At 37.7% G+C, this 112,287-nt stretch overlaps 1 protein-coding gene across 1 annotated transcript; it reads right to left on the bottom strand.

Annotated features, from left to right (window-relative positions):
* Positions 1–21,298: 21,298 nt before the first annotated feature.
* Positions 21,299–86,610, bottom strand: GCC2 (GRIP and coiled-coil domain containing 2). The gene is made up of 23 exons (XM_035001902.1): positions 86,503–86,610; positions 86,065–86,121; positions 84,991–85,075; positions 83,781–83,848; positions 79,009–79,113; positions 75,816–78,284; positions 75,031–75,100; positions 72,364–72,464; positions 72,173–72,271; positions 64,817–64,936; positions 61,888–62,052; positions 61,475–61,579; positions 60,690–60,852; positions 47,447–47,547; positions 47,283–47,360; positions 46,459–46,596; positions 45,243–45,364; positions 43,508–43,684; positions 40,348–40,565; positions 38,565–38,759; positions 37,458–37,597; positions 36,320–36,521; positions 21,299–22,943 (listed from the first exon to the last, which is right to left on the bottom strand). The coding sequence occupies exons 1-23, from the start codon at positions 86,506–86,508 to the stop codon at positions 22,873–22,875; spliced, it is 5,055 nt and encodes a 1,684-aa protein (XP_034857793.1). The 5' UTR covers positions 86,509–86,610; the 3' UTR covers positions 21,299–22,872.
* Positions 86,611–112,287: the final 25,677 nt, after the last annotated feature.

Genomic DNA, 112,287 nt, shown 5'->3' with positions numbered 1-112,287 from the left:
AAAAACAAGCCAGCCTCATGCCGTGCCAAGAGTTGATAGGAAACCATTCCTTCGCATTTTGGAGAGGGAAATTTTTAATCCAAGGTTTATACCTAGTGAAGATGCCTTCACAGGTGAAGACAATGGAAGAAAGACATTTTCAGATATGTAAGTGTTCCGAAATTATACCACTTCTTGAGGAAATAATCCACTTAGATTATTCCAACCAATTTAGACATGAAAGAAAATTGGGTTTATTAAATCCACCTCATACCAAAAGACTGCAGTGAAACTGAAACCACTTAATCATAAATAAATTTAAATAATTGTTGTAAATATCTTTCTAAAATAGAGTGAAATGTTAAATTCTTCAAAAGGATAAATAATGGGAACAGCAATAATTTAGTGGTATTTGGATAAACTGTATTAACTGATGTTAAAACTGAGAATTACTGGTACCCTGAGATTGAGGTATAGATGGAGGAGTTGGTAAGTAAAGTCTAGGTGTTTTACAGGAGAATTGTTTTGTTTTGTTTTGTTTTGTTTTAAGATTTTATTTATTTAGGAGAGAGAGAGCAAAGTGGGAGAGGGAGAAGCAGACCCCTGCTGAGCAGGGAGCCCAACACAGGGCTCAATCCCAGGACTCTGGGTTCATGACCTGAGCTGAAGGCAGACGCTTAACCAACTGAGCCACCCATGCACCGCCAGGAGAATTGTTTTAACATTTCAAGGAGGAAATATGTAAAGCCATGTAAACTGTCTCAGAATGTAGAAAAATCATCCTAATTCATTTTACACAGTTAGCGTGAACCCAGGACCAAAAATTGTCAAAGGAAGTAGGAAAGAATTAAGTAGATTGAAAAATCTTAAAGAATTATGAATAAATCAATACCACATGTATATCACGGGAATATTAATCCATGACCAAGTAGACTAACATGCATTCTAGAAATACAAGGTTGGCTTTCTGGTAAGAAAAATATATTTTACTCTATTTGTAAAGGAGGAAAGCTGTACAATCATCTTAATAAATGTCTAAAATGCTATAATTCAACTTACATCCCTTATAAAACATTACAGTATTGGGGTGCCTAGGTGGCTCAGTCGTTAAGCATCTGTCTTCTGCTCAGGTCATGATCCCAGGGTCCCTGCTTGGCGGGAAGCCTGTTTCTCCCTCTCCCACTCCCCCTGCTTGTGTTCCCTCTCTCGCGTTCTCTCTCTCTGTCAAATAAATAAAATAAAAATCTTAAAAAAAAAATAAACCATTACAGTTTGCTTAAAGGAATATGAAATCAATAACAAATTTACACCGATGCACTACATACATGCTTAAGGTGAGGAATAAAATTAAGGAGTCCGCCAAGAAAGTGTGACTTTGGGAAAGGAGAAAAAAATATAACCCCTTGTAGATGATGTGATTTATTGGAAAATTAGCATTCTTACAAAACTTCAGCAAGATACCCAATTGTAAAATAAACATATAAAAAGCAAAGCTTTTACATATCCCAATAATAACTAGAGATTGTTTTACTTACAATAATAATAAACTTAATAGTTTATATAATAAATTTAATAAACCTTTCTAAAATAAGTTGCCTATGGTAACCCCCAAACTGTTCTCTGTATCTCTGAGCTTGGTTTGTTTTGTTTTGTTTTTAATTCCAAATATAAGTGAGATCATACAGTATTTGTCTTCTATTATCGGTCTTATTTCACTTATTACATCATGCCCTCAGTTCTGTCCATATTGTCACAAAATACAAGATTTCATTCTTTTCTATGGCTAAATAATATTCCCTTGTGTATGTAAATATATCAGTTTTTTTTTTTTTTAATCTCTTCATCCTTTGATGGGCACTTAGGTTGGTTCCATATCTTGGCTATTGTAAATAATGCTGCAGTGAACATGATGAGGATGCACATACCATTGGGTTAGTGTTTTCATTTTCTTCAGCTAAATACTCAGAAGTGGAATTGCTGGATCATATGGGAGTTCTATTTTTAAGTTTTTGAGGAACTTCCCATAGTGTTTTCTGCAGTAGCTGCACCAATTTGCATTCCCACCAACAGTGCACAAGGGCCCCCTTTTCTACACAGCCTTCCTAACACTTGTTTCTTGTCTGTTTGGTAATAGCCATTCTAAGTGGTGTTAGGTGATAGCTCATTGTGGTTTTTGATTTGCATTTCTCTGATGATTAGTGATGTTGTACATCTTTTCCTGTACCCGTTGTCCATCTGTATGTCTTCTTTGGAAAAATGCCTCTTTAGATCTTTTGCCCATTTTATAATTGGGTTTCTTCTTTATTTGGTATTGAGTAGTCTTTATATATATATCTTTATATGTTTTGGGTATTAGCCTCTTATCAGAAGCATGATTTGCAAATACTTTTTCTCATTTAGTATGTTGCCTTTCGTTCTGTTGATGGTTTTCCCTTGCTGTGATACAGTCCCACCTGTTTATTTTTGCTTTTGTTGTCTTTGCTTTTGGTGTCAGATTTAAAAAAAAAACAACACTGAGACTGATGATGTCAAGGAGCTTACTGCCTATATTTTCTTCTGGAAATCTAATGTGTTTTTCTAATCTATGAGCATGGAATGTCTTTCTGTTTCTTTATGTCTTCTTCAATTTCTTTCATCAATGTCTTATAGTTTTAAGTGACAAGTCTATCATTTCTTTGGTTAAATGTATTCCTAGGTATTTTATTCTTCATGATGTAATTCTAAATAAGATTTTTTCCTTAATTTCTCTTTCTGATAGTTTGCTATTAGTGAATAAAAACAAAATAGATTTTTGTATATTGATTTTGTATCCCGCAATTTCACTGAATTTGTACATTAGTTTTAATAGGTTTTTGATGGAGTCTTTAGGTTTTTCTATATATAATATCATGTCATTTACAAATAGTGACAGTTTTACTTCTTTCTTTCCAATTTGGATGTGTTTTATTTCTATTTATTGCCTAATTGTGTGGCTAGGACTTTCAGTACTATGTTGAATAAAACTGCTAAGAGCAGGCATTCTTGTCTTGTTCCTGATCTTAGAGGAAATGCTCTTAGCTTTTCACCATTGAGTATGATGTTAGCTGAGGGGTTGTCATATACAGTCCTTATCATGTTGAAGTACGTTCTCTGTATACCTATTTTGTTTAGAGTTTTTATCATAAATGGTGTTGAATTTTGTCAAATGTCTTTCCAGCACCTGTTAAAATTACCATATGATTTTTAAAAAAGATTTTATTTTTAGGGGGCACCCGGATGGCTCAGTCTGTTAAGTGTCTGCCTTTGGCTCAGGTCATAATCCTAGGGTCCTGGGATTGAGCCCCACATAGAGCTCCCTGCTCAGGAGGGAGCCTGCTTCTCCCTCTCCCTGACTGCTCATGCTCTCTCTCTCGCTATTTCTCTCTGCTTCTCACTCTCAAGCAAAAAAAAAAAAAATCTTAAAAAAAAAAGATTTCATTTTTAAGTAATCTCTACACCTGGGGTGCCTGGGTGGCTCAGTTGGTTAAGCATCTGATTCTTGTTTTTGGCTCACATGAGCTTGTGGTCGTGGGATCAAGTCCCACAACAGGCTCTGCGCTCAGCGTGGAGTCTGCCTCAGATTCTCTCTCCCTCTCTCTCCTGCTTTCTCTTTCTCTCTCTCTCTCAAATAAATACATAAATAAAATCTAAAAAAAAAAAAAATCTCTACACCCAACGTGGGGCTGGAAACTACAGCACTGAGATCAAGTCACATGCTCTAGTGACTGAGCCAGTCAGGTGCCCCAAGATTACCATATGATTTTTATCCTTTGTTTCGTTAGTGTGATATATCACATTCATTGATTTGCGTATGTTGAACCATCTTTGTATCTCTGGAATAAATCCCACTTGATCATGGTGTGTGATTTTTAAATGTTGAATTCAATTTGCTGATGTTTTGTTGAGGATTTTTGCATCTATGCTTATCAGAGATATGACCTGTAATTTTCTTTTCTTGTGGTATCTTTGTCTGATTTTGGTATCAGGGTAATCCTGGCTTTGTAAAATGAGTTTGGAAGAGTTCCCTCTTTTATTTTTGGAAGAGTTTGAGAAGATTGGTTTTTTTTTTTTTTTAATGTTTGATAGAATTCACCAGTGAACCTGTTTGGTCCTGAATTTTTGTTTGTTGGGAATTTTATTATTACTGATTCAATCTCTTTACTAGTAATTGCTCTATTCAGATTTTCTTTCTCCTTATCATTCAGTCTTGATAGGCTGTATATTTCTAGGAATTTATCTATTTTTCCTAGGTTGTCCAGTTTGTTGGTGTATTTGTCTTATTCTTTATTTCTAATCTGAGTAATAGATATCTAGCTTTGAATAATGCTTATTCTTTAAAATTTGTTGAGGTTTTTTTTTTTTAGATTTTATTTATTTATTTGAGACAGAGAGAATGAGAGACAGAGAGCATGAGAGGGAGGAGGGTCAGAGGGAGAAGCAGACTCCCTGCCGAGCAGGGAGCCCGATGTGGGACTCGATCCCTGGACTCCAGGATCATGACCTGAGCCGAAGGCAGTCGCCTAACCAACTGAGCCACCCAGGCGCCCTAAAATTTGTTGAGTTTTTTATAGACATGATAAATTTTTGTAAATGTTCCAAAATTATGTCCTCTATTTCTTGAGAAAAAAAGGTATTTTCTCGTTATTCGATGCAGTCCTCCATATATGTCCCTTAGGTCAAATTTATTAATTCAGATCTTCTACATCCTCGATGAAGTTTTTGTCTGAGAAGCATGCCCCATAGTTCCTGAATGTAGAAGATGAATGTAGAAAGTGAGCTGGGAGAGCTGCTGGAGGCACACAGTTACAGAAATCCAAGTGAGGTGTACTGATGCACAGGAGTAGGGGTGACACTGGGGAGAGTGGTTTGCAAGATGTTGATGGGATGCAATGAACATGAGTATGGAATTCAGTGAAAGAGAGGAGGAATGCTGAATGACTATTGGGCTTCTGACTAGTCCAAATAGTGCATGGTATAGACATAATGTGAAAGAGAGCAGTGAAGAAGGTGGAGAGGAAGTAGCAGGCCGATGATACACTCGGCATCATACTTGCGACATTTGAGGAGTTTGTGGGGCATCCAATGTGCAGTAAGGTAGATGGATGTAAATATAGGAAACTTGAAAGTTTATGAGTCAAAGATCTAATAATTGGGGCACCTGGCTTACTCAGTCAGTAGAGCATGCAACTCTTGATCTCAGGGTTGTGAGTTCAAGCCTCATACGGGGTGTATGGCTTAGTGGGAATGCAAGCTGGTGCAGCCACTCTGGAAAACAGTATGGAGGTTCCTCAAAAAGTTGAAAATAGAGCTACCATACAACCCAGCAATTACACTACTGGATATTTACCCCAAAGATACAAATGTAGGGATCCAAAGGGGTACGTGCACCCCAATGTTTATAGCAGCAATGTCCACAATAGCCAAACTGTGGAAAGAGCCAAGATGTCCATCGACAGATGAATGGATAAAGAAGAAGTGGTATATATATACAATGGACTATTATGCAGCCATCAAAAGGAATGAAATCTTGCCATTTGCAACGACGTGGATGGTACTGGAAGGTATTATGCTGAGTGAAATAAGTCAATCAGAGAAAGACATGTATCATATGATCTCACTGATATGAGGAATTCTTAATCTCAGGAAACAAACTGAGGGTTGCTGGAGTGGTGGGGGGTGGGAGGGATGGGGTGGCTGGGTGATGGACATTGGGGAGGGTATATGCTATGGTGAGTGTTGTGAATTGTGTAAGACTGTTGAATCACAGACCTGTACTTCTGAAACAAATAATACATTATATGTTAAAAAAAAAGAGAAGATAGTAGGAAGGGAAAAATGAAGCAGGGGAAATCTGAGGGGTGGATGGACCATGAGAGACTGTGGACTTTGAGAAGCAAACTGAGGGTTCTAGAGGGGATGGGGGTGGGGGGATGGGTTAGCCTGGTGATGGGTATTATATGCAAACAATGGATCATGGAACACTACATCAAAAACTAATGATGTAATGTATAGTGATTAACATAACATAATAAAATTAAAAATAATAATAAAATAAATAAATAAATAAATAAAAGTTTACTCAGAAACATTTAAAAAAAGATCTAATAATCCAATTGGGGAGAGAGATAAGTGAGACAATCAGAGTAATACACAAAGCAATTACTTAAGGGTCTTAAATGTTTGGAAAAGTCAGAAAAGTTGTGGGGGGAGCAAAAGCAAATGAAATAAGGTTAGGTGGGGTTATCAGGGCTGGCGTCCTGGAAGTCCAGGATCTGGTTTAAAAGTTGAGAAGGCAGAATCTTAAAAATACTGAAATTTTATGATTCCACTTACATGAGGTCCCTAGAGTAGGTCAAATTCATAGAGACAGAAAATAGAATGGTGGTTGCCAGGGACTGTGGGGATAGAGGGGTGAAGAGGAAGTGTTGATGGGGACAGTTTCCATTTTGCAAGATAAAAGAATTCTCAAAGTGGACAGTGGTGATGGTTGCACCACAACATTAATCTACCTAATCCCACTGAACTGCACTCTTTTTTTTTTTTAAGATTTTATTTATTTATTTGACAGAGAGACACAGCGAGAGAGGGAACACAAGCAGGGGGAGTAGGAGAGGGAGAAGCAGGCTTCCCACGGAGCAGGGAGCCCAATGTGGGGCTCGATCCCAGGACCCTGGGACCATGACCTGAGCTGAAGGCAGACGCTTAATGACTAAGCCACCCAGGCGTCCCAAACTGCACTCTTAAGAGTTAGGATGGTAGATTTTATTTTATGTGTATTTTACCTCAATTAAAAAAAAAAAACTGAGCAGGTAGAAAGACAGTGGCATATTCTAGATACAAACAGCCAAAGAAAAGGGTACAAAATTAAATGAGCCAGGTTGAGTCCAGAATATTAGAGAATGCTAGATTTTCTGTGAAAAATAAAAGTGCAAATATAAATGTATAATGTAGATATGGATGATTTTAAATAGAGAAAAAGTCAAAAGTATTATTTATATGTATGTAGTTTGAGAGAAGGAAATCTAGGGTCAAGGAGAGAAGGTAGGAGTCTGTTTTAATAGTGATGTGATGTTAACGGAAATTGGGGAGAGAGTGTAGAGAACATCTCGGGGGGCGTCTACCCAACTCTTGCTGGTTTGTTTATTTTTTTAAGTAATTTACTTTAAACTTTTCACCCCTAAATTCTTCAGAATGTATCTTTTTGAAAAAGAAAACTATTTTACTACATTACCACAATGCAGTTCTCACACCTCACAAAATTGACAGTGCTTTCTTGATGTCACCTAAAAGCCAGACAACATTCAAATTTTCTCTATTGACCCCAGGATGCCTTTTAGAGCTGGTTTGTTTAAATTGGGATCTAATTAAGGAACATGCTTTGCATTTCATTGTTTTGTTTCTAAACATTTTTAAAAACCAAGCACAGTACTTGCTCCCATTTTCTATCTTGACCTTGAACTTGTTGGAGAGACTCAGCCAGTTGTCTAAGGCCAATTTTCTCAATTTCTGTTTATTTGATTGTTTCCTGGTGGTATCCTTTCTTTAACTGTTCTTTTATTTCCAGTAAACTGGAATTTTAATCTAAAGGTTTGAATATACTTATATCAAACATTTTTGGCAAGGACTTTTCACAGTTAATACTATTTTCTTCAGGCATGTGACGTCTAGAGCACCACTATTAGAGGGGCTTAGATCACAGTATAAAGATATCCCTCCATTGGAAGGTTATATTCATCTTTTTGCAACCAGGACATGTTCTTTTTTCTTTTTATTTATTTATTTTAAAGGTTTTATTTATTTATTTGACAGAGAGAGATACCGCTGGAGAGGGAACACAAGCAAGGGGAGTGGGAGAGGGAGAAGCAGGCTCGATCCCAGGACCCTGGGATCATGACCTGAGCCGAAGGCAGATGCTTAACGACTGAGCCACCCAGGTGCCCCTCATTTTTCTTTTTAAAGACTTATTATTTATTTATTTTAAAAGATTTTATTTATCCATTTATTTGAGAGAGAGAGCAGAGGGAGAGGGACAGACAGACTCTACCTGAGTGCGGACCCTGATGTGGGGCTCAGTCCCCCAACCCAGAGACCTCGACCTGAGCCAAAATCAAGAGTCAGACAGTCAACCGACTGAGCCACCCAGGCACCCCAAAGATTTATTTATTTATTTGAGAGAGAGAGAGAGCATGCACACATGAAGGGGAGGGGCACATGGGGAGAGAGAGAGAATCTCAAGCAGACTCCACACCAAGCATGGAGCGGGGCTTGATGTCACAACCCCGAGATCATGACCTCACCCCAGCCAAAACCAAGAGTCCAGTGCTTAACTTACTGCGCCACCCAGGCAGCCCTGTAACCAGGACGTATTCTAAAAGATTTGTCAGCTTTGACCTTAGTCAGATTTCACCAGCCTTTCCTCCAGTATCCTATTTCAGGATTCAGTTCATGATCCTTGGCACTCATTACTTTGTCAAATGTCCCTCAGTTTGGGTTGGATGTTTTCTCATGGTTAAATAGAGTTCATGGATTTGGGGGAAGAATACTACGAAGGTGCAGTGCCCTCCCCAGAGCATCCATTCGGGGGTACCGAGCACTGTTCTGTCTCATGACTAGTGATACCAGCCTTGGCTCCCTGGCCACAGTGGTTCCTGGAAGGTTTCTCCAACATAAAGTCACTATCATTCCTTGCTGCCAACAAATATTCCTGGGGGAGACACTTTCAGCTATGCAATATCCTGTTCCTTCTTAAACTTTTGTACACTAATTTTCATATTCATCATTTGATTTTGCCGACAACAATTTTAGCTTTGGTGTTCTAGCAGTGATTCTTATGTCCCCCACTCCTAACAAATGCATTAACCAGAATTCTTCTGTATGGAAGAGTCGTCCCTTCTCCCTCATTTTTAAGTTCATGCATGGAACTCATGGGTATTTATTTTATTCTTTGGATTATAATCTAATACTATTGTTATTTATTTAGTTCCTCAAATTGTTCTAGTTTGGCCATTGGGAGCTCGTCCAGGTTGGTTCCTGTGTCCCTTCGATTTGCCTCCATACTTTTGTTTTTTTAGCACACCTTTACTTTTTGGCACTACAAGATGCTCCAGGCTGAGTTTGTCTTTTCCTTACCCAGACCTGGCATCAACCATTTCACCATGGAATGCTGGTTCTTTCTATTGGAGGATAATATTTTAAATTTTAAAACCAAGAGCTGGGCACTAGGTGTGTTCATCTATGCCCTCTTAACCAACAAAGCTAAAAAAAATATATGTATGTATACCAACTCATGTGTATACACTTATCTATATTTCTCTTTTTTAAAGTTTTATTTATTTATTTCCCAGAGAGAGAGAGAGAGAGAGAGAGTGTCCCCACTTATCTGTGTTTCTATCTGTGCGTGTGTAGCAAAATAAACAAACGCGATTTAACTGACATTTCTGATTCCAGCCCAGTATCATGAGATTCATTCTAGCCTTTTCCTTTTGCTGATTTGTAATTTATATCTGACAGCAAGAAACCTGGCTTTCATTATTTTATGCAGTTTTCAAAGTCAGTTTTAAATTTTGTTTTGTAAAATGCAATGATTTTATACCCTGCACTTATTTCAAGGCTTACGAATTTTTAGTTATTCTAAAGGCTAACAGAACATTCACACATGTTCTACTCTTTAAGAGGAGAGATTTTAATTTAGTTTGTAATTCATGAATCATATGACAAAAAGGTCTTGTAGTTCTCTGAAGGTTCATTAATCTTTTCCAGGTTTTAGGGAAAAAGCAAGCTAATTATCTGATTATATAATTGATACTAAGATGGGAATGACCTTGGCCTAATCTTCTTCAATTCACATTTTAAAAGAGGAGTTTAATAGCCCCAAGTAATATGTAATTGGAGATGAAGAATGAATATTTTTGAAGGGAGAAGGTGTATTTATCATGCTTGCTGGTTTTTAGGAATTGAATTCAAGGAAGTACCTTACTTGGCACTTTATTCCTGAAGGCATTTGGAGTTAATTTTAGGACTTAACAGAATGTCTCTTTAGAGCTGCACAGAGTAATAAAAATGTAATATAAGCCACAAATATGATCCTTCCAAGTAATTAAAAAATTTTCTAGTAGCCACATTATAAAAAGTAAATAGAAATAGGTGAAATTAGGGACGCCTGAGTGGCTCAGTCGGTTAAGCATCTGCCTTTGGCTCAGGTCATGATCCAGGGATCCTGAGATGGAGTTTCACATCACGCTCCCTGCTCAGCGGGGAACCTGCATCCCCCTCTGCCTGCCGCTCTCCCTGCTTGTGTGCGCGCGCTCTCTCTCTGACAAATAAATAAAATCTTTAAAAAAAAGAAAAGAAAAAGAAATAGGTGAAATTAATTTTAAGAATATATTTTATCAACAATATATTTTACTTAAGCCAATATGTTCACAATTTTGAAATTTCAGCATGTAATCATTATAAAAAGTTTTAATGAGATGTGTTATTGTATTTTTTTCATTTGTCTTGGAATCTGGTGTGTATTTTATATGTATAGTATATCTGATTTTGAAATAACCATATTTCAATCTTTCAAAAATCCACATATGACTAGTGGCTACTGTATTAGAGCAGTTTTAGAACAAAGGAGTTCCGTTTAAAATATTTCAGTCATCGTCTATAAGGCAGTTTGAAAGCTGATCTGAATGATTTCCCCTTTTCCAGGAAAGGAAGCAGAAATAGTGCAGTCATGAAATTAAGTTAGCTGCATATTTTATGGGTCCCAGGAGAAATAGGCAAGGCCAGAGAGAATGATCTCAGTCAGAAACTCAGAATGAATCATATGAATTAAACACTGGACAATGTCCAATACTCAACATGAGTTTTTAGTTTACAATAAGATCACATTATACCACCATATGTAGAGATGTTCTAATTATGCTCAGTGCAGGAGGTATATTGATATTGTTCTATAAACTACCTCAGATCCAAACTTTGTGAAAAATTATATTTCATTCTTTGGGAACTGAATCATATTGTAATCTTAAACTGCACTAAAATAAATATAAACTGTCTGTTAAATTCCTCAGAGCGGCTCTGAATCTGGCCTCTACTTTGGTTATAAGAGAAGAAGTGGGACACTTGGGTGGCCCAGTTGGTTAGGCCTCCAACTCTTGATTTCGGCTCTGATCATGATCTTAGGATTGTGAGATTCATAAGCCTTCTCAGGTGGCCTCCGGCAGACTTACTTGTCTTATTCTTCATTGACCAGACATGAGGTACTTGGTCAAGCCTAGCTATAAGGAAGGTTTGCAAGGTAGCTGGCCTTCAAACATCTGGAATGGGAGGAGCAGGAGAGAAGAAAGTGGAATGGCTGATGCGTTAGCCAACTTACCGTGTTCCCACACCATTTAGTAGATGTGGACACTGATGCACAGCAGGAATAATTAATTTGCCCAGAGTCATATAGTTAGTAAGTAGTGTAGGAACTCTTGAAACCTGGCACTTTGCCTCCAAACCCTGTGCTCCTATTCACCACATTGCCTTCTCAGACAGAATGAAGTTAACTGCAGAAATCATGAGATTTTTGCATAGAATAATGTTTGCTTATAGAATTTACTACTTGAAATATAAGGTTAGTAGTTTATCATTTTCCTAAAATGTATTTTTAACTAATGTAGTTATCCCCAACCAATGAAATTAGGTTAATGTTAGTCCAAAAAATGTGGATTAAATGGGTGAATTAAGAATTTATTTATTTATTTATTTTTTTAGATACACAAATTCTTATTTTATTTTATTATGTTATGTTAATCACCATACATCATTAGTTTATTCTAATATAGAATGCTATGAAATAATCATACCACACGACATAAATAGTAAGGCAGGTTGGGAGAGAGAAAAATCAAGTTAAAGCAGTGTTGAGTGGCTTGCTTTCAGTTTATCCAGACTTACCCCATGAAATATAGGATATGGAAGTATTTAGGTGTCTTGACTAGAGCTGTTAAGTTCACAAAAGCTATTTTTATTTATTTATTTATTTATTTATATTTTTTATTTTATTTATTTATTTAAAAAAATTTTATTATGTTATGTTAGCCACCATACAATACATCATTAGTTTTGGATGTGGTGATCCACGATCCATTGTTTTCGTATAACACCCAGTGCTCCATGCAGTACATGCCCTCCTGAATACCCATCACCAGACTAACCCATCTCCCCTCCCCCACCCCCTCTAGAACCTTCAGTTTGTTTCTCAGAGTCCGTAGTCTCTCAAAAGCTATTTTTACATATAGTAATTGCGAAGGTTAATTTTATGTTACCTTGACTGAGACACAGGTGCCTGTATATCTGGTTAAACATTATTCTGGGTGTGTCTGCAGAGGTGTTTCTGGATGAGAGTAACATCTGAATTGGAAGACAGAGTGAAGAAGATGGCCCTCCCTAGTGGGTCCCTAGGACAGGGCCCACCCCGTCCAGGCCACTGGAGGCCCAAGTAGAACAAAGGGCAGGATAAGGGAGAACTCATTCTCTCTGCCTACCTTTGAGCTGGGGCATTGTTCTTCACCCTTTGGGCTGGAACTTACACCACTGGGTCTTCTGATTCTTTGGTTTTCAGAAAGCAGATCATGGGACTTCTTAGTTCTGTTTCTCTGGGGAACCCCAACTAATATAGTACTATATAATGAAATAGGAAGAAAAATAGTCACAAAAATCCATTCGTTTACTGTATTGAGAAATGAGTCTTACTAATCCAACAATTATTGATGTTTTCTATTGATATTTGTTATCCAAGATCAGTAAGTTTAGTAAACACAACAAAAAATGGACAATAGTTATAGATCCTAAAAGTATAACTTTAACATATGTACCGTGTTGACATGTGTATTAGTCAGCTCTGGCTGCCATAACAAAACAGCACAGCCCAAGTGGCTTAAACAACGGAAATCTATTTTCTCACAGTTCTGGAGGCCAGAAATCCAAGCTCAAGGTTCTAGCTGATTTGGTTTCTGGTGAGGGCATTCCTCCTGGCTTGCAGACAGCCATCTTTTCACTATGTCCTCACCTGGTCTTTCCTCGGTGCGTGCATGTAGAGAGAGGGAGAGCGGGCTCTGGTCTCTTCCTCTTCTTATAAGGACACCAGTCCTCCTGGGTTAGGGTTCCACCTTTATGAACTCATTTAACCTTACTTCCTTATAGGCCTCATCTCCAAATACAGTCATATTGTGGGGGAAGGCTTCCACATATGAATTTGGAGGGCATGATTCAGTCCATAACTATGTGTGTTAGAGCAGTATCTCTGGTATCTGTGGATTCTGTTCATTATGTAAATGTATCATTTATTTGTTTTATTTTTAAAAGATTGTAAAAGAAAAACACAAATCCCTTGCTCTACTTTTCTGACCCTAGGCCCTCTCTCCAAAGGCAATGACTTTCAACTCTTTTCCTTTTTTTCCCCAGTATTTACCTTCATATTTCTAAATAATATGTTGACTTGTCAAATCCATTTTTTTAAAAGATTTTATTTATTTTTTTGAGAGAGAGAGAATGAGAGAGAGCAAGCACATGAGAGGGGGGAGGGTTAGAGGGAGAAGCAGACTCCCCGCCGAGCAGGGAGCCGGATGCGGGACTCGATCCAGGGACTCCAGGATCATGACCTGAGCCGAAGGCAGTCGCTTAACCAACTGAGCCACCCAGGCGCCCAATCCATTTTTTTTTAAAAGATTTTATTTCTTTATTTGAGAGAGAGAGAGTGCATGAGCCAGGTGGGGGGGGGGAGGGGCAGAGGGAGAGGGAGAAGTAGACTCCCCACTGAGCACCGATGCAGGGCTCAATCCCAGGATCCTGAGATCATGACCTAAGCTGAAGACAGATGCTTAACTGAGTGAGCCATGCAGATACCCCTGTTAAATCCATTTTTTATCTTTTTGATTTACTTCTATATTAGGTGGGAATTTAGGGCCTTTGTGTATCCTCACTTTACTCATACCCATTCTCCCAGTATAACATTTGAATATTTTGCAAATAGTGTTTTGACTTTATATTGTTATCCAGTGAGCCACAAGTGTACTATGACTATATCTTCTTTGTTATTCACCCTGTAGTTCTCCTAAAGTAAACATTGACTCCTCCCGCCCACTTTCTCAGTCTCCTATTTACATTTCACTAATTCTCTAACAATTTTCTATTCTTTATTTAATTTATTTAAAAAATTAAATAAAACATTGAAGTATCATTAACATACAGTGTTATATTTGTGTCAGGTGTACATATAATGAATTCCATAATTTTATGCATCACTCAGTGCTCATTGTGATAAGTGTACTCTTAACCCCTTCACCTATTTCACCCATCCCTCCACCCACCTCCTCTCTGGTAACCACCAGTTTGTTCTCTGCACCCCTATGATTATTGCAGCATTGTTTATACTGGCCAAGATATGGAAACAGCCCAAGTGTCCATCCATGGATGAATGGATAAAGGATATGTGGTATATATATATATTTATACACACACACAGACACAATGGAATATTACTCAGCCATAAAAAAGAATGAAATCTTGCCATTTGCAACAACATGGATGGAGCTAGAGGGTATAATGCCAAGTGAAAACAAATACCATATGATTTCATTCATATGTGGAATTTAAGAAACAAAACAAATGAACAAAGGAAAAAGGAGACAAACAAAAAAACCAGACTCTTAAATTTTTAGTAACTTTGTATTATGGAAAATGTCAAACACATATCAAAATGGTGAGAATAGTATTATATACACTCCAGCCCTCATTATTAAGTTTCAAATATCAACTTTTGTCAAAGAATGCAAGGTTAGTTTAATATTCAAAAGCCAATCAATGTAAGAATATGCCATATTACTAAAGGACAAACCCTCATAATGATCTCAAAAGAGATTGAAAATTTTTTTGACAAAATGCAACACTCTTTCATGATAAAAACACTCAACAAACTAGGAATAGAAATAAACTTTCTCAACTTGATAAAGGGCATCTATGAAAATCTCATAGCTGACATCCTACTTAATGGTGAAAGACTGCATGCTTTTCCCCTAAGATCAGATATAAGATAGGGATATCCTCTTTTGCCACTTCTCTTTGATATTGTGCTAGAGTTTCTAGCCAGACAAATAGGCAAGAGAAATAATTAAAAAGCATCAAAAGAGGAAAGGAAAGGGTAAAACTATATTTGTGTATGATATGACATGAACTATGGAATATAATTGCATATATTCCTATGGAATCCACATACAAATAGCTACTGGAACTAAAGAGTTAAGTGTTGCAGGATATAAAATAAGCATACAGAAAAATCAATTATATTTCTATACATAAGCAATGAACAAAATGATATTAAGAAATGAAATTAAGAAAACAACTCAATTTACAATAGTATCAAAAAGAATGAAATATTTAGGTATAAATTTTACTATTAAATATAAGACTTGTATACTGGAAACTACAAAAGATTGTCAAAAGAAATTAAAGCAGACCCTAAGAAATGGAAAGACACCCTGTTATGGACATATTGTTAAGAAGGCAATAGTTTCCAAATTGATCTACAGACTCGACATAAGCCCTACCAAAATTCCAACTTGTGTTTTTGCAGAACTGATAGTCTGATCCTAAAATTCATACAGAAATGCAAAGGACCCAGAAGAGTCAAAACAGTCTTGAAAAGGAAGAACAAAGTTTGAGGAAACACACTTCCTCATTTCAAATCTTACTAAAGAGCTGCAGTAATCAAGACTGTGTGGGACTGGAGTAGGGACAGATGTGTAGATCAAGGGACTACTAGCATTGAGAATCCAGATATAAACCTTTACATTTATGGTCAAATGATTTTCAACAAAGGTGCCAAGACAATTCAATAGGGAAAGGACCGTGTTTTTAATAAATAGTCTAACGTGCAAAGAATGAAGTGGGACTCCTTTCTATATCATATTACAAAGATTAGCTCAAAGCAAATCAGACACCTAAATGTAAGAGCTAAAACTATAAAACTCTTTGAAGAAAACATAGGAATAAATCTTTGTAATTGTTGGATTAAGTAATTAAGCTGGATCTGACATCAAAAACATAGGTGACAAGCAAAAGGGTAAACTGAGACTTCATCAAAATGAAAAACTTTTGTGCTGCAAATGATATCATTGAGAAAGTTTAAAAAGACAAACCATAGAATGGTAGGAAATATGTGCAAATAATATATCTGATAAGGGACTTGTATCTAAAATTGTATATTATGTATATTATGTAAAGAACACTTACAACTAAATAATAAAAAGACAAATAATCCAATTTTTAAAATGGGCAAATAATTGAAACAGACATTTCTCTGAAGAAGATACACAGAACACATGAAATACACTTTTAACATCATTAGCCATTAGGGAAGTACAAATCAAGCCCACAGTGAAATACCACTTCATATCCACTAGGATGGCTATAATAAAAAAGACAGATAATAAGTTTGGTGAGCATGCGGGCAAAATGAACCTCCTACCTTGTTGGTGAAATTGTAAAGTGGAGCAGTCACTCTAGAAAAGTTGGGCAGTTCCACAAATAGTTAAACATGTGGTTACCGTATGATGCTAAATTCCATTCCCAAGTATATACCCAGGAGAACTGAAAACATATATCCACACAAAAACTTGTATGCAAATTTTCATAGCAGCAATTTTCTTTTTTTTTAAAATTAATTTTGTTTATTTATTTGACAGAGAGGGACACAGCGAGAGAGAGAACACAAGCAGGGGGAGTGGGAGAGGGAGAAGCAGGCTTCCCGCTGAGCAGGGAGCCCGACGCGGGGCTTGATCCCAGGACCCTGGGGTCACGACCTGAGCCGAAGGCAGATGCTTAACGACTGAGCCACCCAGGCACCACAAGCAATTTTCTTTTTAAAAGATTTTATTTATTTTATTTAAAGAGAAGAGGGGAGAGACTGAGGCAGAGGGAGGGAGAGAGACTCTCAAGCAGACTCCCCACTGAGCACGGAGCTGGATGTGGGGCTCCATCTCATGATCCCAAGATTACGACCTGAACTGAAATCAAGAGTTGGAGGCTTAACTAACTGAGCCACCCAGGCGCCCTGCAGCAATTTTCTTTATAGCTGAAAGTTGGAAACACCAAAATGTCCACCAGCTGATGAATATACAAAACATGGCATTCATACAAATGATTACTATTCAGCAGTAAAAGAGAATGAGTACTGCTGCATGCTACAATGCAAATGACCTTGAAAACATTATGCCAGTGAAGGAAGTCAGTCACAGAAGACCACACATATGATTCTATTTATATGAAAAGTGTAGAATAGGCAGCTCTAAAGACAGAGGATTAGTGGCTACCCAGGGTTGAGGTGGGCTAAGGGAGTGACTGCCAACGGGTAGGGAGTTTCTTTTTTGAGGGTAATAATTTCAGATTGTGGGGATGGTCTCACAACTCTGTGACTGTACTAAAACCATTGAATTGTACATGTTCAACAAAGGAACTTTATGGTATGTAAATTATATGTCAACAAATATGTAAAAAACAAAATAATGTATAAATGGTGTTAGAAGAAAAGATGTATGCTTATGGTATAGACGGCAAAGAATACATAGAATGAAAATGTTTGAGTAGATAAGAAAACAACTCTCAACTCCTTGTCAACCCTCTTTCACTCACACTCTCAACCACCCTGTCCGTCTCATATTAATTTGGATCAAATATGATTTCAACTATAAATATTTTGGCATGTTTTAAAAATAACTTTTTAAACATAGACATATTATCATAACCAAACAAACATATTTCCTTTGTCTAAAGTATTTTGTCAGTGTTCACATTTCCACTTCCAACATCTTTTAATAAAATTTTACACTTCAGCTTCATCAAATAACCCACTAGTGCCATTTTTTTTTCTTCCTGGAGAATCCCCCTTTGGAGCCTTAGCTCCTGGTTCTTCCTCTTGGAGCTCCAGGCATGCTCACAGCAGGCACCCTGGGACCACTCCTCAGCACTCTCCTGTGCTTGGTCTCCTTTCCTGGATGCCTCTCTTTTACTTCTGGTCTCTCTCAGCCTTCTGGAGCATATTCTCTCAACATGAAAGGCTGCATGTGAAGTCATGTTTTCCCCAATTCTTAAGGATCTGAAAAAGTCTGTGTTCTCCCACTTAATTGAAAGTTTGTTGTTTGTAGAATCTCAGGTTGCAAATCATTTTGACTCAGAATTTTGAAGGAATTTCTCCAAGGTCTTCTGGTGTGCTGTGTTGCTGTTTGAGAGGTTTGATGCAATTTTCCTTCTCTTCCTGTGTATGTAACTTGCTTTTTTCTCTTTGGAAACTTTTTTCTTTTGTCAATTTTGTTTTAACATTTAGCAATTATTACATTGAATAATATAAATTTCTCTCCATGCATACCATTTAACTGCATCCAAAAAGAGATGATTTTTCTCTCTCTCTCTTTTTTTATTTCTTGGTTTGAGCTGCATGGGTCCACTTACAAGTGGATTTTTTTTTTTATGCAGTACAGTCCTGTAAATGTATCTTCTCTTTCTTATTTTTTAAAATTGTAGTTGACATACAGTGTTATATTAGTTTCAGGTATACAACATAGTGATTCAACATTTCTATACATTATGCAATGCTCACCACAAGTGTAGTCACCATCTGGCATTGGAAACTTTTTTTTTAATGTATGGTATATTAATTTATTCAATATTTATGACCACTATAAACTTCTGGTGAGGTGGATATTAACTCAAACATGAAGCAAACATTTACTAATACCTACTGTGTGCTAGGCTTTGGACTACCTATACCAAAAAAAAAAAAAAAGATTTATTTATTTGGGGGGAGGGGCAGAGGGAGAGTGAGAGAGAAACTTTAGCAGACTTTCGTGCTGAGCGCAGAGCTTGATGTGGGGCTTGATCCCATGACCCTGAGATCACAATCTGGGCCAAAACCCAAGAGTCGGGACACTCAACTGACTGCACCGCCCAGGCACCCCTGTCACTGGAAACTTTTTAGGAACGCTTTCTGGTCTAGAAAGTTGTAACACTATGCCTTTATTACACTGGGTCTCTGATAAGTCTTTTATTTTAGACTCCTGGCTTTTAGTTTTATAAACTTTTCTTGTAGTATTTCTTTGAAAATTTCTTCCTGTTTTCTTATTTATAGAGACCAGAGACTCCTATTAAATCCTGAGCTTAGAATCTTTTTAATAGTTGCTTTTTTGTTCACTTCCTTATAATTTTTTGAACTTTAGTTTCAAGAGTTCATTCTACATTTTTAATTGCTCATTTTCATTAAACAAGAGCTGATCATGTTCCATGAAACCTGGATTCTAGTCCTAGCTTGGGGCAGATTGTAAAGTTTTAAAAAACAAGAGGTGATTATTAGGGGCATGTGCAGGTAAATGTTACATTCACTTGCTGATTATTAAAATCACTTACTCATTCAGCGCATTTATTGAGTGCTATGTGCCATGCACTGAAGGACAAAAGGGACAAAAAGTAAAGTGAATTGGTAAACCTTTTTGCAGACTATGGAAGTAGGAAGGTAACACTGAAAAGGGGAATTAACATTGGAGTGCCCACTGTGCTGGGGTGATGATGTCTACCTCTTGCAGATAAAGACATGGGGGCTCAAACAGTCAAGAGCACAGCCTGAGTCAGTCAGTAGTGAAGCAGACATTCTGTCCAGGTCTGAGTGTAGAGTTTCTCCTCTCACCACGGCATTGTGTTCCAGACACCTGACAGTCACTCTCAAAGCTCATGTAGAAGTTTACTGAGGATGCAGGGACATAGTCTGGAACCCACTGTACCCGTCTCAGGTGTTAGAAGCAGAATTGAAGACCCCCGGTATTCTCACCCTGTATTTGTTACGTCTGCATGTCAGCTTAGCCTCCTTTGTGCTTTCTAGGTGGGCTTTCTCTGCCCCTTCTGGGCATTCCAGAGTTCCTGTCTTTACATACCACAATTCCAGTTACACAGAGATGTGAACCTGACTCTGTGGTCCCAAATCCATGTTCTTGAATCTAATCTATTTGGCTTGGGTTGGGGCTCTGTGCCTGGTTCAGTTGATTCTGTTTGCCCCTTGGTATGGTGGTGGGGCAAAAGTTCCCAGAAAAAGGGGTAGAGAGGATTGTCGTCATCTTCAATTCTAGGCAGATGTCTGGAGAGGTAGCCACTATGTGGGCTCTGAGTGAGCCCACCCTGAGGGGAAGCTGGGGTCATCACCTACATTATTGAAACTGAAATCGTATTTCTTCACCATATTCAATATTCTATTCACATGCACCTTTCTACTTTTTTTAAATTTTTATTTCATTTATTTATATTTTTTTCTACTTTTTTTTAAAGTAACAGTTTGAAGGCCACAACTTGATTTTCCCCCCATGCAGTCACATTATGAATGTAGGGGGAAAAGATTTTTCTTCTGTAAATAACCAAATGCTTTTTAACACTCACAGGTAAAAACGAGCTCAAAATCACCTGCAAAATTGTATCAGGTTATTTTCCTTAGTGTGCATTTAGTTTGAAACAATAGCTGATTTTCAGATACCAAATCAAAATAGAATAGTCTTAGACCAAGTTGCGACCACTACATTCCAACTTAATCATACAGTACGAGTACTTTTTTGTGTGTGTCATGCTATTCACCAAAAACCAAATTGTATCTTTATTGGAAATTGCACTCAGTACTATATATTTCCAGTGACATCACCAGCTAATGTGGGGTTTATTTATTTTTAATAAATTAGCGGGAAGCCTGCTTCCCGCTGAGCAGGGAGCCCGATGGCAGGGCTCGATCCCATGACCCTGGGATCATGACCTGAGCTGAAGGCAGATGCTTAACGACTGAGCCTGGACCCAGGCGCCCCTAATGTGGGGTTTAAAAAGAACACAAAACACTGCTTGCCTTTAGCAAGGCTTTGCTTTGCTAGTTAAGCAGTTCAGTTACACCTCTCCCGAAGTTTGTTTAAAGGAATATAATTCTTGATCATATACTGTTTGGAACATAAGCAAAACTCACTGTATACAAGAGATGTTTTACATAACAGAGGAGGCTGGAACTTGCGAGGTGCCCAAAGAAAGGCTAAGTGTGGCTCCCAGTTCCAGCTGGAAGGTAGATGTCAGGTATGGAAGGCACCATGATCTACACATCACATACCAAAAGGTTAATTTATGTTCTCTCAAGTACCTGATACTCTAGGTCCCAACTGTCTAAAGACAGTAGTAAGGGAATGTGCAATGCCAATTCATAGACTAACTCAAAAACTCCAAACAGACAATGTCTAACAGAAAAAGAGTAGGCATAAAAATATGATATGCAGTTAAACATATTTAATAGAAATATTAAAATAATCATTACATTTCCTCTTGCTGAAACCATGAAAGAATATCACTTTGTAATCAAAGTAATTTTATCATGCAAAAAGGTATTTTTGTTACTACATTCATAAGTAGAGACTATATTTCAAAACAAGTTTACACAGACTTCAAAAAGGCGTAGACTTACAGTGAAATTTATTTAAATACTATTACAGTTAAATTGTATGCTGCTGGCATATGCATATTCACAGTTTATAAAGTAAAAAAAACCCACTAAACTTTTAAAGTCAGCTCTGAAATGGATGCATGTTCATTAATACATTCACTAGTTAGGTCTATTCTTCTAAAATAGGAGGAAAGACAGATATAGGAGATATTTTGTAAAGAACAAACTCAACATGTCAGCAGCAAATTTCAGTTAAATTAAATCGGAAACGAATATTCTGAGTAACCAAAGTACAAAGTCAGTTCACCAGCTGAGAATGAAAATCAGAGTATAAATTGGAAGGCTTAAGGGAACTTTACAGAGCATATTGTGTGGTGATTTTTAAACAAATATTAAAAAGAGAATTCTCAAATTTATGATTTAAGAACACAATTTTGATCTTGTCAATAAAATATATTCAGAGGCATCAAAGGCGGGTAACACCACAAGACCTGTGAAAATGTGACACTGCCCTCGAAGGCGTCTTCCCGAAGTTCCTTGTGATGAACATGGGAAGCACCGCTCTCCTATTAGATACAGTGCTGAAGGACACAGTCAATGTTCTGGTAAGTTTTTACTGGGGGAGATGGAAAGAACTCTCAAAACAGATTCATGGCTTAAAAGTAGATGAACCCTCTCAAGAGCCTGGAGAGACAGCACAGAATCACCCCAAGGTAATGAGCTGGTCCCCTATGTTCATGCTCTGTGTCACAACAGCCAACACTAGGGTTTCTGACAACATAATGAGTTTTGAGATAATATATTTTAAAGAAAAAAAGAACAGTTCATTTAAAAGTTACTAAATAAAATGTTAAGTCTCATAATTAACTGCACATATTTGCTTTATAATCCCTTAATAAACATGTCAACTTTATGAATAAAGCATTTCCTTCATATTCTAATTACATTTGCTTTAACAATTTATAATAATAATCTATCTGCAAGTTTGCTCTTGCAATAAATAGTCTTGTAACATTATTTTCAAAACCTAAATTCCAGTTGGGACTGTACCAAAATTTAACTTTGAAATTCACAGTACTGCCCAGAAACAGGCAGGTCCTGAGGTTCCACAGGAGGAGGGAGTGACTTCGTTCTTGGTGTTTTCATCTGGCAGCATGCTTGGGAGGTCACAGAGTCAAAGGACTGTGGGCTGGTATCAACACTTCAGGCTGCTGTACTTTTACTTCATACTTTCACTTCAAGCGGAGACTTTTTAAATACATCTGACGTACGTATGTACAAATATATGTAGATGTGAATATACACACACACTTTTGGACAAAAGAATGACAGCAATATACGTGAAACTTTTTTTGCCAAATGGATTCTATTTGGTTAATAAATAATGTTTTCCTGTTAATCTATCGAAGTCCAGACCAACTATGTAGATAGGATGCCCATCCGGAGGAACGGGAAGCATTTTCTTCCTCACCTTTGGGGAGTTAAAAAAGAAAAAAAGTGCATTAATCTTCTCATAACATACTTTGACGTTACAAATCTGTTCTTGAATTTTCAGTATTTGTCTTTCTCCATTAGACAATTCCAAAATAAAGACCCCAGCACAACTAAGTATTATTGACAATAAGGGGAATTTGTACATTCTTTTTATAACAGAAGACTTTATGTAACTTAGAAACAAAACCCAAAAGTTGTGTGGTGAACCTCAAAACTAAACCAAGACAAACGAAAAACAACTGTTTTTAATCATTCCGAAATCAGGTATATGAGGTATAATTTACTTGTAGTACAATTCATCCTCTTTAGGTGTAGCACCACCATCCCCACCTTTTTGCCTTTTCTAGAAAGTCATATGAATTGGAGCACATCATGTATCTTTTGAATGTGGTTCCTTCCACTTAGCAGGATGCATCTGAGAATTGTCCATGATCCTGTGGGTATTGGTAGTTCATTCCTTTTTACTGCTGAGTAGGATTCCACTGTGTGGCTGTACCAGTTTGTTTTATTCATTTACCAGTGAAAGATATCTGCATTGTTTCTAGTTTTTTTCCAATTTAAAATAAATCTGCTCTAAACATTTATGTATGGGTTTTTAATGTTAAAAAATTTATTGAGAAATAATCTACGTGAGATTCACCCTTTTAAAGTGTATAATTCAGTGGTTAGGTTTGTGCAATTTTTTTGTGTGAGTATAGTCTTTCATTTCTCTTGGATAGATACCTCAGAGTGGGACTGTTGTTGTATAATGAGTGTATTTAACTTTATAAAATAATGCCAAACTTTTCTAAGGCAGTTATATCACTTTGTATTGAGTGTTCCAGTTTCTCTTTTTATCTTTTTTATGATCTACACAAACAAATCCTATCTTAAAATTCAGAAAAATTCTAGGCTTCCAAGAAAATTTCTGATAAGGCCTCCTTTACTGTTTTCTTCTTACTATGATTTGTACATTAATATATATGATTTGAAAGTTTTACAACCTTAAAAAAAGGTGAACATCTCTTCTCATTACATGTCCTTTCCCTCCTCCCCTTCCCTCCCCAGATATGACCACTATTAAATTCAGTATGCTCCCTTCCAGACACCCTTCTGTGTTGTCAAACACATGTATGTATCACAAATGACCTCAGGCAAAGAAGCATTTCCAAAATTTTACACAGAGGACTTCCTATAGTTTATAAGCCATTTTCTTTTTTTTTTTTTAAAGATTTTATTTATTTATTTGACAGAGAGACACAGCGAGAGAGGGAACACAAGCAGGGGGAGCGGGAGAGGGAGAAGCAGGCTTCCTGCCGAGCAGGGAGCCCGATGCGGGGCTCAATCCCAGCACCCTGGGATCATGACCTGAGCTGAAGCCAGACGCTTAACGACTGAGCCACCCAGGTGCCCCTAAGCCATTTTCATTTCTTTTTCTGTTCATTGGTTTTATCCATGTATTAGTTATGAACTGCTGTGTAACAAATCACTGCAAACTTACTAGCTTAAACAGTACACATTATCTCAGCTTCCATGGGTCAGGAGACCAGGTAGGAAGGGCTTAGCCAGATCCTCAGGGTCTTTCACAAGGCTGCAATCAAGGTGTTGGCCAGGAATGGGTCTCATCTGAAGGACTGACTAGAGAAGGATCTGCTTCCATATGCATGTGGTAAATGGCAGAATTCAGTGCCTCAAAGGCTGCTGGAGCCACAGCCTCAGCTCCTTGCCACAGGGGCTTTTTTTTAAATTAAGATTTTATTTATTTATTTGAGAAAGAGAAAGAGCACACCAGTGAGGGGGAGTGGCATTGGGAGAGGGAGAAGCAGACTCCCCACTGCGCAGGGAACCTGATGCAAGGCTTGATCCCAGGACCCCAAGATCATGACCTGAGCCGAAGGCAGATGCTTAACCTACTGAGCCACCCAGGCGTCCCCAAATGGCCTCTTTAATAATGTCAGCTTGCAAGTGGAGAAGGCGAGAGTCTGCTAATGAGACAGAAGTCACAAGCTAACCTAATCATGGAAGTGACACCCTGTCACCTTTGCTGTATTCTACTGGTTAGAAACAAGTCACTAGGCCAGTCTAATGGCCATTCAAGGGGAGAGAGTTACATAAAGACATGAATGCCTAGAGGGCACCATGGTGGCAGATTTTTTAAAAGTCAGTCTTCCCATAGTCTGCATGGAGAAGAGCTTCTAGAAAGCTGGAGGAAGTGATACTGTTAAGGGATGGAAAACTGGGTACTGACTGCTTTCTCCCATCAGAGGGGGTGGTGGCCTTGCTCCCAAGAATGATGAAAGCCAGGGGCCTCCATTTCCTAAATGAAATGCAGAGATCTCTGTACGTTCATCTGGAATGAATGGTGCACTCTGAGTATAAGTCTTGTGACACAACAAAAATTCAGCCGTGTCTCTGATCTGGCAGGACTCTTCCCTGTACAGACTGTTCCTGGCAGCTGTTCATGTCCTTAGGTAAGTAAGGACCACAGAAAGGCTGAGATAGGGTGCATTTGCTCCTGCCCTGAGTAACTGTTCTTTTCTGATAAGGTTCTACGTCCTCTGCAAACCAAATCAGACACTTACAGTGAGTATGAGTGTGTTCTCTTCCTGTCAGTCTGGAGATGACCAAAAAAGCTTGATAGTCTTGGCCTTTTTTCCTCTTTTTTTTTTTTTTTCCTTAATTGAGGTAAAATTGGCATATAACCTTATATTAGCTTCAGGTCTTTTTCCTCTTTATTTACTTCTACAGAGTATTAGACTTTGGTAATGTTGTACAGTAAGTAACAATACACAGCTCTGTAAATTATAACCTAGTTGGGGAGTAAAGATGTAGAGAAGCAACTTTCAGCTTTTACTTGAGCAGCAAAGTTGAGATTCCAGTCTTGCAAAGAGAAGCACTATATGACTGACTTACTTAGGGAGTGAACCCTGCTTACCTCAAGTTGTGTCTCAAGAAGAAAAGAAAAATGTAATCTGTGAACAGCAGTGGGATCTAACATGCAGGAAGCAGGGTGAGTTAACCTGTGCACTGCAGGCAAGCAACAATCTACACTTGTCAGTGTCTTCACATTACTTGTTTTGAAACTAATGCAGCACTTTGTATTTTTTTGCCTTATATAGAGATGCCACAGGGAGCTTTGAGTAGCTCAGGACACTTGCCTGGGGTGTGAGTTGGGTCATTAAAGGGTGTTTGTTACAGGGAGTTTGACATCATTTGCCAGAGTTGGATAACCTACTTTATCCCCTAAGCTAATGTTTCTCAAATACTTGTGACCCAGACCCACAAAAAGGCAAACATTTTATATCAGGAGCTGATACAGTCAGACAGATAGCAAATTCCACCCATATACCCAGAGAATTTCAAGAAACAATTCTTACCCTTACAAGATTCAATGTATTCTGGTGTTTGTCTCATTTTCTCAATTAAAAAAAATATTCTGGATGTGATTCACCAAATTAATTTCAACATCCATTAGTGATTAGCAACCCAAATGAAAAATACTGGTATAAACTCTATACAAAATCAGAGATTGTAAACACTGCTTCAAAGGAGATGAAGGAGGCAAGAGTACTTGTGCTTTTTACTCCTCTGATCCCATTCCTTTCAGTGCCAGAAGAGCAGCCCTCAGACTCTCTCTTCTGGCACCCCAGACATGTATACATGGTCTGTTGTCCTGAAGGCCTTGGTAAAGAAATGTCCTTGGTCTGGCTGGTGAGGCTCAGGACTCTTACTGCAGCATGATGACAAGTTTCCTGTGCATGACATTCCTTCTTGCAACTCAGACCTTTCACTCAGGTTTTCCTTATACATGAAGTACATTGCTATGCATTTCCAATGAAGGCAAATTCTTAAAGTTTCTATCAGAAAGGATCTCGAAAAATATTTCTTCAAGGTTGACAGTTATTTCTTATAGCATGCTAAAGACAGTACTTCACCAATGCTGCTGAGAAGTCCACTGTGAGCCTGTCACTCCTTTAAAGGCAATGAGGTAATGGGTCTTCTTTTTTTAAATTTAATTTAATTTTATTATATTAGTCATCATACAATAAAGCATTAGTGTTTGATGTAATGATCCATGATTCATTGCTTTTGTATAACACCCAGTGCTCCATGCAGTACGTGCCCTCCTTAATACCCATCACTGGGCTAACCCATCCTCCCATCCCCCTCCCCTCTAAAACCCTCAGTTTGTTTCTTGGGAGTCCATAGTCTCTCATGGTTCATCTCCCCCTTCGATTTCTCCCCGTTCGTTTTTCCCTTCCTTCTCCTAAAGTCCTCCATGCTATTCCTTATGTTCCACAAATAAGTGAAAACATATGATAATTGACTCTCTCTGCTTGACTTATTTCACTTAGCATAATCTCCTCCAGTCCCATCCATGTTGATGCAAAAGTTCGGTATTCACCCTTTCTGATGGCTGAGTAATATTCTGTTATACATGGATCACATCTTCTTTATCCATTCATCTGTTGAAGGGCATCTCGGCTCTTTCCACAGTTTGGCTATTGCAGACACTGCTGCTATGAACATTGGGGTGCATATGGCCCTTCTTTTCACTACATCTGTGTCTTTGGGGTACATACCTAGTAGTGCAATTGCTGGGTCATAGGGTAGCTCTATTTTTAATTTTTTGAGGAACCTCCACGCTGTTTTCCAAAGTGACTGCACTAATCTGCATTCCCACCGAGAGTGTATCTTTCTCCACAACCCCACTAACATTTGTTTCTTGCCTTGTCCATTTTTGCCATTCTAGCTGGTGTAAGGTGGTATCTCAATGTGGTTTTGATTTGAATTTCCCTGATGGCTAATGATGATGAACATTTCTTCATGTGTCTGTTAGCCATTTGTATTCTTCTTTTGAGAAGTGTCTGTTCATGTCTTCTGCCCACTTTTGGACTTACTTGTTCTTTGGGTGCTGAGTTTGAGAAGTTCTTTATAGATCTTGGAAATCTGCGCTTTGTCTGTAGTGTCATTTGCAAGTATCTTCTCCCATTCTGTGGGTTGCCTCTTTTTATTGTTGACTGTTTCCTTTGCTGTGCAGAAGCTTTTTATCTTGATGAAGTCCAAAAGTTCATTTTTGCTTTTGTTTCACTAGCTTTTGGAGATGTATCTTGAAAGAAGTTGCTGTGGCCAATGTCAAAGAGGTTACTGTCTATGTTCTCCTCTAGGATTTTGATGGATTCCTGTCTCACACTGAGGTCTTTCATCCATTCTGAGTTTATCTTTGTGTATGGTGTTAGAGAATGGTCGTGCTTCATTCTTCTGTATATAGCTGTCCAATTTTCCCAGCACCATTTATTGCAGAGACTGTCTTTTTCCCATTGCATATTTTTTCCTGCTTTGTTGAAGATTATTTGACCACAGAGCTGAGGGTCCATATCTGGGCTCTCTATTCTGTTCCACTGGTCTGTCTGTTTTTGTGCCAGTACCATGCTGTCTTGGTGATCGCTGATTTTAATACAGCTTAAAATCAGGCAATGTGATGCCCCCAGCTTTGTTTTTCTTTTTCAACATTTCCTTGGAGATTCAGGGTCTTTTCTGATTCCATACCAATTCTAGGATTGTTTGTTCCAGCACTTTGAAAAATGTCATTGGAATTTTGATCGGGATGGCGTTTGAAGGTATAGATTGCTCTGGGTAGCATAGACATTTTAACAATGTTTATTCTTCTGATCCATGAGCATGGAATGTTTTTCCATCTTTTTGTGTCTTTTTCAATTTCTTTCATGAGTGTTCTGTAGTTTCTAGAGTATAGATCCTTTACTTCTTTGGTTAAGTTTATTCTGAGGTATCTTATGGTTTTTGGTGCTATTGTAAATGGAACTGTTTCTCTAATTTCTCTTTCTACAGTTGCATTGTTAGTGTATAAGAAAGCAACTGATTTCTGTGCATTAATTTTGTATCCTGTTACATTACTGAATTGCTCTATGAGTTCTAGTAATTTGGGGGTGGAGTCTTTTGGGTTTTCCACATAAAGTGTTATGTCATCTGTGAAGAGAGAGAATTTGACTTCTTTGCCAATTTGAATACCTTTTATTTCTCCTTTTGTTGTCTGATTGCTGTTGCTAGGACTTCTAGTACAATGTTGAACAATAGTGGTGAGTGGACATCCTTGACGTGCTCTTGATCTTAAGGGAAAGGCTCTCAGCTTTTCCCCCATTGAGGATGATGTTCGTTTTGGGGTTTTCATAGACGGATTTTATGAATTTGAGGAATGTTCCCTCTATCCCTATACTCTGAAGAGTTTTAATCAGGAAAGGATGTTGTATTTTGTCAAATGCTTTTTCTGCATCAATTGAGAGGACCATATGGTTCTTCTATCTCCTCTTATTAATGTGTTCTGTCGCACTGATTGATTGGCGAATGTTGAACCACCCTTGCATCCCAGGGATAAATCCCACTTGGTTGTGGTGGATGATCCTTTTAATGTATTGTTGGATCCTATTGGCTAGGATCTTATTGAGAATTTTGGAATCCATATTCATCAGGGATATCGGTCTGAAATTCTCCTCTTTAATGGGGTCTTTGCCTGGTTTGGGGATTAAGGTAATGCTGGCCTCATAGAATGAGTCTGGAAGCTTCCCTTCTGCTTCTATTTTTTGAAACAGCTTCAGGAGAATAGGTGTTATTTCTTCTTTGAATGTTCGGTAGAATTCCCCAGGGAATCCATCAGGCCCTGGACTCTTGCTTTTTGGGAGGTTTTTGATCATGGCTTCCATCTCATTACTGGTTATTGGCCTGTTCAGGTTGTCAATTTCTTCCTGTTTCAGTCTTGGGAGTTTATAGGTTTCCAGGAAGGCCTCCATTTCATCCAGATTGCTCAGTTTATTGGCATATAGATGTTGATAATAATTTCTAATAATTGTATTTATTTCCTTGGTGTTAGTCGTGATCTCTCCCCTTTCATTCATAATTTTATTAATTTGGGTCCTTTCTCTTTTCTTTTGGATAAGTCTGGCCAGGGGTTTATCGATCTTATTAATTCTTTCAAAGAAGCAGCTTCTAGTTTTGTTGATCTGATCTGTATTTCTGGTTTCTAATTCATTGATCTCTGCTCTGATCTTAATTATTTCTCTTCTAATGCATGGCTTAGGCATCATTTGTTGCTTTTTCTCTAGTTCTTTAAGGTGTAGAGTTAGTTGGTGAATTTGGGATTTTTCTATTTTTTTGAATGAGGCTTGGTTGGCTATGTATTTCCCCCTTAGGACCACCTTTGCAGTATCCCATAGGTTGGACCGATGTGTTTTCATTCTCATTGATTTCCATGAATTGTTTTTCTTTGATTTCCTGGTTGACCCAAACATTCTTGAGCAGAGTTCTCCTTAGCTTCCAAGTGTTTGAATTTCTTCCAAATTTTTCTTGTGGTTGAGTTCCAGTTTTAAAGCATTATGGTCTGAGAATATGCAGGGAATAATCTCAATCTTTTGGTATCGGTAGAGACCTGATTTGTGATCCAGTATGTGGTCTATTCTGGAGAAAGTTCTGTGTGCGCTCAAGAAGAATAAGTATTCTGTTGTTTGAGGGTGGAATGTTCTGTATATATCTATAAGGTTCATCTGGTCCAGTGTGTCATTCAAAGTTCTTGTTTCTTTGTTGATTTTTTGCTTAGATGATCTGTCTATTGCTGAGAGTGGAGTGTTAAGGTCTCCTACAATTAACGTATTGTTATCAATATGACTCTTTATTTTAGTTAACAGTTGGCTTATGTAGATGGCTGCTCCCAGGTTGGGGCATAGATATTTACAATTGTTAGATCTTTTGTTGGATGGAACCTTTAAGAATGACAGAGTGTCCTTCTGTGTCTCTAAATACAGTCTTTAGCTTAAAATCTACTTTGTCTGATAAAAGAATTGCTACCCTAGCTTTCTTTTGAGGTCCGCTGGCATGGAAGATGTATCTCCATCCATTCACTTTAAGTCTGGATGTATCTTCAGGTTCAAAATGAGCCTCTTGTAGACGGCATATGGATTGGTCCTGTCTTTTTATTCAATCTGCAGCCCTGTACCATTTTATGGGAGCATTTAGGCTGTTCACGTTCAGAGTGATATTGAAAGATACGAATTTATTGTCATCCTGTTGCCTGTGAAGTCCTTGTTTCTATAGATCATCTCTGTAAATTTCTGTTCTATATCACTCTTGGGGTCTTTCTCCTTTTATAGAACCCCCCTTAGTATTTCTTGCAGGGCCAGCTTAGTGGTCACATATTCTTTCAGTTTCTGCCAGTCTTGGAAACTCTGCATCTCTCCATCCATTCTAAATGACAGCCTTGCCGGACAAAGTATTCTTGGCTGCATGTTCCTTTCATTTAGTACCCTGCATTTGTCTTGCCAGCCCTTTCTGGCTTGCCAGGTTTCTGTGGATAGGTCTGACGTTATTCTGATGTTCCTCCCTCTGTACATAAGGAATCTCTTCCCCCTAACTGCCCTTAAGATGGTTTCCTTTGTTCTAAGATTTGTGAGTTTTACTATTACATGCCGGGGTGTTGGCCTGTTTTCCTTGATCTTGGGAGGGGTCCCCTCTGCCTCTAGGACACAAATGTTTGTTTCATTCCCCAGATTAGGGAAGTTCTCAGCTACGATTTGCTCAAATATATCTTCTAGTCCTCTCTTTCTCTCCACCCTCTGAGGGATCCCAATAATTCTGACATTGGAACGTTTCATGGTGTCACTTATTTCTCTGATTCTGTTTTCATGGATTTTGAGTTGTTTCTCCCTGGCTTCCTCTTTTTTCTTCTTTTCTATCAATTGGTCTTCTAGATCACTAATTCGTTCTTCTGCCTCACTTACCCACAGCTGTTAGACCATCTAGATTAGATTGGATCTCATTGGTAACATTTTTAAGTTCTGCCAATTCAGCTTTCATTTCTGCCCTTGGAGACTCTATGTTGCCATTAATCGATTTCTCCATTCTAGTATTGTCTTCACAACTGCTACCCTGAATTCCATTTCTGACATCTTGGTTATATCTGTATCCATTTGTAAATCTGTGGCAGAAGTCACAGTCTTGAACCATGAGAGATGATGGAGTCTGAAAAACAAACTGAGGGTTCTAGAGGGGAAGGGGTGGGAGGATGGGTTAGCCTGGTGATGGGTATTAAAGAGGGCATGTTCTGCATGGAGCACTGGGTGTTATACGCAAACAATGAATCATGGAACACTACATCAAAAACTAATGATGTAATGTATGGTGATTAACATAACATAAAAAAAAAAGAAGTCACAGTCTCTGAGTCTTTCCTATCTTGGGGGCTCTTCCTCCTAGTCATTCTATTGATGGGTGGTTTGGGAATGGACAGAGTCCAAATTACTGACCACAACCCAAGCAAGATGCACCTGGTTTATAGGGACCTTAGGGTTATTGGCCTCTTGTTCTCCCAGCCTGTCTTCTGGGGGAGAGGACTGCCACACTGTTACTCAAGCAACCCTATTTGGGCAGAGTTGCCTTGTCCCCAGTTGGGGGGGGATGGGTTCAGTGAAAACCGTTTTTTTTTTTTGGGATTTTGTTCTCTGGCGGCTTTCCCTGCTGGCTTTCCGCGTCTCTTCCGAGAGTCAGAGTGAAGAGATGGTTTCCAACCCTCTGCCTCAGAGCAGAGATCACAGTCTGTTCTTCAGTGCACTCACCAGGCCACACTATCCCCGTTTCTGTCTGTGCTGCTATAAATTGCAGCAACCTGGGTTATGCGCCCCTCAGGAGGGCTCCCAGTCCTCAACTCCACTTCGGGCACAGGGGCACGTCTCTGCCCTTTGTGCTTCTAAAACCGCCAGCCGCCCCAGTTCGCATGTGAGGCCCTGCTGCTCCAGATGTCAGTCTGAGAGGCTGCCCTAAAGTCCTTTCCCCGCCACTACCAGTCTGTGAGTCTGTGCCCTGTCCCCAACGTAGGAGGCTTTCGTGAACTGGTGGTACAGGATCCTGACAGCTCCCTCTCCCTTCCGTTTATCTTCCAATATCTAACCACAGAATCACAACTCCCCGCTTCACAGCTCAAAACCAACTGCCTGCAATATTCTGTTTGTAGAGATCCAGATATAGCTTCTTACATCTCAGGCTGATTTTGTGGGTGTTCAGAGTGGTCTGGTAGATATCCAGCTCAATTCCGGGGACCAGTGGGAATAGGGTCCCCTACTCCTCCGCCATCTTTTCAAACTCCGGCAATGGGTCTTCTTTTGAGGACTTTTCTCTGTCCCTTTTGGTGGGCAGTTTCACTTTTATGTGAAGAGGTAGACTTCCTTTTATTTATTCTACTTGAAATTGTATTGAGATTTTTCAAATGTGTGAATGGATGTCCTTCAGCAGCTCTGAAAAATTTTCATTCTCTTCAAATACTGTCTCTACCTCATTCTTTCCTCTCCTTCTAGAACTTCAATTATCAAATATATGTTGGTTGTCTTCATTCTATCCTCTATTTCTATTACCCACTCTTTCAGTTTTTTCTTCCATTGTTTTGTTTCTCTCTGCTGAATTCTAAATAATTCCTTCTGACCTACCTTTCAGTTCAATAATTCTTGCTTAAGCCATATCTCTATCTGCTGCCAGACCATAACTATTTTTAATTCAATTTTTATAAGTTTTCTTTTGTTTGCTCATGTAAATAAGAGATAAGAAGTGAATAACCTTTCAAAGGTACACTAGTTTAAGTTTAATAATGGGGGGGGTCTTCCTATACGTTTATAGGACTTAGCAAAAAACCTGTCTTAGAGTTCTGGGTTTCTAATGAACTTCTTATATGTCTCCTATGCGATGATCGATAACATCTGTGTTACCAGAACACTTAGGTTAGTCTGTTTGAGATCTTTTATTTATTTATTTATTTATTTATTTTTTAATTTATTCATGAGAGACAGAGAGAGAGACAGAGGCAGAGGGAGAAGCAGGCTCCCCACGGAGCAGGGAGCCCGATGCGGGACTCGATCCCAGGACCCTGGGATCATGACCTGAGCCGAAGGCAGATGCTTAACCGACTGAGCCACCCAGGCATCCCTGTTTGAGATCTTTTAATCAACATATCCTCAACTTACAGGAGTCACTTGCGTGTTAGTAACATCTATATTACATTAAACATGCTGGGCTTTTAGAAGGATTATTAGATATGCTAAATATTTGAGATATCACTGAAGTATGTTTTAATTTAAAAAAACACATATTCTTCCTAAAGTCCTGATTAATTTTACAATGAAAAAAACAGTTTTAGCTTTGGTAGAATAAGCAAAAAGTAATATATAAAAGCAAATTTGTGATTTAGGATAACTACATTACCAAAAAATGTACATGATGTATTCTTATTTTGGATCTTGTGACAAAAATACTATTGCGGCTAAGGTAATGTATCCTACAATTAGCAGACCTGAGATTACTATCAGTATTGAGAACCTTCCTCCCTCATTATTACACAGATGTATTGTAACAAAACAGTTTCAAAGAAACAATCAGCACTACTATGAAGTATTTCTGAAAAACCAAACCAAAAACAACAACAAAAAACCTCCCCCAAACCACAGCCAAATCATCAGTCGTCTAGATCAGGGGTTCTTGAGGTATGGTCACCAGACCAGGTGAACTTGATAAAACTGCAAACTTTTGGGTTCCACCCTAAATTTACTGAATCAGAAACTGTTGGGGGGAGAGGGGGTGGCCAGCAATCTGAGTTTAATCATCTCCCCAGATGATTCTGACACTTGTTCCATTTTAAGGACCACTCTCCAGCATTATCAGTTTAGTCCAGATTTTAGGATGTTAAAGAGCACCAGCATGGGGCACTTGGGTGGCTCAGCTGGTTAAGTGTCTGACTTTGGCTCAGGTCATGATCTCAGGGTTCTGGGATTGACTCCTGCAGGGAGTCTGCTTGTCCCTTTCCCTCTGCCCCTCCCCGTGCTCATGCGCACGCATTCTCTCTCTCAAATAAATAAAATCTTAAGGAAAAAAAAAGGCACCAACATGATGGCATAAGCCAGTCAAAAGTGGGACAACTAGACATTTTGGGCCTACTGATGTGATGTCTCAGAAAGTACACAACACTAACTATGAGGGATTTTTATCTCCCACCCTGTCCAATTACACCTGGATCTAATCAGAGATCTGACTTCCTATTTATAGGCAACAATGGAACAACTTAAATGCTATCTCAAAGTGCCAAATCCAGAACTGAGCTTCTGTAGGACAAATGACCAGTTTCTTCAACTAATAATTGACATATTACAAAAAGGAACATGGAAATGCTATAGATAACAAAAACAAAACAGAGCTTAAGGGATATCAACCAAATGCAATGTGTGAGCCCTATTAAGATGCTGTATAAAGACATCTGCAATAATGGGAACAGTGGGCACGAACTGGGTGTAGATGGCAGAGGAGTCTGATACACAGTGAAGTGTTTGCTGGGGAAATCATGATGTGTGGGATCTGCTTTAAAATCTCTAGCCTTGGGGCACCTGGGTAGCCTAGTTGGTTAAGTGTCTGCCTTCAGCTCAGGTCATGATTCCAGGGTCCTGGGATCGAGCTCCTCTGCCTTGGGCTCCCTCTCCCTCTGCCTGAAGCTCCCTCTGCTTGTGCTCTCTCTCCCTCTCTCTGTCAAATAAATAAATAAAATCATAAAAAAACCCCAAACTCTAGCTCTTGCTATTCCCCTGTCAAAAGAAGTCTGACCATGAAAATTGTTAAAGATGAGTGAGAGCTACAGGGACATGACAGCATTCTGCCTGTATTTGCTTGAAAAGGTCACTAACAAAAACATTTTAAATTAACAAAAATGAAACCATGATCCTTAAGTGCATCCTTAAGATGCAGTCTGAAATCAGGTAACTACAGCAGTTGTATGCAAATCATTTTAAAGGAGTTTATGAAATCACAGTGTTAAATCTATTTGCCACAAAAATCTAAGCTCCGAATACAGGACAGCTTTAAAACTGTCTGCCTTGAGAAACGGGACTGTTGGGTACGCTGTGTACCAAATGTTGGGCCATATGACTCTGCTGACTCTAGAATTTGGTGGGGGAAGGGGTGGGGGGGGGGAGGAGTAGGAAAGAATAAGCTAATACATGTTAAAAAATTATGATATAAAATAAAACCACATTCTTTGATAGAATTCAATCTAGAACTACATGTTTAATTTTCAAAGATCTAACTAAACACTGTATTGTATTTTGCTGCATCTTAAAGTTATATTATGTACTATAATTGCCCTAACGTGTTAAAACATTAGCTTTTCAAATCTAGTCACAGGTTACACATACGATAGAACTCACCCAAATGAACAAAATTTAAATGTTTTAAGTACAGCGTCACGAAAAAATTTGTAAGCACACACACAAAGTCTCAACCACAAGGCCAACATTTAGTGTAAGTTATGCAACAGGAGTTTTAATACTTTCCTTCACCTACCTTGAGCAATTGCAGTCAGTTTTCCCTTTTCTTCAGGGCTGAGCTGCAACATTGTATCTATAACAGGAAGGAGCCTCTCTTTCTCACTACCTGGTTTCAGGAAAATGAATTGTAGCAAGACATTCTTCAAGTATTCCAGGTTAGCTACAGACTTTTCTCGTTCCTGATTTCTTTCCAATCTTCTTATTTCACTTTTGAGGAGCTGATGTTGGAGAAATGAGTTAAAAATGAATTTTTGGAGCTTCAGGTTAAACATGGCAGACTGAACCCATGTACTCTTCTTCTCTTCCCCCTTAAATGCCCCCCAAAATAACTATAACGGAGAGATTAGGAGAGAAGAAAAAAAATAGATGAGAAATACCAAGAAATTCCTACAAGATGGGAAGCAGATAAAATGGAAGAGACTCAGCCCAATGGCTCACCCAGTACCACTGACAAGAGGACAGAACGGATCCTGCAGAAACATCAAGAAGTTTCTGCCTCAAAGTACAGGGGAGCATGGGAACTGGGGTCAAAAACTGAGGACTGATGTCAAGTCCTCAGTTTTGGTTGGTACCATGATGTTCCCTTCACCTCCTATTCTCTACAGAAAGTAAACTAGTGGGCTCAGGGCCGTGGGATAAGGCACACTGCAGAGGGCAAGCACAGCTTGAAACCAGGGCCTAAAGTAAATATCTACATCCACCACTGACCCCTTTCCTGCCCTGCTCACAGACTGCAGGTAGTTACAGTGTCCACTGGGAAGTTGTATTTACATGATGAACGATGGCTGTTTTGTTCACCAAAACAAAAGCCAAGTCTATGACAGAGTGAAAATTCAGGAATGTAAGACAATCTAAAATACTACCAGAAAAATGGGGAAACAGATGATATGCAAAAGATGGTAGAATGCTGAAGTCTTTGAGGAAGATTTCTGGGTTGAAACAAACAAAAATAGTTATATTTCATCATTTTAGGTTAGTTCAGAAAAGTTAGCCAAAAGTTATTATTTAAATACCTAGTTCTCATTTTTAGGAATGTAATATCATCAAGAATCAAGATGTGATGGATGTGTCTCATCTGGAGAGTGGGGGGGAGGGCGTCAAGAAAACCAACCTGTTGCAGAGAGTATTTTCTGGGTGGCAGTATTTGACCTTACCTTAATTTGTTCCATAAGGATTGCATTGGTTGCTTCTGTTTCCCGAAGCAGGCCGTTTAAGTGATCGGCACTTTTTGTGGTGGAACTGAGCTTTTGAACCAATTCTTCTTTGGTAAATTCAGCATGCCATAGAGGAGGCTCTGCAAGATGTTGTTCCAGTAATTAATTTTCAAAATCAGAGATTACAGATGAAGATTCTAAGTAAGAAATATACCTAAACACAGATATTTTACTCTGCAATATTACTTAGGCCCACTCTCTCTGGCATTCTTCTATTCAATGTATCTCAGTTGGTAGGTTACATGTAACGTAACACAAATAAGGCAGAATCTCTGTTGTAAAGCATATAATCTAATTGAATTCAAGCTCTACGAGTGCCAATTCTTGAATTTGTTTGTCCTGTGTTTCTAGACTATTCTATCAGTTTCCCCACTCACACTCCTCTATGTCCCAAGAGTTTATGTTGTTTTACTTATGAACGAGGGGAATAATAACATTTCTATCATGGATGCTTGTAAGAATATTATATGAGGTGGGTATCATTATTCAAATTTTATAGATAAGGGAAAAGGCTCAGAGTTGACAAGTAATTTGGCAAAAAACACAAAGCCAGATGTAATTCTGGAGTCTGCTGCCATGCCTGGCAGGATCACAGTTTCCATCCACACCACGATTAGTGACCACAGACACAAACAGTCCTTACTCTAGATCCTGAAACTTCAGGAAGAGAACAGAGTCCCCCTGAATTGTGAACATTCATGACAGGTAAGACTAACATATACCGAAGCTTTACTATATTTAATAAATTCAGCACTACTACTTCACTCAGAAGAATAAACGAAAGCTGTCAACTTTTTAGAAGGGTGAGAGAATAGCTCATCCTACTTTCCGGTACCACTACAGGACTTCCAACCATCTATTTCTGGCTCAAGCTTGGGGCAGAACTAGCATTTTATTTTAAAAAACTCAACTGTTTCATTCTGCAGGAGTTTTCCATTTGGAGTGCAACACTGAAAGAAATTTTCTTAGAGTAGCTCAAAAAAGCACGCATAACTTAGAGTTAGGATTTATTAGACAAGATAGTAGAGGTAAATAGGAAAAACATACCCAGTTTAGTTTCAGGAGAATTAAGCAGCTGTTCTAAAGACTGTGTGTGAGTGCCGGAGGAAGATACGGACTCCGTGTCGGTTGTCTCCATTCCTTCTCCCTCCTCCCGGGTAATGGCATACATGTCCAGAAGGGGGACTTCTGTGCTTCTCCTTTCTCGAAGGTTCTTCAAAGGTTGGTGAGAAGCAGCTGGACCTATTACATTTTTTTAAAAAAAGTAAGTTGAGATTGTTCAAAATCATGGATTCTACATTCACAGAAGTACACAATGAAATCAAAGTGATCATAGGAATGTCAAATGGTATGAGAGGGAATTTCAATAACTAGAAGACAAACGGTGCATAAAGAATTTCTAAGACTGCCCTAAAAATTTAGTTATTGACTTCAACCGTTTAAGTAATTTCAACAGGAACTATAAATTATTTGCTACCACCTAGGTAAAATCTACTATTAGATACCATAATAGAGAGGGCTATACTGTTGCAAAATACTGGCAGAAATTCTCAAACTAGACTCTGTTTTTGAGGATTAGGTATTTCAGATAGCTGTGTACTGACTCAATACGCCTGCTGAACTCTGCTGAGCAGATGTTCATTACTACCTTACCCTTTCACCTCTGCCGGGTCCTACCATCGCCCCCTCACATCTTCAGTGTTCAGCCAAGAAAAGCCTAGGACCCAGGGCAGGGAACTAATCTATTATACTTCCCCAGCTAGGCTTTCCTGCTTGCTGATAGTGAACACTTGCATAGAACTCTAAGAATTATAAGGCACTTTCAAACACATTACTTTATTAATCCTGAGAAACCCAAAGGTCAGAGAAATTAAATGACTTTGCCCAAGGCATCATAGCAGGGTCAGGGACCAGAATTCTAACCCATATCTTTTAACTTCCAATTTCATTTACTTTCCATTCCATGAAGTTGCCTCCTCCTTTCTCTCAAACATTAGCTTCCAGCTGCCTTTGTTGAAGCACTTTCCAGGATTTCTGATATTGTGCCAACTGCTTATTCCACTGCTGATTCCTAGATCACAATCTCTCGTGTGACTGTTGTTTCCCTGACTGATTACTTCCTTTGATGACTCTTGGCATAGGCTGAATTTCTTGAAGCTGGCTTCGGACCCTGATGAGTAACCCATTGGTGCCAATGTCCTGGTGACATTTTCCAAGGTAAATGCTATTAAGTATAAAGTTGATACTTAATAAAGCTAAAATGTAACCTCATCTTGGCTGGAATATTCCCATCTCTTCCAGGGAGTAGAATGGAAGATACCAGGTGCAGCTGAACTAAATCTCCAACTAAGTAGAAATTTTAAAGGGAAGAAGCTATATTGACCAATCAATCCTATAAGTTCAGTGGGGCTTGGGTGTTTCTAAGCCTCTCACTATAATATTCCTAATTACAAAATAATAGATATATTTGATGACTAACAATGGAGAACACCAAACAGATTCAGTGAATACTGGGATTTGGACACATGTCATGAGACTGCAGAATATGTCTGAGTCAGAGAAAAGGAAATAGCATTACATGGAGGATAATAGATACATGAAAATCAGTACTGTAAGAGGTGATGTAGGCTGCTGTAAGTATAATCAAGAAGGGTTCAAATGGTTCAAATATCTTCTCAGTAAGCAAATCCAAAATTCCTTAATCACAGAATTGGCACTGGTTGTCATCTAGTAAATTTTCTTTTTTCTTATGAATTTGTGAAGAATGTATTTAAGTGACAAAACTATGTGAGAATGTGAACGACTGATGTTCTCATGCACACACACGTACTTCTTGTGGTCGGTTCACTCTTAACCTGGAAAAGCTGAGCTTCCACCTTGGAGAGCTGCTGCTGTAAAGTTTCCATTGTCTTTCTATGCTCTTCCTGCAAATGGCGCACTTGATCACGGAAGCTGCTGCGAAGGACCTCATTTTGGGATGTCAGTTGACTCACGGTCTGTGCATGTTCAGACTTCAGCATCATGTTCTCTGATTGTATTGAACACAACCTGAAGGGTGAGAAGAACTTACTTCATAGCAGATCTTTCAATTTGACATCCTGACTCAGCTTTTCTCAACTGGGTTCTACTTGGTAATTAGCCTTGAGATATCTACTAAATGTATGAATTAACTGCTAAGCATCTGTAATGGTACCAGCTGCGTTAACCATCTGGGGACTGGCTGTCACCTAGTTCAAATCATCTCTGTGTTCTGTAATTCAAGGAACCTCGTTTGAGTAACTATGGTACAAAGGTGCAGGTGAGGAACTTCCTTCATCACTTATCAGAAAATAGGGCTAGGGCGCCTGGGTGGCTCAGTTGGTTAAGCGACTGCCTTCGGCTCAGGTCATGATCCTGGAGTCCCGGGATCGAGTCCCGCATTGGGCTCCCTGCTCAGCAGGGAGTCTGCTTCTCCCTCTCCCACTACCCCCTCTTGTGCTCTTTCTCTCTCTCAAATAAATAAAATCTTAAAAAAAAAAAAAAAAAAAAAAAGAAAATAGGGCTAAATTTAGGGCATAATATAATTACACTTTAAATCAGTCCCTTTTTCAGGTTATCTTATGTGGGAGCTCATATAAGCATAGAGTATCTTTTCTTTATTACCTTGAAAACAGGAAAAAAATACGTTCTTTTAATTCATAAATAAAGTCTTAAGGAAAGCCTTAAAGGAAGTTTTCTGAATAATTTTTGAGCCAATTAACATAAAACTCTGAAACACAAAGGCTTGGTTTACTATAGCTGTTTTTGACTCTTGCTGCACGTTAGAATCATCGGGTCCCTTGTTCAAAATACAGACATCTAGTTCTCAACCCAGAGCCACTGAATCAGAAATTTCCAAAGGTGGTCTTAGAAATCACCTACTTTTAGCAGTTTTCCATACAATTTTTATGTAGTCAGCTTGGTGCTAGCCAGTGCAACTATAATTTGGGAACCACTATTTTTAATGGGTTCACTTGTAGTCTTGATATTTTACATTTGGCTTTGGTTAAAAAAAAAAAAAGAAAAAAAAGTTTTCTTTTTATGCCAGAGAGCCACAAGTATCACAAGTACTCTCATAAAAATTCAAACAGTATGGAACCAATTATAGAAAAAAGTGAGAGCCCTCTCTTATTCGCTCCCGTCCCCTGCAGTGTAAAATCCCAGCTCCAGGGGTAGACATTGTTAATGGTTTAGCATGTAGCATTCCAAGATCTTTTTTCTATGTGCTACACATATGCACACCATATAAGGTTTTAAAACAAGATTTAGTGGCTAAAAGGTGACATACAATAAAAATACCACGTTTCAGAAAAGGTTTCTTAAGTGCCAAGTTCACACTGATCAATGAGTTCAGAAAATGCTAGTGTATATGTTACTCCTCAAATCTGCATTTTTCTGTGAGCATTATGTTAAACACTACTACAAAAGTAAAGGAAGAACCATCAGCAGTCATGACAATAATTTTCTAAGGAAGATAATAGCTACATTTTAAAGCTAGGGTAAGGTTGGTAGTTTGCAGGTGGTCTCAATGACACCTCTGCTCTACCTATTTAAGAGCTAGAAGCTTGAACCCCCACTTGGACCCAGAATGGCTATGCTGATGGAAATTTACTGTCTCAGCTGTTACTGGGGTGTTTAAATAGCTGGATCCTCTGGAAAATGTACGTATTAGTTGGTCAGCCTACTTATTCCTCTTAAGCCATTTTTACAATCTCATATAGGGGAAGTATGAATATTAAGATGTTTAAAAAGAGAATTTATAAAGAAAAGGCTATTTCTTCATACTGGGGTACAGACAGTAACAATATTATTCTTGATATTTCTGAAGAAGGGGGATAAGATCTCTAAAGATATCTCAAAATGCTGTGAAGTTTTTAGCACTTAGAAGAGAGACTGGCACATAGTAGGGGCCCCCCAAAATAGTTACTGAAATTTAGAGGCATCACTTGCACTTTGTGTTAGCAATATAATTTGCAATAACTTTTCTAGAGTAGAGAATAAATGTGGGAAATTTCTGATGTAAATAACAAGCATCACTGTATTTCAGCTAATCTCCCAGTAAACCCTGGTGATAGGTAGCTAGAATATTGATAGACCTTCCCTGAAACTTTTGATTTACAGGGTTAACATACATAAATACACGATTAGAAAGCCAAGAAAATGAAGCTTTCAAGATTACCATCAATTAAAAGCATACCTGAGATGTATAAAGTATTCCAATACCCTTGATGCTCAATGAAGAACTCTTTTCCTTAGTCTAAGGTACAACAGATATTACTACCCAATTTCTTCATTACAGGAATTCAAAGTTCCTTGTTCACAATAATCTGTTCCCCTTCCCAATGCTCCTGATGTTTAATTTAAGTACTGATTAACAAAGGGTAACAATATGACAAGTTGAAGACAGTTGCAGAGGTAAATTCCATATTCTTTTTCAATCAGCAACTGTCTGAATGTTTTCCTCTAGAGAAAAAGAAAAATGCTTATAATTTGACACCTGAGTTGGAAAGTGGGATTTTTAAAAAGAAACATTCTGGCAATGAAGGCCATAGGAGAAACAGATTACTGGATGAACAAATAAAATTAACTGTTCTTAAAAAAGTGAAGAATAAAAACAAAAGGGCAAGGGGAGCTTTAAGGTATAAAAATACAGTTTACTAAACCTCTAGAAATATCTATTTCTTCTTCTTTTCCTTTTTTTTTTAGATTTTATTTATTTATTTTTTAGAGAGAGAGAGAGAGGAGAGAGGCAGAGAAAAAATCCCAGGGGCTCGATTTCATGAGCCTGAGATCATGACCTGCGCTGAAATCAAGAGTCGATGCTTAAATGACTGAGTCACCCGGGTGCCCCTAGAAATTTCTATTTCTTATTTTCAATTTGTATCTATCCCAAGGAGCAACACATTAGGAGTTCCAACAAAGAAATACTTTGCTGCCCAGCACAAACACTATTAGTCCTGTAGCAATCTTACTTTTCCCGGAGTTCTGCCTCTTTGGACACAGTTTCCTGCAGCATCTTGTTATGCCTTTCTAGCAGAGTATCATGTTCAGACTGTAATGTATGAAGTTCAGATACACTGATCTGTAAGTTATTTTGGGTATCCTGTAATTTGATTTTTAGTTGATCAATCAGCATTTCCAGGTGTTCTCTAAAACAGAAATAAACAGTTTTACAAAAAGTTTTGAAAGAGGTAAACCTGATTTTGTGGTTCCAAATAAATTTCATTACTTTAATCATTTCATCTTTTAATGTCCCATATGCTTGCTATTATTATGGATGATTCTAAAGGAAATCTAATAATTGGAAGAATTCAGAGACTAGGATTAAATATAATACAGAAGACATAATAGTCAGATTTTACATTTTAGGCACTGCAGATTTTCAAAAAAACCTCTGAACTTACAAATTTCATACTCAAATGGAGAAGAGACCATTAAATGGCATCAAAATAGCCTATTTTGTTATAGTACTATGCTTTTAGTTGCAGTTCTAAGCCAACCATTATGAGAATGGTATGAAAAACAAATAGTGAAAACCCCTAATACACTGTTTTTTTTAGAAAAAGTCTCTTATGTATAAGAAAATAAAAGGAATGTAAAACATTTACATTTCCAGCATGATCAAAAAAGGCTCTTGCAAATGCTGACATTTTCTTTTCTTTTTTTTTTTTTTAAAGATTTTATTTATTTATTTGAGAGAGAGAGAGTTAGCGAGAACAGGAACACAAGCAGGGGGAGTGGGAGAGGGAGAAGCAGGTCTCCTGCCGAGCAGGGAGCCCAATGTGGGGCTCGATCCCAGGACCCTGGGATCATGACCTGAGCCAAAGGCAGGCGCTCAACGGCTGAGCCACCGAGGCACCTCAAATGCTGACATTTTCATATTAAAGGTGTCAATATTCAATTTCTCCTATGAAATTTGAAGATGAGCTACTAACAGAGAAAATATCTCATTTTTCAGTCTACAGTTCCCAAATTTAACAGATATTTAAAATAAAAAGTAACATAAGTATAAACATATAAACATTGCAGGGTATTTAGTCCTACTTAGAACAGTAAGAGGCAGATATGATATTACTTTGAACACTGAACCTCTACTTACAAAAACACACAGGCTCTAGAATGCCCTATTTCATACTCCTAGTATATTTTTGAATAATTTACAAAAATGATTTGTATGCTAGTTTTAAAGATGCATTAACAATATACTACTGAAACAAATAATTGAGATGGTCATATATTTATGAAGAAAAATACAATTCTAAGCTAGAATTTAGTACTGAATTTAAAACTTTTTGAAATAAATAAAATGTTTTTAAGCAATTTGTTTAGCCTAATTAATGGTGGTTATATCAAGGAAGCATTTTTATTCTATTTCTCAATTTTTAAAATTGGAAAAACTAATCATAATGTAACTTTAATGTCTGTATTTCTACTCTGACCAGTTCTTGCTACAAGATGACACTATTTAGCCTATCTCCTGGTTTTGCTGCTCACATTACAGTTTTATGAGTTTGTAACAGTGCCCTTCATAGAGATGTTTCCCTGTTGCTGCCTGGAGACAGAGTGAAGCCAAGAAACTCTGCTCTTATTACATGTAAAATTCCACAGCCAAATGAAATCAAAGCAGGATTCATAACCTACTTGGTGGAGAACCTATCTTGGAGGAAAGGGAGGAACCCTGGATGTTTCTTTTAATTTAGACTTTACCTTTCTTGTTTAGCTCCCTCGGTTTCAGTCTGAGACACAGATTTATTTTTCTGTTGTTTTAGAACATTGTGAACTCGGACTTTGTAGCTCTCAAATTCAGAGGTTATAGCAGCTTGTTCTGCCTATGACATTTAAAAGAGAGAGAATAATTTTTCTATTGCATTTCCATTGTAACATAATCCTATTTTCTTTCAGATTAATGACTTAAGATGAAAACGTGTTTTAGAAAATGAGTAAAATGGCCAACACTCTTTAGCCCCTTGATTTACTTCCTGTAAAAAGTACTCTTCTGTTGGCCTTACAACTTTTTTTTTTTTAAGATTTTATTTATTTATTTGAGAGAGAGAATTCAAGCAGGGGGAGGGGCAGAGGGAGAGGGAGAAGCAGACCCCCACTGAGCAGGGAGCCTGATGTGGGGCTCGATCCCAGGTCCCTGGGATAATGATCTGAGCCGAAGGAAGACGCTTAACCAACTAAGCCACCCAGGTGCCCCAAGCCTTACAATTTTTTAAAAGCCTTTGAATGATAGAATTTTGTTTGACAAGAGATGTTTCAACCATGTTTTCCTCTCTGGTAGATTCATTGAGTACCCATAAATTTTGTATTGGCACTATTTGCCTTTGGAACCTTAGAAAGATTTTCATTTATGAAGAGTTCCTCTTTTCATAAATACAAGAAAAATAAATTCAAAGAAATTAAGCCACTTGAACTTCTAAAGAAAGTGGGAAAAATGAAATTCTAGGTCTTCTACTTTCCCAAAGTGATCTCCTGTGACCCTTCTGCCAAATTGGCTCGTATCAGAGCTACACCTCTCACAAAGCTACTCTACTGGGTTTGCTTCATATGCTGACAATAAGAAAGTAGGACCTCACAGCCATCCTCTCAGAATATTATTTTATAATCATTTGGCCCTCAGAAAGAACTATATACTTTTTAAATTATAAAAGTAAAAGAAAATAACTCTTACACACAGAAATTGCAAAACAAGTTTAAAACGGAAACGTGTACCCATGTTTTCCCTTTTAACAAAAAAATGTTATGCCAGTGATAGGATGGGATGGGGTTGGGGTTAGGGTCAGATGAGCCGCATCAGGTACTCATCTAATAAATGCTCTTAAACAACAGCAAACCCTAAAAGGTGAGACCACAGCCCTCATGTGAACTGCCTGCTAGGTGATGATAACACCTGTCCATGGCTTCTGGGTGAAGCCCGCACCTTGGCAGCGTGGCACTCTTCCTGAAGGGCTGTCACTTTCTGCTGGTACACGCTCAGTGTGCGCTGGTGCTGGTCTGCAGAGGTCTTCAGGTGTTCATGAATTTTGTGCTTCTCGGAGGTTATTTCAGCCAGCTGAATCTGGGGCAAAACCTTTCGATTAAGCTCTAATAAACTGGATCTTCATTGCCTAAACACACTTGCCTTAAAAATAAACTTGAGTTTTGAATCATGAGTATATATAAGCAATCTAATTAAAAGAACTACTATTGTTGAAAGAGTAGAGGGAGTATAATTTGCCCAATAATTTATTTCAGTTTTCTTTAAATCAAAATTAATCATGAGCGATTACAAAAAAAATTCCAGACTGCTTGTTACAGTTCAATGTTTAATTGAATACGTCAAGATATTATAGATATAAATGTATATATGAATAATGTAAATATACATATAACATGTATACAATGTAAGTAAAACCATTTTTATTCTTGTGACTGCATTATCATTTAGGAAGCTCAGATGCAGGTCTGGGGCCATGTTTATTTTATATTTTATGTTATGTTTATTTTTAGTGCATCAAGGATTTTCAAATACATGAAGAGAATGTAGCTTAAGCTAAATGGGATACTCCTGTTATATGCCATACTTGGCTTACTGCTTCTGCTTTTTCTTTTTTTTTTTTTTGCTTTTTCAAATGAAGGCTATCTAGGAGAAAAAAAATGTGTGTGTATAAAAATATGTACATAAAGGTATTTAGAAAAATCCCTACATAGTACCTTTTACATGGAAATTTTTTTATAAATCCTAAAAAGTAAAAAGAATCTTACTTTATAGACTTCTACTTGCTGTTGGCTTGCTTCCAGTTCACCCTTCAAAGACGCTTGAAGTATTAAGTGATCAGTTTCCTACAGAATAAAATCTTGGTTAAATTTAAAAAACAAGTGATTAATAAATACATAAACTGAAATATGAAACTGGGAAATTAACATACTGCTTGCTTTGAATCTGCCAGTTCTTTTTTGGTTTTCACAAGCAATTGCTTGATTTTGGTGTTTTTTTCCTCATATTGTTGCACTGAAGACTGTAGTGAAGCTAGCAGAGGAAATAATTTCAGAACAGATTAAACAATTTTTTAAAAGATTTACTTATTTAGAGAGAGAGAAAGAGCACAGGGAGGGGTAGGGGCAGGGGAGAGAGAGAGAGAATCTCAAGCAGATTCCGACGTGGGGCTCAATCTCATGACCCTGAAATCATGACCTGAGCTGAAACCAAGAGTCGGCCGTTCAACTGACTGCACCACCCAGGTGCCCCTAAACAATTTTTATGAATGAATTTAAATAAATGGATACTAGGTCTTTTCTTTGTATTAACCTATCTTTAAAAGAAACTTGTCTTAAAAAATAAAAAAGAAAAAAATAAACTTGTCTTAGCTTTTTATTATGAAATATTTCAAACATACACGACGGCTATGACAACAGTACAATAAACTCACTGTACCTATCACTCAGCTTTAACAATTACCAATACATGGCCAATCTTATCACCCAGAACAGGACTCTGGCCCACAGGCTAAAATCTGGCTGCTGTCTGTTTTGTAAAGAGTTTTATTAGAACACAGTCAAGCTTATTTATTTACATATTGTTCATTGCTGCTTTAGTGCAACAATGATAGATTTGACTAATGGTGATAGAGACTATAATACGGCCTGTAAAGCCTAAAATATTTACTGTCTGGCCCTTAGAGAAAAAGTTTGCCAACTCCTAACCTATAATACCCTCACCTATTCCTTGTGCCCTCCCTGGTTTTGTTTTGTTTTTTTTTGGTTCTTCACAAGAAATCCTTTTGTCTGTAAATATTTCAGTATGTATCTTTAAAATAAAGTTATGTACTTAGAGTATATCTAAAAGATAAAAACTTTAGTTTTAAGAAGTACCTCAAAAGCGGTGCCGTGTATTTCCAATTATATCACTGCAGAGGCACATACCTGGTTGTTTTGTGATACTAATTGTTTTGTAGGATAGGACTGTCAGTGACTGTTCACTAAGGAACAAACTGAAACATGATAAAAACAAAAAACTTTTATGCTAACAGGTAAAAAACCAAATATCAAATAGGAATAAGTGGATTTATGGTCTAGATCATAAGTACTCAAAAATCTGGCACAGCCTGTTGTGAAAGAAATAAAGAGTATATGATGGAGACTATGTGGCCTGTGAAGCCATGGAAAATAACTTCCTGGTCCTTTAAGAAAAAGTGTGCTTGACACCTGGTCTAGGCCAGTTATATGGGCACTATGTAATTGTGCCACTAAAATATCTTATAAGCAATGATTAACTTTATGTAGTTAAATCCATGTATATGGATCCTATTACTTGGTAAACATGAACAGGTATACTGTAAGAATATTATCTTAACTATGCCTGTTTATGATAAATCTAATTTAGTTATTTCCTGGCAACTATTTGCTCAGTTCTAAAAAGCATTTTATAAAGCACAGATTACATATGAAACCTTTGTTAAGTGCTCCAGGAATTGTGATTAGATACAGTTAGTCCCAGAGCTCAAAGAATAAGAATGAAATTGGGGGATAATAATACCACATGATAACATAAAACAAAATATAAACATTACAAAAGAAATACAAAAGGCTATGGGGGGTTCACAAGGGCTAAAGGTTATACAAAGTTTGCAAAGGACAAGGAAAATTTCATAGCACCGAAAACATTTAAGATTAGGAAGGATTCCAAAGGGCGGGCATGAGGGTAGGAGGGCGAGGACATGACAGGAGATTTCCTTTAGCGAGGAGATACACAGTCACAGAAAAACACAAATCATATCTCAGGAAAAATGAGCAGTCCTCTTTGTGAGAGAGTAATGAGAATTAAGGTGGAAAGTCAGACTAGGGCCAGATGTTGGAGGGGTTTCAGTCTAAGATGTGTGTTGCTAATTTATTAGGCAAACTTTTTTCTTTTTTTTTAAGATTTTATTTATTTATTTGACAGAGAGAGAGACAGAGAGAGAGTGCACAAGCAGGGGGAGTGGGGGAGGGAGAAACAGGCTTCCCGCGGAGCAGGGAGCCCGATGCGGGGCTCGATCCCAGGACCCTGGGATCATGACCTGAGCCGAAGGCAGACGCTTAACGACTGAGCCACCCAGGTGCCCCATTATCTTTTTTTTCATAGAATTTTGTCCAGATGCTTCCTTATCTTTTTCCTACTCTACCACAACGCCTTAACCCAGTCTTCCAGGACCTTTGCTGCCATGAGCCTGGTGGCTTTTGACAGATTCTACATCATTCCAATTAATCTGATACTCTGGCAGACTAATCTTTCCTCATTGTCTTCAAAAAGGGCCCAAATATATTCTGGTATTTCAGGTATTTCACAAACTGGATCAAAAATGTCTTCCTCATTATACTTCATTTCTCCCTAACAGGTCAAGCCTTTCACTCCAACTGGTCAGGACTTTTAAAATTATACTATATTTCTTTTCATTTTGCTCATTCCATGGCCGCAGAAAGGAACCCTTTTTCAGTCTTTTCTCCAAACCTTACCTTCAAGACTTACCTCGAGCCCCAACTTGTGATTGTTTCAGTCTATAGAATCTTTCTCCCCTCCAGATTCTTAAAGAGCACTCACTGCTTTTACCACCCATTTCTGTACTTATTTATTAGTGAGAAGTGGTGGCCTTCTTGAATTTATTCACACCTTTTTAGTTTTTCCAGGGTATCAAGCTTCTTTCAGCTTAATGATCAAAAATATACACATTAACTAATTCACAAAACCAAATATTTGCATTGCAGGAATATAATCTAGAGCTCTACTATTCAATTTGCACCAGGAATATAGTTGGAAAATATGGTATATGCATAATGAAAGATATACGCATAGTGAATTATCTGAAAACTCTACAATCTGTTCAATTATCAGAGTATTCTAAATTTTTCCCCTGGATGAAGGCAGATCATCAGAACTCTGCATTGTTATTCATGGAGTCATGGAATAATGCTTTGTTTATTCATGGAATCACCTTTATTGAGCTGTGAGTTGGTGACAGGCTGAATGAAATACTATGAAATAGTCAAGGGAGATTTGCTACTTTATTTATTGTGGGAATGTCATTGAGAATACAAATCCAGATTATCAGTGGTTTCTGTTAAAATTAAATATAAAATGAATATTGGGTTTGAAAATTCCCTGAGCAGATAAAACCATTTAAGTCACACAAGTGAAACTTAATTTAGCTTATTCTGCAAAATAAGTGAACTTGTCATCTGGAAACCCCCGCTGTAATAACCAATCATTGTAAAGGTTAAATTAACTCATTTCACTTTATTTATTTATTTTAAAGATTTTATTTGTCAGAGAGAGAGAGCGCACAGCAGGCAGAGCAGCAAGCAGAGGGAGAGGCAGGCTCCCTGCTGAGCAGGGAGTCGGATGCGGGGCTCGATCCCAGGACCCTGGGATCATGACCTGAGCCAAAGGCAGAAGCTTAACCGACTGAACCACCCAGGGGTCCCTCGTTTCACTTTATAAGCCATCCTGCGCTATCAGTCTTTGAATTTGAAAACTCCCCAGTTCATGATCTGTTTTTATATGTACAATAGATTCTTACTGAATACTATTTATTGATTTGGTGGCTTTAATTTTGCTATTTCTGGGTTAACTTCAAAAATTACATATGAGACTTTTGAAAACATAGATTTCAAGGTCCCACCCTTTTAAGATTCTGATTCTTTACATTTGTGCCTGGGCTTTCCAAAAAGCTCTCTGGATACTGGTGATATTTAAGTTAGGTCTGGGACACATGACACATGGTCCATATGACACAGTGTTGCTTTTTTTTTTTTTTTTTGATGTAGTGTTCCATGATTTATTGTTTGCGTATAACACCCAGTGTTCCATGCAGCATTTGCCCTCTTTAATACCCATCACCAGGCTAATCCATCCCCCCAACCCCCTCCCCTCTAGAACCCTCAGTTTGTTTCTCAGAGTCCACAGACTCTCATGGTTTGTCTCCCCCCGATTTCCACCTCTTCATTCTTCCCTTCCTGCTATCATCTTTTTTTTTTTTTTTAACATATAATGTATTATTTGTTTCAGAAGTACAGGTCTGTGATTCAACAGTCTTGCACAATTCACAGCGCTCACTATAGCACATACCCTCCCCAATCTTTATCATCCAGCCAGCCCATCCCACCCACCCCCCATCACTCCAGCAATCCTCAGTTTGTTTCCTGAGATTAAGAATTCCTCATGTCAGTGAGATCATATGAGACATGCCTTTCTCTGATTGACTTATTTTGCGCAGCATAACACCCTCCAGTTCCATTCACGTCGTTGCAAAACGCAAGATCTCATTCCTTTTGATGGCTGCATAATATTTCATTGTATATATACCACATCTTCCTTATACACTCATCTGTCGATGGACATCTTCGCTCTTTCAACAGTTTGGCTATTGTGGACATTGCTGCTATAAACATCAGGGTGCACGTACTCCTTGAGATCCCTACATTTGTATCTTTGGGGTAAATACCCAGTAGTGCAATTGCTGGATCATATGGTAGCTCTACTTTGAACTTTCTGAGGAACCTCCATACTGTTTTCCAGAGTGGCTGCACCAGCTTGCATTCCCACCAACAGTGTAGGAGGGTTCCCCTTTCTCTGCATCCTCGCCAACATCTGTCATTTCCTGACTTGTTAATTTCAGCCATTCTGACTGGTATGAGGTGGTATCTCATTGAGGTTTTGATTTGGATTTCCCTGATGCCGAGCAATGTTGAGCACTTTTTTCATGTGTCTGTTGGCCATTTGAATGTCTTCTTTGGAAAAATGTCTGTTCATGTCTTCTGCCCATTTCTTGATTGGATTATTTGTTCTCTGGGTATTAAGTTTGATAAGTTCTTTACAGATTTTGGATACTAGCCCTTTATCTGATATGTCATTTGCAAATATCTTCTCCCATTCTGTCTGTTGTCTTTTGGTTTTGCTGACTGTTTCCTTTGCTGTGCAAAAGCTTTTTATTTTGATGAAGTCCCAATAGTTCATTTTTGCCCTTGCTTCCCTTGCCTTTGGCGATGTTTCTAGGAAGAAGTTGCTGCGGCTGAGGTCGAAGAGGTTGCTCCCTGTGTTCTCCTTTAGGATTTGGATGGACTCCTGTCTCACATTTAGGTCTTTCAACCATTTGGAGTCTATTTTTGTGTGTGGTGTAAGGAAATGGTCCGGTTTCATTTTTCTGCATGTGGCTGTCCAATTTTCCCAACACCATTTGTTGAAGAGACTGCCTTTTTTCCACTGGACATTCTTTCCTGCTTTGTCGAAGATTAGTTGACCATAGGGTTGAGGGTCCATTTCTGGGCTCTGTACTCTGTTCTACTGATCTATGTGTCTGTTTTTGTGGCAGTACCATACTGTCTTGATGATGACAGCTTTGTAATAGAGCTGGAAGTCCGGAATTGTGATACCGCCAGCTTTGCTTTTCTTTTTCAACATTCCTCTGGCTATTTGGGGTCTTTTCTGGTTCCATACAAATTTTAGGATTATATGTTCCATTTCTTTGAAAAAAGTTGATGGTATTTTGATAGGGATTGCACTGAGTGTGTAGATTGCTCTAGGTAGCATTGACATCTTCACAATATTTGTTCTTCCAATCCATGAGCGTGGAACATTTTTCATTTCTTTGTGTCTTCCTCAAATTCTTTCATGAGTATTTTATAGTTTTCTGAGTACAGATCCTTTGCCTCTTTGGTTAGATTTATTCCTAGGTATTTTATGGTTTTGGGTGCAATTGTAAATGGGATGGACTCCTTAATTTCTCTCTCTTCTGTCTTGTTGTTGGTGTATAGAAATGCCACTGATTTCTGTGCATTGATTTTATATCCTGCCACTTTACTGAATTCCTGTCTGAGTTCTAGCAGTTTTGGGGTGGAGTCTTTTGGGTTTTCCACATAAAGTATTATATCATCTGCAAAGAGTGAGAGTTTGACTTCTTCTTTGCTGATTTGGATGCCTTTTATTTCTTTTTGTTGTCTGATTGCTGTGGCTAGGACTTCTAATACTATGTTGAATAGCAGTGGTGAGAGTGGACATCCCTGCCGTATTCCTGACCTTAGGGGGGAAGCTCTCAGTATTTCCCCATTGAGAATGATATTCGCTGTGGGTTTTTCATAGATGGCTTTTATGATATGGAGGTATGTACCCTCTATCCCTACACTCTGAAGAGTTTTGATCAAGAAAGGATGCTGTACTTTATCAAATGCTTTTTCTGCACCTATTGAGAGGATCATATGGTTCTTGTTCTTTCTTTTATTAATGTATTGTATCACATTGATTAATTTGCGGATGTTGAACCAACCTTGCAGCCCAGGGATAAATCCCACTTGGTCGTGGTGAATAATCCTCTTAATGTACTGTTGGATCCTATTGGCTAATATTTTGGTGAGAATTTTTGCATCCATGTTCATCAAGGATATTGGTCTGTAATTCTCCTTTTTGATGGGGTCTTTGTCTGGTTTTGGGATCAAGGTAATGGTGGCCTCATAAAACGAGTTTGGAAGTTTTCCTTCCATTTCTATTTTTGGAACATTTTCAGAAGAATAGGTATTAATTCTTCTTGAAATGTTTGGTAGAATTCCCCTGGGAAGCCATCTGGCCCTGGGCTTTTTTTTTTTTTTTTTTTTTTGATGACTGCTTCAATTTCCTTTGTGGTTATAGGTCTGTTCAGGTTTTCTATTTCTTCCTGGTTCAGTTTTGGTAGTTGATACATCTCTATTTCTATTTCTTTCTGGTTCAGTTTTGATAGTTGATACATCTCAGATTATCTAATTTGCTGGCAAAGAGTTGCTGCTCATAATGTTCTTATAATTGTTTGTATTTCTTTGGTGTTGGTTGTGATCTCTCCTCTTTCATTCATGATTTTGTTGATTTGGGTCCTTTCTCTTTTCTTTTTGATAAGTCTGGCCAGGGGTATCAATCTTATTAATTCTTTCAAAGAACCAGCTCCCAGTTTTGTTGATCTGTTCTACTGTTCTTTTGGTTTCTGTTTCATTGATTTCTGCTCTGATCTTTATTATTTCTCTTCTCCTGCTGGGCTTAGGATTTATTTGCTGTTCTTTCTCCAGCTCCTTTAGCTGTAGGGTTAGGTTGTGTATTTGAGACCTTTCTTGTTTCTTGAGAAAGGCTTGTATTGCTATATACTTTCCTCTTAGGACTGCCTTTGCTGCATCCCAAAGATTTTGAACAGTTGTGTTTTCATTTTCATTGGTTTCCATGAATTTTTTAAATTCTTCTCTAATTTCCTGGTTGACCCATTCATTCTTCAGTAGGATGCTCTTTAGCTTCCATGTATTTGAGTTCTTTCCGACTTTCCTCTTGTGATTGAGTTCTAGTTTCAAAGCATTGTGGTCTGGACATATGCAGGGAATGATCCCAATGTTTTGGTACTGGTTGAGACCTGATTTGTGACCTAGGATGTGATCGATTCTGGAGAATGTTCCATGGGCACTCAAGAAGAATGTGATTCTGTTGCTTTGGGATGGAATGTTCTGAATATATTTGTGATGTCCATTTGGTCTAGTGTGTCATTTAAAGTCTTTATTTCCTTGTTGGTGTTTTGCTTAGATGATCTGTCCATTTCAGTGAGGGGGAAGTTAAAGTCCCCCACTATTATTGTATTGTTGTTGATGTGTTTCTTTGCTTTTGTTATTAATTGGCTCATGTAATTGGCTGCTCCCATGTTAGGGGGCATAGATATTTACAATTGTTAGATCTTCTAGTTGGATAGACCCTTTAAGTAGGATATAGTGTCCTTCCTCATCTCTTATTACAGTCTGGTTTAAAATCTAATTTGTCTGATAGAAGGATTGCCATCCCAGCTGTCTTTTGGTGTCCATTAGCATGGTAAATGGTTTTCCACCCCCTCACTTTCAATCTGGGGGTGTCTTTGGGTCTAAAATGAGTCTCTTGCAGACAGCATATCGATGGGTCTTGCTTTTTAATCCAGTCTGATAGCCTGTGTCTTTTGATTGGGGCATTTAGCCCATTTACATTCAGGGTAACTACTGAAAGATAGGAATTTAGTGCCATTGTATTGCCTGTAAGGTGACTGTTACTGTATATTGTCTGTGTTCCTTTCTGGTTTATGTTGCTTTTAGGCTCTTTCTTTGCTTAGAGGACCCCTTCAATATTTCTTATAGGGCTGGTTTCCTTCTGCAAATTCCTTTAGTTTTGTTTGTCCTGGAAGCTTTTTATCTCTCCTTCAATTTTCAATGATAGCCCAGCTGGATACAGTATTCTTGGCTGCATATTTTTCTCATTTAGTGCTCTGAATATATCCTGCCAGTCCTTTCTGGCCTACCAGGTCTCTGTGGATAGGTCTGTTGCCAATCTAATGTTTCTACCATTGTAGGTTACATATCTCTTGTCCCGAGCTGCTTTCAGGATTTTCTCTTTGTCTCTGAGGCTTGTAAGTTTTACTATTAGATGTCGGGGTATTGACCTATTTTTATTGATTTTGAGAGGGGTTCTCTGTGCCTCCTGGATTTTGATGCCTGTTTCCTTCCCCAAATTAGTTAAGTTCTCCGCTATAATTTGCTCCAATATACCTTCTGCCCCTCTCTCTCTTTCTTCTTTTTCTGGGATCCCAATTATTCTAATGTTGTTTCATCTTTTGGTATTGCTTATCTCTCGATTTCTGCCCTCGTGATCCAGTAGTTGTTTATCTCTCTTTTTCTCAGCTTCTTTATTTTCCATGATTTGGTCTTCTATATCACTGATTCTCTCTTCTGCCTCATTGATCCTAGCAGTTAGCCCCCCTATTTTGGATTGCACCGCATTTATAAAGCCTTTTTTATTTCGACTTGGTTAGATTTTAGTTCTTTTATTTCTCCAGAAAGGATTTCTCTAATAGCTTCCATGCTTTTTTCAAGCCCAGGTAGTATCTTTAAAATCATCATTCTGAACTCTAGTTCTGACATCTTACTAATGTCCGTATTGATTAAGTCCCTGGCAGGTGGTACTGCCTCTTGTTCTTTTTCTTGAGGTGATTTTTTCCATCTTGTCATTTTGTCCAGAGGAGAAGAGATGAATGAGAGAACAAAACGCTAACAGGGTATCAACGTCCCCAGAAAATATACACTAAACAAATCAGAAAAGACCTTCCAGAAAGTGGTCACTTTTCTCTTCAGAGAGTTGCTGGTATTCTTTTCTTTGATCGCCTGTTGAGTTCGTAGGTGTTCAGAATGGTTTGATCCCTATCTAGTTGCATTCCTGGGACCAGACGAAATTTAGGTCTCCTACTCCTCTGCCATCTTGCTCCTCCGACACAGTGTTCCTTTTATAAAAAATGCCTTAAAAAAAACCTCTCACACATCTTAGTACCAGGAAAAGCTGTAATGCTCAAAAGCATCACATTTGTTCTAATACTGTGGCTACTATAAACTTTGTAACTGATGTTCCTGTCTTTGCATGGCTTCTGGGAAGCTCAAAGCCAATTTATGTAGACCTTAGTGATAGCAAAAGTACACAAAACATATACTTTATGTCTTGATCTTATATCTGACTTCACTGTATAGTCCTACACCTCAACATTTCCTTTTATCCCATTTCCTCATCATTTATATATCTAAAATCTTATACAGTAATATCTTTGCAGCCAACTTAAATCATTTTATGGAACTTCAGCTTCTCACCATGAGGGAATAGGAAGACCTAGACATACCTTCTGTTGTAAACAATTAGAAAACTGAACAAAATATATGAAAATTCCTGAAATCGAGCTGTGATCCCTGAGGGAAGGTAAACAAGGTGAGCCCTATTATAGTTCCAGCTTTCTGTCTGGGGGTAATTTCTAGACTGTGGAACAGGAAGGGAATCCCAAATAGAGCAGTGGTCTTGCTGAGATGGAAAGAACAGTGAATAGGGAGCTATAATTGGACAATTCTCAGGGCTCACACAGGGCTATAAATTGTTCCAACCAGACAGAGTAAAGAGACTTTGTTTAATACATGGGCACTCAGTAGACATCAGAACATTCCCCACCTTAGTACAGGGGCTGAACTAAATCTATTTTCCAGGAAAGGGTACTCTACACTTGGGTTTCAAAAAAGATGAAAAACAAGCCACAAAAGGATAAAAGTGATCCACAAAAGACCTGACTGCCAGCCGAAATTTAACTCTGTAAATGAATACAAAAAATCTAGCATTCAACAATGTAAAATTCACACCCAATTAAAAAATTATTTCCCATGCAAAAAAGCAGGAAAATATTACTCCTAACAGGAGAAAAATACAATCAATAATATTAGAACATTACAGAATATTCTTTAGGATTTAAAAGAAAACATAAACATAATGAAGAGATAAATGAAAAACAACAAAAACTAAAAAAATACAAATGGAATTTCTAGAGATAAAAATACATTATCTAAAGTGAAAATATCACTGAATGGTAATAACGTATTAGACCCTGAAGATGAGAGAATTTAAAGACTATTTAATATTAGAAACCACTAGAATTGAAACTATATTCCATTTAATAAAAGTGAAAAAAGAAGAGAAGTGAAGAAAAAATAAACAGCATCACTAACCTATGAGACTATATCAAGTGGTCTAATGTATGTAATTGGAGTTTTGGGGGAAAAAAAAGGAAGAGGATTTAGACAAACAGGATAAACTTGAAGAAAACTAGAGAAACTACATACAACAAAGAAACTGAAAACACAAGTAGGATATAAACAGGGAAAAAGACACACCAATGCACATCATAAAATTCTATACTCGACAAAATTATCTTTTTTTTTTTTTTAAGATTTATTCATTTTAGAGAGACAGTGTGCATGCAGGAAGGGGCAGAGGGGGAGGGAGAAAGAATCTGAAGCACACACTGCACCGAGCACAGAGCCAGATGCATGGCTCAATCCCACAACCGCGAGATCATGACCTGAGCTGAGACCAAGAACTGGATGCTTAAATGACTGAGCCACTCAGATGCGCCCCAGCAAAACAATCTTTCAGAAATGAAGACTTTTTTTTTCAGGCAAACAAAACATTACAGAATTCAATGCCTGTAGCCTGCATTATAAGATACGTTAAGGATGCCTGGGTGGCTCAGTTGATTAAGTGTCTGCCTTCGGCTCAGGTCATGACCCCAGGGTCCTGGGATCAAGTCCCACATCGGGCTCCTTGCTCAGCAGGGAGCCTGCTTCTCCATCTGCCTGCTGCTCCCCCGCTTGTGTTCTCTCTCTGACAAATAAATAAATAAAATCTTAAAAAAAAAAGAATATGTTAAAGGAAGTTCTTCAGGCAAATGGAAAGTCATATTCGAGGAAATCTGGATACAGATGAAGGAATGAAGAGCAGCAGAAATGGTAAATACGTGGGTAAATATAAAAAAAACCTCTTTTTTTTCATTTCTTTAATACTTTTTCATTTCTTTAAAACACGGATTGGAAAACATTTTAAATGGTGAGATAATAAATATGATAGGCTTGCAGGTGATACAGTCTCTTACAACTACTCGACTGTGCTGTATAGCATGAAAGCAGCCACAGGCGATATCACAAATGGACATAGCTGCGTTTCAATAAAACCTTCGTATGACAGGCAGCTATTGTGGGCCAAGGTTTGTTAATCTCTCTTTAAAAGATAACTATTTTCAAACCAAAGTAACACAATTACTACATCTATAACACATATAGAAGTAAAATGTATGACATTAAAGGACAAAAGAGGGGGAATAAGCAGTACTACTATAAGAATCTTAGTCTACATATGAGGTGGTATAATTTACTTAAAAGTAATCTGTAATAAGTTCATGACATATACTATAAACCCTAAAGCAACCACTAAAACCTTAACAAAAGTATAGCTAATAAGCTAATAATGGAGATAAAATGGCATCATATAAATTACTTAATTCAAAAGAAGGCAGAAAAAGAGGAAAAAGGAAACAAACTTTAAGACAAATAGAAACAGCAAGGTAGTAGGTTTAAACCTAATCACATAAATAATTATGTTAAAAATAAATTATTTAGACATTCCATTTAAATAGCAGAGGTTGTCAGCTTGGAGAGAAAAAGAAGACTCAACTATACACTATCTAAAAGAAACACTTTATAGACTTAGGTCGAAAGCTAAAGGATGGGAAAAGACATGCCACGTAAACAAGAAACAAAAGAAAGCTGGAGCAAAAGAAAGCTTTATATTAATATCAAAATGGACTTTAGAAAAAGAAATATTACCAGTAATAAAAAACACATTTCACAATAATAGAGAAATTAAATTACCAAGAGCAACTAATGATTCTAAATGTACATGTAGCTAATTCCAGAGTTTCTAAATACATGAAGCCAAAAGTGACAAAAGTGAAAAGAACAAGAAACCCACAGTTATGTTCAGGAAATTCAACATACTTCTCTTAGTACTTGGCAGAGCAGTAGTCAGAAAATCATTAAAAATATAGAAAACCTAAACTGTCACCTGACTTGATTTAATTGACATTAGTTAGAACACTCTATCCAACAACTAATATAGTTGAACACATTTTCAAGTGCCTAAGGAGCATTCACCAAAAGAAATCTTATTCTGGGCAATAAAACAAAACTCAGTAAATTTAAAAGGACTGAAATCATACAGAGTATGTTCTCTAACCACAAAGGAATTCACTTAGAAATCATTAACAGAAAGACAAGTGAAATTCCTTTAAATGAATTAAACAACACACTTCTAAATAACCCATGGGTCAAAGAAGAAATCCAAAGGAAATTTAAAAATATTTTGAGCTGAATTAAAATAAAAAGTACAACATACCTTATGAAATGTGGCTGAAGGGATGCCTAAAGGGATATATATAGCTTTAGATGCTTAATGTTAGAAGTTATTTTATGGAGAGAATGGAATATAATCACCTTAAAAAGAAGATTTCACTACTATTTAAATGATCCCACTCTGCTGACAACCAGCAAATCATGGACAAGACCATTTTTTATCTTTGTATCACTCATGTGGCAGGTACTTAAGAACTGTTTAAGTAAATGACTGCATTATGCACCAACACAGACTGTACATATCTGAACAAAAAATGGTTTTACAACCCTCCTGGTCCTTATGAATATTTAGCACTGTGTGAAAGATCCGCTGGCAGTCAAAGTCTGGTGAAATGCACAGCTAATATTGCTCCCCTGTATTCTGTTATAATGAAATTATTGTAAGTTAAAGTGAATTGTTTTACTCACTCATTTCTTCTTGCAGGGTTTCTTGTTTCTGCTTCTGAATTTTAATTTCTTGCTCCAGATCTTCTATCTTGCTGTTTTTATTAGCTAACTTTTGATTTAGTTCTTTCATTAAACGTTCATAATCAGCTATTTCCATATTCATCAATGTGGTTTGCTGGGCATCCTGCACATATCAGAAATAAAAGATCCACATGTTGGTAGATCAGTTAATTTTATTTGTAAAATTGCTAATTGCATAACTGTAAATTATGCCAAAGGGATAAACACATTCTATTATGCTTTTCTGTAAATATAGAAAAGTTTACACATCATATGAAGAAACTAGAAGTTGGTACTTTCTATTTTTGTAATTTTATAAAATATTTTCATTGAAGTTCATCATAATTTTCATTAACCACAATTGATAGTTCTACTCATGGAGTTCTTATTTATAAAATATTAGCATTTAAGCAGCTCTTATACCTTTCTTTTTAGCCTCATCTTTGAAAAAAGTAGAGAAAAATTAGCCAAAGTTTTAAGTATAATATGAATTCCAACTTTTGACATTAATTAAATCTTCATGTGTCATAAAGCAATCCTGTACAAAAAAATGAAGTATCAAACCATTTGTGAACCTAGATTCTTCTGAAAAGATAGGAGTGAGAAATATCTTAAACTTTCATTCTTTTGAGGCTAACAATTTATATATGGCTATGTTAGTTTTGAAATATTTCCTTTCTAAACTCTCAGAATCGTTTAACACTGTGAATATTGACCTCAGTTTTGAATCTGGTGTTTTATTTTACCTTTCTAACCAGCTCTAATTCTTGCATGGTTTTCTGAAGCTGTTTCTTTTCCTTCTGAAGCTGCAGTTGAAGTTCTTCAAGTTCATTTACAGAATTGGCATGCTCCTGAAATTAAAAAATACCACTCCCCCACCCCCCCAAACAAACCAACATTAAAAAAGGTATTTGTTAGGGTCTATAAAATAAATCTGACATACTGAAATAAAAAAAGCTTGAAAATCTTTAAATATTTAAAAAACACGCACCCCAAAATCATAGCTTGGGATTCTCAACTTCATAGTTGACATACATTAAGGAATTAATGAACTCTGTTGTATTCACAAATGCTACTCATTAGTAAGTCTTTCCTTCACTTAAATAGTATGATATGTGTCACTATATAACATGAACTAATTCCACAGAACTGTTTTTACCTTTATCTTCTGCTCTTTCTGAAGTTTTTCGGCTTCCAACTCTTTGTCTGCCACTGCCTTGGCTTTTTGGGCTTCTAAAATCTGTACTTCTAATAACTTTGCATTAGACTGTAGTGTCTCAATACGAGCTAAGAGATCTTCATTATCAGAACTTAATTTTTCGCACTAGAATGACAAACGATTCACTACTGTAAACATGTAGAAAATATGTACAGGAGAGGAAGAATAAAATGATACATTGTAAGATTGTTGGCACAGTATGAAAAATGAAGATTTCAAAAACAATTCCACATAATGTAAAATCAAGAGTAAGTTTAAAATACTATTACTGTTAAAATAAATTCTGCAAACATTACAAGAGACCAGGAGCACTGGCAAAGGAAAAGGGAAAAAAGAAACCAAAACCCAAATCAAAACACCCCAGGGAGCTGAGATTAGAGCAATAGATAAGACATGATACTTGCCAGTTGTTTTGTCATATTCTTCTCCCAACAATGGCAAGAACAAAATGAAATTTTCTATTAATTTTAATGAATTTAATTTTATTTTTTATGCAAAATTTTTGAAATTGAAATATACTTATTACATTTTTCATGTCTGCATTTACTCAATTTAAAATTACCTGAAAAGTCCTCTCAACAAAGTGGGTGTAGAGGAATGTACCTCAACATAATAAAGGTCATATATGACAAGCCCTCAGCTACGTCATACTCAGTGGTGAAAAGCTTTTCCTCTAAGATCAGGGACAAGATAAGAATCCCACTCTTATTTATCAAAGTATTAGAAGTCCTAGCCACAGCAATAAGCAAGAAAAAGAAAAGGCATCCAAAGTAGAAAGGAAGAAGTAAAACTGTCACTATTTGCAGATGACAGGATACTATGTATAGAAAACCCTAAAGACTCCCCCCAAAAATGTGAGCGCTAATAAATGAATTCAGTAGAGCTGCAGAATACAAGATCAATATACAGAAATCTGTTGTGTTTCTATACACGAATAACAAACTATCAGGAAGAAAAATTAAGACTAAGTAATCCCACACAACCGCATCAAAAAGAAAAAAAAAAAAAACCTAGTAACCAAAGAGGTGAAAGATTTGTACATTTAAAACTCTAAGACACTGATGAAATAAATTGAAGATGACACACATAAATGGATACTCTATGCTCATAGATTGGAAGAATTAATATTTTCTGAAAGTACAAATACTGTTACACTGACCAAAGCAATCTATAGGTTCAATGCAATTCCTATCAAAAATCCAATGGCATTTTTCACAGAATTAGAACAATTCTAAAATTTGTACAGAACCACAAAAGAGCCCAAATAGCCAAAGCAATTTTGAAAAAAAACCTGGAGGTATCATGCTCCCTGATTTCAAACTATATTATAAAACTATAGTACTCAAAACAGTATGGTGCCGGCATAATAACAGACACATTGATCAATGAAACAGAAAAAAGAGCCCAGAGATAAACCCATGTATATATGGTCAATTCATTTATGACAAAGGAGCCAAGAATATACAATGAGAAAAGGACAGTCTCTTCAATAAATGGTGTTGGGCAAGTTGGATGGACACATGCAAAAGAATGAAACTGGACCACTATCTTACACCTTACACAAAAATTAACTCAAAATGGCATAAAATTTGAATATAAGACCTGAAACCTATTAAGACTCCTAGAGATTGGCAGTAAACTCCTTGACATTGGTCTTGTCAATAATATTTTGAACCTGACATCAAAGGCAAAGGCAACAAAAACAAAAATCAACACATGCGACTGCATCAAACTCAAAAGCTTCTTTACAGCAAAAGAAACCATCAAGAGAATGAAAAGGCAACGTACTGAATGGAAGAAATTACTTGTAAATCCTGTAGCTGATAATGGGTTAATATCCTAAATAAAGAACTCCTACAACTCAATAGCGAAAAACCAAACAGTTTGATTTAAAAATGGGCAGAATATCTATAGACATTTTCCCAAAGACATATAGATGGCCAATAGGTACATGAAAAGATGTTCAACGTCATGGATCATTAGAGAAATGCAAATCAAAACCACAATGAAATATCATCTCATACCTGTTAGAATGGCTATTAAACAACAACAACAACAACAACAACAACCAGAAACAAGTGTTGGCAAGGATGTTGAGAAAAGGGAACCCTTGTGTACTGTTGGTGAAAATGTAAATTGGTGCAGCCACTGTGGAAAACAGTATGGGAAGTTCCTTAAAAAATTAAAAACAGAACTACCATATGATCCAATAATTCCACTTCTGTGTATTTATTCAAAGAAAACAAAAACACTAACTCAAAAAGATATATGTACAGCCATATTCACTGCAGCATGACTAACAATAACCAGGATAAGGATACGACCTAAGTGATCAGTGATGGATGAATGGATAAAGAAAATGTGGTGTATTCATACAATAGAATATTATTTGGCCATACAGAAGTATGAAATCTTGCCATCTGTGACAACATGAATGGACCTTGAGAGCAGTATGCTAAGTGAAGTAAGTCAGATAAAGACAAATACTGTATGATTTCACTTATATATAGAATTAAAAAAAAATAACAGCTAAGCTCATAGAGAGAAGATATGTGGTTGTCAGAGGCACAGGGTGGGGTGTGGGTGAAATCAGTGAAGGGGGTCAAAGGGTGCAAATGTACAGTTATAAAATAAATAAATCATGAAATGTAATATATAGCATAGTGCTATAGTTAATAAGGTATTGAATATCTGAAAGTTGCTAGAAGAGTAAACCTTAAAATTCTAATTGCAAGAAAAAAATTCTTTAACTATGTATGGTGGCAGGTATTACCTAGATTTCACAATATATACAAATCATGATGTTGTACACCTGAAACTAAAGTAACATAATGTTATACGTCAATTATACCTCAAAATTTTTTTTTACCTGAAAAGTTGAATTCCTTAATTGTCTTGTAAGGTCTTCTATGTGATGCTCAAAATTATTAGCACGTTCTTTTTCCACATCCAGCTGCTCTGACTGCTTATCATATTCTAACAAAAGATTCTTCAAAAAAAGGCAAAAGGATTTAACTTCAGGCAATTATTATACATTCAACCAGACTGTATTATCAAACCATCTTGATATAACATTTATGAGTCCATTCTGAAAGCTTAAAGTATTTAAATTCAACATTTGGTAGAATATCTAACTGGCATTATATAATAAAATTAGTATAATTCAGATGACTTTTAGTATGGGGGGGATCTATTAGAGAGCAAAATGATTTTACATTTATACAATATAATATCTGCAAGTTAAATATTCTAGTCATCAACAAAAATAAACTTCTGAAACATAAACAAAAGTTAGAGAAGGAGAAGAAGAGTTTAACTTGGTTGCCTTAACTAACTCCACCTAAAGGATTCTGATAGGGAAATGTTTTAGGCCCAGCCTAATATAAGGTAGAAGTGCTAATGGAGGAACATAGGAAGATATTTTATAAAAACAGTGTCTCATACTCTGTGGCAAAATGTTTAACATTTTCTGAACTCTAAAACCAATGGAATTTTCTTTAATATTTCTGGTTTGTGCCTACTCAAAAACAAAATGCCCAGACTGGCCTTTTTGTGACATACTAGCAAATCAGGTTATCCTCCAAAATATGTACATGAGATTCACTGTTTCCAGACTGTATGTGGGATATTTTTTTTTTCTTCCTCTCTCCTCTCTTATAAATCCTGTTTTCACTTTTGTTCCTGGAGAACTACTGACTGTTCTCCTTCACATAAATGAATTTTTGTGCATAATAACAAACAAAATCTGAGTTTTCTTTGAAAGTTTATTTTGGAAAGCCTCAAAAGTGGCCTTCATCCAGACCAGGACCTCTTGAGTCCTTGGCTCCCCCCCCTTCCCAGACTCCTTTGGGGTCTCATGTGTGACAATTATATGCTCTTTCTGATTCCTGCTTGCCAAATCTGATTCTTGGCCAAATCTAATTTTGTTTCTAATTCTGATTTATACATAATCAACTATTATCCACACTGGTAGCTGAGTGTTAGAATCTGGGTTTCAATTTTATGGTCTATCCATCTTGTGATAGGTAAAAGGCAGGAATTGGGAATCTAGAAGCTGGCTTATAAATTTGTTTGTTCATGTTTATTTGTCTGAGAATTCTGTTACTTCCTGGCATATTGAGAAATCATTTGTGTTCTTTTCCACAGAGAGAAGATTTCATGCTTGTTTTGTATTTGTGCAAATTCCTCTAACTCCATAGATCAGAGATCTTTATCCTCTTAAACTCTATCTGGTCTTCTTTGTTTTTACTCGCTATGGTTCTAATAGTTGTCAAGGACTGCAAAAATTGAGTATCAAAGCTGACTCTAGTAAATAATGGCTCCTTACAGGAAATTCTGACTATAATCATATATTATTCCTAAGGGGAGCACTGGAACAAAAAATGAATGCCATGCACGCAATGGTCTAATTTCCTTGATGCATATGCTGATGCTTCTTCTCAGCAAAGAATAATTATGAATTATCATCCCTTCAGAACTGTCGCGTGTTCAGATCTTAAAAAAACCAAACAAAACTGATAAAGATGATGATTTTAAGTGATACGAAGACTGGAAAAAGAAACTAGCCAAATTCACAAGTAATCCACAAAATTACTGAGCATCCTAATATTGATGCTCCTTAAGGAACCTAATGGAGCTCAGTTGTAAGTCTGTTTTTACAAAAAGCGGTAATTTTTTAAAATTTCATTTTTTATTTAAATACTAGTAATATATATGGTAAAATTGGTTTCAGGTGTAGAATTTGGTGATTCATCACTTACATATAATTCCCAGTGCTCATCACAAGTGCCCTCCTTAATACTCATCACCCATTTAGCCCATCCCCCACCTGCTTACCCCCATCAACCCTCAGTTTGTTCTCTATAGTTAAGAGTCTCTTATGGTTTGCATTCCTCTTTTTCCCTTCTGCTATGTTCATCTGTTTTGTTTCTTAAATTCCACATATGAGTGAAATCATATGGTACTTGTCTTTTTCTGACTTATTTTGCTTAGCATAATACACTCTAGCTCCATCCACGTTGTTGCAAATGGCAAGATTTCATTCTTTTTGATGGCTGAGTAACATTCCATTGTGTGTGTGTGTGTGTGTGTGTGAATGTATATATGCCACATCTTCTTTATCCATTCATCTGTCAGTGGACATTTGGGTTCTTTGGCTATTGTTGATAATGCTGCTATAAATATCAGGGTGCATGCACCCCTTTGAATCACTTTTTGTATCCTACTACTACCCAGTAGTGCAATTGCTGGGTCATAGGGTAGCTCTATTTTCAACTTTTTGAGGAACCTCTGTACTGTTTTCCAGAGTGGCTCCACCAGCTTGCATTCCCACCAACAGTGTAAGGTTTCCCTTTCTCCACAACCTCACCAACGTCTGTTGTCTCCTGAGTTGTTAATTTTAGTTATTCTGACAAGAGAGGTGGTATCTCATTGTAGTTTTGATTTGTATTTCCCTGAGGATGAGTGATGTTGAGCATCTTTTTAAAATGTATCTGCTAGGGATGACTGGGTGGCTCAGTCAGTTAAGTGTCTGCCTTCGGCTCAGGTCATAGGGTCTTGCTCAGCGGGTCTTGCTCTGCCTGCTGCTCCCCCTGCTTGTGCGTGTGCTCTCTGACAAATAAATAAATCAAAGTCTTAAAAAAAAAAAATGTATCTGCTAGTCATCTGGATGTCTTCTTTGGAAAAATGTCTGTTCATATCTTCTGCCCATTTCTTAACTGGATTATTTAGTTTTTGGGTGTTGAGTTTTATAGATTTTGGATACGAACCCATCATCAGATATGTCATTTGCAAATACCTTCTCCCATTCTGTCAGTTGTCTTTTGGTTTTGTTGACTTCTTCCTTTGCTGTGCAAAAGCTTTTGATCTTAATGAAGTCCTAATAGTTCATTCTTGCTTTTGTTTCCCTTGCTCCTGGCAACATGTCTAGTTAAGAAGTTGGGGTGGCTCAGGTGGCTGAGGTCAAAGAGGTTGCTGCCTGTGTTCTCCTCTAGGATTTTGATGGTTTTCTGTCTCACATTTAGGTTTTCCATCCATTTTGAATTTATTTTTGTGTAGTGTAAGAAAGTGGTCCAGTTTCATTCTTTGGTAAGTTGTTGTCCAGTTTTCCCAAAACCATTTATTGAAGAGATTTTTTCCATCAAGTATTCATTTCTGCTTTCTCGAAGATTAACTGACCATATAGTTGTGGGTCTATACATGGCTTTTCTTTTCTGTTCCATTGATCTATGTGTCTGTTTTTGTGCCAATACCATACTGCCTTGATGATTACAGTTTGTAATATAGCTTGAAGTCCGGAATTGTGATGTCTCCAGCTTTGCTTTGCTTTTAGTGATTATCATTTTTTTTTTTAAAGATTTTATTTATTTATATGACAGACAGAGACAGCGCAAGAGAGGGAACGCAAGCAGGGGGAGTGGGAGAGGGAGAAGCAGGCCCCCTGCAGAGCAGGGAGCCTGATGTGGGGCTCGATCCCAGGACGCTGGGACCACTACCCGAGCAGAAGGCAGATGCTCAACAACTGAGCAACCCAAGCACCCTAGTGATCATCATTCTTAAACATATCAGCACTGCTGATTTAATCTTAAATCCTGATGTTTCATCACAAATGAAATCCCTACCTTACTCAAAGATTTAGAAAATTTTACAACTATAAAACCTATTTTTAAAAATGTTTTAATAGACTTCATTTTTTTTTTCTTTAGAGAAGTTTTAGGTTCACACCAACACTGAGAGAAAGGTACATAGATTTCCCATTACCCCTCCACCCCAAATGCAGAGCCTCTGACATTATCAACAAGCCCCACCACAGTGGTACATTTATTGTAACTGATGACCCTACAAGGACACATCATCCTCCAAAGTCCATAGTTTACACTAGGGTTTACTTTTGGTGTTATACATTCTCTAGGTTTGGAAAAATTTAAAATGACATACATCCTCCATTATAGATTATCATACAGAGTAGTTTCACAAGCTAAAAATCCACAGAGGATTTTCCCACCTCTTTCCATTTTTCCCCCACTTATTTATCCCTTCCTTCCCCAAACCCCTGGGTACCACTGATTGCTTTTTTTCTCAACTGTCTTTTGCCTTTTCCAGAATGTCATATAGTTGGAATAATACATTATGTAGACATTTCAGATTGGCTTCTTTTGCTTGGTAATAGTATACATTTAAGTGTCCTCCACACCTTTTCATGGCTTGATAGCTCATTTCTTTTTAGTGCTGAATAATACTCCATTGTTTGAATGTACCACAGCTTATCTAATCACCTACTGAAGGCCACTCTGGTTGTTTCCAAATTTTGGCAATTATAAATACAGCTGCTATAAACATCTATGTGCAGGTTTTTGTGTGGATATGTTTTCAACTGCGTTGGGTAAATACCAACGGTTACTAGATTGTATGGTAGGAGTAGGTTTAGTTTCGTAAGAAACTGCCAAATTTCTCCCCAAATGGCTGTACTTACTCTTTTGCAACCCCACCAGAGTTCCTAAATGAGAGTTCCTGTTGCTTCATGTCCTAGTCAGCATTTGGTAGTGTTGGTGTTTCAGATTTTGGCCATTCTAATAGGTGTGCAGTGGTTATCTCATTGTTTTCATTTGTACTTCCCTGATGACATATGGTGTGGAGTATCTTTATATGCTTATTTGCCATCTCTTTACCTTCTTTGGTGTGGTATCTGTGAAATTTTTGGCCCATTTTTAAAATCAGGTTTTGGTTGAGTTTTAGTGGTTCTTTGCATATTTTGGGATAACAGTCCTTCATCAGATATATGTCCTTTGCAAATATTTTCTCCCAGTCTATGCCTTCTCATTCTCTTGATATTATCCTTCACAGAACAGCAATTTGTAATTTAAATGAAGTATATATAGCTTATCAATTCTTTCATGGGTCAGGCCTTTGGTGTTCTATCTAAAAAGTCATTGCCATACCCAAATTAACTAGGTTTTTTCCCATTATCTTCTAGGAATTTCATGTCTTATGTTTTACATTTAGGCTTGTGATCCACTGAGTTAATTTTTGTGAAGGACATAAGGTCTGTGTCGAGATTCCATTTGTTTTATATGTGCATGTCCAGTTGTTCCAGCACCATTTGTTGAAAACATTACCTTTGCTCCACTGTCAAAGAACAGTTGACTATATTTATGTGGGTCTTTTTCTGGGCTCTCTATTCTGTTCCACTGATCTGTCTATTCTTTCACCAACACCACATTGTCTTGATTGCTGTAGTGTTATAGTTAAGTCTTGAGGTCAGGTTAATCCTCCCATTTTATTCTTCTTCAATATTGTGTTGCCTTTTCTGAGTCTGACCTATATCATTTTCCAAAGAACTTTTTACGTTTGTTGAAAGGCATGTCTTTTCCTATGAGTATTCTCATTATTGCAGTTATACCTTGTTCTTGTCTCACAGTTGATATTCTATTCTTTTTCAAACTTTTGAAATCTATATTCTAAACAAAGAATCTGGCATACCTGGTCTACCCATGGAGGAAAAATTAATAAAACATATTATGGGGTTCTTAAAATTGAAAAAAGCAAATTGCTAATGGCTCATAAAAGACAAGCCTATATTTAAACTCAAATAAGTGTTTTACAAAATGAATTTGTCAGATACCTTTATATATTAAGGATATTAATCCCTTGTCATATTTTCATGTTAAGTTTATACTTTTATTATAGTTCAGTTTATCTTTTTCTTTGTAACTTCTTTAACTGCTTTAAGTTTAGAAACATACTTCATATCCAGAACTCAAATGATTAAGTGTCTTATACTAGGTTTTTAAAAATCCCTTTCACATTTGACAAAACTCTTTAAATTCATCTAGAATTCATTTTGGTGTGTGGGAGTGAAGTAAAAATCTGACTAAATTATTCTGAAGTAGTTATTTAATTCCTTCTTTGTTAGTTTCCATGTTTTTAGATCTTACTGTAGTATACAGCATAGCTTACTTGGTGTTAGAACAAATCTGGAACCAGACTGCCTGAATCCAACCCTAGCTTTACTATGTTACTTGCTCTGTGATTTGAGTCTCTTAATCTCTTTGTGCCTCGGATTCCTCACTTGTAAACTGGCAATGTTAGTAACATATTTCTTGGGGTTCTTTTGAGAATTAAGTGTGATAAGATATGTAAAGTGCTTAGAAGAGAACCTTGCCTAGAAGTGTTTGTTGTTATACAGAAGTCTCTATGTCTTCTGTTAATGTCTTATTTTTACATCAGACCTGGATCACATTATTATGGTTTCATAATAAATTTTAGCATCTGCTAAAGCAAGATGTCCATTTTCTTTTTTCACTTAAAAAGTATTTACTATTCTTGTGAGCTTATTTTCCATTTGAAACTTAGAATGATCAAGATTGCCCAGTCAAAAAAAATCCTAGATTTTTTAGTGAGATTGTTTTGGAACATGTAAACCAACCTGAAAACTAGTATTTCAAATAATAATAGTTGCCATATATATGTTCTGTAGTTTTCTTCGTGAAGGCCAAATTTTCTCATTAAAGTTCTTCCAAAAATTTTATTTTTTGGCTACTATGGAATTTTCTTCTTTCAATCAATCCCACTTGGCTTACTTTCTTGTCCCTACCACCCACATTTATTGTTCTACACAGTACGTTTCTTATATTTTTGTCTACTTTTTATTATTGCCACTGGAATTTAAGTCCTAAGAGGGCACAAATTTAGTGTATTTGGTTGACTGCACCTCCCTAGAACTCAGTATTTGGCCTGACTGTATAAATATTTGCCAAATAGATACATAAAGAATGTAATGGTATTTATCTTACATTTAATGATGTCATTGCACTCTCATTTTATTTTTTTTTTATAATAGATTCTCATGTTAGGTTGACAAGCATTATTACCTCCAAATAATGCATTCACTTTCTTTTTAAACTGTTGTTTGAGCTTCAAGTTTATTCACTTGGCCAGAATATAAAATAATAACAGTAATAATAGCCATCTTTTTTGTTACTTATTTTATTAGGAAATCCCAAAACAGAATTTTAGTTTTAAAAAAGTAATAGCTTGAAGGAACTTTAAAGCTTAGACACTTAAAATCTTGATACTAGGATGCTACCACATTACACAAAAAAATAGAAAAAAGGATTTACTAAAAAATACAAGGTGACTGTGTTATGGACAAGAGTTTCACATTTCTAGTACATTCCTTAACTTAGAAGTTCCAAATATAACTTGCTATTAAAATAACTATTTTTACCTTATAGCTTTCTGCTCCTTGAATGAGATCTCTCATGGAAGTAGACAACTGATCCTTTTCTGATCGAACAGATTCTAGCTCTTCCCGTAGACTCTGGGCCTATTTTAAATATAAGAAGTTTTTTATGGACAGAAATACTAGATTTTCTAACATGTAAAATTCTTGAAGCTTGCATTTTTAAGTCCCCTTACCTCTTTTTTGCTAGAATCTAGTTCTTTCTTTGCCTTCACAGCAACCAGTTTTATCTTATTTATTTTTTCCTCTTTCTCTTTAGATTCTTTGTCCAGATATCCTAAAAACACAAAATGAAAGAATTATATATGAACTCAAAAGGAAAAAAACCCAATTTACTTACTTTAGCCTTTGAAATTGACCTTTAATTGGGAACACAAAATCTGTAATTTGGAATTAAAAGTAATGAAATAAGTAGCAAAAATATTAATATTTTTTTAAGTGAAAGCTTATTCATTACCTAAGCAAGGCAAACAATGTAAAAAATTTCCTGCAATCAAAATAGCCTACTTTTCTTAAAAATCATTTCATAAGCAGCTAGAAATTAGAGAGGGTGTTAGTACTCCTTTAATGTTAGAAGACTTCCTAGAGGGCACCTGGGTGGCTCAGTTGGTTAAGAGTCTGCCTTTGGCTCAGATCAAGATCTCAGGGTCCTGGAATCAAGCCCCCTATCGGGTTCCCTGCTCAGCAAGGAGTTAGCTTCTCCCTCTCCCTTTGCCCTTCCCCACCCCCACTTGTACTCTCTCTCCTTCAAATAAATAAATAAAATCTTAAAAAAAAAAAAAAAAAGATTTCCCAGAAACTCAAGTACCGTAGGACTTTTGGTGGCAATCTGCAAATCAGGGTCATGTAAGGGAAATACCAGACACAGTTAAATACTTAGGCTCTATAGGCACACTCCTCTTGGTTGACAGGTGTAATTTTTACAACTAAACCCATAATGTGTTTTACGTACCCAATCCTGATCTCTCTCTTAATGTCTTTAGCCATCTCCTCTATTTCAACTCCTGTGTTTCAGATCTTAATTCTTGCTATTTCTGCTTAAGTCACGATCTGAATTTCTGTTCTTGCTTGTTATTCTAGATGCACCTGTGCTCACAGCCTCTGCCTTCCGCTGCTGCAGTGTGGTGATTTGCCTTTTGTGTGTGTGCAGCACTGGCCAGCTGTTCCACTTCTGCATTTCATTCTATAACCTTCTCACCCACTCAGGCATCAGTGCAGCAATGCTCCCTCTTTCTTGTGCAGCAAATCCCCCTAATGGATTTTTTCCCAACATGCAAAAAGGAAAATATCAAGAGCTTTAAAGCTAAGAGCAAACAGTGGAAGGACCAAAGAGGATGGGAAGAGGTCACAAAAGGACTGGTGAAACATCGCACACACACAAAAAGGCAAATCACCACACTTCCCATCTGGCTATTGTCTCATCTCTTTCTTGTATAGCAAAACTCCGTGTTAAGAGTTGTGTACACATGCTCTCAAATTTCTCTTCCCCCATTTTTTTTCTTGAACTCATTTTAATCAGGCTCTGGCCTTAGCATATCACAGAACAGGTTCTCAAGTTACTAATGACCTCTGTGCTGCTTAATCTAATGATTAGTTCATTGTACTAATGTTACTTGACCTATAGCAGCATTTGCCATGGTTAAATATTTGTTCCCTTTTGAAACACTTCTATCACTTGCACTTCATTGGTCTTAATTTCTAAGACATTCTATGCTCTGGGTTTTCCTAACTCACTGGCTACTCCTTCTCAATCTCCTTTGCTGTTCCTGTCTTTCAGATTTCTAAATGACAGATTAATTGTCTCTGGTCTTTTTTCTACATTCACTTCCTTGGTGATCTCCATTTTATGGCTTTTAATGCAACTATTATGTTAACTACAACTTTTTATCTCTGGTCTAGCTCCCCCCCCCAACTCCAGATTTGCATATTTAGCAATCTACCTGACATTTCCATTAGGGTTGTTATATAACATGTCTCAAACTGAGTTCCTAATTTCATCTAACTCTACCTGCCTCAATCATCCACCTCAAGAAAATAGGATTCATCATAAAATCTTACAACTTCCTCCTCTCCCTCTTCCCCACCAGACTAATTGGGCACTAAACTGAAGCATTATGGGCACATTACTTAATACTTCTAGGTATTTGTTTCTTCATTTTTAAATGGGAATAAAATAGCTACCCCGTAATGTTAGTATGATGAAGATGCGTTAGGAAAAAGTCCCAATTGCTCTGCACACGTTCTTTTGCTTTTGTGATGGGACTCCTGCCTCTCCAGGAACTTCTTGGTATGCTCCTTAATCTTATATATGTTAACATACATGCACCTGCTGTTCCCTCCTGCCTCTTCTCTTGTCAAATTTCTCATTCTTCAAGACACAACAAAAGTACGGCCTATTCTGTGATGTTTTTTCCTAACTCAAGACAGTTAATCATGCCTTCCTGTAGTGCCAGCACTGTATCTTGTCCACACCTCAAACTACTGCAATAACAGCCCCTTCTGGCACTGAACTCTTTGAAGACATGGTCTGTATCTTAATCACTCTGCTATTAATATAGTCTGGCATTCAAATAAAGTTTGCTAAATGAATGAAAAATCCCAAAACAATCATGGAACCATTTATAAAGGGAATCACATCAGTCCTTTGGATTAAACAAGAAAGTGGTAATTTTGGAAGGGAAGGCAAACAGATGGCAGAGAAGCAAGAATGGGGACATTAGAAAGAGACAGCTAGCTATTATGATTAAACAACTCATTAACTAGTTACTACATTTCTCAACAGACTCTAACACTACAAGAATCTGTGTAATTCATTGCAACAATATATGCAAAACCATACTTACCTATTTTTTCTTCCAGCTCTTTTACTAAAGAAGATTGATCATTTTCTACAGGTGATTTCTCTAAGGAATCCTAGATTTTATAGGAAAAACAAAAAGAAAATCACTTCATTCCCCACAATGAACTGGCCATCATGTCATGCTTGAGAAAATCCTCATTAAAGAAAATTCACATAAAAGGCAATTTGATGAAGTCTTTTTCCTACCTTGACAGACCAGGTAATACTGACCTTATCAGGCATATAGTATTTACTATAAAAAAACAAACAAACAGTAGTATCCAAGGCCAAGATGAATAACCTGACACATATCAAACACAATGCAATAAGGGAAAGATTAAATGATTATTGTTTATCATACTTTCATAAATTTTTGGAGAAAAATCTAATATTTTGGCTAAAGTTAAATACTGCAATAGCCCACTTTTCTGCTCAACAGTGCTCTTTAAGAAAGGTATTATGTATATCACACAAGAATGAAATTCAGGTCTTTTTCATTATGTAGTTTTAGTGGTGACTGGTTGCACAATTTTAACCAGGACATTTAACCCCTTAATCATTTAATCTTATGCAAAATCAAGATTCTAAAATGATCTAAAACCAAAAAGTGACCAATGTGGATATAGGATACACAACACGAAAATGTTTACTGTACTTTCAGAAAATTGTCATTTGAGCTTAAATGATGAAAATTTACTTCTAAGTGTAAAAATTTAATGTATATATTTTCTCGAATCTAGGACTAGAATTAAGAATTTATTTAAATTAATAGAATTGAAATAAGAGTACCTTTAATAATAACAACTCTGCTCTCACATCCTGTAATTCGGCTTCTTTTTGCTCTAGTGATAGCCTCAGATTTTCATGTTCCTTTACAAAACACTGTTCTTTTACATTATGGGTTTCATTTTTGCTACATAATTTTTGAGAGGCTTCTTCAACTTGACTTAAAAGATTCTGATTTTCAAGTCTTGTTTTTTCATTAGCATTCTTCATTTCTAGAAGATCAGACTGCAAGTCCTCTTTATGTGACAGTGTTTCTTCTAACTCTTTCCTTAAGAGAACTTTCTCTTGTTCATGGTTTCTTAGTAAAGATCGAAGTTCTTCACACTGAACTGTATTCTCTTCTTGAAGGCACTCAATCTTTTTTTCTAACTCTGCTGCCCTTTTATCATAGTGAAAAATCATGTTGTGTTTTTCCTCATTTATTTTAGTTAAGGATTCACCTATTGCTTGCAGGACATTCACAACATCTTGTTCTTCATTTTCTTCAGAAATTTTGGGCTCCATCTGCTTAAGAAAACCATACAACTGAGTTTTGACAAATAACTTCTGAACCTGCTCATTTTCAAGCACTGTACTTAAATTATCTCGTTCTGCAACCACTAACTGAAGTTTCTTTTCTAATTCAGAAATGTGTTCCATAAGCATAAAAACTCCTTCTTTTTGGGACAGGAGAGCTTCCAAATCCCTATTTAACTTGTTCTTTTCTGAACTTAATCTATTATTTTCCTCATAAGGAGACCTCACTTCAGATGACAGTGCTTCCTGGTCTTCAGAAATAATTTTTAATCGAATCATAAGCTTTTCTAGTTTTTGGTTATTTTGATCCTTTTCTTTTAAAGTTTCTTCTAGTTCTCCCGTTAATTCATTTACCTTTTGTTCTAGTTCACTGTTGTACTGGCTAGTTTGTTCCACTTTTTCCCTAAGTTCTATGACCAATCTTTCTTCCCTTTCACATTTTTTATGGAGATTATCCATCTCTTCATGAGAAGATTTTATTTTACCTATGAAAATATTTTTTTCCTCAGTAAGAGAATTTATCTTTGCTTCAAATTCTTGTAACATGGTATCTCTCTGACTGAGACTAACTAAACATAATTCATTCTTTTCTTGAAGACTTTTTATGGTATTTTCAAGTTCTGGTACTAATTCTTGTTGGGATAACTTTTCGTTTTCTCTCTGGAGATGATTCACAGTTTCAAGAAGAGCATCTTTTTCATTAAAAGCAGTTCTGAGCTTCTGTTGAAGTTCATTAACATCAGATGCTTGCTGTTGCTTCATTGATTCAAACTCTTGACTTATTTTCCCAGCAGATTCCCCCAGTTCTGTTTGTAAGATTTCCATAATCTCTCGCAAACTCTCATAATTTAAAATTGCTTCTTGCTTTTCTTGCTGTAGGTTTTCACATTGCTCCTTAAGACCCTGTATTTCAAACATTAATGTTAATTTTTCTTTTTCTGAGCCTGACAAAAATGTCTCATTTAGTTCTGATATTTCTTTTTGATGTTGTTCCTTAAGACTCTGTACTTCTTTGTTATGTTTTTCTACAGTATAGCAAAATTGTTTATTTGAATCTTCTAGCTCAGATTTTAATTTTTCAATTACACAACCCTGTTCTTCTTTAGCTAGCAACAATTCATTAATTTTAAACTCCAAGTCTTCCCGTTCATGAAAAAACTCATCTTTTATATGTTGTGCATCAATTTCAAGTTTTAATTTAAGATTATTCATGTAAGTTACCTCATCTTTTAAGATACTATGTTGAGACTCCAATTCTTTTAAGGTATTTTCTAAATGTTTGACTTTTTCGTTTACTACTCGTTCTACAAAAGCATCTTTTAAGACCAAAGGACACATCTGATTTTCATGGTTTGCATTTGGTGCATTCTCTAAGTTTTCTAATTCACATTCATATTTCTCCTGAGTGTTCTTCTCACTTGCCTCACCTTGTCTGACTAAATTCTCCTTTAGCTGGTTTAAATTATTTACTTCTGCTTCACGTTCTTTAGCAGATGCTTCAATTTGGCACATCAATTCTTTAATCTGCTCTTGGTGTGTAGCTTTCAATTGCAAAAGCTCTTTTTGCAAACTAATAACATCTTTTTGGTAATGCTGGGAATTAGCCTCAATGACTTCTTGGAGATGAGTAATTTCTTTCTCCTTTTCATTTGTGGCAGCTCTTAGTTGTTTTTGCAGATACAAAATTTGCTCCTCAAAGGCTGGCCTGATATTCTGAATCTCCTCTTGTAGTTTTTTAACATTATCTTCACAGTCACCCTGGAATTGAAGTTGTTCAGAAAGTTCTAATTGTTTTTTGGTTACTTCTTCCAGTTCCTTTTGCAAGCTAGCTTTATCTTCACTGTGCTTGGAATGTACTGCCATTAATTCATTTTTCAGATTTTCAATTTCTTTCACATAGTTTCTTTGTGATTGTTCAAACTCCTTGTTCACATCTTTGATCTTAGTTACAGAATCCTATTACAAAAACAAGCACACAAAAATTATTTAAGACAAAAGAAACAGCTGCCTTCAGGAAAAATATTAGCCACAGACTAATTAGAAAAGGAAGTGAGCAAAAATGTACATAGAGAAATAGGATACTGAGATTCCAAGAATTCTGCACAGGCTGTGACTACCTTAAGTATGACAATATACTGCACATCAGCAGTATTAAATATGTTATTCAAAGTAATAACTAAAAAGACAAGAAAACACAAAATAATAACTAAGAAATAAGAAATCTCTGAGTTTAATTTCCTTTTAAAAAGTGATAAATTATGTAAGTTGCATTAAGTCACAAGACTTTAATTAGTATCTCCTGAGTAAAATAATAAGGGACTTTTGGAGAAAATTAGCCCAGACCCAAAAGGCAATTGAGTATCCTAGAACTGAACAGATAATGATATTTAGAGTATGTGTGAGAATCAACTTACTTAAGTACTGTTTCACAAAATATGTAATCTTTATTAATTTTTAATAAAGAATGACATTATAGCAATAAGTAAGATTAAGCAATGCAACAACATTGGCTCCAATTCTATGTATCCAGATGATTTTTAATGATTTTTCTTTTTAGATATCAACTTGTTTTCTTGTAAATTATTATAATCAGACCAGATGCTCGTTAAGGTCTTAGCTCTAAAATTCATGACCATATTAGTTAACAAATAAAAAACCAAACATTAAACTGTTGTCTTACCTCAACCTCTTGCTTCATTTTAATATTTTCCTTCTTCAGACAAAGACACTGTTGCTCAGTCTCTGCTTTTTCCAGAAGAATGGCATCCAGACGTTCAGTCAATGCCTGTTTTGGAACAGGATGATTTGTTTGCCTGTGGTTAAACATGGTGGATTGACCACATGCATAAATTTCTCTTCACCTTTTCCAAACCACACTGAAGTAAGGATAAAAGACTTAAAAAGGTCTATACATAAGAACAAAGAGAAAAGGAGAAAAGAAGTGAGCATATGGGAAATTTCACCATATTTTTTGAAAACTAAAAAGTGGAGGAGGAACTGAATTAGAAATTAGAAAGACGGAAAGTATAACTCACAGTACCTTCACAAGGAAACACATATGAGAAGCTGGCAAATACTCTAGAAAACTAAATGCTCAGAAATCAGAGGCCCCAGATACTGTTAAGGGAAGTATAATGTGTGGGATTCAAAAATTGGGGATTGGTTGAAAACCTGAATAGGGAGTGGTTAGAATAATAGGCAAGAAATCACTCATGTCCCTTCTTTCTCAGAGACAGGTTTGTTCTCTGCAGAAATTAAACAGGATAGGAAGTTAATGAAACAGAAATTAAATCAACAAGAGTCAGTTGATTTGAAAAAAAAATGCTAATGAAACAACCTCTAGCAAGACTGACCAAGAGAAGACAGAAGTCACAATCATAAAATAAAAAGGAAACATATTTACATATAAATCAGAGATTAAAGAGTTAAAGACAATATTATGAACAATTATTTGGCAACAACATTAACAACTGAAATGAAAGGAATAAAAATTGCTAGAAAAATATAGCTTCATTAACTCAAGAAAAAATTAAAAACCATAATTAATACTATAACTACTTAAAAATGAAACTAGTGGCTTAAAAATTGTCTACTAAAGAAAACAGAAGGAAGAGTTTTACAGGTGAATTCCATCAAATTTTCAAAGAACAGATTATCCCAATTACATATGAACTTAGACAAAATAAGAAGCAATTCCCAAGTTATTCTATAAAATTTGCATAACTTGATACAAATATCTGAGGACTTTACAAACAGGAAAATCATAAATCATAAATCCAATTCACCACAAATCCAGATAAAGTTAATCCTAAAGGTTAAAATCTAAATAAATGTTAAAATCCTGAATAAGTCTTAGTCCACTATCACCCTAGATTTGCTTGCCTCTGAACTTACATGAAATAAAGAAAAACTTTAACAAAAACAAAACAGATGCAGAAAATTTAGAGTTTTATATAAAGTTATAGCTATTATTCAGACAGGGGTAGAATAAAGCCATTTTAAAATATGGGATGACAACATTTTCCTCCCAAACATCCCTTCTTAGAATGCTACAGAAAGACATACTCTATATAAGATGAGGTTAACCAAGAAAGTCAATGACATGTCACCTAGCAAACAGGGGCCAATAATAGGAAAGCAGTATAGAAATTCACAGGATCACAGCACAAGGCCAATTCCAGGAAAACTGTGTGGCAGACCAAGAGAATGACCAGAACAAATCAGTGTAGGACAGAAGGCTCTAGAAGGAGGTGGTCCAGGAAAAAATGGAAAAGGTTATTTGATCTATTTGACCGAAAGTAAGAGTTGTTGTGAAAGATAGCTAAATTTTCATCTGCTGTAGCAGCAAGTTAAGAGCTAAATGTCTAAATGGATAAATCAAAGAATAGCAGTATAACCATATATTTTTAGAAACAGAAATAATTCTGTTATTTAGTATTATAATAAGCTCTTTAGTAATTAGCATTATTGGTAAATCATATGCATATATTACTTTGGTTAAAACAGTTTTAGTTTTGGGCGCCTGGGTGCCTCAGTTAGTTAAGCGACTGCCTTCGGCTCAGTCATGATCCTGGAGTCCTGGATCGAGTCTTGCATCGGGCTCCCTGCTCGGCAGGGAGTCTGCTTCTCCCTCTGACCCTCCCCCCTCTCGTGTGCTCTCTCTCATTCTCTCTCTCTCAAATAAATAAATAAAATCTTTAAAAACAAAAAAAAAACAGTTTTAGTTTTAAAATTAGTTTTTCACAATACATAATGTATTGCAATATACACTTCTGACTAGTAAATATCAGGGGAAGCCTAAATACATTCATTAAATTTAGGAGATATATAGAGGCCATTAACTGAAAACAGCTGTAAAAAACCTTGAAGGTTTGAGGCACAGAATGGACAGTTATTTTTTAGCAAACATAGATTTGATTCCAGCAAAGAGATAGTAACAAGAATGACTGTACTAGAAATTCCATTCTCTTAACATGCAGTTTTCACCTTCCCCTTGCATTTAGCAGCAGCATATAAGTTCACTATAATACCATACACTTCAAATTTTGACATGGAAAATATGGATTATTATTCCTATATTTAAAATAGAAGTCAAACATGTCAGCTTTAAATAAAATTTAGATGTATCCCAATGCACTAGAAGATCACTACCAGAAATAAGATGATTTCCAGAAATTTTAATTATAATTAAAACTTATAAAAAGCCATAAATTTTTAACATTATAGGAAAACCAGAAAATTCTGTATTCAGAGCCTCATTTTTCTAGTGTAGTTTTTCCAATGAAGAGATAAAACTTAGCAAGAAGTTTTCCAGAGGTGTAGAGAATGTATTATATTGCAGTATAGGATTTTTCTAAAATAGAAAAATTACTTATAGCAGCAGAATAACTGATACATATCTCTTTCACTCCCCAAAGTAATTCTCTCATTAGAATTAGAAGCCAAAGGTTTTGTTCTCATGAATTTTACCAAACTTACTTTCTGAAACTTGAGCGGTGAGGATAACATGCTTTAATATGAAATTAACCTGAAAAGTAAAGCTCGTTAACTTAGAGAAATTTTCTAATCTCCTCTTTAGCAGTTTTGACAGAAAGGGAGAATACACTACTCGGGAATAAGGAGGAAATAAGGCAGATATTTAGATATTCTGGAATGCAACTGTATAACAAGTATTTCAAGGGCTAAGAGTTAACTGATACTAAATGATACAAAAACCCCTTTTTAGTGTGTATGTATTAAATACCCCCACAAATAAAATATGCCAATAACATATATTACAATGAATTTTTTATTTTATTTTTTTAAAAGATTTTATTTATTTGAGAGAGAGAGATAGCGAGAGATAGTACCAGCAAAGGGGGGGAGTGCAAACGGGGGAAGCGGGGAGAGGGAGAAGCAGGCTCCCCCGAGCAGGGAGCCCGATGCGGGACTCGATCCCAGCACCCTGGGATCATGACCCAAGCCAAAGGCAGACACTTAACCGAATGAGCCACCCAGGCATCCCTACAATAAATTATTGAGAACTTATGTGACCGATGCAATTTTAAGTTCTAAGCATGTATTAACTCAAAATACAACACCTCTATGAAAAGTAGGTATTATTATTATTTTCTCTAGTCTACAGGTGAAGGAACTGAAAGGAAAGAAACTTAGATATGGCCACGTAGGTAATACATGGCAGAGCAGGGATCCAAAGATCTGAAATCAGGGTGTCTGGCTCTAGAGTCAATACTCTTAGGTAAATATCAAGTAGTTTTACTTCAGCTATCACTGATTAATAAAATACAAAATGACTAAATAAGCAAAGAAAACTACTATGAATTCACTAATACTTAAGTAACTCAGTACACTGTGAATCCAAATGGTATTTGTGCACACTATGCATGCTTTATATACTGTCTTAGCTAAATAAAGAACAAAGCAATCGTGTGAGATATGCATGGGGATTTAAAGCTCTCTTACAGTAACTCTCTGGGAGTCCTTCAATTGTACACTGCTCACAAGTTGGGAGCCCCCTAGTAAGAAAATAAGATAATTTATAAACTTATAATCAAAGAACAGCTATCAAGACTCAAATTATAAATACAGAAAAGGAAAAAGATTACTGCAGAGCTTTGAGAAGTAAAAGAAACTCTAAAGAAGATTAGGCCAAACTGGGGGTGGGGGAGGCATTTAGTCAGCATTAAGGGCATGTAAATAAGAATAACGAATTCAGCTTCTTTGACAGGGAATAACAAAATAAAAACAGTACCCTATGATCTAGTAAAAGCATGTAAAACTGAAAAGAGAGGAGAGCCTGGTTAGGGAGGTATCAAAAAAAGTTAAGTATGACACGAGGCATTTACCATACAGCCATGGAAATGGAGAAAGCATACTGATAAACTACAGTGTTATCCTGAAGGAACTAGAAGTCACTGGTGGCTGACACACGTAGAGGATAAAGGAAACAGAAAAACTGAAGAGTCTCTAAAGTTAAAAGTCCTGAAAAACAGGGCTGCCACTGGTTGTCCAGGCAAGGGGATTTGGTCTGAATATGAATATGAAGACAAGAAAAATGGGTGAGTATTTCTTTCCCCAAACAGCTCAAAATGTCAGCAGTCACATCCAGGAATATATGTCTATTAATAGATTATATGTATCTATCAGCCTAAAAATCATCATCAAAGTCCTGAGCATGGGTTTTCTAATTACAGAGTGTGTGGGATGAAGACGGGAGAGAGGAACACTCATTTTAGAACAGAAAGGGATGGAGAGGTCATTTAACTCTTTTTACAGGCAACCAGAGAGGTAAAAAACTTAACCAAGGGCAGGGAGGAAGTGGACAAACAGGGACAGAAAGCCAGACAGGGCTCTGGCAGACTGACAGCTTTAAAGGAAATTTGATTTGTCATTAGACATTTCCTCTAAGTAAATATATAAAAATTAAAGCAATATTTGCAACTGTTGCATTACCTTAATAATATCATCAGTTCCTCCAGCAACAGGTTTTGATTTCAATTCCTCAATTTCTTTCTCCAATTCTAAATAATTATTAAAAAAATTCCAGTTCAGAAATGAAGAAAATAATTATTGTCTAGAGTGATAAGTACATTCTTAAAAAAAAAAACCCACTACAAATTAGAATACATTTAAACAGCAGATATTTTGAGAAAGTATTACCTTTACCCAGTATTACCTTTTATTTTCCTTTTTTTTATGGAAAACTCCAGACAAATAAGAAAAGTAGAAAGAACAGTATGATTAATACACCCATCACCTTAATTCAGCAATTATTACACGGACTCTTGTTTCATCCCGGCACTTCTCCCTTTTCCTTTTTTCTTACCCATCCTGATACTTTTGTAGCAAATCCCAGACATATTATTTTAGCTGTAAATAACTTCTTACTGTATAATCTTAAAGCAACAACTAACCTCACGTTAAGCATAAATGCTAACCTATTTCATTAACTCATGTCTAGGTCTGGAGCCTAGATCACCTTTCCAAATACATTACTCTCTTTATCACAAGCTGATCCAATCTCCCTAAACACAATTTGACCTTTTCTAGTAGAACATAAATCTCGGCTTTTAGGCTGGGCAGTTAGCATTTGTTAGTCACAGGAAATTCATGGCCTCACCACATGTATTAAAAAGGACACTAATATCTACATCCTTTTGGAATATAAAGGTGAATAGGCAATCAATCAACTTCAGCAAATAAATATACTTCAACATTCCAGGGCTGGAAATCTTTTATTACTTTACTTGAGGCCTCTTTTTACAAACCCTTTGGGCTCACAACCTTATGTCTCTAACATTTCAACTGATCGCTCTAGGAAAAAAAAATGCTTTTTCAGACCAATATACAATCCAAATGAAGTAAAAAAAAAAAGGTGCTTAATTTTAACAATTTAAGATCCTTTTCCCTGACTTTATTTTAATAATTCAAAGATAACTGCAGTTTAGTGATGTGAAATGGTAAAAAAAACCCAAAAAAACAAAAAAAAACCCACCACAGGCAAATGGTTAGAATGTTAAATAGGAATAGATTTCACTATAATTATTATGATTTTATTGGATATACTGGTAAACAAAATAAGCTAATATACTATTAAAAACCTACTATTTTTAACCATGTTTCAATGAGATTGTGGTGAAGATGAATATTTTCAACACAATACCTGTACATCGGGATTTAGCTTTCTGTATTAGCATCATCTGTTTCTTGGCAAACTTGATAAGATCTTCCTTGGGCAATGTTTCCAGCTGAAAGATGTAATGATGTTACCAGTTTGTTATAACTCATGTTTCTATTATACCACACACACACAAAACCATAATGTCCTCTTAAAAACATCCTACTGAATAAATCTTTATGTCAACCAAACCACATTTTTAAAAAGTAGCAAATGCAACTTCAACTTAATAATTACTAGGTGAGCAATTACTATGAAATGTAAAACAACAGCACATAACCTCTTATGTACATATATTGTTTAGGTTAAGACACTTTCTGTGTTTTGATTTAATTGTAAAATTAGGGGACTGGGACTAATTCTACTTAAAGTTCCTTGGAGCTGTAAAATTATTCTATTCAAGGCTGAAATAAGTCTTTGGCTACATGAAAACATGTAAGCATAATTACAGAAACAAGACGAATCAGGGTGCATTAAGTCTTTTTAAGAAATCAGGGAAATCACTTAACCCTTGGGGCTCAGTTTTCTCATCTGTAAAATCTGGATAATAAAAGTACCTATCTTACCATTTAAGCTTATCATGAGGCTTAAATGAAGTAACTGAGCGTTCAGGTAAGTGCCAAAAACTTAGTATGCAAGCAATAAACCACCATCTTTTTAAAATCATTGAATATTAAATGTTGTATGGGACCATAAATATTACCTAATTCAACTCTCTTTTTTTACATCATAGGAGAGGTCTACTTATGTCACTGCTCCTTCCACTACACTATATAAATCCTCGTAAATTAGATTGCTTTGTTTAATGTTTGAAAAATTGCAGAATCTCTCAGCAGCATTAACCAGAAGCAGGAAGTAAACAAAAAGTCAACTCTTCTCATAGCAGGAAACTTCAAAAAGAATAAATAACAGATTGGTTACTGTGGGAACTAAAATTGAGATCCCTTGGAGAAGGATTTCTTTTAAACAGGCCACCCCACCGACCCATGCCAAAGTTCTCCATTCATCACCCTTCCACTCTTAAGTGAACCCGCTAGTCAAGTACTGTATTCTCTTCACCTTAGATTTCCCGGTCCCAGGGGTGGCTGGGGAAGCCATCCCATCTTGAACAGGATCCTGCAAAACAAAATCAAACCCAGGTGTCCGAACTCTTTTCCTAATCCCAGACGGAACGCTGGAACCTTTATAGGTAAAAGCCCTTCCGTGGAATCAAGCGTAGGAAACTCCTACGTGAGAAAGAATTGGGGAAGGAGGGGATCTGTCGCTGTGACAAATCGTATACTGTCTGGCTGTAAAGGGGCCAGATAACCGCGAGGGGCTGAGTCTGGGGCAAGGGGGAGACCAGGACAGCGCGGGGCTGCGGGGCTGCGGGGCGCGGAAGGGAGGCTGCAAAGCCCTCACACGGCGCCCATCCTCGTATCCCAAACCGCGGCGCGGGAAGGCCCGGCAGGGAGGTGGTGGGCCCGGGTCCTAGTCCGGCCACCCCGGCAGCGTTACCTCCATGGCAGCCGGCCCGCAGTGGCCACGAAGCCCCACAGCCCGGGAACCCCTCAGCCCAGCAGCCGCCGCCGCCTCCGCACTTCCGTCTGCGGCCGCCTCTGACGTACCCTCGGCTGCAGGTTAAAGGTCGCGCTTCTTCGGGCGGGGGGGTCCACCCCCCCGCGTCTCCATAGCTACAGCCCGGTGACGCTTCCGCTTCCGCTTCTGCTCCAGGAGGCGGGTCCCCGCACGCGCCCCGCCCGCCGGCTGCCCCCTCACCCTCCGCTCCCGCCTTGCGGCTGCTGCCTAACCTGGAGAGTGGGAGGTTTTCGCACGTTCAAACCCTGGTTCGAGGTGGGTCAAACCCTGGTGTTGAGTGACACAAACCCTGATAGGTTTGAATCCTGCCATTGCCATTTATTAGCTATGGGAATTGGGGAAATTAACCCTCAGGGCCTCGTTTTCCATATCTTAAAATCCTGTAAAAATGATGTACTGTATTGGGGGGTAGGCACCCCGAAAGGCCAGCTACCTTGCTCTTTAGGGGAATCCTCAGAGTGCCTGTCAGACAGACAGCTGATTTCGAGGGGTTTCTTAGGCAGATGTTGTCCAGCAGGGTGCCGTGTGAGCTCCCTAAGAAGCTGATGGAGCCAAGGATGGCGCTTCCCCTGAAACAAGCATTTCTTGCTCTAGAGGCTGTGAGGAGGTCCCCCAGGGTGCTCTGCTCGAGAGGATTCTGAACTCATGCTGATGTGGTAGGAAGCAAAAGAGACGGCCTCTCTCAGGCAGTCGGGACAGAGATGGGGGAAGACACCAAACCGGAGAAGAGAGCAAGGATCCTTACGTCTGAGGGCACAATCATTAGATTTGCTGTTTCAGTGGCCAAAGCTGCTGTTGTGTTCTGATTGGTTGGTGAAATGGTTTGCTGTCATCCCTACTTCCCCCTCATGTTTACAACAAAGGTCATTAACTGAGGTAATTGGAATATACAACTTAGCTCCCTGGAGTTTGATCTGGCTGTAAGGATGTGAAGAGGCAACCTACAGTATGTATCAAATAAATAAATGGTAGCTAATTATTACTAAGTAAAGAGATATATAACTAAGAGAGAAAGAACAATTATTGTAGACAGTATAGTGTCCTCCCCAACATCTGTTCTTCTTTGATAGTGTGTAGCACCTAGTCTTTGGCTGGGATTGATTCAGGGAAAGTGTGTGATGTAAGGTATACAGTCAGTGACATTTGGTACTTCTGTTTCATATTTTGATTTAAGTGATAATGTTTTCTCTTTCTTTGAATATGATTGAAGAAACATACAGCCCTGATTGCTGTTAGTAGACATTTGCCACTGTGAAGGAAGGCAGCCTGAGGACAAAACTGACTATCAGGAAAAAGGCAGAATCAAGAGAGTCAGAAGAATAAAGCTGGAGTGCTGATCAATCTATGATGAATGAGTCTATACATTATCTCTATTAAGTGAGCCAGTTAGCATTGGGATTTACTATTACTTGTAACAGCATTATACATGTCTTGGGAGGAAAAGTTTGCCAACTTGAGAAAAACACAAATTATCTCTCTATAATGAGCTGACTTGAGAATATATCCATAAATCTGGACATTGTGCAGTGTTGTAAAATGAGTGACTTTCTTGGGGACTAGAAAAATAATCTCAAACAACCTTTAAAAAAAACCTAGCATCTAACTCCTAAAAGCCATCAAACATTTTAATGTTTCTATGGCAGCAAACTAACTATTAAAGAAGAGTGAGTAAATAGTTTGGCAGGTAGAATTAGAAAAACTCAAGACTTTGAGAAGCCCTTGGAGAAAAGACGACTTTCTGTTGCCCTGTATATAACAGGCACTCTATGAATACTAAATTGAATCTATTAATTCATGTAGGAAAGGGTCAGTGGAATGGAACTTGAGTTCACCAATCATTTTTTCCAGGTTTTGAGTAAGCTTAGACCTGCAATTACAGTGATATTTGTTCTATTAATATAAAGGATTCTAGCTATATTTTTCTGCTTCCAGTATGAGATCTGATCTAGGGTCATATTGCATTTAATTGTCATGTCTCTTTAGTCATCTTTAATCAGGAACATTTCCACAGACATTTCTTGGTCTTTTATAAAATTGACATTTTGGTTAATTCTTTTATATTTTTGACATTTTATCAATCCCCCCCCCCGCCCAACAACCAAGCTCATGGATAACAGAGAACAGATTGGTGGTTGCCAGAGACAGGAGGTGGGGAGTGGGTAAAATGGGTAAAAGTGGTCAAAAGGTGCAAACTTCCAGTTATATTATTTATCATGGGAATGTAATGTACAGCATGGTGACTATGTTTAATAATACTGTATTGCATATTTGAAAGTTTCTAAAAGAGTGGTCCTAAAAGTTCTCATCACAAGAAAAGAATTGTTTTTGTCTATGGTAACAGATGTTAATGAGACTTACCATGGTGATCATTTCACAATATATACAAATAGCGAATCATTATATTGTACACCTGAAAACTAATATATGTTATATGATGAGAGTTATATCTCAATTTAAAAAAAGAATTTAAAATTGACATTTTTGAAGACTATAGTCCTCCTCACTTTTTATTTTATTTTTTTCAATTAACATTCAGTAAAATTGACTTTTCTTTTGGCATACAGTTCTTCAAATTTTAATATATGTACGGACTCGTGAATCTCTGGGCTAGTCAAGTACACAACAGTTTTACTATCCCCCCAAATTCCTTCATACTACTCCACTTTAGCCACACACTCCTCGCAAATCACTGGCAACCTCCATATTGGTTCTTTATCACTATAGTTTTGTTGTTTCATAATGTCATATTAATGGAAACATGCAGAGTGAAACCTTTGAGGGTGCCTTTTTTTCTTAGCAAAATCTTCGAGATTCATCCACGTTGTTTCATTTAGCAATAATTTGTTCCCTTTTGTTGCTAAATAATATTCATTACATGAATATACCATAATTTTTACCCATTCACCGATTGCAGGACATTTGGGTTTCTAGTTTTAGGTATGTATAGGCTTACTATAAACTTTCATCTACAGGTTTTTGTGTGAACACAAGTTTTTATTTCTCTAGGGTACATATTTAGAAGTTAGATTTGCTGGGCTCTATGGTAAGCATATGCTTAATTTTTTAAGAAACTGCCAAGATTTCATCCTGATCATTATGCAGGACGTGGCAGAGAAGAAATGATCTTTTTCTAGGGACAGCCATATTTAGTGACCAACTGCCTTAGTAAGGTATGCAGACCAGGATATCAGGGAAGTGGTCAAAAACCTTTTCATGTTGATTTTTATGGAGGCTGTTTCAGTGCTTAAGAATACCAAATGCCTATAGATGGCAGGGAGTACAGAAGATCCATTGAATACCTTGTCAGCCCATTGTGAATAAATTTTTTTGATAAATGGTGTATTATGGTCAAGTTGCAAATTGTCCAGAAAACCAAACACTGTGACACATAGTGGTCTCAGGGATCACAACAGAATGACTGTGGTTGGGTGCTTGGGCTGAAACAACAGCACCATAACCTGATTAAGTGTCATCAGTGATGAGGCATCATCAAGAAATAGGCTGAGGTGTGGGAGGGGGTGGGGTGAGGATGTTAAATGTCAGTCCGCCAGGAGACAGCCAGGCCAACTTTGGGCAGGAGTCACAGGTCTGGAATGCAGAGGCAGTCTCCACAGAAACAGAGCCCTTCCCTCTCTGCCTTTTTTGTGATGGTGGATGTGTTGTCATGTCTGGTATGATGATGGCTGCAGGCAGGAGGATAGTAGCAACCAGAGCAGTGTAGGCCGAATTAGCAGCTTGATTCTGAGCAGTCTCATCAGAGAATGGGCCCTTTCTGTGGGCATCTACATGAGGGCCCCAGAAAGTTAGGTCAGCAGCTGTAATTTGTTTCCACAGTTCATGACCTCAAAAAGGGGTGTCTTTAGTCTGCCAATCTGTAGTTTTCAAAGTGGCAAACCAGATATCTAGGCCACTGGAAAAAGCCCAAGAGTCAGTAAGCACAAAGCAAGGTTCATCAGGCAGTGTTAGCCAGAGCTCTGAGAAGGACCTTGAGTTCTCTCCTCTGGGTGCAGGTGCCATGTCCACTTTTGGTGTTGCAGTGCTGGCACTGAGATTGGACAGTGGCTGCAGTGCAGTGAAAACTACTGAGTTTTTGCTTAGCCAAACCAGGCTCAGAATTTAGGGGAATCTGTGAATTGAGGGTCCAATGAGCCAGTAAAATAGCTCACATGACTGAGTGGATGGCAAAACTTTCCTCAGAGAGATAGCTGCCTCTTTTTTTCTGTGAAGTCTGGATGTCTGTGGGGCCAGGCTGGCTGTTCTTGAACATATCATTTACGTTTGATAATGTAGCAAGGTTTTGTGGGCCCTGTTCACATTTTCAGTTATAGAGTTTGAGTTGAGTCATCCAAAAATGGGATATTGGGCCAGAGATTTGTAAGGCTTACATGGGTCAGTCATTCAGTTTTGACCACAGCTCTGTAGCAAGCTAATAGCTGCTTTTCAGAAGGGGTGTACCTGGTAACCCTGATAGGGAGGCACTGAGTCAAAAACCCCAGAGGCACTTCCACATGGAGGCTGCCTCCCTTCCCCAGAAGCTCTCGTTAACAAAATCATCAGTCACAGAGACTTTTGGTTCAAAGTGGTTATTAGAGATATGGAGCCCCCAAGGTAGCAAGCATGCCACAGCCTGCTATGCAGCTTCCAGTGAAGTCTGTTGTTTCGCATTACACTCAAATGATATCGGTTTATGGGTTAGCCAGTATAATGGACCAAGTCGAATGCCCAAATGAAGCATGTACTATCCCCAGCTTCCAAAGAGCAGAATAAGGCTTCCATTTTGGGAGAGGGAAGCAGAGACCGCAGTTTTTCCTTGACTTTCAGGAGGATTGAGCCCTGTGAATCTGTTTATTTGATTCACAGTTCCAAAAAACTTTGTTATCAAGCCCCCGACTCTTATTGGGATTTACCAACCTTCTCTATTAGAAGGGATGTGTTACTCCCCATCAAGGCCATTGAAGTTGAGGCTTCTAACTGGCTAACCACCCAAATGCACATCATCCCTATAGTGAATGGTTTTGGGCATGAGAGGGTGAGGCATTTGCATTAAATCTTAATCCACCCACTGGTAGCAAATGGTAGAAGAGTTTGTCCCACTAGCACATTTTTATGTGAGGCTCTTTCTTATTGGGATGATGCCCTCTGGTGCTTGTAGGATGGGGAAGTACCAGCATACAACCCATCAGTTCCTACATAACATTCAGATGTAGAAACAGTAGTAGCTGAATCAACTGAGAGCACCCCTCCTGTAAGGTCACTTTAGCTTCCTTCCTGCATGATGAACCATGTCCAGACTCCATCAATTGATGTGGGTGCTCTCTCCTTACAAGAGTCCAGGTAGGATGGCCATAAAAATTTCAGTCTCTCACTCTTGAGGTTCCCTAGCATATTCAGCATATATAGACTTATATATTCCTCTTGCAGAGAAGAGGACCTTCGCCCAAACCTTGGTCTTTTTTTTTTTTTTTTTAAAGCATCTGGGTAGAGGGAATGGATGGGAAGAGAGGGAGCAGGGATGAGAAGGGAAAGAGCAGCTACATGCCAATAAACAAGGCTTTATATTACATTTTGTTCTGAGCGGAGTGGTGACTGCTTGGAGCTGAACCAAATGAATGTCTAATGTTTCTGATCTTTTAAAAGCTCTAGATCCTCATTGCTGACATCAGCAATCCTGTGCAACACCAGCTGCACGAGATCTTTGAAAAGACAGTCCAGATCAAAAACTGTAAGGGCCTCTGCCTGAAAGATGCACAGAAAAGTGAGAAATCCAAGCAGAATTGCCTCTCTTTCTTTTCTTTTCTTTTCTTTTTTTAAGTAATCTGTATACCAAACGTGGGGCTTGAACTCATGACCCCAAGATCAAGAGTCTCACGTTCCTCTGACTGAGCCAGTGAAGCACCCCAGAATTGCCTCTCAACACCTTATATCTTATGAACTTTCTAACCCACTTATTAGTTTTAGAAGGTTTTTTTGTAGATTTCTTTCCCCCTGGATTTTTAAAAATTTTTTTATTGTTATGTTAATCACCATACATTACATCATTAGCTTTTGATGTAGTGTTCCCAGTGCTCCATGCAGAACGTGCCCTCTTTAATACCCATCACAAGGCTAACCCATCTCCCCCAACCCCCTCACCTCTAGAACCCTCAGTTTGTTTTTCAGAGTCCATCATCTCTCATGGTTCGACTCCCCCTCCGATTTCCACCCATTCATTCTTCCCCTCCTGCTATCTTCTTCTTCTTCTTCTTTTTTTTTTTTTTTTAACATATATTGTATTATTTGTTTCAGAGGTACAGATCTGTGATTCAACAGTCTTGCACAATTCACTGCGCGCACCATATCACATACCCTCCCCAATGTCTATCACCCAGTCACCCCATCCCTCCCACCCCCCACCACTCCAGCAACCCTCAGTTTGTTTCCTGAGATTAAGAATTCCTCATATCAGTGAGTCATATGATACATGTCTTTCTCTGACTGACTTATTTTGCTCAGCATAACACCCTCCAATTCCATCCACGTCATTGCAAATGGCAAGATCTCATTCCTTTTGATGGATGCATAATATTCCATTGTATATATATACCACCTCTTCTTTATCCATTCATCTGTCGATGGACATCTTGGCTCTTTCCATAGTTTGGCTATTGTGGACATTGCTGCTATAAACATCGGGGTGCACGTACCCCTTCAGATCACTACATTTGTATCTTTGGGGTAAATACCCAGTAATGCAATTGCTGGATTGTAGGGTAGCTCTATTTTCAACTTTTTGAGGAACCTCCATACTGTTTTCCAGAGTGGCTGCACCAGCTTGCATTCCCACCAACAGTGTAGGAGGGTTCCCCTTTCTCTGCATCCCGCAAACATCTGTCGTTTCCTGACTTGTTAACTTTAGCCATTCTGAGTGGTGTGAGGTGGTATCTCATTGAGGTTTTGATTTGGATTTCCCTGATGCCGAGTGATGTTGAGCCCTTTTCATGTGTCTGTTGGCCATTTGGATGTCTTCTTTGGAAAAATGTCTGTTCATGTCTTCTGCCCATTTCTTGATTGGATCATTGGTTCTTTGGGTGTTGAGTTTGATAAGTTCTTCATAGATTTTGGATACTAGCCCTTTATCTGATATGTCATTTGCAAATATCTTCTCCCATTCTGTCAGTTGTCTTTTGGTTTTATTGACTATTTCTTTTGCTGTACAAAAGCTTTTTTATCTTGATGAAGTCCCAATAGTTCATTTTTGCCCTTGCTTCCCTTGCCTTTGGTGATGTTTCCAGGAAGAAGTTGCTGCAACTGAGGTCGAAGAGGTTGCTGCCTGTGTTCTCCTTTAGGATTTTGATGGACTCCTGTCTCACATTTAGGTCTTTCAACCATTTGGAGTCTATTTTTGTGCATGGTGTAAGGAAATGATCAGTTTCATTCTTCTGCATGTGGCTATCCAATTTTCCCTACACCATTTGTTGAAGAGATTGTCTTTTTTCCATTGGACATTCTTTCCTGCTTTGTCAAAGATGAGTTGACCATAGGGTTGAGGGTCCATTTCTGGGCTCTCTATTCTGTTCCATTGATCTACGTGTGTCTGTTTTTGTGCCAGTACCATACTGTCTTGATGATGACAGCTTTGTCATAGAGCTGGAAGTCCGGAATTGTGATGCCGCCAGCTTTGCTTTTCTTTTTCAACATTCCTCTGGCTATTCGGGGTCTTTTCTGGTTCCATACAAATTTTAGGATTATTTGTTCCATTTCTTTGAAAAAAGTGGATGGTATTTTGATAGGGATTGCACTGAATGTGTAGATTGCTCTAGGTAGCATTGACATCTTCATAATATTTGTTCTTCCAATCCATGAGCATGGAACATTTTCCATTTCTTTGTGTCTTCCTCAGTTTCTTTCATGAGTATTTTATAGTTTTCTGAGTACAAATCCTTTGCCTCTTTGGTTAGATTTATTCCTAGGTATTTTATGGTTTTGGGTGCAATTGTAAATGGGATGGACTCCTTAATTTCTCTTTCTTCTGTCTTGTTTTTGGTATATAGGAATGCCACTGATTTCTGTGCGTTGATTTTATATCCTGCCACTTTACTGAATTCCTGTCTGAGTTCTAGCAGTTTTGGGGTGGAGTCTTTTGGGTTTTCCACATAACGTATCATATCATCTGCAAAGAGTGAGAGTTTGACTTCTTTGCTGATTCGGATGCCTTTCATTTCTTTTTGTTATCTGATTGCTGTGGCTAGGACTTCTAATACTATGCTGAATAGCAATGGTGATAGTGGACATCCCTGCCGCGTTCCTGACCTTAGGGGGAAAGCTCTCATTTTTTCCCCACTGCGGATGACATTCCCTGTAGGTTTTTCATAGGTGGCTTTTATGATATTGAGGTATGTACCCTCGATCCCTATACTCTGAAGAGTTTTGATCAAGAAAGGATGCTGTACTTTGTCAAATGCTTTTTCTGCATCTATTGAGAGGATCATATGATTCTTGTTCTTTCTTTTGTTAATGTATTGTATCACGTTGATTGATTTGCAGATGTTGAACCAACCTTGCAGCCCAGGGATAAATCCCACTTGGTCATGGTGAAAAATGCTTTTAATGTACTGTTGGATCCTATAAGCTAGTATTTTGGTGAGATTTTTTGCGTCCATGTTCATCAAGGATATTGGTTTGTAATTCTCCTTTTTGATGGGGTCTTTGTCTGGTTTTGGGATCAAGGTAATGGTGGCCTCATAAAATGAGTTTGGAGGTTTTTCTTCCTTTTCTATTTTTTGGAACAGTTTCAGAAGAATAGTTATTAATTCTTCTTGAAATGTTTGGTAGAATTCCCCTGGGAAGCCCTCTGGCCCTGGGCTTTTGTTTTTTGGGAGATATTGATGACTGTTTCTATTTTGTTAGTGGTTATAGGTCTGTTCAGGTTTTCTATTTCTTCCTGGTTCTGTTTTGGTAGTTGATACACCTCTAGGAATGCCTCAATTTCTTCCAGGTTATCTAATTTGCTGGCAAAGTGTTGCTCATAATATGTTCTTATAACTGTTTGTATTTCTTTGGTGTTGGTTGTGATCTCTCCTCTTTCATTCATGATTTTATTTATTTGGGTCCTTTCTCTTTTCTTTTTGATAAGTCTGGGCAGGGTTTTATCAGTCTTGTTAATTCTTTCAAAGAACCAGCTCCTAGATTCGTTGATCTGTTCTACTGTTCTTTTGGTTTCTATTTCATTGATTTCTGCTCTGATCTTTATTATTTCTCTTCTCCTGCTGGGTTTAGGCTTTATTTGCTGTTCTTTCTCCAGCTCCTTTAGGTGTAGGGTTAGGTTGTGTACTTGAGACCTTTCTTGTTTCTTGAGAAAGGCTTGTATTGCTATATACTTTCCTCTTAGGACTGCCTTTGCTGCATCCCAAAGATTTTGAACAGTTGTGTTTTCATTTTCATTGGTTTCCATGAATTTTTTTAATTCTTCTTTAATTTCCTGGTTGACCATTCATTCTTTAGTAGGATGCTCTTTCGTCTCCATGTATTTGATTCTTTCTGACTTTCCTCTTGTGATTGAATTCTAGTTACAAAGCATTGTGGTCTGAAAATATGCAGGGAATGATCCCAATCTTTTGGTACTGGTTGAGACCTGATTTGTGACCTAGGATTGATCTATTCTTGAGAATGTTCCATGGCCACTAGGGAAGAATGTGTATTCTGTTGCTTAGGGATGGAATGTTCTGAATATATTTGTGATGTCCATTTGGTCCAGTGTGTCATTTAAAGTCTTTATTTCCTTGTTGATCTTTTGCTTAGACGATCTGTCCATTTCAGCGAGGGGGGTGTTAACGTCCCCCACTATTATTGTATTGTTGTGGATGTGTTTCTTTGCTTTTGTTATTAATTGCCTTATATAATTGGCTGCTCCTGTGTTAGGGGCATAGATATTTACAATTTTTAGATCTTCTAGTTGGATAGACCCTTTAAGTAGGATATAGTGTCCTTCATCATCTCTTATTACAGTCTTTGGTTTAAAATCTGATTTGTCTGATATAAGAATTGCCATCCCAGCTTTCTTTTGGTGTCCATTAGCGTAGTAAATGGTTTTCCACCCCCTCACTTTCAATCTGGGGGTGTCTTTGAGTCTAAAATGAGTCTCTTGCAGACAGCATATCGATGGGTCTTTCTTTTTAATCCAATCTGATAGCCTGTGTCTTTTGATTGGGGCATTTAGCCCATTTACATTCAGGGTAACTTTTGAAAGATAGGAATTTAGTGCCATTGTATTGCCTGTAAGGTGACTGTTACTGTATATTGTCTGTGTTCCTTTCTGGTCTATGTTGCTTTTAGGCTCTCTCTTTGCTTAGAGGACCCCTTCAATATTTCTTGTAGGGGTGGTTTCCTTTTGCAAATTCCTTTAGTTTTTGTTTGTCCTGGAAGCTTTTTATCTCTCTTTCCATTTTCAATGACAGCCTAGCTGGATATAGTATTCTTGGCTGCATATTTTTCTCATTTAGTGCTCTGAATATATCCTGCCAGTCCTTTCTGGCCTGCCAGGTCTCTGTGTTTCTAATGTTTCTAATCAAATCTAATGTTTCTACCATTGTAGGTTACAGATCTCTTCTCCCGAGCTGCTTTCAGGATTTTCTCTTTGTCTCTGAGACTCATAAGTTTTACTATTAGATGTCGGGGTGTTGACCATTTTTGTTGATTTTGAGAGGGGTTCTCTGTGCCTCCTGGATTTTCATGCCTGTTTCCTTCCCCAAATTACAGAACTTCTCTGCTATAATTTCCTCCAGTATACCTTCTGCCCCTCTCTCTCTTTCTTCTTTTTCTGGGATCCCAATTATTCTAATGTTGTTTCATCTCAAGGTATCACTTATCCCTCGAATTCTGCCCTTGTGATCCAGTAGTTGTTTATCTCTCTTTTTCTCAGCTTCTTTATTTTCCATCATTTGGTCTTCTATATCACTGATTCTCTCTTCTGCCTCATTTATCCTAGCAGTTAGCGCCCCCATTTTTGATTGCACCTCATTAATAGCCTTTTTTATTTTGACTTGGTTAAATTTAGTTCTTTTATTTCTCCAGAAAGGGTTTCTCTAATAACTTCCATGCTTTTTTCAAGCCTAGCTAGTATCTTAAAGTGATCATTCTCAACTCTAGATCCTACAGCGTACTAATGTCTGTATTGAGTAGGTCTCTGGCAGTAGGTACTACCTCTTGTTCTTTTTGTTGAGGTGATTTTTTTCCATTTTGTCCAGAGGAGAGTAGATTAGTGAGAGAACAAATGCTAACAGGGTAACAATGTCCCCAGAATATATACTCTAAACAAATCAGAAGAGACCTGAAACTGGGGAAAAGAAAGGGAAAGAAAGAAAAAAGAAAAAGAAAAAAGAAAAAGAAAAAGAAAAAAAAGAAAAAGAAAAAGATAAAAACAAAGAAAAACAAAACAAAACAAAAAAAACAGAATGTGATCAAATATGATCAGGCTGGTTCATAGATCCGTGCCACAGACTAGGTTTTGGGTGTATTTTGGTCTGTTAGAAGAAAGTGCCTCCCAAAATTTTAATGAAAGAAAAACATATATGTACAAAAATAAGGGTTGGTATGATGAAGGGATGGAATATGAATGTAAAGATGAAAATTATAAAAAATTTTATAAAAGGAATTGATAAGTTGTTTGAAAAAAGGAAAGAGGATTTAAAAAAAAAAAAGGGAGAGATTGTGATCAGGCAGGAGAGTGGAACAAAACCATACAGTAGAGATTTAGGGTATATTTTGATCTGTTAGAAGAAACTGTATCTCAAAATTTTAAAGAGAGAACAACTTATATATATATGCCAAAAATAAGGGTAACTACTATGAAGGGATAGAATATGACTCTAAAAATGAAAAATAAAAATGTTTTTTAAAAAAGGGATTGATAAGATGTTGGTTGAAAAAGGGCAAAAGAAAAATTAAAAAAAGAAAAAGAAGACAGTTAAAAAAAATTAACTTTGAAAGACTAAAGAATCATGGTAAAAAAGCCATGGATTCTATGTGCATTATTCCCCTAGCACTGGAGTTCTGCCATTCTCATTGATTGGTAAACTTGGTCTTGGCTGGCTGTTCTCGCTGATCTTCTGCGGGATCGGCCTGTTGCCGTGGTTCCCAAATGTCTTTGCTGGAGTTGGAATTGCCCTGCTCTTGCCGGTCCGGGCTAAGTAATCTGCTCGGGTTTGCTCTCGGGAGCTTTTGTTCCCTGCAAGCTTTCCGTACAGGTTTGGAGGCTGAGAGTGAAAATGGTGGCCTCCCAATCTCTGCCCCGGAGGAGCTGAGAACTCGGGGCCCCGCTCCTGAGTGAGCCCCCAGAGAAAAGCAGTCAATCACTCCCGTCTTCCCAGTCTCCGGCGGCACTCTGTACTCACCTGGCCTGTGACCGAGCGTTTCTATCTCTGGCTTCCGACTCGGTGTGGAGTCTCCAAACCCAGCAGATCCCTGCGGTGCACTCCCGTGCTGCTCCTCCTGGGGGAGAAAGGGGAGTCTCCCCGGATCTGCCGCTTATGGGTCCCTGCTGGAGGAGCAGTGGCCCGACTGTGCCGTGGATCACGGTTTATGGCAACCCCGAGCTGAGAGCCCGCACCTCGGTCTGTCTCTGCAGCCAGCTTTCCCGCTCTGATACCTGGGAGCTCTGCTGCACTCAGGCCCCCCCATTCTTTCTGTGACCCCGAGGGTCCTGAGACCACACTGTCCCACGAGGGTTCCATCCCCCGCTTAGCCACTGGAGCGACGTCCTCAGCGGAGCAGACTTCTAAAAGTTCTGATTTTGTGCTCTGCTGCTCTATCAGTTGCCAGAAGTGGCAGAAGGAGCCCCAGCTGTATATCCTCCTGAATATCACCTCGGATTCACTTCTCCACATGTTCTACCTTCCAGAAAGTGGTCGCTTTTGTGTTCAGAGAGTTGTTGCTATTCTTTTCTTTGATCTCCTGTTGAGTTTGTAGGTGTTCAGAATGGTTTGATCCCTATCCAGCTAAATTCCTGAGACCAGATGAAATCCAGGTCTCCTACTCCTCTGCCATCTTGCTCTGCCCCTGGGTTTCCAGATATTCTTAACTCCATAGTAAAGACATATTTAGATTTTAGAAAGATTATCTTTTATATTTTACATTCTTTGGGCTGATGAGTTCATGTATTTAAGACATATATTAGCATAATGAGACTATGACCAGTTTAATGATATGTTTCTTTCCAGTTGCACAGGTTACTCAGGTTCATTAGTGAACATCTGGAAAATACAGGAAAATCTCAAAAAGAAAATAAAAATCACCTTGAACATATAATAGAAATAGAAAATAGGGGCATTGTCTTCATGTTTGTCAATAATACGTGGTATGTTACTGGGCACATTGAATGCTAGTTGGAAACTGCTTTGTCTCAATCAACACTAGTCACATAATATAATTTGAGGGTATTGAAAGGCCCTACCTAAGTAAATAGATCTTCTTCACCAGTTGCCATGGTGCCACCATTTCCTTCTTATGTGGTTTAGATGACAAAGGTGGGGCATTATTTCCAGAAGGGCCTCATTACAATACACCTGTTATTAGGGTTCTGAGTGACATCTGATCTTTTTTTGTTAATACATTAGCAAGTTTTAGTTCAAGAAATTAGTTCTTGGCTTATTAGAACCTCAGCCGTATTTGTTATAGTAAGTATGAATCTTGCATACTTATTTATAAATGGGCATAGGAAACCAAGGCCTGAGTTTAAGGTATTGTTCAAAGGCCATAAAATGGCTGGTGGCAGAATCGGGACCATAACTGAGGGTTCTTTTTTTTTAATTAGAAAAAAATTATTTATTTTTAAAATTCCAGTATAATTAATGTGCAGTGTTGTATTAGTTTCAAGTGTACAATATAGTGATTCAGCCATTACTCAGTGCTCATCATAATAAGTGTACTCTTACTTCCCATCCTCTATTTCACCCATCCTCCCACCTCCCTTCTGGTAACCATCTGTTCTCTGTAGTTAAGAGTCTGTTTTTGTCTCTTTTTTTTTTTGATCATTTGTTTTGTTTCTTAAATTCCACATGTAAGTGACATCACATGATATTTGTTGTCTTTCTCTGACTGGCTTATTTCACTTCACATTATACTCTCTAGACCCATCCAAGTTGTTGCAAATGGTAAGATTTCATTTCTTTTTTATGGCTGAGTAATATTACTGTGTGTGTGTGTGTGTGTGTGTGTGTGTCACATCTTTTTTTTTTTTGAAAGATTTTATTTATTTGACAGAGTGAGAGAGCACAAGCAGGGGGAACAGGAGAAGGAGGGGAAGAAGCAGGCTCCCCGCTGAGCATGGAGCCCACTACGGGGCTCAATCTCAGGACCCTGGGATCATGATCTGAGCTGAAGGCAGATGCTTAACCATCTGAGCCATCCAGGCACCCCATATATACCACATCTTTGTCCATCTGTGGATGGACACTTGGGCTGCTTTATTGCCTCACAGTTCTGGAAGCTAGAAATCCAAAATTAAGGTGTTTACAAGGTTAGTTTCTTCAGAGGGCCATGAGGGAAGGATGTATCCGGGCCTTTTTCCTTGACTTGTAGATGGGCAGCTTCTCCCTTTGTCTTTTCACATTGTCTTCCCTCTATGTATGTCTTTGCAGCCAAATTTCCCCCTTTTATAAGGACACCAGTCATGAGCAAATTACTCTAACCGTATCTCACATGACCTGAGCCAATGAGTGTCTCCTCATCTGTGGAAAGAATAGAATTAAGATAACATGGTTTCAGAATTTCTAACCCATACTACTGTGAGAAATAAACCTACTATATAGACTTTAAAATTTGCTTCTTTTGTTTGAGGGTACATAGACAAAATATTATGTTCAGAAGTTCCTTGGGTCACTTCATCAGTGTGGTTTTGTTATTCATTTGAGATACGGTTAGAGTAATTTGTTTCTATTACATTTTTAATTTCCCATCCATGTGAAACATTAACATAGTTTTGAAAGTCAGGACTCTTAAAAAAAGGCATACTCAGTGCAATAGTTAATTTTATGTGTCAACTTGATTAGATCATGGGATGCCCAGATACTTGGCTAAAAGTTGTTTCTGACTGTGTCTGTGAGGATGTTTCCAAATGAAATCACCATTTGAATTGGTGGACTGAGTAAAGCACTTTGCCCTCCCTGATGTGGGTAGACATCTTCCAATCTGTTGAGGGCCTGAATAGAATAACAAGGTTTAGGAAAGAAGATTTCAACCCTTCCTGCCTGACTGCTTGAGCGCGGCACTGATCTCCTGGCCCCGCACTCCTGGTTCCCAGGCCTTTAGACCCAGACTGGAATCTCTACCATCATCTATCCTATTAACATCTGGCATTACTGGGGTACGTTTGTTACCATTGATGAACTGATATTGATACATTATTATTAACTAAAGACCATAGTTTATATTAAGCTTCACTCTTTGTGTTGTACATTCAATGAATTTTTACATGTGTATAATGAAATTCATCTACCATTACAGTGTCATACAGAACAGTTTCACTGCCTTTTTTTTTTTTAAGATTTTTATTTATTTATTCATGAGAGACAGAGAGAGAGAGAGAGAGAGAGAGAGAGGCAGAGGCAGCGAGAGAAGCAGGCTCCCCACGGAGCAGGGACCCCGATGTGGGACTCAATCCCAGGATCCTGGGATCATGACCTGAGCTGAAGGCAGATGCTTAACCAACTGAGCCACCCAGGTGTCCCTCACTGCCTTAATGATCCCTTGTGCTCTGTCTATTTCTCTCTCCTCTCTAGAGTATGTGACTCTTGGTCTCGGGTGGTAGGTTCATGACCTATGTTGGGTGTAGAGATTACTTAAAAATGAAATCTTTTATTAAAGTTTTTTTTTGGAGGGAGAGGGAGAAGCAGGTTCCCCGCTGAGCAGGGAGCCCTAGGCAGGGCTCAATCCCAGGACCCTGAGATCATGACCTGAGCTGAAGGCAGACGCTTAACCAACTGAGCCACCCAGGTGCCCCCAAAATAAAATCTTAAAGATTTAAAAAAAATAGCACACTCTACTGACTGAGCCAGCCAGGTGAACCAGTCATGGCTTAACTGGGGAAAGGAATCAGCCATCACTATAGAAATGAGATTGCCTACCCTGTGGATACTGAGAAGCTGAGGGCCTCTGACAATATTGTAATAATATTTGGGCCTAGAATGTTGCTACTTCCAGGAGCAGGGATTGGGCCATAATTTGTGACCTTCAGAGTTAACTGACTGTGTTAGGAACACACTGTAATCTGTGCAAACTGACCTGCCTTCTATGCTTCATGTGTTTTCCTTAGGGTTTTCTCCTTTTTTAACTTTGAGATTTTTCCTTAACCCTTTGTAGTCTTTTTAAAACAAGGCTTGTCTCAGCTATAATCAGGAGAAGCAAAGGAGGAATTTTTGGCAAGCAGTTGAACCAGACTATGAAGGGAAGGGGCAAGTCCCTGGAGCATTTTAGTTGTGGCAGTGGGAAGCAGAATGAGAGATCCTCATGGGAAAAGGGGGACCCAGGGTAGAGAATTGGGGCTGTTGGTCAGTTTCTTTTTGGTTTTTGGAGAATCTCATTCCAGGGCTAAAGGCATGGAAATTTTATGTTTTATTAAGTGAAGCCACATTCATTTGTATCTTTGCTTCTATATGACTTACTTTTCTGGACCTTTATTTTTCAGTCCCTTTCAGGCCCTTTATCTTTCAGAAAACTAGTTTCAGGTAGTTTTATGGGTTGTCAACCTCCCTTTTAAAAGAGTCCCAGCCAGGCACCCCTATAGTGAACAGCTTTTAAAAGATATAGTGTCTCTTTCTGAAGAAGATGTCAGGCATGTTTACTAACTGTTATAAAGAATTGAGGCTTTTTAAGCTCAGGTCCTCACTGGTATTACAGCCCATGGCTAGGAATTTGTCTTTATACTGCCCTATGAGAGTTGGGGGTTTAGAGAAACACTGATACTCTGGCTATTGCTATTGTTGTGAATTTAAAAAGTCCTTGGACTCTGACCTAGGAGTCTAGTGTCTTCTATCAGCATCCATAAAACTGTGGCAGGCTTACTTAGTAAGCTTGTGAGTAGGGTAAAATCACAAATCCTCAGTTCTTGACATATGGCATTCAGATCCTTTCTACCTCAGTCTAACTTCAGTCTAACAGACACTGGTGTCATGCAGGCTTCAACCACCTCTGCACAGGTACAGCCTGATGGCACGTTGCCAGGCCTGTGCTGTTGTACTTCTCACTTTGTGCCCTAGGGGTTCTCCACAACCCCTTTGTGGTGAGAACCTGCTCAGCACATAGGCATGCAGAGGTGGGTAGTGCAGGAAAGCAAACACCCATGGAACCATACAGGATGGTTCCATACAGAAGGATGATATTTTCATTTACTGAACTGGCAAAGATTGTGGGAAGAGCAGGATTGGGGGAAGATCAGGAATTTTGTTAATTAGTTGACTAATTGTGTGCTATATACTATTGGATGATCCAAAGATAAATGAAATATCGTCTCTTCTCTCAAGAAAAAGTAGGGAAAATAGAAACCATCCAGAAACATCAGTAATTGTGTAGGATATTTGTAGGTGCCATTGAAATCCAAAGGGAGAGGTCACGAGGGCAGTTGGGTATGTAAGTCTCAAGTATGGTGGGATATCCTGACTCCTACCGGAAAATAGGTCGAGAGCATTTATAGTTTGATTTCAGTCAAGTAGGAGGCAAGGTCTTCTGCTTCCAGTAAATTTGAGCCTTGAAAATAGTGGAATGTTCAGGTACCCCCATCACCCAGCTTCAACAATTATCAGCTCATGACTGGTCTTGTTTCATCTGTTTTTCTCCATTTACCTACACATGACTTTTTTTGGGTAATATTTTAGAGCAAATTATAGATATGATCATTTCTGTCCTAAATACTTCAGTGTTTCAAGGCCTATACTCTTTAAGGTTATTGTTCCTATTTCACAGATGAGGACACGGGATCAGAGAAGATTAAATAAGTTGCTCAAAGCTATGGAGTAATAAAGTCGTTCAGAGACAAAGTTAGTTCAGTTATTATCTGAATCATCACCCCTTTTCCTTGATTGCTCTTCCCCAGGTTGGTGTGGCCTAGGAAAGCAAAAGTTCCATATCCAGTATTTTAGGGATCTTTGAGCTAAGATTAAGTACATTCATGTGCACAGGCTCAAAATAAAGGAAAAAAGCAAGCATTTCAACTTTTATTAGTTTGGAACTTCTGTTAGGAGCAAGGGATTCAAACTTTTAAAATGTTATCGGTCTGCTTTATCACAGCTTGTCTTTATTAAAAGGTAGGAAAACTTATTGTCCTGATTCTACATGTATAACTTTAGTATAAAACAAACTGCATCCATGTTAGGTCCTATATACTTTTAAAATATATTGGTTTCATTTGTAATTATGATTCCTAATAAGATCAAGAACCTTCCCACTTGCACCCATGAAGATCCCTACCATGTCTGTCTTGTTTAATGTTTCTTCATACCTGGGATGGCCTCACACTGTGTAATGCACATAGTTGATTCTCAAATATTTGTCCATTAAGTGTACTTTATCTAATCCTAAGAAGAGACTTTGGTAATTATTGTGACATCTTCCTATCTAAAATTGTGTGTGGTATTTAGACATTGTGTATGATTTTAAAATTTGGGCGAAAAGAAAAAAGCATTTCTGAAGAACTGGACTAATGGTTAAAAACAAAATGGTATAAACAGTGCAAGCTTTTTTGGGGGAAGAGGGATGGGATGGTTGGAATTTTAAGAAATGATAGTGTCCTTCAGTGTGAATAGCTGTCTTCTAGGTGGTTGCAAGCTAGTTCACTTCCTTCATTGCCTTCAGAACATTTGGGGAGTCTTTTGTTTGAAAACTTGTATGTATACATTTTAGTCCAACACTATGAAGGATGAATCAAATGTAGCATGTAATGTGTTATAAAAGGCGATAGGTCCCTTGCCTTATTCATTCTGTACTTCATTTCTTCCATTTGTGTGACTGTATCAGCACAGGCTGAATATAGTCTACTAAATTCAGTAATGAATACAGTTCTAGAACCAATGATGATTCCAGTCTACTGGTTAAAACTCTATGCCTGCTAACTACATAGAATTGATACACAGAATTGAAACAGAGACTTTTTGATCATCAGTTCCCAAATTCAGTCTCCTCTGCTTCTGGGGTGCTTGTCCAAGTACCCAAACCGTGTTTTCATCTTTTGGTCCAGGATTTTGTCCTAATCTAAACTAAAATCTATACTAAATTATTCTTTTGTCAATCCCTGGACACCTGGCTCCCACAAGAACCTGTTATTCAGGTTTTTGTTGTTCTACACAAGCCACCACATTCTTTACATAAAGATGCTATTGTTTATTTATGTAAATCATAGGTACATATTGATGGTCCTTGACCTACTTATACAGAGTAGAGGTCTGTTTGATCATAAGAAAAGAAATGCAAGTCGTTTTTGTTCTGCTTTTGATTATAAATTATATTATAAAATAAACACCATTTATTCGCCTGGACAAGATACATACCGAAAAACAGTTGATTTGATTGTCCAGTAAGTTTAGAGCAATTCAGTTATAACTTTTGTCTCTCCTCAGTTTGTCTCTCCTGACTAGTTGAATTTCCCTTGGTGGGAGTTTGTTCTTAAATTGAACTGACTTGTTTAGATGGCATTGTATTACTTACAAATGTTGCTGGTTTTGTACTCTTATAGAGGAATATTATTTTCTAGAACAGAGTTCTCTATATCTGTATCATTGGCGTAGTCATGGAGATGACCCAAGAAATGAATTTATTGATCTTGCTTTTCTTTAATTACTTTATTCTTAGGGTGTGGCAGTAAAATTGCTGCAGCAGGTTCAAACCTCATATCCTACACATGAAATTTCCAAAGGAAGTGAGACGATAAATTCTTGAAGCATTCTGAGACAAGTGAGAAATTTCCTGCAAATCAAAATTCTCTGCAAACCTCTGCATGGCTTTTCTTGGCCAAAGTATATTCCATGCCAATTCCTAAACTAATCACTGCCCAGGGGAATGGGATTATATTTAGCCAGTCAGGCTAGCTACTGGAGCAGGAGTTGAGATCAATTTCCCCTGAGGCACATGGGCTACATGGTAAAGGGGTGGATACCTGAATTGGTATAGTGGCTGGGTATGGAACCAGCAATGTCAGCAATGTCCATTGTTGGGGATGGAAGGAAGCAGGAGAATTTAAGAAATATCAAGGTGGCAAATATGTTAGTGATATGGGGAATGAAGGAAGAAGTTTGGGATGATATGTGAGTGTCTGGCCTTGGCAGTTGGGAGCATGGTGAGCTATTTGATGAAATAAGAAACCAGAAAAAAGTAGATTTAGTGGAGGAAGGTGGTAAGCTTAGTTTTGTGTGAGTTGAACTTGAGGTGCCAATGGGATATCCAATGGTAGTCTGATGTGCTCAAGAATAAGATTCAGCCTAAATATACATATCCAAGGTGACATCAGTATTAGAGAGAATTAAGTGGGTGAGATAACCCAGCGAGTGAGTGGGGGAAAAAAAAAGAGGAGAGAGTTTAGAATCACTGAGGAAGAGGAAGAGAGCAGATGAGAAAGCACTATAAGAAAGGTAGGAGGAGAAATCTGGAATGTTTGTTATTAGAGAAGCTGAGGGATGAGAGCATTTCAAGAAAGTGATGATAGTTACACTGTTAAATGCTGCAGAGAAATCCGGAGATACAGACTTAAAAGTATCCATTGGATTTAATGGCAAGAGGTCCCCAGGTGACGTTGACAATAACACTTTTGATGGACTGCTGGGGACAGAAGCCTGACTGCACTTGTCATGAGAAGGGAGTGGAAGAGAGATTTAGAGAAGGTGCATGCAATCAACTATTTTAAAAGTCAAATCTAAGTGTTTTTTAAACAAAGAGAGACTTTAGTGTGTTTAAATGATGAACAGCTATCTGATTCAACATAGCTGACTGACTCAGTTCACACCTCTACTCCTTTCCAAATTTTGCATGGTTTAACAGTAGGGTCTGGAGCAGCACTGGAAACCATGCACATTCTATTGGTAAAAGAGGAACAAAGAGGGATTTCTGGAAGATATAAAGGGAGGGATTGGATTTTTGGTAAAAGCAATGATACCAAAAACAATAGAGTGGGGGAGGAATATTGAAAAGTTGAGTTTTCTCTAAAGAACCTTGGGAGGAGGAAGGAGTCGTTAAGAATAGGCTGTGGGCAGATGGTAGGATTATTAATTCCAAGATTGCTGGAGCTGAGTGAGGCCCAGAGAGTGTCCCCCTCTAAACTATAGCTGAAGACAGCCTTGTTTTTCATAAATGGCAGGGGGTCGGGGTGGGGAGGGTGCATCTTCCTTGGAATGTCTGAACTTTGGAGCCAGAGACAGTTTAGTTTCTAGTCACCAAAATGGGCACAGAGATTTGCCTTATGAAAGCAAGTTCCCCAAGAAGCATGAGAGGCACTCTCTTGGCTTTACTTTTCTGTCCATTTACCATGGCAAGGGCTCTGATCTCAAGATAAGGATGCAGTGATGTTAGTACACTAACTAGAGATGCTTCACATTTATAAACTTGAGTGGGTAACTAAAAATTATCAGATTTTTGTTAATAGCGTGAAGAACAAAACTAAACTAGTAAATAATTATTGGGGTGCCTGAGGGTGAAGGGGGGGCAGAAGGTGTATTTGAGCAAATCATAGCTGAGAACTTCCCTGGTCTGGGGAAGGAAACAGGCATTGATGTCTAGGAAGTAGAGAGGATGCCCCCCAAAATCAATAAAAATAGATCAATACCCTGATATATAATAGTGAAGCTTACAAATTTCAGAGATAAAGAGAAAATCCTGAAAGCAGCTCAAGACAAGGGGTTCCTAACCTACAGAGGTAGGAACATTAGACTTACATCAGACCTATCCACAGAGACCTGGCAGGCCAGAAAGGGATGGCATGATACATTCAGGGCACTAAATGAGAAAAACATATAGCCAAGAATACTTTATCAAGCAAGGCTGTCATTCAGAATGGAAGGAGAGATAAAAATCTTCCAAGACAAACAGAAACTGAAAGAATATGTGACCATCAAGCCAGCCCTGCAAGAAATATTAAAGGGGATCCTGTAAGCAAGGAGAGAATCTAAGATTAACAGAAACAGACAATCTACAGAAACAGGTCCTTCACAGGTAATACAATGGCACTAAATTCGTATCTTTCAATAGTTACTCTGAATGTAAATGGGCTACATGCTCCAATCAAAAGACACAGGGTATCAGATTGGATAAAAAAACAAACCCATCCATATGCTGTCTACAACAGACTCACTTTAGACCTAAAGACACCTCCAGACTTGAGGGGGTCGAGAACCATTTATCATGCTAATGGACCTCAAAAGAAAGTTGGGGTAGCAATCCTCATATCAGACAAATTAGATTTTAAATGAAAGACTGTAATGAGAGATGAGGAAGGACACTATATCATAATTAAAAGGTATATCCAACAAGTACTAACAAGTATAAATATTTATGCCCCTAATTTGGGAACAGCCAATTATATCAACCAATTAATAACCAAAGAAACACATAGATAATAATTTAATGATAGTAGGGGACTTCAACACCCCACTCACAGTAATGGACAGATCATGTAAGCAGAAGATCAACAAGGAAACAAGGGCTGTGGATAACACACTGGACCAGATGGACTTCACAGATATATACAGAGCATTCCATCCTAAAGCAACAGAATACACATTCTTTTCTCTAGTGCACATGGAACATTCTCCAGAATAGGTCACATACTAGGTCACAAATCAGGTCTTAACCAATACCAAAAGATTGGGATCATTCCCCGCATATTTTCAGACCACAATGCTTTGAAACTTGAACTCAATCACAAGAGGAAATTTGGAAGGAACTCAAACACTTGGAGGTTAAAGAACATCCTACTAAAGAATGAATGGGTCAACCAGGAAATTAAAGAATTTTAAAAATTCATGGAAACAAATGAAAATGAAAACACAACTGTTCAAAACTATGGGATACTGCAAAGGCGGTCCTAAGGGGGAAATACATAGCCATCCAAGCCTCACTCAAATAGAAAAATCCCGAATTTAACAACTAACTTTACACCTTAAAGAACTAGAGAAAAAGCAACAAACAATGCCTAAGCCATGCATTAGAAGAGAAATAATTAAGATCAGAGCAGAGATCAATGAATTAGAAACCCAAAACACAGTAGATCAGATCAACGAAACCAGAAGCTCGTTCTTTGAAAGAATTAATAAGATTGATAAACCCCTGGCCAGACTTATCAAAAAGAAAAGAGAAAGGACCCAAATAAATAAAATCGTGAGTGAGAGAGGAGAGATCATGACCAACACCAAGGAAATACAATTTTAAGAACATATTATGAGCAACTATATGCCAACAAATTAGGCAATTCAGAAGAAAGGAGAATTACAGACCAATATCCCTGATGAACATGGATGCTAAAATACTCAAGATCCAATAGTACCTTAAAAGGGTTATTCACCATGACTAAGTGGGATTTATTCCTGGACTGCTAGGGTGGTTCAACATTTGCAAATCAGTCAATGTGATTGATCATATCACATTAATAAAAGAAAGGACAAGAATCATATCATCCTCTCAATTGAAGCAGAAAAAGTATTTGACAAAATACAACAGCCTTTCTTGATTAAGACTCTCCACAGTATAGGGATAGAGGGAACATACCTAAATATCATAAAAGCCATCTATGAAAAGCCCACAGTGAATATCATTCTCAATCGGGAAAAACAGAGCTTTTCCCCTAAGGTCAGGAACACCACAGGGATGTCCACTCTCACCAGTGTTGTTCAGCATAGTACTAGAAGTCCTATGTTGTACTAGAAGTCCTCAGCAATCAGACAACAAAAATAAAAGGCATTCAAATTGGCAAAGAAGAAGTCAAACTCCCACTCTTCACAGAAGACATGATACTTTATGTGGAAAAAAGAAGAAAAGGAAAATTTTAAAATGAAAGATAAAAGAATCATGAGAAAAAACCTCAAATTCTATGTACTATTTTCCTTTAGTGCTGGAATTTTGCAGTTCTGGGTGCTCCATAAACGTGGTATTTGCCTGCTGTTCCAGCTGTCCTTCTGGGGGAGGGGTCTGCTGCACTGATTCTCAGGTGTCTTTACCTGGGCGGAGTTGTACCACCCCCTTGCCAGGGTGCTAGTCTCAGTGTAAGTTGCTTCTGGTTGTTCTATCTGGCTTTTGTTCCCTGAAGGCTTTCCATGCTGCTTTAGAGGATGGAAATAAAAAAGGCTGCGCCCCAATTTCTAGCCTCGGAGCTGAAAGTTCTCAACCTCCTCTCTTCCGTAAACCCTCAGGGAAAGGCAGTTTTCACTTTTGCATGCCCCAAACTCTGCAAACTCCCGCGGTGCATGTCGGTGCTGTTTCTCCCAGGGAAGGTGGAGGGTGGCTGCATTTCTGCCCGCATAGAGAGTGGTCGCCCAATCCTGCTGTGGCTTGTGGTTTATGGCAATCAGGGCAGCACCCCATCCTGGGCTTCCTGACCACAGCCAGTTTCCCCACTCCAATGCTTGAGAACTCCACTGGCTCAAGCACCCCATTCTTTCTGAGACCCTAGGGATCCTGAGACCACACTCTTCCACCTAGGATTCTCCTCCGCTTCACCACCTGGGCACCTTTCAGGTAGGGATGGCTCTCACTTGAACAGATTTCTAAAAGTTCTGATTTTGCACTCCAGGGCTATTACTTTCGGGTTGTTGGCTTTCAGAGGCTCCCTTTTTGGCTTTCAGAGGCTCCCTCCCCCTGCCGCTTATCTTCTGATATACACACTCAGATTCGCTTCTTTGCACCCCCTTCCTTGCAAAAAAGTGGTTGCTTTTCTATTTGTAGAATTCCAGCAATTCTTTTCTTACACCTCAGGTTGAATTCATAGGTGTTTAGAATGATTTGATAATTATCTAGCTAAATTCAAGGGACAAGATGAAACAAGGTCCCCTACTCTTCCTCCATCTTGCCTCTCCCCCAGAATAATACTTTTTTTTTTAAATTTTATTTTATTGTGTTATGTTAGTCACCGTACATTACATCATTAGTTTTTGATGTAGTGTTCCATGATTCATTTTTTTTTTATTTTTATTTTAAATGTTGGTGTATCCATATGATGGAATATTATGCAGCCATTAAAATGACAGCCATTTCATTACAATTAAATAAAACTAAAAATTCAGTTCCTTACTCACACCAGTCACATTACAAGTCCTCAACAGCCACATAGGACTGAGTAGTACAGACACAGAACATTTCTATCATCATAGAAATTCTATTGGACAGCACTGTCACAACTTTAGAAAATTAAACTTACAGATTTGTAAATTCATACATTTATCTTTCCCTCTATAACTTTACTAAACAACTCAAAAAAACCCCAGCACAGATAAAAGAAAACAAAAATCACCCCAAATCCTTCCACCCTAACCCAACCTTCACCTACTCTGTTCTAATACATGTCTTTTTGTTCAGGTATAACCAGAGCACCCAGTGCTCCACTCAGTACGTGCCTTCCTTAATACCCATCACTGGGCTAACCCATCCCCCCACCCCCCTCCCCTCTAAACCCTCAATTTGTTTCTCAGAGTCCATAGTCTCTCATGTTTCATCTCCCCCTCTGATTTAACTCTCTTCATTTTTCCCTTCCTACTATCCTCATTT

The sequence above is a fragment of the Mirounga leonina genome, unplaced genomic scaffold (genome assembly GCF_011800145.1).
Source record: "Mirounga leonina isolate KUSES-001 unplaced genomic scaffold, KU_Mleo_1.0 Mir_125, whole genome shotgun sequence".
NCBI lineage: Eukaryota > Metazoa > Chordata > Mammalia > Carnivora > Phocidae > Mirounga > Mirounga leonina.
This window is presented reverse-complemented; position numbering and strand designations above follow the sequence as displayed.

Coding starts and splice junctions, on each gene's coding strand:
- GCC2 (XM_035001902.1), bottom strand. Junction 78,285..79,008: donor AAATGAAGCAAGAGGTTGAG/GTAAGACAACAG, acceptor TTTTTGTAATAG/GATTCTGTAACTAAGATCAA. Junction 36,522..37,457: donor TCCTTATGGAACAAATTAAG/GTAAGGTCAAAT, acceptor CTCCAACATCAG/CTCCTCAAAAGTGAAATAAG.